This window comes from Haplochromis burtoni, unplaced genomic scaffold, assembly GCF_018398535.1.
Source record: "Haplochromis burtoni strain Fernald_Lab_line unplaced genomic scaffold, NCSU_Asbu1 Contig_47, whole genome shotgun sequence".
Lineage (NCBI taxonomy): Eukaryota > Metazoa > Chordata > Actinopteri > Cichliformes > Cichlidae > Haplochromis > Haplochromis burtoni.
In genome coordinates, this window is record NW_024582408.1 from 67606 (window position 1) to 205987 (window position 138382).

General features: G+C 41.0%; 5 protein-coding genes across 12 annotated transcripts in view; 3 read left to right on the forward strand and 2 right to left on the reverse strand.

The window, feature by feature from the left end:
- ppil6 (peptidylprolyl isomerase (cyclophilin)-like 6) overlaps positions 1 to 5930 on the forward strand; it is a 9881-nt gene extending 3951 nt beyond the window's left edge. Inside the window, exons 3-8 of one of the 2 annotated variants that reach the window (XM_042220325.1) lie at positions 275 to 463; positions 1782 to 1844; positions 2011 to 2158; positions 2338 to 2397; positions 3321 to 3456; positions 3557 to 5930. In XM_042220325.1, coding sequence (XP_042076259.1) covers positions 275 to 463; positions 1782 to 1844; positions 2011 to 2158; positions 2338 to 2397; positions 3321 to 3456; positions 3557 to 3689 — 729 coding nt within the window. In that variant the 3' untranslated portion in view covers positions 3690 to 5930. The remainder of the gene's footprint in view (positions 1 to 274; positions 464 to 1781; positions 1845 to 2010; positions 2159 to 2337; positions 2398 to 3320; positions 3457 to 3556) is intronic. The other variant, XM_005951126.2, reaches the window with a different exon arrangement.
- Positions 5931 to 6696: 766 nt separating this feature from the next.
- cd164 (CD164 molecule, sialomucin) lies at positions 6697 to 20674 on the forward strand. Of its 2 annotated transcripts, XM_005951122.3 has the most exons (6): positions 6702 to 7044; positions 7585 to 7656; positions 13925 to 13990; positions 14273 to 14347; positions 16732 to 16812; positions 16898 to 20674. In XM_005951122.3, the coding sequence occupies exons 1-6, from the start codon at positions 6975 to 6977 to the stop codon at positions 17062 to 17064; spliced, it is 531 nt and encodes a 176-aa protein (XP_005951184.1). In that variant the 5' UTR covers positions 6702 to 6974; the 3' UTR covers positions 17065 to 20674. The 2 variants fall into 2 exon arrangements, with proteins under 2 accessions (XP_005951185.1, XP_005951184.1); XM_005951123.3 differs by lacking the exon at positions 14273 to 14347 and having other exon boundaries at positions 6697 to 7044.
- Positions 20675 to 24833: 4159 nt separating this feature from the next.
- Positions 24834 to 29994, reverse strand: cep57l1 (centrosomal protein 57, like 1). 2 transcript variants are annotated; one of them, XM_005951120.2, is made up of 11 exons: positions 29640 to 29994; positions 28086 to 28257; positions 27768 to 27947; positions 27535 to 27656; positions 27274 to 27387; positions 27092 to 27169; positions 26826 to 26915; positions 26660 to 26731; positions 26323 to 26582; positions 26043 to 26187; positions 24834 to 25377 (listed from the first exon to the last, which is right to left on the reverse strand). In XM_005951120.2, the coding sequence occupies exons 1-11, from the start codon at positions 29658 to 29660 to the stop codon at positions 25171 to 25173; spliced, it is 1461 nt and encodes a 486-aa protein (XP_005951182.1). In that variant the 5' UTR covers positions 29661 to 29994; the 3' UTR covers positions 24834 to 25170. The 2 variants fall into 2 exon arrangements, with proteins under 2 accessions (XP_005951182.1, XP_005951183.1); XM_005951121.3 differs by lacking the exon at positions 29640 to 29994 and adding an exon at positions 28943 to 29626.
- A 1673-nt stretch (positions 29995 to 31667) lies between these two features.
- sesn1 (sestrin 1) lies at positions 31668 to 103422 on the forward strand. Of its 2 annotated transcripts, XM_042220328.1 has the most exons (10): positions 31668 to 31778; positions 33029 to 33348; positions 100610 to 100675; positions 100764 to 100964; positions 101063 to 101245; positions 101546 to 101782; positions 101863 to 102117; positions 102213 to 102403; positions 102487 to 102631; positions 102727 to 103422. In XM_042220328.1, exons 2-10 carry the CDS (start codon positions 33070 to 33072, stop codon positions 102811 to 102813), a joined length of 1644 nt encoding a protein of 547 aa, XP_042076262.1. In that variant the 5' UTR covers positions 31668 to 31778; positions 33029 to 33069; the 3' UTR covers positions 102814 to 103422. The 2 variants fall into 2 exon arrangements, with proteins under 2 accessions (XP_042076262.1, XP_005921711.2); XM_005921649.3 differs by lacking the exons at positions 31668 to 31778; positions 33029 to 33348 and adding an exon at positions 99546 to 99803.
- Positions 83837 to 121570, reverse strand: armc2 (armadillo repeat containing 2). Of its 4 annotated transcripts, XR_315752.3 has the most exons (19): positions 121374 to 121570; positions 120014 to 120232; positions 119843 to 119915; positions 119335 to 119506; positions 118656 to 118782; positions 115930 to 115994; positions 115230 to 115337; positions 114084 to 114268; positions 113843 to 113945; positions 113482 to 113696; positions 111501 to 111646; positions 110685 to 110784; positions 109320 to 109629; positions 107930 to 108052; positions 107733 to 107846; positions 107323 to 107455; positions 106602 to 106756; positions 94258 to 94458; positions 83837 to 94179 (listed from the first exon to the last, which is right to left on the reverse strand). XR_315752.3 is itself a non-coding variant. In XM_014333377.2 (18 exons), the coding sequence occupies exons 2-18, from the start codon at positions 120220 to 120222 to the stop codon at positions 94388 to 94390; spliced, it is 2409 nt and encodes an 802-aa protein (XP_014188863.1). In that variant the 5' UTR covers positions 120223 to 120232; positions 121374 to 121570; the 3' UTR covers positions 83837 to 94387. The 4 variants fall into 4 exon arrangements, 3 of the variants coding, with proteins under 3 accessions (XP_014188863.1, XP_005921714.1, XP_042076261.1); XM_014333377.2 differs by having other exon boundaries at positions 83837 to 94458; XM_005921652.3 differs by lacking the exons at positions 83837 to 94179; positions 94258 to 94458 and adding an exon at positions 103294 to 106424 and having other exon boundaries at positions 120014 to 120228; positions 121374 to 121569.
- Positions 121571 to 138382: the final 16812 nt, after the last annotated feature.

Sequence of the window (138382 nt, forward strand, 5' to 3'; positions counted from 1 at the left end):
ATAATGTGGAAAAGTTATTTGTAAATGTAGCGGAAGTTAAAATGCAGCCTTTCCTTTGAAATATAGAATTTTAGCTGTTGTTCGATGGCATCATCTGAAATGAGTGATGGTGTTATAAATAGTGGAGGTGAACGTGTGGACGACAGCAGGTTTCTGGGGGTTCTTGATGCTCTAAACCTACACAGTAAAATACTGCTGTGATTTATGACATTACAGCTATTCTGGAACGCTGAATCACAGCACGCTCATTGTTGTTCCAAACTTGTGATTCAAGGAGCTGCGTGGTGAAGTGTGGCAGTACTCCAGTAGCCTGATGTGCTTTCTGAACGGCCGTCTCCTCGGTGATGAAAAGGATCTCGCCAGCTGGGCCAAGAATCAGTGGGGTTTCACTTTCACCCGGCCGCAAGCTTTCTACACGACTCTTGCTGAGGAGTACTACATCGAACACCTCCAGAAAACTGGGGCAAGTCACGCAAACACTGTCACTTAAATATCCAATATAGGTAAAAATATGTTGACCAGAGAAGTCAAATTCATTTTCCATCCATCCATTCGCTACCGCTTATCCTTTTCAGGGTCGCGGGGGGTGCTGGAGCCAATCCCAGCTGTCATAGGGCGAGAGGCGGGGTACACCCTGGACAGGTCGCCAGTCTGTCGCAGGGCTAACACACAAGGACAGACAACCATTCACATTCACACCTAGTGGCAATTTGGATTATCCAATTAACCTATCCCCACAAACTGCATGTCTTTGGACGGTGGGAGGAAGCCGGAGTACCCGGAGGGAACCCACGCAGACACGGGGAGAACATGCAAACTCCACACAGAAAGACCCCGGCCTGATGGTGGAATTGAACTCCTGTGCGGCAACAGTGCTAACCCTCAAATTCAAATTCATTTTACCATATTTAAATATTCTATTAAACATTAAAATATTAAAATATTTTTATTATTTTACAGAACCTCTGTAAAAATTCTGTAAAATTAATTTTTTTCTGCTAAAAACAGAAATTTCTCTTGTACATAGTTGAAAAGCTGAATTTTAGTGTCATTTATTTCATTTCGTGTTCTATGTTCATGGGAGAGGTATTTATCAGTAGGAAAAGCTGTAAAAAATACAAAAATACAGAATTTACACCCTCCTTCATGTTTCCTAAGCTCTCCAGTGTGCCAGATTGGAGTCTTTGCCAGGCCATTTCTGGCCCCCAGGCCTTGTGTTTGACAGCCCTGATATAGACAGTTTATTTACATTCTGTATCTGGAATCAAAGAGCAAATCAGCACCATATATTTAGTTGTTATTTCATTAGTAAAAAAAAAAGTGGCTTATTAAGTGTATCTTTCTGATGACTGTTTAAAGTCGTGAATATGATTTGAAAACCAATTCATGTACGATTCTTTCGAAAAATGTTGGGATGCAGCACATTTATACCTAATCAAAATAACCAAAGGGAGCACACACTCAATATTAAAACTTTATTGTTGAAAAATGTATTTGATGACAACATCATGTTTGGGGGGAAAAAGCGCTCGAGGTGTATAAATAGTCTCGTATTCTTCTTTCAGTGTTCTAAGCTTATGTCTTTCTTTTTCACTGTTTCTTTCCTTGGGTCTCTTGAGTTTAGTCAGCTACTTTAACCTGCTTGGATTACACGCTTTATCTCTGGCAGTACTGCTCATGTCTGGTGTAACTCCATGCCTTTCCAGATATTTTGCATTGTGCATTTGAGTCCACCTCTCACTATATAAAATATTCAACATGCCTCTGCTCTTTCACTGTAGCATCAGTTTGTCTTCATGGATGTTGAGATTGCGGGAGAAGCTGCGGGGAGGTTAATGTTTGAGGTGAGCCAACTTTGACACATAAGGCATAGGATCCGAACTCATTTGCATCCTGCTACTTTTCAAATGATCTTTTAAAACAGTCAGTCTAAACATTGAACTCCCGGATAAGAAAATATTTGATCATTACAGATGCGATCAGATATCATGTTTCCTCTGCTCTGCTCAGCTCTTCTCAGATATTTGTCCAAAGACATCCAAGAACTTTGAGGGTCTGTGCACAGGAGAGCAAGGACTGTCACAGAGTGGCTTCCCACTCTGCTATAAAGGCTCTCTGTTTCATCGGATTGTGCCCAATGGATGGGTGCAGGGTGGAGGTACATCAATATAATGTGACATCATACTTAAATATAGATACAGAAAATTTCACGATCTGTGATATATTAAACACTCTCATAAATATGTTGATAAATTGTTTAGATAGTTTTAATGGATTCATTAAATGTATTCATTAAAGTCAGCAGTACAGTTGTGGCTGTACCTATAAATTTCGCAGATATTTCTCCAGAGAGGAAAGGAAATGGAGGCGAGTCAATCTACGGGCTAATGTTTGAAGGTATGCTCTACAGCGTTATGTTTAGAACATACTATATAACTACACTATTGGACTATGATGTCCATAGACAACATTGTGATATGTAGGGAGAGTAGGGAGTGAGTGGAAGAGAGTCTGGAGAGGTGGAGGTACGCACTGCACAAACTAGGAATGAAAGTCTGTAGAAGCGAGACAGAACATGTGTGTTAATGAGAGAGAAATGGGTGGAAAATGGATATGTAAGGAGCAGAGGTAGTGAAGGTGAATAGGTTTAATTGCCTGGGGTTAACCATTCAAAGCAACAAGAGAGGTGAAGAAGACAGTGCTGGCAGGGTAGAGTGGGTGGAGACGAATGTCGGGGGTGTTTGTGACAGAAGGAGAGCAGCGAGAGTGAAAGAGAATGTGTAGGAGATGGTAGTGAGAGCTGCTATGATGCATTGTTTGGAGACAATGCCACTAACAGACAAGAGCCTGAGCAGGAGGTGGCAGAGTTGAAGATATTAAAATTTTCACTGGGAGTGACCAGAAGGGAGATGATTAAAAATGAGTATATTAGAGGGAGAGCTCAGGTTGAACAGTTTGGAGACAAAGTTAGAGAGGCAAGGCTGAGATGGTTTGGACTTGTGCAGAGAAGGGATAGTGGATATACTGGACAAAGAATGTTGAATATGGAGCTGCCAGGCAGGAGGAAAAGAGGAGGAGGTTCATGGACGACAGAAGATATTAAACAAAAAACTAAAGTTCTATATTTCAAAGGGATGGCTGCACTTTAACATCTACTATATTTACAAATAACTTTCCACATGAATGGTGTCAGATATTTAGGCGATAGCGTGTGATCCACTGAAGTGATCCTTAAAGAAAAAGAAGAAGCCATCATTGATTTACTTGTGCTTCCTCTATAAATGTTCACCTGAACTTGCACGTGCCTGCCCCTCTTTTAGATGAGAATTTTGCCATTTCACACACTAAGCGCGGCATCCTGGGAATGGCTAATAAAGGTGCCCACAGCAATGGATCCCAGTTCTACATCACCCTACAGCCAACGCCATGGATGGATAAGACCTATGTTGCCTTTGGGTTGGTGTATCTGATTTTAGCTGAAAGACATCTTTTTAATTCCCACAGCTCTCACGTAGCTTCAAAAGGGAAGTTAAATCTCTTTTCTTCTCTTTTGCAGTCAAGTCGTTGAGGGTCTCGATGTCCTGAGGAGGTTAGAAGAAGCTTCAACTTGCAATGAAAGACCCAAGTATGAGTGTAGAATTACAGCCTGTGGAGTGCTTAAACCAGAGCTCATAAGCTTTAATCATTGATATATTTTTAAGCATTTTTTCCTCAGTTTTTGAATCAGTAAAATAAACGTGGTATGCATGTTTTCTTTTCCTTTTTTGTTAAATAAAAGCTTCACATTTGCATTTTGATTTTTTTTTAAACTGCATTTTTAAGTTAATAAGCTGTTTCATTCTTTTTGATGAATTAGACACCATCCGCTATGTGCACGTTTGACAGATGTAAAGTTGATAAACTTGTTATGGGGCTTTTATTGTAATATTTATTCGTCTTCTTAGTTCATCTTCTATACAAGTAAAACCTGTGAAATTTGCTTTTTTATTGATGTGTACAGAAACTTTTACTGTGAGAGGGATCTTCACTAAAAACCCAAATACGTCTACTGGACAGAGAGCAGCAGTAGTAAGCTGACAGTTTCAACAGTTATTGGGGTTGTAAAAGGCAATTCACAGGTTATCGCGTAATGGTATAAAAACAAATGAGCTTTTACGTATGCTTAAAGGAAGTTGGGAAAATGGCATACAATTAAAGTATGAGAAGTACAGTTTATCTATTCTTCTCAAGAGCCATCCTCTTCATCACTTTCTACAAGGACTGACAGAGGATGGCTTTTCTTCCTCATACCACGAGCACTGCATTTTTACCTTTGGAGATCCTTTTTGTATTATATTGAGCTTTTAACATGGCAACATTTTTTAAGATTCTATTGGCCTCCTTTATTTCATTTAATTTCTTTCTGATTAATTTTAATTAGATGCTTTTTGTAAATCCTAACTTTTGGCATAAGTTGAAGTGATCCTGGGTCATTGACCGAGCATTTTCTGTTTTTTAAAGTCTTAAGTTATTTTGATCTTTAACTATGTTCAGTTTGATACTTAGTTTAGCTTTTTGTTCTAGTTACTGTTATGGTACTGCTTTCACTTTACCCTACTACCCCTTTGTTCCTCATGGATAGTCTAGTCTCCCTCAGTGAATCCCTGTTTCATTACTTTCTGTGTTATTTTGTTAGTTGTGTCCTTTAGTTTACATCTCCATGTCTCGTTATTAGATTTAGGTCACTCCTCTGTAATTCCAAAAGTGTCTCCACTCTGCCCTCATAACCTCTTGAGTGTTTATACCCTCAGTTTGTTTTGTCATACTGTGGTTAGTGTTGTTACTGCTGTTTCTTGATATCTTCCCAGGCTTTTTTCTCTGTTCCAGTGAACTTTGTTTTTATCTGTTTTTTGGATTGTTCCATTTGCACCTCCAACAGAGGTTCTTTATTTTGATCATTGCTTGCTTTTGGGGTCTTCATACAGCATTACCTACTGATGACATGGTATATCTTGACTCATTTCACTGTTTTGCTGATGATTTGCAGATTTATCTACCTTTAAAAGCAGGGTCAGACCATCCTCAGCTCCTATTACGCTGCCTTGATGACGTCAAACAGTGGTTGTCATTAAATTATTTAAAGCTAATATGAAAATAAAACGGAAGTTGTCATTTTTGGCAACTTTAATCACATCGATAGCACTCTGGGCCCCCTTTCCTCCTATTGTAAAACACATGTAAAAAACCTCAGTGTCTACATTGATGGTTCTTTTAAATTGAATAAGCAGGTGAGTGCAGTAGTTCAGTCCTGCTTCTTTCAGTTAAGACAGCTAGCCAAGGTAAAGCCATACCTCCCGGCTAACGTCTTTGAACGTGTTATTCACCTTTTCCTTACTTGCAGATTGGATTACTGCAATTCATTGTATTATGGTCTAGACCAGGCCACCATCCATCGTCTTCAGATGGTCCAAAATGCAGCTGCTCGCCTGCTAACTGGTACCAAACGGAGAGAGCATATAACCCCAGTTTTAGCTTCTTTACACTGGCTTCCTGTCTCCTACTGGATCCAATTTAAACTTTTCCTTTTTGTTTTTAAGTCACTTAATGCCTGAGCTCCTCCTTACCTGTCTGAGCTCCTCTCTGCTTATGCTCCAGGAAAAACTGAGGTCTAGCTCAAAATGAATGCTGTCCATCCCACAGACTTATCTCAAATCTCGTGGTGATAGAGCCTTCTCTGTGGCAGGTCCCAGATTTTGGAATAGTCTCCCCTTAAATATTAGATCTGCACAAACACTTGAGCAATTTAAATCACTTCTAAAGACACATTTTTATGCCCTGGCTTTTAACACACCATGACCCAAGCATTCTGGTCGTATTTTAAATAGTTTTAGTTATTGTTTTAATTATTTTGTCCTATTATTGTTTTATATAGTTATTATTGTATTACATTGTTGCTTTTTAATGCCATTTTTATATTGTTAAGCACTTTGTGCAGCATCGGCTGTTTGAAATGTGCTATATAAATAAACTTGACCTTGACCTCCCATTGCCAAACCTTTGCCCTGCATACTTTATGTGTGTTTAGGTAAGATATATAAAAATGTCTGACCACACTGACAATGTTTACCCCACATTTGGTTGTTGACATCTGGTCAGCATATCCGCAATGAATATGGGCATTGTATTCTTGGTAGAGACCCGCATCATCAGGATGGAAATGCTTGACTCAGAACAACGATTCATTGATTTGCAGCGACCCTTTCTCCCTGACATGGCAAGTGCAACCAAACCAAGCCACAAAATAGCTCCACAAAGCAAAACAGAGCCACAGGGTCAACACCCTGTCGGGATAAAAAGTTCAGGCTTGTCCTAAATCTGTCAACAAACTCAATATAATATTACTCACATGTAAGCTTTCCTTCATTGGCAGAGTTAAATATGTTAAAATTTTAATTGGGAGGGGCTAGGATGGACAAGATTAGAAACGAGTAAATAAAAGGGACGGTTCAGGTTGAGCGTTTTGGAGACAAAAAGAGGCAGGGCTGAGATAATTTGGACATATGCAGAGCAGGGATAGTGGATGTAAAAGATTAGCTAGGCCCTCTAGCGGGTCCATCCCGGCTTCAGTGTGAGGTTATTTTAACCGTGTTTTGAGGCACAGGTGCACTTTCATAAGGTGTTTTAAACAGGGTCTCAGCCAATCAGAAGTGCAGTCTCTTCCTCGCTTTAAGACACCCTCCTCCCTTCCCTGTTGTTGACGTACTGCCGACCCATTTCTTGATTTTTCTCACCCCTCCCCAGGAGCTGCCACATGACCTGTCAAGTAGGAAGTGTTGAAGCTAGCGAGCAGCAGCAGGAACAGCGGCGGCACGAAACGCAACACAGAGGGGTAGCTGTGAAATCTCCCGAGTCTCGTTCTCGACGCTTCTCTCAAGATACGTTTACCCCCTCTCCACCCCTGTTGAAACAGGCTCAGCAATAAGTTGTCCGCAGTCATGTACGTGAAGGTGGTGTTTTTCGCGGTGGCTCTGGCTCTGATTGGCGCGGCGGTCGCGGCAGACTCAGGTAAGTTTTCGCGACCTCTCGTCGCCGAGCTAGTAGCTAGCTACAACCCCGCTCTTTAGCCGGATATCCACCCCCGGGAAACAGATATATCTCCCTGCCCGTTTGGCTCCATTTTCGGTCACCTCCTATTAGTTTAAAAAAATGTCCCGCTTTACGTAAAAATAAAATGCCACCCCACCTTATTTCCTTCTAGCAGCTTGTCATCTTTATGTCCACGCTGGCCACTCAGGACTCGAGGACTAGCTAGCGTTTGTTTTTGAGCTCGTTATAGTGGGATTATTTGTGTCATGGTGCGACCTCTGAGAGGAATTGTGACACTCGCTTTAAGCCAAACTGTCATATCCATCTGACTGGGTTGTTATGAAATATAAACGGGTTAGTTTAGCCACATTTTAAGATCTTTTTACCAGCTTGCTTTGATGATCTGTGCTTAAAGGATTTAAATGTGTAAATTGGCCACCTTCTGGTGATCTACAGGGAAACTATTGGAAGTTACTTTAAATGACAAATAACCATAACTAAAATCTGATTTCTTTGCAGATGGATGTTCCGAGCTAACTTCATGTGATAAATGTGTGGAAGTCGCTGAATGCCACTGGGGTAATTGCTCATGTGAGTACCTGTCTTGTATTTTTGAAGCATGAGAGTAAAGGTTTGTATGTCCAGAAGCCTTGGGGTTTATTGGTTGCATAATTCCCAGTATAGAAAGCAATGATCTCATCCCTGTTTCCCTAAAGCCCAAGCAGCAGCTTAATGTGGTATCACCAGCTGGTGCCAGTGGATCTGAACAGGCTGGTTTTGGGAAGTAAATTATGGATGCAAGCCAAGTTTGGAGCAATGCTCTGCTACTGTTATATTAAATTGATTGTGGGGGATTAATAAGGGGCTTTTTTTTCCCTCCCTTGGGGCATTTAGGTTTATTTTCAGTTCTGGTTGGGGTTTCGATTCCCTTCATTTCTGTGCTGCTTTTTTTCTATTGTCATAAAGTCAAACCTGCTCTGACGTGTCCCTGACTTATACCCTTTTGCACAGCAGTTAGGAAATATGCTGCCCTAATTTGGAAGTGTGCTGGTTGTGATGTGAAATATGCGTTATTCAGTTACAAGGGTCTGCCATGACTAAAACTACATGACAAATAATTTCCTGGCTAAGTAACGGCTTTTCACTCACTACATCCTCCCCCTGTGGTTTGGTGTGTTTTGTTTTTAGTTGTTTTGTTTTTTTTCACACTCTTACCAGGAAATAAGGTTACAGGTTTTATGGGCAAAGCAGAGATCAAGGTATTGTGATCTTGTTTTCTAAAAATAAAAGGTCTGTTGCACAAATTGAGTCAGCAGATAGGAGTTAAATTATACAATTAAACTTCTGTCATTTTTGGGTTAAAGCACGCTACTTCTTTAATCCTCATGAGTGGTGGAGGCCCACCAGGGGGATATTAACTGTATCACCCTTGAGAACCTTGTTATATATTTGTGCAGTGTCTATGGAAGGAGACACAGCACAGGTCTCTGGTGATTTGTGAAGATGATGATCGGGAGAGGAAGTGAGGGGATGTGTGGCAGGAAGCCTGCAATATCCTTGTGCAGAGGAACTGAAGGAAGGAGTGGATAATGGCAGAAGTGCAGGAAAGAGTGTGGAGATTGGATAAAAGATAAGCTCTCTTGATTATAATTTAAGCCTCAAGTTTGAGACAAAAGTATCTGGTGATCTCAGCCTGGAAATCTTCTGCCTTTAGGCTCGGTTAAAGAACTCTTTGTAATCTCAACTGTATCACAGGTTGGGCCACTGAAGCGAAATGGCAACAGTTAAATTTAATAAGACAGGTGCCTGCGCTTTACCTCTCATGGGAGCTGACCTGTTTGACAGCGTTACTGATGAGAAGCTGTATTCAGATTAGTTGATCCCACACCCTCCTCCTGCTTTGTCTCTGAAAGGGAAACGATGATGCACACTGCCTGAAGATTTGTTGGGTGGTTAAACAGGAGAGGTGAGATGGCGGTTAGGTGCCTCTTTTCAGAGGACTGGATTGGTAGGTTTCCCAAAGGAGACATATGCCAGGGTTTACAATTTACGCACGGATGGAGAGGAAAACTCACAAGTCACAGACGCCAAAAGCCCAGAATCTTCAGAAAATATATTAAGATAGCCTTGTTAGGTTTCTAGTAATTTTTAGTTTTATTTCACAAATATTTGTGATAGCAGTTGTTTTTTTCCCCCCCCCACTCTATCCAAATAAGATAAGAACTCTTGAGTCATGTTTTGTCTACTTGGCCTTTTGTAACAGCTCTCAAGTCTGCTGCATTATAAAGTCCTGGTGTAAGCCTACAGCTAAACCTCTCACACAGTCGTGAATGAATCAGCTCTTCGAAGTGAACTAAGCAAAAACCGGAAAGGTCAGCTCTGGACACGTCCAAGTCGGCTTTTGTGAAATGCAGCATAACCACACTGATGTAGCGAGTAACCGCCTCCTACACTGTCATAACTAGATTTATCTTTGGTTTAGGGATTTTGTATAAACAGGTCTTCAGCGTCATTTCTCTGATGCGTGGTATTTAAAAGCTTGAAAGTTTACACGTGTGGACGCACGCTCTGTAGTGCCTTTTAAGTGCAGGTTGAGATGAGGCTATTTTCTGTGGTATGCTTGAGGCCCTGTGCGACTTACTTTCACTGACATCAATTTGTGGACGTTACCGGGTGGTGATGATAATGGCACCATTTTGGAAAAAGGCTGAGAGCGTGTCCTACCTTTCACAGCTGGCTGTGAGATAACATCTCTCTGACCTATTTGAGTGTGAGAGGAAGGAGGGGGGAAAAATGCTCTTCCTTCGTGGTTCAGCATACGTTGCCTGCAGGGTCTGGTCACACACAAGGTGTGAAATACAAGGCGGGCAAATAATTTCGAATTTACTTGCTCGTGGGCTTCTTGAAAATCACAGTTGGTAAGGTAATGAGTCATTTAAGTTTCCAGCCTAAGGTAGCAGGATGTGCGTAAAAACAGGGAAGAGCTGCACATTTGTGTGTTGTGGCAGCGAACTACCAAATACGCCAACAATCATTTGAGCAGCACAGTGACACACGCTATGCTGAAACATTGCATCATGAGCTTGTCAAACCAGTTATTATAATTCAGTAGCTGCTTGGTAGTCGCTTGTGTCCAAGGCGCAAAATGCACAACTTGATACACAAGACCACAAAATAAGCCCTTTGTGGAGTGGAAAATACAGCTACTGAGTCATTTTTGACTTTGTTCAGACAAAGATGCTTTCAGTAAACTGCTTCAGACTCGCCTGCTGTTAAAAGTTGATTTGTCTTTAATTTATGGGCAGCCACCTGGTGAGGGTCATTGGGCTTGGCTGCTCTGGATTATAGTGTAACAAGAAAAGGTGGTGTATGATGACGTTTTACAGCACCAGGTGCAGCGCAGTGAATGGAAACCGTCCCCTTTTATGATGTTCCTGTATTCAGGATGGTAATGTCTCCATATGCTCATAAACCAATGCGAGAGCGATTTCACAAAAAGACGAGCTCAAGGGTAATTGATGGCTTATCCCATCACCAGATGTTACTGCAGCTTATTGTAACAGAGTCCTGACGGTGAAAAGATATTTCCTTTAAAGACTGTGTTAGGAATCAATGTCCTGTAGACAAGTGACAGCAAAGTGCGTGCCTGCTGTTACTCAGTAACTGTTTTTATGTCCTGTAAGATTTCCTGATAAATGAAAGCCCTGCTTGGCTCAGGGGTCAGCAACCTTTGCTATCAGGAGTCAGACTCAAATAAGTACTTATTTATTTAGTCTGTTTTTTATATTGTTGGTATGCTGAACTTGCGTTTTTACCTTCAGCTTTTGATATAGCTTATTTTTTCTTAATAGTAACAGAGCCTTTTAAGTATAAATTAACCTTATGAACATTATTAATAGGTGTAATTTAAATCTTTTACCACATGTGACCATTATGCAGTGGACCATTTATGATTTAGTATGTCATTGTTCAATAATAGAGCTAGAATATTGAATACATAAATAAATAGCAGCCTACTGGCTTGAACTGTATTTATAGTAAACAAAAAAGGAACATTCAGTAGCATATGGAGCATAGAATAAAGAGAGCAGTGTTGTTAGTAAAAGCAAGCTGATTCACTTTGCTATTTTTCCTCAAGGACATTTATTTACGTTTTCAGGAGGTCTAAGCATTTATGTTTATACATCCATGCTAGTCACCACAATTGAGGTACAGCAGAGCCTTAGAGTCACTGGAGATGGGACAGTAAGCCGTGTGTTTGCGACTCCTAACTTCGTCACTGATATTCATGGAATAAATGCACAATTAAAATGATTTTAAGTAAAAAAATTTAATAATAGGGATGTATATAGTGTTTTTTTCCCTCCCCCTTGCAGATTAGACTTTATTGTATTTAACATATCTGAAAGGGGTGAAAACTGCTCCTCATGATCGAGTTACTCTTTGTATTTTAATTTGAATTTTTTATTTACGGTCATGTTTCAGAATGAAAAACATTGCATTTCTTACATTTGAGATGCAACAGCCAGCATTTTAACATTCCTGCAAAAAAATAGCCTTCAAGTAGACCGATCATTTAGCTGGAACACCTCATACACTTCAGGAGTTTAATTGGACACCATCAATTAATAATTTTTGCCAATTGATCCTTGCAGAATCGTTTCAAAAGCTTTTAGTAAAACGTGGTTCATGCTGAACAGCAGCAGTGAAACTTGCACTGTGAAGCTGGGTGTGGACAGAATGTATAGTCACACGGTGCTGCTGACAGGAGTGACTCATTGTCACGTCACTGTGACACAGGCTGAGCAGTGGAGAAACTCTCACAAATTGACTGAATTTGTGGAATTTCAATTTGCTCCTGTTAATGAAGTCTGTAAAGCAGTGAATCCTGCAGCTTAACTTCTTGTCAGTGTTTGGGTCTGGCAAGACTTCATGGAAGGGCAAAGTCCCCTTCTGTCGTGGTTAATAAGTAATGAGATTATTTGCTAAAATGTCATACAACTAGATGACCAAAGCCAACAGGCTGGAAAACAGAGGTGAAGTCACCTTAGCTGAAAACAATGAGGGAAAATAACTCAATGACTCTACTTTATATTTGAGGGGGAAACTTGTGTCTCCACGTTTTTGACAGCCTTAAACTGTTTTCACAAATTACCCTCCAACAATGTTTGAAGAATTAAGGCGGGGAATTGCACACAAAAGGAAATAATCCACCTCATACATATTCTCACTAATGGAAAGGCTTCGACTGGTTAAGGCGAGAGATGCTGTCCGAGTAGAGCAAGTAGGAGGGAAACAAAACATGATATCCACTCACTAGCTGTGAATTCTGATGGCGATTACCATCTGTAGTCTTCCACGGGCACAATCAGACATTACATGGACTTTGACTGTATGTCTGATCCGATTGAGTCGAGTATTCAGGTACTTGCATGCAGCTCTGCAAGAAATGTCTGGAAGTTTTTGGGGCTGAAGTCCACTTTAGTTACAGGTTACTTAAAGGTGACTTAAAACGCATACGCAAGAGATTAAACCTCAACAAGCCAAAGATGAAATTGCTTCTTATAATTAATTTGCCTTTCTTTATTTCTATTTGTGGGGTTTGTTTATCCCAAAAAGTGGCAAATTCCCAAGTTACTGCAACCAAAACATTAAGTAAAAACTACAAGTTGGAAAATGAACTGTATGATATGAGAATGCAAAATGGTTTCACGAAGCAAAAATTACACAAAGAATGAAGTAGGAAACAAAGTGAAATTAAATAAAGAACCACAATAAATTAAAAAAAAGAAAAAAAACCAAGGCTGCCATGTTAGAGAAGGTGCTCCACTGCCTGTCTATTAAGTGGTGCAGCCCCCCTGCAGATTACCCTCCCCCTCAGCTTCCACAGTTATTTGGATGCTGGGTTCACAAGCTCGTGGGCAGGTGGAGGAATTCAGCCCGCACCAACAGTGATGAAAGAGAATTCCCGATCCATGTGGTATGAATGTATTACACAGTTATAGGATAAATAACACAAACATTTTAACTGTTTCCTGTTGAAATATCGGGCATTCCACCATATTTAGATTATAAACTGTGCCTGTGTGGGTTTCCTCCAGATAACTCTGCTTCCTTTCACTGTTTCAAGATACTTATTGGGTTAAGAGGTGATTTCAAATTGCCCTGAGTGTGAATGGTCATCGGTCTCTGTGTTGGCACTATAATAGGTACCCTGCCTGTCATCCTGTGACAGCTGGGATAGGCTCAAGCCCTCATGACCTTCAGTTTAAATAAGTGGTGGTGAAATACTTGGAGACAACAGGTGATAAAGATTTTTCTTTACATATCTGTTTTTCTTTATTTTGGATAGCTGGGTTTTCACGCATAGTTAACTAAAGAATCTGAATACTTCTGTGATCCCTGAGAAGGTATCCAGTTATCTGAAATAAATACAAAGTAAAAATAAAACAAACTAGTGTGAGACATGCTCAGCTTTACAGTAAATGAAACGGAAGTGTAATGATGGCGGAGCAGAACATAAAAAGACACCATGACTGCAGGATGTGGGGCTGTGTGAGCAACCGCTCTGGGGGAGATAAGGAATTAGAACTGCTTCACTGCAGATCAAATCGTTGTTTGTATAAATGAGATCGTCATTTGAAGCGTCATCTTAACACATATGCTTCTTTTCTTTTAGATCGAATATTATTTTAGAGTACACCGAGTGTTTTTATTGCTTGTGGCTGCTTTCTGTAATCTGTATGAGCGTAACTTCAGTAATTAACCGTTGCTGACACTAGTTTAACTGCTTGTGCAAATGCAATTAATATAAATCATAAACCAGTCATTTAAAATATCATGCTTTTCTTTCTTTCAGCAATTTTTGCCTGTTACAATGGGACTCTAAAAGGAAACGACTCCTGCATCAACGCCAGCTGCTCCGGTAGGTTTAAAAGTAAACTGTTATTCTACACACCAGAGTGTAAATTAACATTTTACGTGTATTCTAACATGATGTTTTGGGCCCTAAGAGATTCTGTTTGTCTCACTAACTAAGGTGTCTGAGTCTTTTCCTGTTTTTTTCTATTTGTTTGTGTTTGTAACATTAAAAAAATGCTGTTGTAGACTGTTGTGAAATGTCTGAGCGTAACTTTGTTGTTTAAGTGGTTTGTCTTGCTTTCCTCTTTACCTCCTCTTTTGGTGTTGGTTCCCTGTCCATTTTCAGGCTCTGTGAGTACGCCCAGTCCTACAACCCCCCATACTACTGTTGTTCCCCCCACCTCTAACAGCAACACCACAGGTAACCATTCCCTGAAATCCTCAGCTTTTCCCTCCTGTTGTCTGTGCTAGAGCAGGGCGATATAACCAAAAATATTTATCACGATATACATTTGAAAATTTGCGATAACGATATAACTGACGATATAACTCACACTAGACAAAATACTTTACAACTCCACAACTTTATTAGTGAAAAAAAACAACCCATCAATGTATTTTCACTTAAACAACCGCATGTTTTATGTGAATTAATGTTATATAAAAATGTAACAGTGCAAATTCCTTGCTGACAGTTTAACCAAAAAGGCATTTCCAGTGGAAATTGGCCGACATATCCTCAGCATAACCACGTATAATATCCACAAAACCTAAAAAGAGGATATACACACACAACATATTATGTTGAAGCACAGTACGTATCACTCCGCCAGGCTCCTGACTACGATAGCCGTAATGCTCCGACAATCCATCAAGCGGTGCAGGTTCGTAGCTTAGCAAAGTCGTACTAAAACATTTGACAGATTTTCGAGCGCCGTGTAGCACACAAAATCGTTTCGAGGTCAATAAACACAGCCAGAATTCATACATAAGGCCCATTGGATTATAAGGGGCACTGTTGATTTTCAGAAAAATCAAAGGATTGATTTTAAGTGTGCCGTATTTTCCAAAAAACACGGTAATAACGACGGCCCGCTAGCATGCTCTACCAAAAATAGTGCTTTGTTGTGTATCTGACGCACGAAAGCCAAACCAGTTCCACACCACTGAGGTTGCAGCAGTTTTACAAACCAATTCTGGTTCATCCGTTTCATTCAACTTTTTGCTTTTTCCGACGTGTGCGTATGAAAACAAAGGTACTGCGCATGTGCGTTTTACCCATATTCTATCGCAATATTTCATTTTTCTATCGTTGCCCAAAATTATACCAGTATTACCGTGAACGGTATGATATGGCCCAGCCCTAGTCTGTGCTAATGTTGAAGTGGTCTCATTAATAAAAATGTGATCTCTTAAAGTTGTAATACTTAAGAGTTTCATGGAATCAGACACTGGTTTTGATACCTAATGCTGCTGTGTTTTCCAACTAGTGGCTTTTATTGCGACAACTAACAACCGCTTTCCATTAATACCTACGCGGATCAACTCGACTCCTTACCCATTACGATGAAGTACAAACTGGCTTTTTGTCAGACTTGGGAATTGTTGTGTAAATTTTTTAATTTTTAATTTTCCATTTTCTTTGTTGCCGGTTTTCAAAAATGGCAGTTGTGATTTTTGTAAAGGAGACTCTCTCATGATTCATCAAGTGACACAAATAACTAGCCAATCTGTGGCACGTAGACCCTTGATGTCACATTTTCAGATCCATCGTGAAGAGAGCGCTGGACTCAAAACCTATTGATTGGGTTGGCCTTTCCTATAGTTTGTATTGATAATGCTGACTTGTCTGCAAACACTTGCGGTCTCTTGGCCTGTGTGAATGAAGCCTTAGGTGAAAAGTTAGATCAGAGTTACAGGGTACAATCAAACAGACAAGCACATCCCGTTGTGCAGTAGCATGGTTGATTCTGAACACAAGGCTATTGATCAGATTTCTAGAGAAAAAAAACAAACACAGAATTGAATTTTTAAATCCTCTTTAAGACTCAAGACGCTTGAGGAAAACATCATACAGAGCAGATAAATTCCTGTTGCGGGAGCTGCTCGGTGTGTGGATCAGTCTATTTTCAGGTCTGCTTAAATTACAGGCACCATACCTCCAATTCCTAGCCAACTTCACTGCCCTCTGCTTCTGTTGTTGTTGTTTGGAAAAGAACTTTCATCATATGAAGCATGAAATCAGATTTCAGTGCATCCAAACTATTAACGTTGTTGGTGTGTGCTGAATAGGCGGAGTCAACATTTAAACTGTGTCAGCTGACGCATGAATTGCTCAGTTCAAGCCTATGACTGATACAAAAACAACAAGGTCATTCCTACAGTGCAGGCACAAACTGAAAACTAAAGTCAGTTTGTCTTTAATGCCAGCTGGTGATTGCTGGTATCATTTATTATTTCTTTAGCATTTTCTTTACCACATCTTATAATTATTTTATTTATATCATATTATATTATATTACATCTCTCAGTGCACTAACCAAACACCCCATCAGATCCATGGGATTTTGAAATACATGCTATTTCCTTGCCCCTTCTCGTCTCTTTTTGCCATCTTCTAGGAAAGAAAAGCTGCTTATCCAGTGTTTACACTCTAGCTAATCAAAGTGTAGCTATAATGTTAAATCAGGACCAGTGACCAGATCAACCAGAAATTTAAATCTTAAGGATTACAAACTGAAACTTGTCATATAACCTGCTTGTTTTGAGGCTAATAGATGGGTAATTACTGTGATTCTACTACAGAGAATGGAACCAGTACTACTACTCCTACTACTACTCCCAATCCACCAACGACACACTCAAACTCCTCGAGTACTTCTTCAAGTAAGTCTCAGAAACTATACAATTTTTACATCTGTCTTGTAATGTACAGAAACATCAGTAACCGATTTCTGAACTTTCATCTCAGCTGTAACTGTCACAACAGTCAGCCCGACAACCGCCCCTCACAAGAACTCGACCTTTGATGCCGCAAGCTTCATCGGTGGAATAGTGCTGGTCCTGGGGCTGCAAGCCGTCATCTTCTTCCTCTACAAATTCTGCAAGTCCAAGGACCGCAACTACCACACCCTTTGAAAAGCTCGCACTTGACCTATCCTCGCCAACTAGACCCTTTCAGAGAAAGCTCCCTGATCAGCACACACTCATCCGCGTGGTCTCAAACAGTGTTTTCAAGCAGGTTAATTTTGTAATCAATCATCTTTGTGGCACTTGTGATTCTAGCCTCCCTTAGTGCTGCTGTTGTAGTCACTATAGAGGAACCCACGCATGCCCGTATGTGTGATAAATCAACAGCCAAACAGATCCTCAGTGACGAGGCATTCAGGCCTTGAGCATATGGATTACATCATCCGGTAGCTGCTCCCACCTCCATCATGCAGTTACTCATTTCTGCAAAGACCATTTCCCAGTGAATCTGAAAGGAAGGGGGGTTGTGTTATTTACAGCCTTCCTTCTCATACCTTCGTCAGTTAAATAGGCCACATAAGAGTTAAAAGAATTAGCCATGTATACAAAGCGGCTCAGGAGTCGTACAGCTACAGAGGTCACGTTGATTTGGAAACACTGTTTGAGATCACAACTGCTCTTTAACACGACGACTTTGATGATTCAGTTTTGCTTTTGCCCTGTTGAATTGTGGTTTCCTCCCCTCTGTGCAGCTGTATTATGTATATTTGTTCATAGATGATGTAAAAGAGGCGGGGATTCTTTTTTTTTTTAAATTTTTTTTTTTTAAAGGGGATAAAAGCAGAACCAAATCATCCAATGTCGTGGATAAAACAAAAAAACAGGCTTATTTATTGATGGGTGTCTCCAGTAACATTTAGGAGTGCTGTGTGTTTTCTCCTGCTGAATCCTACCTTTCCATCCTAATATTCAAGATGTTAAAACACCAACTGCCAGCGGGGCAGCTCAGTGCAATAAATCATGTATCGAGCTCATTTCCCAGCCATTAATCTCCCAAACTTCCTGATCTTAACCGGTGTCAAATTGTCCATGCACGGGTTGCCAACATGGAGCTGGCTGTTCTATTCTGTGGAGTAATTGAAAGGATCAAAAATTAATGATGGTAGAATATTTGTTAAAAACGAGAATGGGGAAGTTTTGGGTTGTTGTTGTTGTTTTTGTTTTTTTCTTTTTAATAGTAAGTACATTTCTTGATGTAGACAGTGAAAGCAGTGAAGTGCCTTTAATGTCCTATATGACTTAAAGAGAAGGAGGGGTGAGTGTTTATTAGTTTATAAGAGAGAGAGAACTGTATCGCCGTGAGAACCATCGTATTGCAGCTGGACTGAAGAGCCTTTAATGTTGGTGAATACAGTAGATGGTGATAACAGGAGGGCCTGGATCTTTTTTTGGGGGGGTGGGGGGGTCCACTGTAAGTTAAACAGATATTCAGTGCATGAAACCCACAGTTACTTCAGTGGTAACTTTGTAGAAAGTACTTAAAGGTACTCTAGCATCTAATTTACCCTCTAAAAGCTCGCAATTCATGTTTTCCAAGTTCAACCAGGGAGGGGGGTTTTAGAGTGGTGTTGTAAATCTGAGTGAAGAAATGGGGAGAATATTGGGCGTGTTTAAAAACTTGAGAATCAGAGAGAGTGAATAGGGGTAAATGTTGGACTGTTTTGACTGTTTTGTTGTTTTTGTCAAATGAGCATCGCACCTCTTGATTTTGGATTTTTGCCATGTTAAGTGAGAGGATTGTGAATGAAGAAACAGCTTGGTGGCTGTGCTTAAAGCTTGTGCCGATTCCTCTGATTAGCTTGCTGCTAACTGTGATTATTTTCTTATTTCTCTTGTGTATATAGCCACATCCTGTGTTGTTGTGTGTGGGTTTTTTTTTTTTTTTTTTTTTCCCCTGAGTTGTTGTTGTTGTTGTTGTTGTTGTTTTTTGTTTGGTTTTCTTTCTTGTAGTTGCTTGCCGGTGTCAGGAATGTTTTTTTTTAAATGCCTTTTTCCCCTCTTGCATGCTGGATGTTTGGAGTTGTTTTTTCCTTCCTTATGCTCTTAGGGATTTCAGTATACTTTAAAAAAACAAACCCCCCCCCCCCCCCACACACACACACACACTCACCCTCTTTTTTTTTTGTGATTAGCCCATATGCTAGTTGAAAGAATGCCTTGAATCAGTGTGCATCAAGCCAAAGTTCTCAGTTTAGGCATGGAAATTGAGCATTGCACTGACGAGCTTTGTTTTCTATCTTTGCTTTTGTAAATGTTTTCATGGTTTAGCCAAAAAAAAAAAATAGAAAAAAAATGCTTGTATAAATATTCGTCCTGAAATATTACTAGATAATGAATGAATGATCAGCTTGTTTTTTAAGACATTCAGTGGAAATGTTTTTCTTCTTATTGTCTGATTTGGTTTGGGGTTTTTTTTTTTTTGCTTACGTGATTTCTGGATTACACGTTTTCTGCTGCTCACCATTAACACGCCTTTAAAACCTACAGTCACCTGATGGCATTAGGCTACAGCCCAAAGACCCATGTGTGGCAGGTAGGCTGCAGAGTTTTTTGCCTTAGCTGCACCCCTTCGTTCACTCTCTGTACGTGGAGTCCCTTCGGCCAATTTAAAAGAAACATTTGAGTTCATTCCCAGCTGCTGAGTGGGCTGCTGTGCAACTCTGTTCAGCGTGGTCGCTGCGTTCCTTACAAACCATCAAATGTTGATATCCATGGATAACTGATCTCCATTGTGTTTACTCTGCAACTTCTACAAGATACCTACGCAGTCCCTGCACCTTTTTAAGGAAAAGTGCCTTATTCAGTTGATTTCATAGATATATCTATAGATATATAAAGTTGTATTGCAAAATGATATGCCACATGTATTAAGTAACGATGGGACTCAGCACTTTCAGGCCCCTGTGAAGTGGTTTTCTGTGTCGTATTCTGCTTAAATGTCTGTTTATGTCACAATCGGCCTTAACTTCTTGATCAAACGAGCAGTGATAAGCATGGTGGGGCGGAAGGGAGAGGTTGACTGTGTTCCATTCTTTCAAGCGATGCCATTGAAGCAGCATTTTAAGAATACAGCAGAATCAAAGGTGCTGCTTTAGTGATGTGAATCCTTTACGTTTCAGCTTAATAAAGCACGCATGTGGCCTGGACAGCCTCTCACCCGCATATAGAGATAAAATTCACCAGTAAAGTTGCAACCACAGCTACAAACCTCTAGCGTTGTAAAGTCACACTTCTTCCACGCTGCAAATGGTCACATGGTGACTCCACTTTGGTTCTAATTTGCAATTGCTGTATCAGATGACCTTGCTTTCTGTCTTTTGTAAGATTTCAAATTCAAAATCCAAACTTGTTTGGTTGCGGAGTTCTCTCATATCAGTGTTCTGCTCAGAGAGAGAGATGTGTATGTTTTATTTTATTTTTTTCCTCCTTTCTCTTGTGGGTTTAATGCTTTTGTTTGTTTTGTTAAAGGCCATCAGTCTTGTAGGTACAACCTTTGGGCTTTCCCCTCTCACACAGCCATATGTAGACTCCTGCAGGTGCCAGAATGCCTCCTAAAAAGTTTTGTGCTTATTTTGTGCCCTTTTTTTCTCCCACTTCCTCTTAAACTTTGTTTTGTTTTGGGTTTTTTTTTTTTGGGGGGTTTTTTTGCCTCGTTTCCTAGTGTTGCCTTTTAATTTCACAATGTTAAACCAATAAAGTTTGAATATTGTAAAATGAATCACTGCAGCGTAACATTTGCTTGGGAACTCGTCATTTACATCAGTGGAAAGACGATAACTGGGCAGGTCTTGTAGAGCGCTTGTCACCATGGTTACAGTTGAAAAGCCATTTAAAAGGTGGTGTATCAGTTTCTGTGTGAGTATAAGTAATACTGGCTCAAATTCAGAAGGACAGATTGTCCTGATAAAGAGGAAGCGAGCATAAATGCAAATAATTTATGCAGAAATTCTACACTAATGGCAAAATTATCAATATATTTTACATTTTCTTTCATAGTTCTTGGAGTGACTCCATATTGTATGGGTTTCCACATTGACAAGTCAAAGATCCTTGATTTGAGCCCAGGAGTAGACCCAAATCCCCTTTTGAGGTTGCTAAACCAAACATGTAGACAGCTGGTGAATAAGGGAGCAGCTGTCACGACCATTTATATTTAAAGAAAACAAAAACGAAACCCAAAAACCTAATTTGATATATGAAACGCATACTAGTTTTATTTCTAGCACCAAGACCCAACAATGATACAGAGAAAACCTCAACAATCGGGCGCTGTGAGCGAGCACTTGGTGAGAATAGGAAGGAAAAACTTCCTTGTCAGTTCTCCCAACCCTGAATGTTAATTGTTGGCTTTAGAAGTGAGCATAACGGAAGCACGAGCCTTATTTCAGTATATATGCTGTATATTTAATCAGGTCTTTGGTTTGTGTGGGTCTCTTTAAATTGACAATAGATGCAAAATAACGAACACAATAACTTTGCTTATAACAGTATCAAGACTTTCTGTCAACATCTAAGAGTCTGAACACATTGGTTTCTGTTTAAAGCTTCTGCTAAGGTGAATTAATCCTGCTTGTTTTCCATAGGTGGATAAAGATCTTTACTGAGCGTGTGCATATTGAATTTCAGCATTCAGCTTGTTTCTGTTTTGAGAAACTGAGAGTTACGCTGTTACGGCAGTTTTCTATTTTCAGACTTTAAGCGAGGTGATTGAGCACACAGCCCAAAATGTTACAATAATCTGGAACCATAAAATTTTTAATTTGTTTGTCTGAGAAACTGTTCCAACTTTCGACCAGCTTCACCTGCTCCTTTAGGTGTGTTGCTCTCTGTTTACTTAAGAGTCTAGTGGAAAAAGTACACTCACTGACACACATGCTTTCTTTGTATTGCCCATACAGGATCCACTCCAATCCACCCTGCCCAATCCCTGCTCTCAATTTTCATTTCCTTGTGTATCAGGGGCTCATGACCTACTGTGAGGCTGATGGGTCATAAAGTGATTATATGGATAAGAAAGCAAAAACAATGTGCATAAAGTTCATTCTTTCACTTCTTCAAGACACTAAAAACCTCTTCAGTGAAGCAGCTCAAGGTCAACCCTTAAAAAGTTAGAAAATCACTGTGGACTGTATACAGACAGGAGAAGCAGACTCCAGTGGAGCCATTATCCACAAATGGAGAAAATTTGAAACAGTGGTGAACCTTCTCAAGAGTGATCGGTCTACCAAAATTAGTCCAAGACCACATCACTGACTCATCCAAGGAAGTCAGAAAAGAACCCAGAAGAACATCTAAAGAATTGCAGACCTCATTTGCGCAGTTCTAACATTATTCATTATTCAACAGTTTGAAACTGACCGGCAAACATGGCATCCATGGGAGAGTCCAAGTAGAAAACCACTGCTGACCAAAAAGAACACAAAGGGTCATGTGACATTTGCCAAAAAACAGATGATCCTCAATTGATTTGGGACAAATGCTGAAGCTTTTGAAAGGTTTGAGTCCCGTTACATCTGCATAAAACTAACACAGCATTTCTTAAAAAGAGCATCATAGCACCAGTCTAATATGGTGGTGGTAGTGTGATGGTCTGGCTGCTGTGCTGCTTCAGGACGACTTGCTGCCATTGATGGAACCATGATTCTGCTCTCTACCAGAAAATCCTGAAGGATGATGTTCAACTATGAGTTCATGCCCTGAAGTTCAGCTACACTTGGGTTCTGCAGCAAGACAATGATCCAAAACACACCAGCAAGTCCACCACTTAATGGCTTAAGAAAAACAAAATGAAGACTTTGGATTGGCCTAGTCCAGTTCAGATGCTGTTGCATGACCTTAAAAGGGCAGTTAGTGCTTGAAAACTCTTCAGTGTGGCTTAATTAAATGAAACAATCCTGCAAAGAGGAGTGATGTAAAAGACTCATTTCTAGTTATTATAACTGTTTGATTGCAGTCCTTGTTGCCAAGAGTGGCACCAGTTATTAGGTTTAGGGGCAATAACATTTTCTTTAATAATTTTTACACAGCCAAGTAGGTTTGGACCATTTTTCTTTCTTTAATAAATGAAATCATCATTTAAAAACTGCACTTTGTATTCACCCAGGCTGTCTTTGTTTAACATTAAAACTAGTTTGATCTGAAAAATTAAAGCTGTGAAAAACATGCAAAAAAAACAACAATTTCCATAGACCTGTGTGTAATTAGTTTTACACTCTTGCAGCTCACTGTCACACTGTCTTTGAACGTATATACAACACAAAGCTGAGGTAACCTTTCTCAAAGTCTCCAAAAATAACCCAGTATGTCATAAAGTATAAAGAATGACTAACACTTGCTTAATGACTGTGTTAACTATTTTTATCATTTCTAACATTGACTGTTTGTGTTTCACAAGCAGCTACAAACCTTTGAAAAAGCAGCAGGTACAAAGTGTACTGCATGTCACGTACCATAACCTGTGAATAAAAACCAATGTTTCACACCACCACCCACCAGGGCGCACATAGTTTCTTGGGTCATAGGAAAGTTTTGCTTATGTGGTAAAAACCGAAGCTCTGAAGATGATCAGTGAGCATGTGCACACTCAAGACTCACAGTCCGATGGTCTACGCTCTCGAAGAAGCTGTGTGTTTATTTTTGTCGAGCAGATTGTTATTTTTCCAGCGGCCCTGGCAGAGAGGCTGTTCCACAACCAACGCGATAATGGTTTTGGTCAGTTAAAAGCACAATCAGCAGCCCTATACTTACTCTTTTCAGGGGCAAACACTGTGTTGCTCTATCAGGAACATCTCTGGGCCTTTTACTAGAACGTGGAAAATCCCCCCACACACTGGGAGATACTACTTTTGGATTTTTCCTCTCTAAAATTTTAAGAAAATACTGCAGTTGGGGCAACTGCTAATCAGACAAACAAGGGATGTGGAGTCACAAGGTATCAAAGTTGCAGGGTCAGGAGAGTGGGTGGAGCTGCTGCATAAGTGGACATGGGTTGGGTCTCTAGCTAACCTGATTGTTGTGTCCAGTCATGCTGTGTAATCTAATATGGGAGGACAGAGAAACAATGCATTAGGTGTAGTCTCTCCTCTCTTGCAAACACGAGCTCAGTGCATTGTTTAACCATGCAGTGAACTCTGCAGCATGCCAAGAATACCAAGACCGAGCAATGTTAGTGACATAATGAAATGAATGCAGTAATAAACAAAAGCAGGTATCTCTTGAAAAAAAAGTCTTGAAAATGTGCTCATTTCAGATCCATGTGACTGCATTACACATCTAAAGTTACTTTAGAGTAGATCAGAACTTCTATTCGTGTATTAAACTTGATGACAGAATAGCAAAAAATGTTGACTAAGGCCCGATAACGAGGAGATAAGTTGAGGAATGTTATGAGGCAGCTTCACATGTGGTTATTTTCCCCATTATAAGTGGCTGACTCAAATAAACAGCACATGTGTGTGTGCAAAAGGCATGCAGCAAATTTGCCATGTCATCTGACCAGCAAGCACTGGAGAACAGAGCTGTTTCAGCTGTGCAAAGGAAAAAAAAACTGTGTGTGGCAACAAAAAAATGGGTTTCTCCTACATGCATACAACTAAAAACCCACATCCGTTTGATCTGTGGTCAGGGCTCCATTTATTCAGCTGTTCGACCTGCTGCTGTTCGGGGTGCATTTGATCCCTCTCGATTATACGCAGCGGGGAGACTGGTGCTGCCAGCAACATTACAAAGTTAGAGTTCATTTATCCATCTAATAGCACGACTTGCCAAAGGTGAAAAGCTTCTGATTTAAATATAGAACAGGCTCCGCAGTGCCATCTAGTGGTTGTACATAAACAGTGACAAACATAAATGTGGAAGAAAAATAAATCTGCAATGTGTAGAAACAATAGCCTTTATTAAAAATAAACAACTATGATTACATAAAAGTTATTTAATCCAGCTCATTAGCTCCTTATGGCACATGACTCATTAACATTACTTTTATATTGGGTTAAGATCATGGTTCACAAACTACACCCTATGAAGGACAGTGTATGTGCAATACTTTATTTAATAAGCACTGTGTAGAATGCCTTATTTCCTCTCCAATTTGTTACTAAAAATGTCCAGAGGTCGTCTGAAGAGCAGAGAAAAAACAAAAAACAAACAAAAAACCCCACACATCATCCAGCTGTAACATCCAGGTCTGCACACCGAAGGTCTCACTGAGAAAAATCACGTTTCCCAGGAGAGGTCGTCCTGTTTGAGGCTGTTTCTGAACTTCTGTGTCTCTCTGAGAAGCTGCAGGTTTTTTTGAGTAGTCCTATCTGTCCTTCCCTTCTTTTCAGTCTTAACGGGAGAAGGAGCAGGTGGCTTGATCCCACTCAGCCTTTTGGCTGTGTGCTCCTCAGGAGATGATCGGCACTGGGCCAGTTTTTGGATCTGTGGAGGGAGCAGAAAACATCACACATTTGGATCTGTTCAGCACAATTATACACTGCAATAAGCTGCTATTACAATACCAGCTCCACTTAACGACATGCAGCTAAAGAAAACTGCTTTAAATACATAAAAATACTTTTCTAAAAATATCAAATTAATTTGTTTGAAAATCTCAAAATAATCTTATCACTATTTTTAAGTGGATCTAATGCACTTTTTTTTTTTTTTTTATTACTGGACTCTGCTTCAACTTTTGGCTCTTACTCTCACAAGCAGTGACCACAGAGGATGGATGCGCATATTTGATTTGGCAAAGATTTTTACCCTGGATGCCTTTCCCAAATGCAACTTCCCAGAAATCTGTCTCCCCTCCTGGTTTTGAACCAGACATCTTTTGCATGTAACGTGCACATGTTAACCACTACACCATGGAAGAACTGACTTTTACAGACATGGAATTCATTATTTGAAATTTTGCTTGATATAGGCATTCACCATTGACAACTGGTGGGCTGTCAATGGTGAATGCTTACTGCTGTTTTAAAGCACTTTAAAAGATGATTAGATGATTATTTTCAATGCATCAGATCCAGTTTCTCATTGTGTTACCGAAAATTGTTACAAATCTATCCCCTTTAAGTTGTACCAACTTGTAGGTCACATACCATCCTCTGGTGTTTGCGGAGCTTGGTGATCTGAGATCCTTTATCCTCCATCCTGGTGACCAGCAGCTCCAATTCTCTCTGGAGGTCATGCCTCTGCTCCGGATTTTGAGCTCCATCGATCTGACGCACCAACTCCTGATGCTCACTGACAAAGGTGACAAATATAAAACGACTTTAATAAAAGGTTCACTAATATGTCCAAAAAATTCTGAATAAAGAACTTAAATTATGTTAAATACGCCTTCATTCCTAATGCAGCTCACTGGTTGGCACTACTCACAAGCTCATCTGTCCCAGCTCGTCCTGCAGAGCCAGGAGCAGGTCGGCGAGTGAGCTTAGCGATGGGTCAACGGGCAGCCTGTTAGGCTTCTCTGATGAATCAGAGGAAGATGAAGAAAAGTCCTTTTGGAGGTTTTTCTTCACTCCGCAGCCAGACCTGTGGAGTGCACTCACTCGCTGGCACAGCTGTGGCTGGTGGTGCTTCATCATGTGAAGGATACTTTGCACGTTGGCATGAACCGAATGGCTTGGGCTCGTCGACTAGAGACGGGAATGAAAAGAATCAAAGTAAGAACAAACAACAAAAAAAGAAGTGCAGAAAATTATAAGTGACTTACTGTTCCTGCAACAAAGGGCATTTTCTTGTGCATCGGGCTCTTTGGTAGCAGTTCGGCAGGTTTAGAGGTTTTCTGAGGAAGAAGACAGCTCTCATCACCTCTACATCCAAAGAAATCTCCTTAAATAAATGCCTAAAATTAATTTTTATATCGGTCAGAAAAGTACCCTTATGCTCTTTTTTGTTTTCTTCTTTGGCTTTGTCTCTTCAGAAGTTGGCAGAGATGGTCGAAGGCTGACATCAAACTCTCGTTGCAGCTGCAGTAGTAACAGCAAATCAATGCTTCTTAAGAGTATTTAGTCAAATTTGCCAATCAGCAGCTTTATTGTTGAATATGTGCTGAAAGTTGTGGCGTGGGCAATTTAAAAAAAAGTTGTGTCTCTAGTTAGCATTTACTTGTTTCTTAACAAGTGCCATCCAAAAACTGACTAACCTCCTCCGCCTTCTCCTGCACGAGTTTACGCTCGTGCTCTTCTTTCAGCAGTTTCTGCTCCAGGATGGAAAGCTTCATCTGAAAATTTATCACAGCGACACACCCTGAAATAATGAACTTTTGGCGATAAGCATTCTGACTAATGAATTAGAGATAAGCAGCATTGGGAAACCTTAGGTTACCTCTGCCAGAGTTTGGGTTCTGCTCAGTTTGAGACACTCTGACTCGAGTTTTTCCAGCTTCTCTCGCTGAATTTGGCTGTTTGAGCTGCTCTTTTGCTCGCTCTGCAGAGAAGCCTTGAGGGGAGTAAAAGTGGCAGGGGGAAGATGTGGTTTTTTTATGTTACTTACATCCAGAAATGTGAGAAACAAATAGGTGATGATCATGCTTATAGCTGGGATCTACTTTCAAATGACTTTTTGATTCGTAGTATTCTGAGCTACCTGATTTTCCATTAGAGCGCTCCTCTCCTTTTTGGCATTTTCAACCATTTTCCTCATGTAGTCCAGCTGCTTCTCGAGAACCTTACAGCGAGCTTCTGCAGACTGCAGTTTTGAGTCCAGTTCTGTCATTATAAAGCAGAGAACAAACTAATCAATCAGTTAAATGGAGTTGCCAGATCATAGTGACCCACAGTACCCTGTTTCCTTGTTGCTTTCTATTCTTTGTCGCTTACCTCTCCTGGCAGAGTTATCCGTCCCAGGCAGGCTGGCTGCTGTCTGACTGTACAATGTTGTAACTTGTGGATGCTTTTGAGCATCATGGGAAAACTGCTGGTAGCTCTTCTCTGCTTGCGTCCTTTCCAGCTCCAGCCGCCTAATTTTCTCCTGAAGGGTCTTCAGTGCATCAACCACGGCTGATGAAGAGTAAACAACAATACAAAGACATACTAGGTAACTGTAAAAGAAAGCAGTTGCCCCCTCCCCCCTCAAAAAACTAAACAAAAACTTCCACTGTAAGAGACAAATAGCTCATGATAATGAATGCGTCATACCTTTGCTATCAATATTTGGTCTGCTCTGGGAAACTGAGCTGCTGGCCATGTGTGTGCCCATGCTGATAGACGAGTGTGCATGGGGCTCTGGCTCTCGTGAAGGTTTCACTATCCTGTCTGGTGGCTGGTAGTAGCTTCCAATGTAACTGTTCTTGGAAGGTGAGTCTAAAATCTATACACAACAAGAGGAGGTTGTTTTGGAAACAAATGAATATTTTCATTATCAATAAAATGCCAAGTTTGTAAAATTATAGACAAAAAATGTAAGTGTATACGAGTCAGATTTTTAACAATTTTGAACCTTGAGAATAAATTTGAAATGCAGAGACTAAAATCAGCTCCTGATTACCGCACTGTGAAAAAAGAGAAATAATTTTCTTTTTACTAAAACTGGTTTGGATGTGCAGTTTGCAGAAATATTGCAATTTTGCAACAGTGTGCTAATGGTAATAGTTTCATTTTAAATTACAACATTATTCCTAAAGTGCACAGCTCAAAAACAGGGAATACATGATCAACATAGTATAACACAAAGTTAGTTACACTTCACACTTCAGGGAAATTACGGTAATCTGTTTGATTAGGAAGGATAAACCATTGCTTTGCTACAAATGAAAGTGACAACAGGTGACTGCCTTCAACATCATAGGTTAAGACTTGACTTCATTCTAAAAATGAGTATTATAGATTATTATAGAGACGAGTTGCTATCCCAAGCGGAGAAGTTCAAGTATCCTGAGGTCTTGTTAAGACTGATTGATGCAGTGTCTGCATCACCGGTCCATTGTGGTAAAGTGAGAGCTGAACATAAAAACAAAGCTATTGATTTACCAGTCAATCTACATCCCCACCCTTACCTATGGTCACGAGCTCTGGATAGTGACCAAAAGATCAGGAGGTACTCAGAATAGAGCCTCATCCACATCGAAATGAGACAGCTTAGGTGGTTCAGAATGCCTTCTGGGAGAAGTTTCCCACGCATGTCCTACTGAAAGTTAAAAGGATGCCCTGGGGTAAGCCCAGGACACGCTAGAGAGATTACATCTCTCAGCTGCCTTGGGAATGTCTCGGTGCTCTCAGGCCTAGATGAGCTGATGAGGAGATGTGGGCTCATCTGCTTAGGCTGCTGCGCCCACGACCCCGTTCCCCCTTCACCATGAACCGTCTCTGTGGTTTTTCGCTTTTCCTCATCCATATATTTGTTTAGTAAACAGTAAATACTGATAAAAACTTTCTGTTTTCGGTGCAATTTCCATGCACTTTCCACACAAAGTAAACAGTAACCGAATCAACAAGCGTTAATCGATTACTCAACTGTACCCCAGTACAGCTAGCTTTCTGCAGCAAGGAGGCCGTTTGTAGTCCTAAAAGCTCCACAACAGCAAACATAATGTATTTACAAACACCACCCACTGCATGGACCATTGGCTCCTTTAGGTAGATACCCGTAAAACAAACCAAAAAGATGGTTAAGTGGCAACTTGGCGAAAGTAAACAAGACAGCGCTAACGCGTTAGCCACACCTGCTGCTAACGGCTGATTTACGGACGTTACCTGATCGTGGTACGTCTCCATTTTGCCCTACAGCAAATGATGAGTGCTTCCAAACTAATCATGCGTCTGTCTTTAACGATCCGAGGCTACTTTTATAAGTTAAAATGACTTGTAAGACACCAGCTAACTGACTCCAGCTGTCCTGTCACCAAGAGACAGTCCGGGCTTTTTAAATTTCCCTCCTCTTTGCCGCCCTCCACACTGTGGTTCCGCCTGCGCACTCTTAGTTCCTCCCTCCCCACCAGACTTTTCTCTGCTGGTTAAGAAATATATTATATTTCCATATCTTTTGCTAATTAAATACTATAAGGGTAAAAGGAAACTTAAGCTTGTCCTTATACTCATTCTTTACTCCAACATTCTAATTTACTCCACTGTTATTTCAGTTATTCTTTTTGGGTTTCAGTAGACTGGCATAACTACTTTGAGCTGTATATGACAATTTTCGAATTTTTAAAAATCCGATTATGACACACATATACGTGTCACTTAATTTTCTTTGTGGAACAGTTTCCAGTATTTTCAGCAAACTCAATAAAGACTGTGACCTTTTGGTGATAAGTATGGCATTAGACAGGCTCACCTTCTATAGACTAAAATAAAATTATCCTTTAAATCTTATTTTTCTTGCTGTTCCCTTTAGGGGTTGCCACAGCAAATTATCTGCCTCCACCTCATCCTATCTCTACCATCGTCTGTCATGCCAACCACCACACCATGAACGTTGACTGTGGTATTCCCAATGAAAATCTTGGCATCTTCAACTCTGCCATTCAAGAGGTCTCTCTACCATCTTTTAAACCTTCCCTTTCACTCTTGCTGCTATCTTTCTGTCACAAATCTCCCCAGACACTTGTTTCCACCCACTTCACCCTGTCTGCCCTCTCTTCTTTACCTCTCTGCTGGGGTGGATTGATGGGGTTTCTGGGTATATGCAAAGGGCCCATGTACAGTTAGGGGCCTATCCAAGATGCAGATGTTAGTTGTCAGAGAGGAAGGACAACAACAGGAATATTATACTTACATACAAACATAGTATGAACAAGCTCTAGGTGCTACATTTTCCATTTAATATAAGGTACCCTAGAGTGTTTAATGATGTTGTATTGTGATAGTTGCTTTTCATTGTTTTGTTAAGGTACCATGCTCTCCATTTCGAACTATTCTGTGTACACGTATGCACATACAATGATTCTGAACTTCTTTTTAGATGCAAAGTATTTAATCAATTAACTCTGCAAGGGTGCACAACAGGCAACTGGTAAGATGTAGGTGGACTTTTCAGTTATCTAATGTGTGGCCTTTCACTCACTTCATCTAAGTCCCCAGGTCAGTATGGCTGGAATGCATGCTGCACTGACCGCTGCATAGCCACACACAGCCTCCAAAATACCAACACAATCAGTAGGCTGGAGTATGTACACGATAAACTGATTTGTGTCTGCTTGTTGACTTTTTTATGTTTCCCCAGGTTGTGGTGAGTTAATACAATGTCGTTAGCACTGTAAGTCAATCACACTGTCAACATTTGCACATGCAAATACTCTCTTGCAGCAATAAGCAGCATGTGTGACAGTCCTCCTGCATTACTATTTTTTTCTGATTCGCAACAAACACTTTTTTTTTTTAGTTTTACCATACTTGAACTGAGGTGCATGGCACTTCGTTCTTATGTTTAGATTGATATTTTAATGGTATGGGCTGCATCAGTGTGCAGATTTTTATTAAAGTTAAGAAAATCAAATGGAAACATACAACATATCCACCTCTTTATGTCTTTCTGCTTGTCTGTTATTTCTGATAAACAAGTGAAAGGGGGGCTGCTGCTGCTGAATAAGTGGATGATGGGAGATGTAGTTGCTAAGCGCTACAGTCAAATAGAGAACCTAGGCGGATAAAGAATACAATCCCCATAAACGCTTCCCCCACGAGCACAGGAAACCGCCCACCAACCAATCATCTTCCAGAACCTCCCCGAATGAGTTCGGCTTGGGCTGATTGGCTAATTTGCCCTGCCAATCAAACTTTTACCCTGAAGTTGTTACCTCCTCTTGTTTCTACGCTGGAACCAGCGTTACTGGATAGTGGGGAGGCAAGTCGTCCTGTAACAGGAGAGAGACACCAAAGAATGTGGATAAAGTGAGTGTTTTAGAATGACACTGTTTGGTTTTCAGTCTCAGTGAAAGGTTTGTGTGTGGGAATTTTTTTAAAGAGCGGCGGTGGAGGCTTTAGTGCCGTCTTTGTTAACGGGCAGCTTGAAAGCCCTGGCACGAAGAAAAGAGAGATAAACAAGCAGAGAGATTGAATGGATTTCACTGACACGCCGCGTATTCTTCCTATGATATGCCAAGTTAATATCAAAGTTAAAAGCCGTTAAACCGTAAACCATTGTTAGTATTTGCAAAATCAAATGCTGTGGCAGTGAATCTAATTGCTCTGACTGTGTTCAAATCCTGTTTTGTTGTTTTGAAAGTTGCTAACAAAGATTAGCAGAATCATGTGGATTTAAATCACGGATGCAGCTATTGCTTTTTAAATCTGTTTAAAACATGTGGTTAAACCTCATTATATTAGATTTTCTGCAAATCTGAGCAGTATATCTTCAGAGAATTATTTGGCTATATGCTGAAATACATGGTGTGATGATATGCTTTAGATGTGTAGTTGATTTATGCACCATTTTGAGAAGTTTATTTAATGTTTAATCTTAAACTGGGGTTTAAAGACAACAGGAAGGAAGTGCAGTGATATTTAGAGGTGTTAGTGACCAGTGTTTTGTGCCAACTCAACTTTGCAGTTGCTAAATGTTCAACGATGAAGTGCTAAAGAGATTAATAATTTATAATTAATATTTATATGTAATTTTTTTTTCTTGTCAAAAAGGGAAACAGATATCAGCAAAAACATAATAAACAGTGGCATCATCTCTTCTCCACAGTGTTACATTACACACTGGTACAGTACTGACATAAAGTTTCACACCCTTTCTTAGGGCAGTAATGTGGTATAAGAATGGAAGTATGGAGGATGTACTTCTATGGCTCTTCCCTGGTGCTGAGAGAGACATTTTTGTTTTCCCTGGTAGAGCAGGGGACCCATGAACCGAGGGCCATAGTCCTTACAACAGTGGCTTCAGTTTGATGCTGTGTGTCACTCACCCTCTCTCTCTTTCCCTACTCCCCCCCTGCCAAAAGCCAAAAGTCCATTAGCTGTAATATCCAAATTATGGCAAATGAATTCATGAGATATAGGGTGATATATCTGTGTCTTTTATAAGTGGTTCATGTTATTAGTTGGAGTCAAATTTCTCTGATGCTACATCTAAAAGCATAATGCACTTGCATTAACAAAAAGGTGATGCAAGCCTTTCCTGTCCTGTTTATTCGTAGCCTTTTGTGAGACAGCACAAACGGTAGGCCCGCATAAACTGATGGAGGTGCAGGACCAGGAGTCTGTGGGGAGATGGGACAGGCTGGGGAGCCGGGATCCCAGCTCCAGAGCTGATGCGATAGAGAACATCTGCCAGGAGGTCATGCGGAAAGTGGAAACCATTGGGCCCATACCGCCGGTGGCCCCTCTGTCCCTGGCTTCAGGGAGTCCTCCAGGCAACGATCTGAATGACATCCTGGCCCATGTCCTTATGCTCTCCAGACGGTGTCCCTTTGAAGATGTCAGGGAGCGTTGCTCTCAGCTTCTGCGAAACATCCAGGTAAGAGAGTCACGGTTTTATGATGGGGAACTGTGTTGCATTACGCTGCACCCGACTGTGATATGTCCTCTAGAGCCAGTGTTTATTGTATTGATCTGCAGCCATCTCCCTCTCTTCACCTCTTCATAAGCATTGCAAACACTGTGGTTTAGTAAAAAGCTCAGTGTGACCGCTGCATGGTTTGTCAAAGGGATTACAGTCAGTCACACAATGATACACAAAAATATAGCTGTCCTAACCTTTCAACACGCTGCCAATCATTTTTACGGTGAGATTTAAACTAAACAGATAATCACTGGTTGATTAAGATTTGTCTTTAGCATTAAAGCTAGACATAAGATTTAAGTTTTTTTATTGCAGAATTTGAAAACAAATTTCTTTGGCTCGTGGCTTACACACACTGAGATCTTCCAATAAAAATATTGACACTGCACATACTGTATGTGGGCTTTCTCAGAGAGTTAAGACGTATTTACTGAAAATAAGTAATGCTCTCCATTATTAACAAAACACAGTGTGACACAGCATTTTTGTTTTCACTTTGGCTTTTTTTTTCTTTTTCTTTTCAAGTCCGTTAAGTCTGCCTGTGTTGATTTTTAAATAAATATCCTGGTCATTGTTGTGTAGCAGGTGGCAGTGAATTGAGAAAAAAAATATTATATTGAAGCTGTCAGACTTGGACATGGATACATGGTACTCAGTGAATCCTGAAAACAAAAATCTATGGGAGAAATGCGCAATGGTGGATGGTGGGGGGTCCTTAAAGTTAACAGGAGAAATATAGATAAAATTAAATAAGATTTATTAGACACACAGTTGGGAAATTTACATGTGGTATATGGTAGCAAAAGGGATAGAGTGGGAATAAAATAAATTGATGCAGCCATTAAAAAAACTTGAAACAGTAGAAGAAAAATGTACACAGTACAAGGTAGAAAGAAATTTAATCTAAATATAAGTGAACAGATAGTTTCAGATGCCTACTAAGAGCAAAATGATATAACGAGTATGACTGAAAACTATTGCACATTGAAATACATCAAATACAAAGAACATTTACTGACTGAGCATTAGAATGGGGAATAAAAGTGATTTAAGTGACTTTGATCGAGGCCCAGGCTGGCCTGAGTATTTCAGGAACTTATGATGGACTGGGATTTTTTTATTTTTTTATTTTTTTCCACACAATAATCCCTGAGGTTTAAAGACAATGGTCTTAAAAAGAGAGAATATCGAGTGTGAGGCACTTCTCTCAGAGCTCAGAGGAGAATTGCCAGAATGCTTTTAGCTGATAGGAAGGGAACAACTGAAGTAATCACTTGTTATAACCAAGGTGTGGAGCAGCAGAAGAGCAGACAAGTTTGCATTACTGTTTGCTAATAGGAGGAAAATGTGGTTACAATTACCACACGGGCTCATCCAAATTGGATGATAGAAGATTGGAAAAAGTTTGCCTCGTTTTATGAGTGTCCATTTCTGTTCCAACATTTGGATGGCCGGGTCCGAATTTAGCATAGACGACATGAAAGAATGGATCCATCCTGTCTTGTATCAATGGTTCATGCTGGTGGTGGTGTGATAGAGTTGGGGATACATTCTTGGCACAGTTTAGTCCCAACTGAATATCCTTTAAACACCACAGCTTACCTGAACATTGTTTTTGACCATGTCCATCTCTTTATGACTACAGTATACCCATCTTCTGATGGCTGGTTCCAGCAGGATAACACGCCATGTCAAGTCATCTCAGACTGGTTTCTTGGACATGACAATGAGTTCGCTGTACTCTAATGGCTTCCACAGTTCTAGGGGGATGTGCTAGAACAAGAGATTCGCATCATTGATGTGCAGCCAGCAAATCTGCAGCAATTGTGTGATGCAATCGTGTCAACATTGGGCAGAATCTCTGAGGAACGTTTCCAGCCCTTTGTTGAATTTATGCAGAATTTATGTAGTTCTGAAGGCAAAAAGAGGTCCAGTCCAGTACTTTTTAGGTGTACTTAATAAAAAAGTTGGTGACTGTATCTGTAATACATGTATATTTATAATAAATATTGTGCTGGGTTTATTTTGTTTTGCCACTATTAGCTATAGAGAATGAAATATTACACTTATCCTGGGTCTACCCTTGTGTTTGCTGTGGCCTGTTCCACTTAATGAGTCCTGTAATAACAAACAAACACTAACCCCAGTAGCTTTGGATGGCCTGACATGTTGTTATTCTGAGGAAATGGGGTGTTTGGCCGTGGCTTTAGTTCCTGTTTGTGCGGAAGTGTTTTTTGAAGATGGAGGCGAGGGACAGGCAGAGATGAGAACGGGAGAAAGCTGCTTTGCGGGTTTAGCTGTCTACCACGGTACGCGCCGTCTGGTATTTCTGAATTATGCTAAGCTGCATTTGGGCACAGCTTGCCAAAGGTTGCATTTATGAGCCCACAGTTAGCTGATGTAGCTCTGGTCCCATGGTGGGAGATCCCTCCTGACACACACACACACACACACCTTTCTCACATTGTCAGGGTTGGAGGGGCTAAAGGGAGGGGTGCTCTGGCTCAGACAGCCTTTAATTCCAGCAGATCCGCTGATTAAAGACAAAATCTTTGAAAGCACAGACAGTCTTTTCCTCGTGTCCTCTAGAGGAGGAAGGCATCCTGCTTAGTGAGAATAATATACTCTAAAACCCACATGGCTCACATAGCTGTGGGTTGGAGCAATTTTCTGCTTGTTTGTTGCCATAATGAGCACATCTTTCCTGAGCATTTATCAACCGTGAAAGTAACTCCGGTGATATTATTCAAAGGATGAAATGTGCTCTTGTCTGTAGATGTAGCATGAAAAATTATGATAAAAATAATTGCAATAATGCCTAAGAAGAAGGCAAAAAATATTGTGTGTTGGCACAATTTTTTTGCTCATACTTGTGCACATAGATAAGAAGTGTACTGGAGAAGTTATACTCTAGTAATGGACAAGGGCATTTTCTTCTGTTTTAATCCTGGTATCAGACCTTCCACTAATTGTTGAGGAACCCATGTAGCAAATAACGAGACCTTTTTTTTGGTCTCTAACTTTGCCTCACTTTCTTTTTTTTTAATGCAATCCCACTTGGTGTTTGTTTGTTCTTCCTGACTCTGCAGGCGAACTGACTTGCAGGCTTAAACATTTGAGCTATGATGTTGGTCTAGTATTCAGGGGTCACAGGTTCGTTGGCAAAAATAGGGTGATATGTGTACAGGGAGGGGTCGGGTTCCCTTGCGAGGGTCTTCTGGGTAATTGTGAGTCAAAATCGCTTACCAAAACAATTCTGCAGCGTGGTCTTCTGTGGCCTTTGACTTGGCATTCGGCTGCTGAGCTTTATTGATCTCATTTTTATGGGAACCCCAAAGTAAAGATGGGTATGCTTCCAAACACACACATGCTCAGAATTAAAGAGAAACGATAGTAAGTGTGTATTCTGAGTCTGTCAAAGGGGTGGGCAGACTCTGTTGGCCGACTCTCTCTCTTTCTCTGGTCATCATGTCCCCAAACTGGATGAAAGGAACCCAGTCTTGGATGGCTGAACAGAGACGGAAAGTTTTTTTTTTTTCTTTCTGTGCTTTGCAGTTACACCATTGTGTTAGCCCTTTACCCCTACTTGAATTAAGAGCTAGTCTCAAAAGATCAACCTGTTCTTGTAATTTAGGCCTGTGCCTCTCAGATTTAACGACACAACCTGCACCGTGCGAGAATTAAAAGATGGAGTAAATCAGCGGATGAAGTGAAGAATGTACATTAAATACCAAGTGGCCTTAGTGTCTCTTTGAATCCAAGTCAGTCTGGTTCTTATGTGTTCAGCTGTCACTGCACATCAGAACTGAAATGTGTGGTTAATAGTCATTGTAAGAGTCCTGCACCTTAGTCTGTTAGTATCACACCTTGTTCTACAACCAACTTTCTTTCTTTTATTTTGAATGTGCAAATCGCTATAGTTGCAGTCTTTTAAACACCCTAGGAGATATTTAATCTAAGAAACTTTCCTTCTATTCATCTGTTATGACAGAGTCATGTTTTTTGTTTTTTTTTTGGGGGGGGCTTTTTTCATAAAAAAGAAATGCAGTCTGTTTTTCTGAGGAACACAGAGGCATTAGATGTTTTAAGCTCCTGAGTGTTTTCACATACTTATTTAAGCTAATAATGGTCATTAGGACTAACTAAGCAGTCTCTCTAATAAGCACATATGTGTGATTAATTAAGTAAAATGGCTTCCTGGAACTGGCCTCCTCCTAAACTAATGCAGAACATATGGAGTGTCTCTTGGAGATGACGGTAAATATTTAATTATCTCTTTAGGATTGATTTATTCATCTAAGCATAGCCCTTGAACTTGATACGAATAAGCAATCGTAATTGTCAAGTATATGCAGATCTAGCACCTACATCATGACTTTCCTAAGAGTTAAACTTTGAAGTTGCATGGTAGGTTGATCTCTGACTGATTTCTCTGAGACTGTGTTACATAATTTTATTTCTTTTTAATTGTGGGTTAGGCTTGTTTTCAGAAGACATGTTGTCTGTGTAAGCCTCTCTCAATGGTGGAATTCATTTGGTGAGGCTATATAAACAAACATTACTTGTCAACCTTGACAGACAGGTGTGTGGACAGATGCAGTACGGCTTTTCTGAGAAGGCAGGGTCAGAGTCCACTTGTAAAATGTGGCAGAAGTTCAGAGAATTGTTTAATGCTTTTTCATTGCAGTCACAGTGACAGAAAGGTTTGCACTGATCTGTTTTATAAGTCTGTGCATGACTGTGCGTATACTGTGCTGTTTTTTTGTGTTAGTTAATGTACTGTGTGTGCATGAGTTTGATTGTGAATGCCTGGAGTCTGTGTCTGTCTGCTACCTCTGCTTGCTGTGTAAATATAGATAGTGAGGACCAATGATGAGAGGGCCTTGTATTCTGGTCAGATCTGGTGGATTATGGGCACTCTGTGGTTGAACCAGGGCAGACAAAGTGTATGGTGAGAGGGGGGGGGGAGAGAGAAAGGAGCAGCCGTGGAAGCAGGCAGTGACCTTTGGCACAGTAACTGTACAGTGAAATGCACCATGGATATGGAGGACGCAATAGAGAAATAAAGCTGTGGATTTACAGCTGTCTGCCAGCTGGGCAGAGCAGTGGGACAGAGCAGTGATAGGAGCTGGGTGTGAATTCTCTCTATGGGGTGTCTTACTGAGCTAGATGAAGCTTTATGGCACTAAAGGCCCTTTGTCTTCAAGTTTTGAGATGATGATAGTGATAGTAGCACAATGACATAGCTCCTGCCTTGACGCTCCTATTGTAGACCTAAATATCATCACTGACTGCTTTTAGTTACCTGCATGAATTGCTCATTGCTTGTACTGCGACATGGCTTATTGGCCGAGTTGTTATTTTAAACACTGGCATCAGCGTTGGCCCAATAGTTCTGTTAATGCATCCTAATGTGAAATCTTGTACCACAAATGTCTGCAGAGTACAATGTAATAATGAATGCTACCACTATATTGGCTTTCATTTATAAATAGTTGATGTGCAAAGTGGGAACCCTAAAATGATGCTGTACAGATAAAGTGATGAGGGATATTTACCAGAAGGGATTTTTACACAGTTTGAAGATGCCTTCACCTCCCTTTTCTCTTGCTTGCCAGGATATTAAAAGCCATTTTTAACAAACACACAAGCTCCCACTTTGATCCTGGAGCACAGACAGACGCCCACTTTCAGCCAGTACAGCATGTTGCCGGCAGCACACTCAGGAAGACTTAGAGAGAGAGGGGGAAGGGGGGGCATGTGGGGAAATGTGCAACTAGGTCACTGTCAATCCTGTTGTAGATGATAATTTTCCTGTTTTAGCATACATTAGTGGATGTGTGGAAATGCTTTCCTGTAGAATAAGGTTTTTTTTTTTTCTTCTTCTTCTTTCATTTGTTCCAGATAGAGTTTAAACTTCTGCTAAAACATGCAAAGGCTGTATTGTCCTGTCAAAGAGGGAGGGGTGTGTTGGTGTTGTCTTCAGGCATTTGCACAGCATAAGCAGTCGTCATGGTACCAGTGGCATGAGGTGCAATGATGGGATGGGTTAGTTGGCACCGCTACTTGGGGGTGGGGGGTACTTGCTCGTCTGCAATTATTTCTGGACGTGGTATTCAGGAGCTGAAGGGGAGAAAGCGAGGGAGAGGGAATGGAAGTAGAAAAGAGACTCTGCCACATTATGATTGCAGCGCACTGAAGGTCGAAAAGAGCTGGCGAGAGGGGGAAAAAAAGGACAGCAATAAAGCAATGAGTTTTAATGTGTGGAGAAGAGAGGAGAAGGGGGTGAAACCAAACCAAAAGAGGAGGTGGGACAAATGCTGTCATTCTCTGTATTCAGTTTGAAAACAGTGGAAAACTACTAGCACCCCACAACTGCAAACCACTTTACTCTCAAACCTGGCTCAAGACTTGAGTATTTCCTGACAGGGTCCAGATTCAGACCCTTTTGTGGATTATGTTTCCATGACCCCAAATTAACCTAAAGCCCCAAATAAATGATAATTTTGCTCTCTCGCTTGTCTGATCAGGCATTTATTGAAAGCTCAGTTTGACTTGCCCATACACCTCAGGACTGGGAGGAGCAGATGGTGATGTTGAACTTCTTGAAGGGGAGAAGTGCACTTAGAAATCATATGAATAAAACAGCTTAACAGCACATCCAACCAACTCTGTGTGTAAACTCATTATGTCCATGTTTTCATACCTTCAGGTCTTGTTTCGACCTCAGGCTTGTGAGACTACCAAAGGCACTTGTGCCATAAATATGAGTTCAGTCATCCTTGCTGTTGGTATAATGTTGCCAGTAGAAAATTGAAGCTTGCACAACTGTGAATTCATTCTAGGTGTGAAAGATGGAAATTGCAGTCATTTCACAGCTTAGCAACACCTGTCTTAAACAGATTCATCCACAGGGGCAGACCCATTTTAGCAGCAGACTTATCACAGCATGAAAAGCGCAGATGTGACTGATCATATAAATGATACAAATTCTTCCCAGGCCCCTCGTGTCATGTATGTTGGTGCACTGAAATAGTTTACAGGGGTATTAAAAGGTTATCTTTAATTACATTATTGCGCTTTCCCTAACATGTCAACGTGGCCACTGTGAAAAAGATATATTTAGCCTGTAATCTGACAGCTTTACCCTTTGGCAACCTGTTTTTTTCACTGATGGCATTTGACATGTCAAAACAGGTGTGAATAATAAAAGGAACAGCAGCTGAATTGTGCTTAGCTGCTTCAGTTTGATTGGTCTTTTATTGTTCAAGCGTCAACGTCACTTAATGGCTTACTGAACACTTAAATGAGAGAGAGCCATTGTTGAAGTAATCGTTACATTCATAGTTCAAAAATAGTTACAGCAGTGTGTACATGAGGAGGAAAACTGAGTTCTTTCCTGTCTACCTGTCTGTTATGTTGGTATACACCAAGGGTGTCCAACTCCAGTCCTCGAGAACTACTTTCCTGCAGCTTTTAGATGCATCCCTACTCCAACACGGCTGAATCAGATGGTTGGATTACCTTTTCAGCATGCCATCAAGTTTGGCAAAGGCCCGGTAACAGCCATTCATTTGGTTCAGGTGTGTTGGAATAAGGATGCATCTAAAACCTGCAGGACAGTAGCTCTCGAGAACTGGACACCCCTGGTATACACTGTTTGTTTGTTTTTTTGTTTTTTTTCATTGAGGAAAGGATCATGATGAAATCTTTGGTTATTGTTGTAAATATCCTAGGGCATAATTTTGACAGTATGGGGAATTTAGGAAATTATCTTTCAGTGTTCCTCCTGGATCTCAGGTATGCCAAGTGTGAAATGGTGGGAATGAAAATGAGCACCTCCAAATTTTAGGCTATGAATCCAGTGAGAGTGCCCACTTTTGAATCTGGGTGGTGCAGTGCTAGCAACAACATTGGTTTTACCTACAAATATCATATTTCATAGTATAAAAGATGGGCGTAGGTATAAAAGAAAGACATAGATGCTACCCGTTGGTTTGTGAAGATGTTTTGAAGTATTTCTGTCTTTGCCATGTTGGTGTTTTTGTATAGCCGACGTGAGAAGTGAGGGGTACTGACAGTGAAACAACTTGTCAATTACAATTCCTTAACTCATGAGAAAATGAGCATACCCTGGATAATCCTTCTATCTGAACTTAAAAACATAAAAACACAAAATTACAAAATGACTAACTGACACATAAACTCAGCAGGAAAGTATTTAGAGAGGTCAAGTCCGAGGACCATTTTCCCATAGATTTCTAAGGCACCAGAAGTCTTTTCGTAACCACAGCTTGACCCCTTGGTGGCTTTTAAAAAGAACGCTTGTTTAAGCCACTGCATCGGCTTCTCTCTACAGACCCCGAAGCTACTCCCTTCTTATATACCGTTCAAAACAAAATGTTTGGAATTCCAGCAAAGGAGGACGTCGTGTTGCTGTGCGGCAGCAGAAACCTCTTTGTATACCATTTCCTCCAGATGTTATCGTGACCACAACAAGGAGGGTGCAGCCAGCATGAGGAATTGTACCAATGTCTCATACGTAGCATACATTTCAGGAGGTGTTGTCATCTTATGCTGTGCATACATCAAATATAATGCGTGCTGCACAGTGTGGCTGTATGCAATACGGGCCTTTTATCCCTCACACTCTTGCTCTTCAATGTTCGTCCTTTTCCTCAGACAGGACAGGCTGTGGAGTGGTTCTTCATGCAGCATACTGAGGGGTTGAAGTAGATGTAGTTCCTGTGTTTAGTCACAGGGGGGTGCTCTGTACAAGGTTTTTGGCCTTTTGCTCTCATCTCATGTTGCTTGATGGGAATTTTCCATGTGCTGGGTTGAACGCATGCGATGCTGCACATGATTTTAATTTTTTCCTTTCGCCCTGGTCACTGGGCCTTCATGTGAGGTTGTTTGTGTGTGACATTTTCTATTGTTTATGTTCGTCTATATGTGTTCTGTCTGCCTTTTGAACGTGAGTCTGTGTCTGTGTTTACATGTCTAGAGAGTTTTATAGCAGGGAGCATGCAGGATTTTGAGTCATCTGCAGAGCAGGTCACAAAGCATGAATAGCCCAGTGGCTGAGGTCCAGACCTCGGTCTGAGGTGGCCCCTATTAGGATACAAACCACACAGGCTAAGCGCCCGGCTTAGTCAGCTGGAATACAGAAAATATTAGGCACACTTGTTCCTGCTTACACCAGAAAACCTTGCACAACCACTAAAGTGGCACAAATTTCTTGTAATCTTTTCTGATGAAGTAATCTATCATGCAAAAATCTCAACATTTACCAGCCGTATCCTCTAAAATGTGAAAATTTGAACACTGAATTGAAGATATGTTGGTTCCAGTGTGTTATGTGTACAGTCCGAAGAAACTTCAGCTTAACAAACTTTAAAATGACTTCTCTAAAAAAGTATTTGAGATTTTAGGCCATCTGGGTGTGTCAGAATAAATGGGGCCAAATGTAAAATGAGTGGCTATTTTTTTTTTCTTCCCTTTTTTCTTCAAGAGCAGCTCAATCAGAACTGTGCCACTACCATCTCAGATGTATAGTACTACATTAAGGCTTGAAGGAAACAGGCAACACATTAACACAACCATAAATAATGCACACAAAGGCTCGTTCACCCATGTGCACGTCACCCGATCTTGCAAGTACCTCACTTTTTGAAATATGAAGTTAGCTGTGTCAGCACCTGATGGATCATTTCCCATTGGAGTCATTGTGTGGTGCTGCTCACCGAGCAGTGGTGTTGCTCACCGAGCAGTGGTGTTGCTTCAAGCTTTAACCACTGCCATGTTGGCTCAGGATTGGCTGTGCTGTTGTTTTAGCATCAGTGGTATTGTTTCAGGCCCAATGTGTAGGGCTGGAGGGTATTGTGCTCTCTTCTCGGGGGTATTGACCCAGGCTGATGTATATGTTCTTGTTTATGTTACTGGCCAGTTTGTCAGCATGGTGACAGTTTCACACTACAGGATCTCCACATTCCCACAGTCATTCACCTCTGACCTCAGCTCTTATGCTCCAAAGTTTGAATGTGTGTGGTAAAACAGCAGACTGAGAGCGAGTCTCCATCAGTGATTGACAAGTAGTGTTTGCAATAGCTGCTTGAGTGGGTTTGCATCATAGTGTTTACTTAGGGTGGAAAACACACTTTGTATGTTTGGCCTAAATCTAATTATGTACCTTCACGTTGGAGGTTTTTTTTTGGCTTTTACCCCTCAGCTGTAAAAGGCTGACGGAGTATTGTCGTCACCGTACCGGGCGAGCGGCTGGGTGTCCGGGTGGGTGTCGTGGACTCTCAACTTTGTGAACATAAAAACTCAAGAGCAAGGTGGCGTAGAATTTTCAAATTAATACCTTAGGCGCATATCCTAAAAATCTAGTGCGAGTTTAAATATTGGAGAGGTCAGAGGTCAAATGTTTCAGAAATCTTAAGGAAGTCAACTAGGATTTTGATGCTATAGATGCATTTAAACATGTGCTCATATGTGTGGACACAGCAGTTTTGCCTCAGTACATCGTCACAGTGAATTTTGAATAAAGCATTTGCAATTTCAGCTTTAATTTGAGGGGTTAATCAAAAATTTTGCATGAGCACAGCCATTTATGTACATAATCCCACATTTTCAGACATTCAAAGTTAATTATATAATATGATAATATGAGAATTGTCTTAAATACTTGGCTAAATGTCCTTTGCCTAGAGTCTAGAACACATGAAGATAATCAAATGTTGTGTTTTCTCCTTTGAGGTGCTCTGCTAGGGGTTTACTGCAGCCACTTTCAGTGTTGCTTGTCTTTGGATCTCCCTGCATCCACCTTTTTGTGTTCTGTATTGGGAAAGCATGCAGGTGTCTGTTCAGATCAGGTGACTGACATCGCTGCTGAAGAATATCACATTTCTTTGGCGTGAGAAACTCTTGGATTGCTTTTGCAGTTTCTTTATGGTTTTTAGCCATTTGCACTGTGAAGCACTGTCTGCGTTTGAACCTGAGCAGAAAGTTTAGCTCTGTACACTTCCCAATCCGTCCGGCTACTTCAATCAACAGTCAGATCATCAGTCAACACCAGTGGCCCAATTCCTTTGTAGTCCTACATGCCCACACCATAACATTACCTGCACTATGTTTGACAGCTGATGTAGTATGCTTCAGATTGTGAGTGGTTTCTTTTCTCATCATTCTGGTAGAAGTTTATTTTGTTTTCATGTGTCCAAAGAATTATTTTCTGAACTGTGCAGGCTGTCTTAGATGTTTTCTAGGCTTCCTGTTGTTGATTTTAAAAAGCGGTTTGCACCTTGTTGGTAGACCCTCTATATTTCCATTCATGAAGGTGTCTCATGATTGTAGACGATGTTATGAAACCATGTTGTGGAATTGTTTTTCTTAACCATGGAAATAAGTCTGTCATCAAGCACTTTAGTTGTCTTCTGTGGTTTTTCAGACCTTTTGGTGTTGCTGAGCTGCCCAGTGCATTCATTCTTTTGAAGAATGCATCAGATTGTTGGTTTGACCACTGCTAAAGTTTTTTCTGTCTCTCTCTGATAGGTTTAGGTACTTATTTATTTACTTTTTTCAGTCTAATGATGGCCACTTTCGCTTGCACTTAGGGCGATATGACCAAAGTCTCATATCCCGATATAAGAATTCTATCGTCTCGATAACGATATAAATCATAAAAATTTAACATTTTCTGTAAATTCTGTGAATCTCGGGCAGCTCGACTTGCAGTAAGTGTTTCTTTTTTTTTTTTTTTTTTTTTTTTTTTTTTGTGTGTCCCGTTTGGATCTTTAGCCATCAGAATTGTTGTCTTAAGGCCAAGAAAGATGCCAAGCGGATTTATTTTACCAAGTGGATCATCATGGCCTTGCCATATTGGTCCATTTGATTGACCTTTATTATAATTATGAATTTATTTTATTTTCAGTTGCTACAAACGGGACAGACATGACTGGGGGATAGGACAGGGAGAAAGAATGAAAGAAAGAGAGGGAGAGAAAGAAAACCAAAGGGGAGAAGAGACGGTGAGAAGGGGGGGAAGAAAGAAAAAAAAAAACAAAACAAAAAACAAAACAACCTGGGTCACCTGTATGGAGAAAAAAAACAGAAGAGAAAGCAAACAACAAAGAGCAACATAATAAAAAAACAGCACCATCACAATAAACTAGCTAGCAGTAGATATCAGTAGATACTAAATAATAAACGATATTGTGCAGCACGCAAGATAGACAGCGCACAATGTGCTTTGAGGCAGCAGCCAAGAAAGCTGTAGTCCGCGTCTGTGAATACCCGTGTGTACACCTGTGTGCATACCTGTGTGGATCAGCATGCTTGCATTCCAAAGGTTTCTCCATGTAACGATCTGCTAGGGAGTGTGGGGAGCCACAGCCCCGTCCTCCAGGGTATGAAGCAGGTATGGAGGAGATCAAAACTCCAGACATCCAGAGGCCCCCAGAACACAAGAGACCAAGGAAGACCAACAGAGGGGCAGCCGCGCCACTGTCCCAGAAAGAGCTGAGGAGAGTCCCAGATGAGGGCTCACTCAGCAGCCGCGGAGCAGAAGCCAGGGGGAGTTGCAGTGACGCGCCCGTGAGCTCCGCCGGCAGCCAGCTCGTGCCTGAGTGACCGAGCCCCAGGCCGAGAGGCCGGGGGCACCCCACCTCCGAAGTGGCCCGAGCGAGCCCCAGGCTCCAGGCCCCGATAAGCGGCCGCCAAGGAGTGAGCCGGTGTGTACCCGGACGCCCACCCCAGACACAAAGAACCACCAACGCACCGATGTCCTGAGGGAGTCCGCCACTGGCAGGGGAAGTGGTGGTAGGGTGGAGATAGGCCTCCAAACCTTGGAGGGCCTGAGATGTCCCCAGAGAGGTGGCGCTCTGAACCCAACCTGACATATAGACACAGACATACAGGCACACACAGACACAAACATCCATTCCCACCCTCATGCTCTCATATGCACTACTCACATCAACCAACGGGAGACGTAGAGCAGGCGATATGGCCAAAAATATTTATCACGATATATATTTGAAAATTTGCGATAACGATATAACTGACGATATAATTGATGCGAGACAAAATACAACTCCACAACATTACTAGCGCAAAAAGACAACCTTCCATTTATTTTCACTTAAACAAGAAGCTGGTTTTTATGTACATTAAAGCTTTATAAAAATGTAACAGTGCAAATGCAAATTCCTTGCTGAAAGTTTAACCAAAAGGCATTTCCAGTAGAAATGGGCTGACATATCCTGAGCATAACCATGTATAATATCCACTGAAGTTAAAAAGAGGTGCTTTGCAACATTAAACTGCAGTGTGCAGTACGTATTTTTCGGACCATAAGGTGCACGGGATTATAAGGCACATTAAGCGAAACAAAGCAGTCAGATAAATCAAACTTTATTAAACTCATTCTTCTTGCTTCCTCCACTTCTGTACCATTGATTCATTAATGTTGAATTCTCTGCAGCTGCTCTATTCCCATGTTGTTGCAGTATATTAATGACTAACCTCGTATTGTGGATGGATTATCTCAGTTGTTTTCCTGACTGAAGTTTGGTCGTTTACAGCATCCTGCCATGCGATTGCATTTGTCTCTAACCATGAGACTCACGTTAACTTTTATAAGTGGAAAAGTGTTAGTGTTCGTCCTCCAGCTTCACTGTTTATGTTATGCTAACATAGCTGTGTCGCTAGCGATCACGTAGCACATCATTATATACCAGCTAGCCCAACTTCAGTAACCCTACAAACGTCACTGCTGTTTAGTTTCCTGTCTTCATTTATGTTGGAAGTGATAGCAGAGCTGTACGTTTGATTTTTTTCAGAAATCTCTCAGTCAGAACATGCAATATCATGCTTAGGTAACTAGCGAAACTAGCGAGCTAACTTCCGCTAGCTTCCTGCTAACTTCTAACTCCGTTAAATGTAATAATTTGTTTTCATGGATGCCTGGAAGTTAAACTTATAGTTACACCTGGTAAAGCAGCAATGCTGATCGTTTTATTAAAGATGAAAGAATTTAGACAGTTTTTAACTCTAAGTGATGCTGCAGTGTTGTTTGACCTGAAGCATACGGAGTTTAGGACCCAGATTACTCCCAGATTTAAGAGCATCTTAGTCCGACAAATATCGACAATAACGACGGCCGCTTGCATGTTCTGCAAAAAAATGTGCTTTGTTGTGTATCTGACGGACAAACACCAAACCAGTTCCACATCACGGAAGTTGCACCATTTTTACAAACCAATTCTGGTTCATCTGTTTCACTCAACAATCGGCCATGTGCGTATGAAAACAAAGGCACTGCGCATGCGCGTTTTACTCCCATTCTATCGCGATATTTCATTTTCCTATCGTTGCCTAACATTATACCGGTATTACCGTGAACGGTATAATATGGCCCAGCCCTAGTGGAGACAGACATAAAGAGACGCTGTACACACGATCACACTCCCCAAGCGTACTCTACGAACCGGGTCTAGGTACCCTTGCCCCTGGAGGGGGGAACTGCACCCAGACCCAGGTGGTGTTACCCTTTTCCCTGCGGTGGGGAGAGGCAGACCGCCCCGACTCCGCAGCAGCAGGGAGGCCCCACACTCCAGACCGCAGTCGGACGGCCAACTCCTCCTCCTAGCCCCCCCGCTCCAGCAGGCCGCAGAGAAGGGGGTGAGAGAAGACTCCAAACCTCCCTCCACCCGCTCATTGTAGTGTTGATGCATGTGTGTTCTAAGGTGCATTTAAAACCCAGGAGGGCATGGAGCTACCTGCCAGAGAGCAGCAGGTAAGCGCATAGTCCCTCCTGCTAGCCCTCAATGTCTACGTGTATTTAAAATTGAGAGGTGGGCAACGACGCCAGGGGTGAGGTGTACACCCTGATGGTAATTTGGACTCCGTGTATCGTGCCCACCCCCAAGATCCTATATGTATGTGTAATGAGAGTGTGAGTAATGTGAATGTCTAAGTTGTGGGATAAAATTGAGGCAGAGGCAGCCAGAAGGGGACAGAGGGGGGGTAGCCTCCTCTGCACCCTGGTGACATACCCCTACTCCAAGGCCTAGCAGCTGGGCGATATGAGATTTTTTCATATCACGATATGTTTTTTTCATTTCAGTGCGATAACGATATCTATCACGATATAAGCCAAATAACTATATTTGTAAGATTTAAATGTGCCGTTGCTCACAAGTAAAATGGAATATCAGCAGCTTGTTTTATTTAAATATTTATTTCCCATAATAAGTTCAACAGGGTAGATGTACTTAAGGAACAGAGACTTTTTCAGATAAATAAAGGCAAATATTGCAAACTACACAAAAGGCAGCCGCTAAAGCGTTTAAGTTTCAAAATAGAACAAACGAAACAGACTAAACTGTCAATTCCACTTAGAAACAAAATATTAATTCTACAAATAAATCTTAGTTTGTTTTACAGAAGAACAGACAAAACTGACTAACTTTTGTCAATATCAAATAAACTGAGAACTAAAAGGAAATTCTCAATCTCTCCTTGTTGTATAGCTTAGCTTTTCAAACAGTTTTAACAGTTACTTTAGTCTGACAAAAGCCGAATGACGAATTAGCGCTTCCAGTCACACGTACACGGGTATTTTTGAAAACGGAGATTTTCCGTTTTCGTTTTAAAAAATAATCCCGTCCACACATAAAGGCAGAAATGAAGGAAAACGCTGCTATGAACATGCCAAAGCAGCAGGTGGCGCTAGATTCCTAACCGTGCAGAAATGTTGGCCAATCAGAAGTCTAGAAGCCTCGGTGGGAAAAAGTAAACAAAGCTGGGGCATAGAAGCAGAACCGAGTCGTATGTGTGGAGGACAGTAACTGTGTGTATATGTAAGCATTTAAACACTGCAGAGAGTAGAATTAACAGTAACAGTATTGTAGAAATTCATTTCACCGAAACAATAACGTGGCGCACAGTGTGACGCATGCACCAGTTTATTGTATTTCCAGACTTGCTTTCGGCACAATTTACAGTGCACGCTACTCTGTTTTTTGTCAGACTTGAAATAGCCGAAATACCTTCACACTACGGAACTTCTATGGCTCTTCCGTTCGACAATCTCTCCGGCGTTGGAACCATCATCTGTTTTCTCTTCGGTCACGCTCGGTTGATTTTTCTAGTCGGCACACTCATTTCCTCCATTACCCGCTGGCTGCTTCCCAAACAAACACACGTGCGGCTTGGCACTTGTGCTGTACGTAACAAGTCACGCGACGTGACGCTGCGGCTGTGATTGGTTCGGCTCTGCGCTACTTAATTTGGATTGGCTGTTTTTTTTTTGTTTTTTTTTTTTTGTTTTTTAAGAGGACAAGAGCGGCGAGGTCTATCGCGATAGCTTAATTTCTCTATCGAGTAAAAGTTATATCGCGATACATATCGTTATCGTTCTATCGCCCAGCTCTATCCAAGGCCTGCATGTGTGGGTGGTTGTGGTGGAGCGGGAAGAGGGAGGCAGCTGGAGATGGGGAGGGAAGGAAGGGAGGGGCAGGTGACCCCTCCCTGGGGCCAGCTCCCCGCACCCCAGTAGGCACCCCCATACTCCGCGACCCGCCAGGGAAAGGGGGCCCAGGCCCATCCAGACCGGGGCCCAGTGCAGCAGCGCCCCCCGGCCCCACAGAGCCCGGGACAGTCCACCCAACCCCACCACAGAGAAAACTGCACCCACCCCACCATCCACTCATCTTCCAGACTACATGAGACAATAGACGCCCAGGCTGAGATCTTCCTCCACCTCTCCTGTATCTCCCCCTCCTGCAGAGAGTTCCTGAGGAGAGGAAAGCTCCTGCAAGGTGTGACAATCTCCCCCACCAGTTGAAGAGCCCCCCAGGTGGCTCGACGCACCGGCGGCACCCTGCGCCAGGGATGGGCCCCCATGCACCCACCCGCCCACAACCCCGGCAACACACAAACCAGGACCCAAGGCCCCGAGGCCCGGCCAGGGCCCCAGCCCAGAGACGGAGCGCCCCCAGAACCTCACGCCCATCCCGGACCCACCCAGGGGCAGCAGGCTACCAGGTCAGTAACCCACGTCCGTCAGCACAGACCCTCCCCTAGCCCCGCTGCACGCAGCCGACGAGGAAACAGTCACCGAGAGCCAACAAGAGCCCCAACCGGACATGACCGCTACCCCGGGTTGAGCCCCCCAAGGAAGATGCCTCCGGGGAACCCCCCGACGCCCTAAGCCTGTCCCTACCCCCACACCAATCACAACAGTGAAGGCGGGACCAAACTATGACCCCCCACCCCCACTAGGTGATGGAGCTGATCAAAGGAGCCCAGAGCAATTGATCTGATGTGGTGGCAGAGGCTGTATCAAGACTAATGTAATCTAATAGATAATTTCTATATTGGTTAGAATTAAGATTATTTTTATTTTTCCAGTTCATGAGGACTGTTTTCTTGGCTATGCATAGGGCAGTGAAAACCATATGGGCGTATATTCTTTTCTGAAGTGACATTATCTAAGCTGCCCAACAAACACACTAAGGGGGAAGTTGGAATGTTACATTTCAGACACTTCTGATAAGTCTTCACATATCTCGCGCCAAACTGAAGTTTTGGCAGCAAGAGCTGATTATCATCTGCGCGTCATTAGCTGAGTGTGAGCGTTTTTACCGTCATACACATTTTAACATAAGTGTACGGCCCCGTTTTCTTGTGAAGTTTATTCGGTGCTGGGGAAAAGCCTGTCTAACTTGAGTCTAAGGATCTTGAGCTTTATTGTGAAAGCTTTATGTGGAACATAAACAAGCGGACACGCGATGGTGTTACCGTTGTTGTTGCTAACCACAACGCATAAAAACAGGCGCTTGTCTGTCCGTAGTGTGGTTATATTAAATATAAGAGAAAGAGAGAACTTTAAGAAATTAATATAGCCACTACAGTGACCATCAAAACGATGAAAAAATATTGCCGTAAACAGTTTATTTTGCGACACCACGAAACAAACGATAGCGTAAAATGAAACGATAGACGTTTTTATATCGTCATTTTCTAATTAATTGTCTTGCTCCATCATGCTTAAACTTAGAAGTACAATATATGGAATATGCACTACATTATCAAAACTCATGATATTTTGTTATAGGACAGGTGCCGCTACAGGATAAAGTCTGCCAATATTTGCTTTTTTGGCCATGCGGTGGTTGTCAAACTGCGGGATGTGTACAAATACCTTTAAAAAATATGGAAGAAAACTAGGACTATGTTTTGTTTAGTTCTTTTCATACTATATCACTATTGGAATGAACTCTCAGGGCATAACAGCAAAGGGACACCTTTATTTTAAATGCTGGCTTTGGCAAAATAAAACTAACTGAGCCCCTGGAGATGTGAGCTTGCTTTAGCAGTACAACAGTGCTCCAAAAGTCTGGTTAGTCCAGCACATGGACTTCAAAGAGTAGCCAGCAGGTCAACGCAGCTAAATACTGTCTAGTGCCTCTCAAACTCTGGGGTGTGCACAACCGGGTAAAAACATGTGAAACTAAGCTGAATACACATGATGTGCTTGAGTTTACCTTTTTTATTTAAGTAAACTTCATTCTCTGCTTTAATTGTTATTATTGATTTAAAATGGGGGATGGGGTGCTTAAACTTTTTTCAGCATACTAGAAAACATTTGAGAAACACTTGCACTACTCTAATAAACCATAATATACTGCATTATTCAACAATGAAGCCCAGAGAAACATGCAGTTAAAGTCTGCATTGAGCAAGCAGCAGATTTCTTCATCTAGAAGCAGGACCATTGTAAAAAAATGACCACGACCACACCAAACTGCCACAATACCTTCAAAAAATAATGGCAACATTAGAACTGAGAGGCCATCTCTAGTTGCAACAGTAAAGGAATTAATATCCTTTTTCAGTCTGTTTACTTACAGCATACCATGGCTAGACAGGTGTGAGAGGGTGGGGTAAACGGGGTTTTTAAAATGATTGCAGTGGTTAGCACTGTCGCCTCATATCGAGAAGGTCTTGGGTTTAAATCTTAACAGTCTGCTGGAGCCTTCCTGTGTGGGTTTCTTTCAGATACCTTCATTTCCTCCCACAGTCAAAAGACGTGCGTGTTTGGCCGTTCAAAATTGGCCAAAGGTGTAAATGTGAGTGTGTTTTAGCCCCGCCGTGGACTGACAGCATGTCTGGGCCTCAAGCCCGCCTCGCAACCTTCAGCTGGATGAGCAGTTAAGAATTTATTTATTTTTTGCTTTTATCGAGACTTCAAGCTGTGAATGATTAGGGATGTGATCACTTTGAGGAGCACGTGGAAGCTGTGTCAGTGTCTGAATGTTTTGAATAAAATGACTGGTTTGCTAAACACGAGACTCCAGTTAGGTTCCTGTTAGGACTTCTGTGTTTTCTATTTTGTTTTTTAATAACTTTCACTAACTGGTTTGGTTTAGGCATTGAAAGCTGCTCGGTTAGCTTTAGGAAAAAAATGTTCAAATGTACCTTATAGCAACAGTAACCGTACGCACTAACTACTTATAATAATGCCATAACACTTTTCTTGAGCACACAACAACAAAGGTACACCTTGTACCTAAATGACTTGCCACTTGCCACTAATTAATGGTCCTGATATAATAGTAACATAATAACATAAAAGCCTGGTTACCTCAGAGATGAGCCAACTGGCTAACAGCCAGCTAAGTCTTGTATCCTGTATTCCATGAAACGCGGCGTAAAAGTTTATAATATGGATGCAGCAGATTCTTACATCTAACAGTTTGATATAAAAACAGAAAACATTAAACATAACATCAAGACCAAAAACTGCTATTATAACAGCAAACAATAATAACATTGAAAAAATATAAATAAAGAAATTAAAATACACAACTCCTTTTTGTCTGGAAAATGACCTACTAAAAGTACCATGCTTGTGGGTCTTAAACTGTGGGATGCAGGTGGGTAGTGAGTGGAACCAGGTGAGAGTGTTTGCTGATGCTTTTCAGTGATCTTTTTATTTAAATAAAATCACACTTTATCACACACTTCTGAAACTGTAAATAAGTGACAAAGCAAACTGATCAAACTTTCAGTTTCTGAAGTGTGCCATAAAAAGCTTGAGAACCGCAGCCTTAAGGGTGTTTATGGTTTCAAGTTGCAGAAAGCATCTAATTTTGAAAGCGTAATGAGGCGTTATGTCAAAATGCCTGTGATGATATCGATCCACCACACCAGCCACCAGCAGATTAAATGATAGTGAGAAATTTTTGTCACAGTGTTGTTGATATGTGTTTTTTTTCCATCTGCTTGTTTTCTTTTTGACAAAGATGGCTGATAATGATACTTTTTTGTTTAATGTGAAGGGTTTTAGGGAACACTTATTTGTGCTGTGAGAATGCATTTACTCTAATGTTTGCTGACCAAATAATTTATTTCTTTTTTGTTCAACCGCTTAAGGAACAAAGCTAAGCTTTTTAAAATGATGAGCTTATTGCCTTTACAATGACAAACTGTGTAAATGTACATCTGCTTCCCCCAAGTGGCCCAAAAGTGAAGATTTAATTGTTAGCTTAATCTTCACCTCTAAGTAAACAGACATTTTAGGTGCTTCATAATATAAAAATAGTCCACATCCTCCATTATATGTATTTTAACACAATTAGAATTATTATGTATGTTTAAGGAGACTCCATTACTGGATTAAACACACTGTATTTGTTTGAATGATTGCTCCGTGGTGCGTATACTAAACAGTTTCAAAAACCCTCTTCACTTCACATATCTGCAGTTCTGGACCTGGGCCCTGTTTCAGGAAGCCGGTTTAGTGCAAACTCTGAGTAAGTATACCCTGAGTTAACGAAAACTCTGGGTTTTCGGTTTCACAAAGCGAGTTTAGATTAATTCTGAGTGAGTTACTATGACGACACACTCCGTGAAGCTAACCTGCCCCCTAGCAGGTTTACTTCAACTAACCCTGACTTTCTCCGCCTCTTTGTCGGAAACCTGACTGTAGGAAGTGTCAGACATGGCGTGCCCCTTCCTTGAAGAGCCAGTAGATGTTGAAGCCCAAATTCTCCGCAGAGCTCTCCGCCGGGAGAGAGTGATTAGAGCGCGTTCGGACATTTTATCATTTCCTGATGATTTTCTGTGTGAACGTTACCGTTTTTCAGCACAATCTATAATTTATTTGAATAACATCCTCAGGCCTAATATTGCTCATGTGACACATCGCGGACATTCTCTCAGTTCTGTACATATTATTTGTATTGCACTTCGGTTTTTTGCAAACGGGAGCTTTCTGTATAATATTGGTGACGCTGAGCACGTTTCCAAGGCTACCGTCTGTCGGGCAGTCAGGAATGTTACAGTTGCACTGAAACGTCTCCTGTACTCGTTTGTGGTGTTCCCCGGTCATAGACCCACAAGATTTATCAAAGAGGGATGCCACAAAATTGCAGGTATCAGGATGAACGAAACTTAATTCATGATGTGGTGATACTTGAACTACTACTTAAATTTTACATTTATTCTCACGGTTCCCAGGCGTGATTGGCTGTATAGATGGCACTCACATTCCAATCATTGCTCCTTCAGTAAATGAAGGAGACTATGTGAACAGGAAGTCTTTCCACAGCATTAATGTACAGGTACATAGTTCCCTGTAGCATTTCAAACTAACAAATTATTTCATTATAGTAATGGATGCTAATTTGTGTTCTCTGCACTGTGAAGATCATATGTGATGCTGCCAACATTATCACAAATGTGGAAGCCAACTGCTCAGCCTCTGTGAGTGGTGGTGGTGGAGGACCCCCACCTGTTTTTCGGGCCTCCGCTTTTTTTCTGTTGGCTATAACGGGTCACATTTGAGCATACAGAGTAAGCAAATATGTACTTGTAATGTGCTCAGATAATTTCAATAAGTGCTTACAGAAAGAAAATTAATGTAGCCTCTAACTGCAATTGATTTACATCGGACAAACAGACCAAGCACTATGGCTCATAATACAATTACACCTCACCTGTTTGGACTATATTTTTATATTTCATTTTTACTTGCTGCCAGGAACGTTTGGGGCCTGTTGGGTTGCACCTGCGCTCACATCACATCACAAAATAAAATGTATAAAATAAAAAATAAAATAAAATATAATAAAATAACGTGTTAAATGGGTGGAAATCCCTAGATCAATGTTTAAATTAACACTCACGCATTGACTCTGTCGGCTATGTTTTGCCATGCATGCTCCCTTTCTTTTGCAGCTGAGGCTGTGTTACTTTTTTTCCGCAAAATTTGCATGTTATCGGCATATGCTGCCATCAGAATTTCGGCCTCAAGCGCTGTAAAATACATTGACCGCGCCTTCTTTCCCTCCGTCTCCATGGTGACTCGCTTAATCTGTGCTCCACTAATCAGGGCTTTATGTATCCTCGTGCGCGCGCTTAACTTGGGGTTAAAGCAACTCCGCGTTGATTGAACTAATTGTTATCAGCCTTTCTGAAACCGAATATTCCGAGTTGGACAGTTCGGGGTTACTCAACCCTGAGTATCGTTTTTCACTCTGAGTTTTCTAAACCGGCTTCCTGAAATAGGGCCCTGCAGAGCGTTTGCATTGGTGTCCTTCTCAAATAAGCTAGTCGAGAGCATACCCAACCAAGACTTCATGCTGGCTAAGCCTTCTGGTTTCCTGTTGTCTCTCCACAAGTATGAATGAGATGAAATAAATAAATCATCTCTTCTAGACTTTGCCAAATGTTATTAGACAGTTTTTACTGAACGAGGATTTGACAGGGTTTGCTGCACTCAGTAGAATTAGTGTTTTCCAGTGATTGTGGGGTTGTTGTTGTTGTTGTTGTTGTTGTTGTTGTTGCTGTTGCTGTTTTGTTTTTGTTTTTTGTTAACATCAAGACAAAAGAGTGTCAGTGCTTGAACAAAAGTGGTCAAAATATGTTGCCATGAAAAAAGTCTGTATATCATTAGGCTCCAGTTTAAACAGCTTTTGCAAAAAGCAAAATGTTTCATTCACATGCCTAAAGAAACTCCTATGAGCACTGCTGTGTGCAAATTGTTTATGCATGAAATGGACTGGTTCGTAATCTTTCATACAGGAGGAAGGTCACCGGCCCAGGATAAGAGCACTATAAATCGTCCAATTGGTTGGTATATCATTGCATCTGTATTTGCAACATACATTTTTTTACATTTGATGCTGAACAAGGAAGTTGTAGTCATATGGTTGGTTCATATCCTCAAAATCTCCTTTAACCTAAAGATGTTCCTTTGACTAAAGATAACAACTTCATTCTGAGCAATGTTGGCCCCTCTGTTTATGTCCACTTCCCTTTTTTTCTTCTTCTTAATAGATTCGATGAATCATGTAAACAATATATTTGTTTAGCAAATGCAGAACAGTATGTGTAACCTTACTAGTGCATACACGTTTCAGTGTTATTTTGACCTATTTGTGCTGTTTTCTCAGCATGATTAGATTTATCAGTTAGCAAAGAAAAAAAAATATGGGTGTTAGATGTTGTTTATATACTGAAAATTTGTAATTTTTGCCAGCTGCTAGGTGGCTAGCTGGGCACGTCTAAATCGACTTTTGTGGATGTAAACGAGAAATTATTGTTGTGACATAAAAATTATATAATGGTTTTATAATGCATCATAGGTACATAAAGTCTAAACTTAGGTCATTGTAGTCCATTGTTTGGGGGTCGCTAAGTAACTTGATGACGTTTATGTTTGATAGAGATGCAAAACTTTTGCTTATCCTTTACTTGTCAGCGAGTCTGTTAGTGTTTGCCGGTGGTAAGCAACATAATTTTGTCATCAGATGGTGTGTGCTGGGGGTCCATGGCGACGTCTGTGTGGCTGATTGTTTTGTCTGTCCAGATTTTTTTGTGTTATGGAATAATTATTGATAGATATTGATTTTGAATGCACGAAAAGCCCAGTTCTGAGCTTTATTTCGAAGCTCAGTTGTTGAGGTCTTTGCACATTTTCACACAAATGTCACTGGTGTCCGATTTTCCCTTTGCTAAAATTCATCATCACCTTTGAGCTAATTACAATCTATAATTTTCAGTAAAAATCAGTATACCAGCCCTACAGCAGAGACGTCCGAAAGCTGTGTGTGAAAGATGGTGTGGACGAAGTGAAGAAATGTGACACTTTTAAGAATTGTTCATAAATTAGCTAAAAATACAGCTCTGTTATAAACACGGCCGTCTATAATTGGCCAGTGAGTGCAGATTGACAGCATGTTTTTCACACTCTACCCCTTCCTCTCTGCGTCTGTCTCTCACACTTGTCTGTATCTGCCCATCGCTTTGCTTTTGTGGGTTTGTGTGTTTGTGTGAGCGTGTGTGACAAGTGAAACTTGAAGCTACATGTGTGTGTGTGTGTGTGTGTGCGTGTGTGTGTGTGTGTGTGTGTGTGCGTGTGTGTGTCTGCTCTGTTTGGCACCAGTGTGGTTTCTGTATATATGTTGATTTGGTCATTTCAGATGCCCGTGCCTTGTGCCTTAACTAAGACTCACATGTCAAAGAGGAAATGCTGATGTTCCCCTTTTTTTGTGTGTGTGTGCGTGTCTCTCTAACAGTTCAGTGTTTTTCATGTCTGAATATAGAACGGAAACTTCAGCACAAAGGTGCAACTCAAATGGATGGAGTTGTTTACCCTCATTTAGATACTACATGTTCTAAGACATAAATTAACAAGATATAATTACATCATGCTGTCATCCATCACACCTCTGGGATTCATTGGACACTTAGTTGCAGCCAGAGTGTTGTGTGATTCACAAACACACATTCATGCACACACATACATATTTAGCCTGTAGAAAGCAGTCTTGGAATTTCCTGATAACGTTTTACCTAATGCCTCTACTTTTATATCTTTGGACTGTGAAGCACACAAGTAAGATGTTTGTTTTTTTGAATCTTTACTGAGTTGTTTTGCAGAAACCAGTTAGGTAATATTCTGGAAGCTGGTCATTGAACTCTCCGGTGTTTTATTTGTGGCAGTAATCAGTGTTATCCCTCTCTTTTTTAATTTTTCCAGATGCTGGCTTTGATGTCACAAACTCAGTCATCAGCATGTGGATGACATGCAGTTTCTACTGAGGGATAAGTTTAAGTAACTACCTCAGAACTATTGTTTCAATGAAGCTATTTAGATGCTAGCATTGATTTAAGTTTTAAGTCACATGCAGATAAAGTCAATTTTATCACTGAGGGAAACAGTTGATAGTTCTTTTTATGTGTGATGACAAAAATATTTCTGGATGGACTTATATTAAGCTGGGTACAAACTGAAAGCTCTTGACACATCACTTTGAAGCTGATGACCGGTCACTTATAGGCGTTTCAGGCTCCGGTTGCCTAGGTAACCTAGGCAGTGAATACCTATTGCCAGGTCATATGACAGTCAGTGATATTCTTCACTTGTATTGGTAGTCGATTCAGTTGCTTGTATGAAAGAGGGAGAAAACTTTATCTTGAGTGCCAGCAGATGCCACTATGATGTCAACTGCTAGTTTGCTAACTCCTGCTTTAAAGCTTGGGCTTAAAAGGCTTTAAAACTGGTATTTTGTTGTGAATCGGTTTGGGATGTTTATCTGTAATCTACATTATATGTAAACTATCAACACGCACAACCTCTTCGAACCTCGAAATTCTCTCAGGAAAAGCAGGAAAGCATTTTGGAATTTTTCTTTTCTAATTTTGTTTCCAGGGGGTACAGATAAGAAAAATGTGAGTTTGTATAATGGTTCCTAAATGTCTTTTTAAATTCACCCCTGCAAAGTTGTTAAGCACCAATCCCATTTTACAATTAAATCAATTTCTGAATTTCTGTCTCAGATCTAAAATTCTAGTTGGACTCTGAATGTAGTTAATATGAGATTATGTGTATGCACATATAACCCATTTGTAAATTTCCACCACTTTATCCCAGTTAATGTTGTGTTATGTTATTATCACAAACAGATTGTATGTAATTGCCAACTTGACCTCTCAAACTAAATGCAGACTGATAGCAGACTGGCTCAGTTTTATTTCTGTTTGATTGCCGTGTTGTAGCACCAAATTGTAAGATTAGAAATTCATTGTAAACAGTTGGAATAATTTTGGTTGTGCTTTTTTTAAAAAAAAATTAAATTTTTTTTTTATCATGCATCTGTAGCATTCATCCAATTTAGTGTAATAAATATCACATCCAAACCTTTGATTTGAATATAGGTATATAAAGATGTAGCTCTGTGTTTAAGCACCCACTCTGTATAGATTCACAATTGAGCTCTCTTAATAAAAATATACATAGATAAAGAGTCTGTATCTGGGTTTGCATTGTGTAATACCACCTCTAAATCAGCAGACTCCCTGTGCTGTTGCTGATCAAAACAAGGAATGAACCCTTTGTTTAAAATGCCAAACAAAAAAAATCCAAGTGTAATCTCTGAGGTTAAAGTTCACATTACACAGAGATCTAAACAAGTACAAATATTTCAAAACAAGGCAAAGCATTGTTTATTGTCCAGGAAAGACAAAATGAGACTGGAATGGAGGTAGGAGAATAAACAGGTCCTTTGAGGGCTAGCAGAAAGTACACTTAAATGTAACAGTAAACAGGGAAAGGATTGAGGATGAGGGAAAAAGTCAACAAAAATTCAAAGAAAGTAGCAAAAGAAAAGTAATTGCTATTGTTGGTTCTGAGAAGGAAGGGTAACGATACGAAGAACTATTAACTTAAGATCTTTATAACGTCTTGCGACAGTGTAGAATGTAAGTATATGCAACACTCTCTATGTACTGCTACTCATGATTTATTGTGTTGCATTACCAGTTATTAGTGTATGCCAAGGTTCCTAAATATTATAAAGTATTTCTCTTGTAAGAAAGAGAAAGTGTTTTGGTGTTTGTGCAAGTAATCAAGAGTGTTTCTTTTTTTTTTTTTTTTTTTTTTTAAGCAATTCCAGATGTTGACTTTAGCCACACTGATAACATTTCAGACCGAGTCATCAGTGTGTGGATGACACATAGTTTCTAGTAGGTAAACCGAGCTGAGAATGAATTTTTTCTTTTTTTTGGCAGCTGACATGAAAAAGGTCGTAAAAGAAGGTTCAAATGCATTTTAAGTAATAGTTAATGGTAAGTGAAGAAGTATGGCTTTTGGAGAAGTTTTACACCAAATTCTGACCCTACCATCTGAATGTGGCAGCAGAAAACGAGATGCATCATACCAGAGAATGTTATTCTTATATGGTCTTATTCTGGTGAATTCTGTATAGCACCTGGCATGGTCTTCTGCTGAACATCTGCTTCAAGGTTCAACGTGTTGGGGAGTCAGAGATGCACTCCTGCATACCTTGTTTGTAATGAGTATTCTCCACTGACCTCTGACATCAACAATTTTCAATTCAGTTTGATTTATATGCCGCCAACTCAAAATAACAGTCGCCTCAAAGCGCTTTATATTGTAAGCTAAAGACTGTACACTAATAGAGAGACCGCCAGCAATAAAATGACCCATTCTGAGCAAGCACTTGGTGTGACAGTGGGAATAAAAAACTCCCTTTTAACAGGAAGAGACCTCTGGAAGAACAAGGCTCAGGGAGGGGGATGCAAAGATTCTTGTTTGAAAATCCCAGCATATCAGCACACTCAGACCATCTCACACCAACAATGATACCACATTTAAAGTCACTTAAATCATCTTTTTTACCCTGTTCTGATGCTCCGTTTGAACTTAAGCATGGCTACATGCCTAAATATGTTTACTGATTATTCTGTTTGCATAAATATGCAACTAGAATAATTTCTGCAACCAGAGGAGCTGCCCCCTGGTGGCCATTAGCAAGAAAGCAGGTGTACTGCACTTTTTTTTGGCAGAAGCCTGTGTCCATCTTTTTATATATAATCTGTTGCACCATTCTTAGATTTTCCCTCAAAGCTGCTTGGAGTTGGTCGCCCAGTTAACTGAAGCTTCACATATTTCTAATGCTTGTTTAATAAAAATTTTCTACTTGACATGCATGAAAAGTCTCGCTGGGAGAACACAGAAATATAAAAGGCAGATGTTCCCGGCTGTAACATTGGCACTGCTGCACTTTAAAAAACAAGGGTGTAGAAGGGAGATAACGCCCAGCATTGGATTTTATTTTTTAAATGATTTGGTCTGACTTTTATTGATCCTAGTAGTACAAGAATAGTAGGGGCCAAGCTTGGCTAAACTCTTGAGAGATCTAGGCCAGTATCTAGTATCTAGGCCAGAGGGAAATCGATGGTTGGAGAAATGTCAACAACAACTTCTTCTCCATCTGGTTCCCCAGTAGTCTGTGCTGGCAGGTTGCCACACCTTTTCTGGTCCTCTATAGGTTTCTAAGCATCCAAACATGCTGCGAGGCACACCCTGAAGAACCTGAAACCAAACATGCTGTGGATGGCAGCCATCCAGTTCAAAATATTCAGAAATGCTTGGGTTACTCAGTCAGCTATTTCTTTTTCTTCTCTTTTCTTGTTATTCACCGCTGGTTAAGACATTTAGATATTTGCCCATGACTATTTTTACTGTATGATCTGAAGAATCTGTAAACCTCTGAATATGAGAAGCTTTTCTCATCCCTGAACATTTTCTCAACATGTTAGAAGAGTTAATATCTGGAGTAAGAATAGAGACCTTCATGATCTCCTTGAGTCTGTTTGGATAAGAGCTCCCCTCGGGAAATCAATCAGTCACAGTCATTCATTGGCTTGTTTTTAAGGGAGTGTCAGCAGGCAACTGACTTGCTTCTCTTCACTTGACGTCAAGAAAGCAGGAGGGAAAGGAAGGAACTGTATAAGAACCCTTTATCGTGATGTGTTGTGAAGATATAATGCAAACAAGTGACATTTGGTAACTTATACAATGTGCTTTTACAGGGCTGATGTCCATCCAGCAAGCAATCAGTTCGCAAGTCTGTGCATTGTTTTCTTAGTCTGAAACAGCAGGTTTTAAACTTAAAATCAGCTGTGAGTACAACTTGTAGCTTACGTAAACTGGCCTTTAAAGATTGATTATACTGAGCAGGCAGATTGGTTGGTGTATAGATTTTCCACATTCTTCACATATCATTCGGTGTACTTTGGACATCAGTCGTGTCAACACAGAAAACAATGTTCCCCTCTCAGTGGCTGTATTACCCATCTGTCATTTTCGTTGCCAGTTCTGTGTGTTTGCTTATCTTCGTCTGGACGCTTTGCTTGTTTTTCTTTTGCAGCGTTGCCTTGCAGCGATATCCAACACAGCTCTATTTGTTTGCCCATTATATCTTGTGTGCTTAACTAGATATACTAAGCCAATTTTGGCCGGCTGGTCAGTTGATTTGTCACATGCTCCTGTATTTTGAATGTTTGCTTTTAATTTGACGGAGCAGGCTGTGATGCAAACAAGTGGTCTTTAGCCATCTTATGTAACAGTAACGTTTGAACTGGCAGCGTTTCAAATAAACTGCTCAGAGCTCAAAGACAAAAAAAAGTCGATGGGGAAAAAGAATTTGAGTCAGACATCGGTAATAATGTACAACCATTTAGATGAAAGATGGCAAAAGCCAGCATCGATTTCGGAATCTTTAATTTTGTGTAAGTTTGTGTACAAAAACAAGAAAGCCGGAGTCCCTTTTGCTTTCTGCATACAAAAAGGTTTTTAAATATGGACTATATAAATAGACACACACACAAGAAGAACATAAATACAAGGAGTAGATAAAAGTAAGAACAATACAAGTTACAGAAGTCTTAAAATATTATAATATTAGCACACTGATAACTTGAGAGTACCTTCTTATACTTTGTCTGCCAGTAAACTCATGTAGGAAGAAATGCTCCAAAGGTATGAGCAATATTATATTAACAAAACACATGGCTGCACAGGCATTTGAAATTTTGGTGACTTTTTCTATAATTAATCCAGAGACACATGCCTGACTTACCTGTCACATATCAGTGTTGTTATATAAGCCTCAAACCTCAAGCATCAATGCAGTTTTAGTCAAAATTCTGAGAAAACATTCAGTATAATGAATAATTAGTATGGAGCTAAAATGTGGGATTTGAAGGTGGAAAACTACTTTTTTAAATTATAAATCATAGATATGAAGGTAGCTCACAGATATGGATCAACAGGGATCAGTTATTTACGTGGTTGAAAAAAAGGAAAAAAAGATCAGATTGTTGTTGAACCAAGAAATTCATCTGTGAAATTCCACATGTGTTCATTTGTTTCTGAATGTGGGTGTGCAAAGTTGACCATGTATCCGAGAGGCTCGTCCAAACATGACATCATTCCTCCTTTGTCTCTGTAGATTTCCATCATCATCATCATCATCATACATGAGTAAAGGATGATAATAAAGAGTGTGTGCCAGATTTTAAAACCCTGCAAGCTTGTTTTCACATATGAACCAGACACTCATTTTATTGCCAGCAGATCGTAGAAGGTCTGAGAAAACACTCCTCTTAACAGGGCTGTGTTTTCTCTGCAGTTTTCTTTGGAGATGTGACAGGTTAGCAGTTACAAACAACACTCTGTATTGTGCAATACAGGCTCGTTGCATCAATGTGGCTATAAGAAGGAAGGGGGAAGAGTGAGAAAACAAGTCATGAATGTTCCCCTTGTACAAGTCTGTGAGAACTTTTTTTAATCTCTTGTGCTGTTTGAAACTGAAAATATCCTAGGTTTAAACTATGTCAGTGTTTGCAAAGATTTCCATTAGAAAACACAAAAACTGGAGAAGTGCTTGTCACTCATACATGGAGCTGTTGTTGACTGGTTTGACAGGTGTTCTTCTTGACTGTCTTTCCCCCAATGCCAGCTTTCCACACCCTCCTGACCAGATACAACCAGCAACTGTGTGTGTGTGTGTGTGTGTGGGGGGGGGGAGGTGGGGTAGCAAGAAAGGGAGTGGGGATGTTTATGTGCAAGAAACAAAGTGTGGACTGTATAGGTTCGAGGGAGGGAGGGGGAGGGGGTGTGATTGTCAAAGATAAGTGAATGGTTTGTGTGTGTGTGTGTGTGTGTGTGTGTGCACTTGACTCACACAAGCACACATGCGTGAATTTGAGATTAGCCCCCACCTAATTGTGGGGAAGCACTCAGAGTCTATTAATGCCTGACCTGACCTCCTCTTCATTCACTCCATCCATTGCTCTGAAGACTCGAGGAAAACACGGAGAGTAGGAAAACAACAACTGCCGTTAACAGAAGGCAAGACGGCTGCTGCTGCCGGCTGCTCTGATTGGTTCAGTGGCAAAGGCTTGAGAGGCTTCCTATTGGCTGAGAGCAGACACACCTCTAGATTCTGTTTATTTGCAGCCAGAAAGTAAAGAGGAGGGGGGGGGAGGAACGGGATGTCGGGGAGGGGTGCGATTGTGAAGGGGTTGGCGGGTGGGTTACAGTTTGTGCAAAAACAGAAGACATTTGGGAGGAGGGGAACTGCATGTACACTCTGGACGACTTCAGCTGGAGCTTGTTCAAAAACTTCTAGGAAACTAGGATGAATGTTTGTGTTCTGTGTGTGTGGTTGTGGGTTTGTGCTGGGCCCCATTAAAATCACAATCAGGCTCGCCTAATTTGTATCTCTTTCCAGAAAGTTTACCAAGAACTACTTGTGAGCGTTGTTGAGATAGAGGAAAGTCAACATCTTTATCTCTTGTATTATATCAGTATGTTTCTGTGGTCAAGCCTGTACTTGCTTGCAACAAAGGCACCAGTTCATCGTCAACACCAGCTTAGTCACTTGTGTTTTTCACATTTGCCCTAAGGGTGGAACATGCATGTCAGTAATAATCACATGTTGTATACGGTGTTGGAGGGAAGACACAGAGGATTTTGCTTCATGATTTGAAGCAGTTAGATCCTTTGTTTTCCAGACACCAAAGCGGTAGGAGGAGCTTACAGTGTTTGTGTAGCAGTCCAGGTGCACAGATCCTTTCAGGAGGTGAAAGGTCAGTTATTGAGCCAACCATTATTAATAGCTGCCAAGAGAACAGTTTAAAAGAAGTAAATCCTCTTATAATGCGGTTGCTGAACAACTCAGATATAATGTGTGACATGCTGTGAGGCTTCAGTAACTGTCATTTATAGCGGATATATTGAGCATGTCCTTATTTTTGGTCTTATATTTTTTAACACCAGTAGCGTGGTGTTTAGCACTGCTGCCTCACAGTAAGAAGGTCCTGGATTCTTTTCAAGCTTGGATGTTCTCCCCATGCAAACTGGATCTGGGTACTCCGGCTTCATCCCACAGTCCAAAGACTTGCATGGGGTTAGGTTAATTGACTGGTAAATTGTTGCTTCTAAAATTGTCTGTCGGTGTGAATTTTTGTCTATCTCTATGTGGAATGGATGGCGACCTGTCCATGGTGTACTGTGCCTCTCACCCTGTGACAGCTGGGATAGGCTCCAGCCCCTCCCTGACCCTGAAGCAGAAGAAGGTGGATGGATAATAAAACTGATGGATGCTCATATTAAAAATAATAAAATAATATCAGAAAATGTACAAAAGATCCACTCTTGGATTTTAATGATGCCATTGAATATGGATGTCCTTAATACAGTCAGGCGTATAGCTCCGGATGTGAATGCAGCAGCTTTGTCACTTCACATTCAGACCTTCTGTTTGAGATGGGTAGCCAATCAGATAAAAGTTGGCTTAAAGGGAGATGAGCTGAGGTGCAGCGTCACAGCATGAGATAAATGAGAGCTACAAGAATAAGTGCATAGAGTTGGAAATCATCATAATATAATTTAAATATATTTATTTGAAGCTCTAATTTTATCTTGGTTTGATGGATCTCTTTTTAGGGCTATTTTTTTATATCACTGGTTCTGTTTTTTGGGTTCCTCATTTATTATAAACCATAATGTGAAGTAGGTTATATTTTGCTGTTGTTAACTATTTGTTATTAGAATATTTATTATTATTATTATGTTTTTTGTTTACATTTTTATTTCTAAACAGAAATTTATGGGGTGTTTCACAAGTCAATAATTGAGGAACCTGGTTTCAAACCTAAATATTTTTAATATTTATACTTTTAAATGTTTATTTAAAAGAAATGGGGATTGGAACAGTGGGCAAGACCAAAAAACATGAAGATGATTTATACTTCCTTTCTCCTTTTCACATGTTTTTCCATGTTTTATAGTTTTTGTTTTATGTTTTATTAATCAATGGGATTCTTTGTTTTAGTTGTTGCTGACCACATTAAACCAGATTATATCCCTCTGCAGTAAACAGATACCCTAATGCGTCCAAATCACATGACTGATTTAAGAGCCTTGCTGAGTCTCTGTTTCAACTTGTGTCCAAAAAGTCGAACTTCAAACTCTAAACCAGTTTTTATTCCAAACAGTGCAGTTATGTCGATTTTTTTTTTGACAATTTGATGTATATAATTTGATGTAACCATGCTTACTTTGGGGAGATGTCTTACTGTAAATAACATATTTTATGATGAGATGATTACATTGTTAAATAAGTAAACTAATACATACAGTACAGGCACACCAAGCACACCATTGTTTTTCTTGTGACATTACCAATAAGTTTGATGTGTCACATGGCCCTCTTCCTATTGAAAAACGACTTCTAAATGGCCACCATGGTCACCACCCATCTTGTGGCATTTGCCCCCTCACATATACTAATGTGCCACAAACAGGACTTTAATATCACCAACCATTCCCATGTTATTACGGTGTATCCGTATAAATGGCCCACCCTGTAGTTTGATATTGCAAAGCATCATTTGCATCACTTAGACCTTAGAAGGGTGCGTGGGGTCTCAACCCATGAGTTAGTGAAATGGCCTGCATTTGTATAGCGCTTTTCTAGTCCCTGAGGACCCCAAAGCGCTTCACACTACATTCAGTCATTCACCCATTCACACACTAGTATAGTGCACCTATACTATACCCATACTATCTCCTATTATAGGTTGTCATGGAATATCACTTGATAGCTGGCTTTGTGTCTTCTTTGATTGTGCAGTGTAGGATGGGTTACATATATAAACTAAAGTTTTACTTTTTGTTTCGCTGAAATAGTCATGGATATTTGGTAGAGAAAGACCACTGCTGTCTGTGGCCTGTCATAAATTACTCTTTCTCTCTTGTTGCAGTTAATAATATCCAGAGAATTTTAAATTGGCTAAAGTCTTCAAATTACTGTTGTGTCAAGCGATAAAATATGGCACTTTTTAAGCATACACCATGCTTTGCATGCATTTTTATTTGATGGGCTACTTACTATTTTCTCTTTTCCACTGATTTAGTCAGTGGATTGTCTGTTTTGATTGCTAGTGGATTAATTAATCGATAATTTGAGCACAGTAAGTTGAACCATGCACTGCTGGTTTTGATTACTCACTGTAGCTCCTGATGTCAAAGGTACTGTACATGTTTCTATACAAGTACATCTTGATCGCTCCTTCCAGTCTGGTGTGTGTGTGTCTGTGCACAGTGAGAGTGTGTTTATTAACAGGGCCAGCGAGTTGTGCCAGTATGAAAGCTCAGAGCACTGCGGTGACATCCACTCCTTGTTTACCATCTCCCTGTATAAGGAAGAGTATCTGGGTGTTCTGTGAAGTGTTAAGAACGTCCGGGCTAGCCTCTGGAAAAAGTAAGGGTTATTAATGCGTGGGCTGCTGAACTCTCCTGAACATCATGTGACAAACTAGCAGATATGGCACGTGTTATTGCGTGACGTCCTACCACACCCCAATCCTTACATCACCTCTGTGTGTTTTCGCTCTTTAGGCTGATGTATTTCTGTCACCTACTTGTTGATGTTCAAGCAGCTTGAACAGACCTCCTTCTGGTCATGTGATGTTTTTAAACTGGTGACCTAAAAGTAAGGAACAAAACGAAAAAGTGTCTATGTTAAGGTTAAGTTTTGGTGGTGCATAATGCTACATTTTTGGGTAGCAGAAGCTACTTGATGACTAAGTGTGTTTATGTGCTCGTAACGTAAAACTTGCTTGGCTTTGAAAGCAACTTTAGGACACTACTGTTGGACTCTAAGGGATTTAAGGGATTTAGTAAGCTCTAATAATATGTCAACTTGTTGTTTGTAGTGGTGGCTTCCCCTTAGACCACTGTTATGTGTAAGGTGCATTATTTTCTTCCACTTTGCCAAAGTTGTGTCAGTCAGACCTGATATATTGCATATGAGATAACACTTATAGGAGTAAACAAGTGATATGGCTGTGCAGGTGTTTGAGTATTCACCTACCTGTCACCCCCTGCAGGAGGCTGCTGAGGAGTGAAAATTACATGTCCAAGCATGTCGAGACATGATCTTGTGTGGCTCGGTGTGTGTCCCCTTTCTGTAGATCTTTTGTTTCTGTGTGTGTGTGTTTGTGTGTGTGCTGGTTATGGAGCAACCAGATGTGTCTATGTAAATCATCCACTGCAGATTTACCACTTTGTGTTTTTCCACATTAAATGTACACGTCTTGAGTTTTATGTTAAGTGTGTAAACATAGCTGCTTTGTGCACTGGGTTTTCTTCCTTCCTGTGTGCCAGTTCACTCAGAGTTTTATATACATCACAAGTGTTTGTATAGACAAGCACAGAGCTGTACTCTTGTGATGTACTAGCTATTGCAGCCAAATTGTGTTAAATATTCAGTTCTTTTGGTCAAACTCTTCCCATATGTGTGTGTGCAGCTGACTGCAGGGGAAAAACAGTTTAAAGCACTGCAGAAGCAACAGTGACAGTGGTGTAGCTGTGATATGGGGTCCATAACAGCTAGTATATTTGTGCATTGGTGTGTTTCAGGAGATTTGTGTGTTCTGTATGAAGCCTGTGGTCTTTGTACTGGCTTGCTCCCACAGTGCTCGCTGGGTTAAACTATTTCATTTGTCATTGTGGGGTATGTGGTTGTGGCAGTGCCACTTGTAAAAACAGAGAGGGGTTTGCCGTGCATTAAAGATGCTGGTGGATGTTGTGAGGTCCTGGGTTCGACTGGTTTCTACAAACCAGTTTAGTGCCCTGAATTTTTTGTTTTTTCTTCCAGTGTTATATGATATAATAGTTCAAAGAGCACACTGAGGGCAAGAGAGGGAGACAGAAGTGTGAACAACCCATTTGACAGTTGCATAACAGTAACAGTAGCTCTAAAAGAGGCAAAAGAATGAAGATTAATTAACATGAGGAAGATGAATGCACAAACAGTTGTGAGGAAAAGTTGGTCTCTCACAGGAAGTGAGGCTCTTGGTGTGCTACCCAGCACAGGAAGCAGAAAGAGTGGGTAAAAGGTCACCTGAGCTCATGAGAGGGAGTTTCTTCAAGGCTTTAACAGCTTTGTGTGTGTGATATCTACTGTAGCGTACATTAAAATGTTAGACATTAAGCTAAAGCAAGAGCACTTACTTTACAGTTTGCCTACCATGCAGGAACGTTTCAGAATGTAGTTAAACACGCTTGATACTTTCAAACATGTTGTTTTTTGCTCGATGGGGGATGTCTAAACAATGTCATTCAAAGTGATTTGGAGATTCCAGCTTAGTTTACTAAACCAGTAACTTGTAGGGAAGGGACTATATATGACAGTGAAATGGTATTCTGGAATTGGGTGTATGTTTTTAACACCAACGGTGTGAATCATTCCTGTTACGAATTGGAGATGCTTTCAGCTTGCATTATGGGAAGGCACAGTATGCAGTTTTTTGACTCATGCTGAAACACTCTTTTTAAAAATGTTTTTGTCCATAACTCAAGAACATTTTACACACAGCTAACTAATAGACATAGTTACAACTTTGTAAATGTTAAATACACTGCATTTTTATGCACTGTTATTTAACTTATTTACCACTATTTGCCACTCAAAGCACAATTCCCATTCAGCCATTTACACACAAACATCTTCAGTGCTTTAGGCTATGGTTACACAGTTACACACACCCAGTTTCGATATCTTGACTTCACATAATTGGAGTAATTAAACTAGTAGACTATGCTTTCTTTTAAATAAAAGTGCTCAAAACAACTCTGAAATCTTTTACCTATTAACCTAAAACATAATTACACATTGACCATGCTCACATATTAGTCACAAAAAAGGACTCTCCACCCCACAGAGATATAGAGAATAAGGAAGAATAGGAAGAAGATCAAAATCACAGTCACCTCAAGGTACTTCATACTGTAAGATAAAAACCCTATACTCTTTAAGAGAAAACCCCAACAATGAAAGGGCCCCCACCCTCCATGAGCAAGCAGTTGTCAACAGTGGGAAGGAAAAACTCCCTTCGCACATTAGAAACCTCCAGTAGATCAGTGCTAAGGAATGGGCAGCTATGTGCTGTGACTGGTTGGGGCAATGGGAGGAAGACGAGACAAAACGCTGACTAAGTAATAATAATGACAAAAATTTAGTGATATACTACAGTGGTATATAAACATGTGGGGAGTCAAAAAAAAAAGTCAGATCTTTTAGCAGCATAACTAAGGGACATTTAAGAATCACAGCCTTAATTGTAACTTTTACAACAAAGCGTAGGTTTCAGTCTAATCTTAAAAGTGGAGAGAAACTGGGAGCCTGAGGGCCCTTTAAGATCTGCCTCCCATTCTACTTGTAGAAACTCAAGGAACCACAAATAAGCTTGTGGTTTGAGAGAATAGTGCTCTGTTAGGATGATATCGTACTATAATGGGGCCTGATTATTTAGGTCCTTTTATGTAAGAGGAAGGATTTTAAATTCAATTCTTCATTTACTGGGAGTCAGTGAGGAAAAACCAATATGGGAGAAATATGGTCTCACTTTCTAGTAGTACCCGTCAGTACTCTCGCTGCAGCATTTTGGATCAACTGAAGGCTTTACTGGGAATTTTTGGAACATGTTAATAATTAAGTACAATAGTCTATCCCAGAAATGAGGAATCAATGAACCAGTTTTTCAGCATTATTGTGAGACAGGATGTTTCTAATTATAGAGACAGTGTCCAGATGAAAGAAGGCAGTCCTACATATGCAGATGAAATGACTCCCAGATTCCTCACAGTGTTATTGAAGGCCAAGGTAATGCCATCCAGAAAAAGTATCTGGTTTTTAGGGCAAAATATCAACCAATTTTTTTTCTGAATTTAGGAGAAGAAAGTTACAGGACATCCCGGCTTCTATACCTTTAAGACATAACTGTAGTTTAACTAATTGATTTGTGTCATCAGTATCCATAGATAAGCTTTGCATAACAATGAAAATATATGCAGTTTTTCTAATAATGTTACTTAAAGGAAGTATGTAAAAGGTAAATAGTTTTGGTCCCAGGAGAGAATCTTGTATAACCCAATAACCAACTTTCATATTTGAAGACTCCTCATTTACCGTAGTTTTCGGGTCATAAGCCGCTACTTTTTCCCCACAGTGTGAACACTGCGGCTTATACTGACGTGCGGCTAATGCATTTTTTTTTCACGCGGCCAAAAACATTTTGCCTGGTAACAGTAGACCAATAAAATTGATAAATAGTATATATACGGTATATATTTTTACCGGTTGTTAAGAGACGTTGTAATGTTGTTTGTGCACTGTTCCGTAAAAAAACATTAGCAATGTAATTTGTGTGTTACTGATACGTACGTATACTTAAAGGTAGCCGTGTTACAGGCGCTGTTCGAGGAAAAGAAGCATTTGCAGTATGTATTTTTGTATGTTACCATAACGTTTATGTTACCTTACGGATTAAATTAAACGTTAAAAATCCTCACGTGTAATATTTCTGTGTAAATATCTCATATTACGAGTGAAACGCATACGGCTTAAAATCCGGTGCGGCCTGTACAAGTACAAAATTGATTTTCTTTCTGAAATTAGAGCATGCGGCTTTTAATCAGGTGCGATCTGTAGTCCGGGAATTACGGTACATGTACAGACTTGAACTATTGGTTTCAAACCACTGAGGTGGATTTCTTTAATACTGACACTGTATTCTAATCTCTGTAGTGAAATGTTATGATCATTGGTATCAAATGCTGCACTGACAAGCACAGTGATGAGTCTACTATGAGAGGTCATAAAAAGGTCATTCATCACTTTCACTAGTGCTGTTTCAGTACTGAGGTGATTTCTGAAACCCAATTGAAACTATTCTAATACAGTCATCAAACAAACATATCATTAAGTACACTAAAAAATTGCTTCCTTCTTTATGTTCTTCAATGTTGTGTGCCAACACAAAGCAGAACAGCGTAAGTCTTTAAGACATGCCTGCAATTTAATTGAATTGTGTCATAAACTTCATAGAAAGATATAACTGTGTATCATCTGCATAGAAATGAAAATAGGTGCAGCTTTCTTCTAATATTTGTGTTACATTTGTGTAAATTCACCCTCATAGTTAGGTATATTTTTGGACAGTTACACTTTTTCCTTTTCTTTTTTTTTTTTTTTTTTACAATATTGTGCCTATATACCACTTTTTTATACATTTCCCACACTTTCAGAGGCTCAAGCATGCACTGTTGGGCTGAGATCCTGTGAGGGACTTGGCCATTGAACAATATCCCATTTCCTTGCCTTGAGAAAGTCTTGGGTTGCTTTTTCTGTTTGCTTTGGGCCATTATCCATTTGCACTGTGAAGCACTGTCTGTTCAGTTTTGCAGCATTTGGCTGAACCTGGGCTGACAGTATAGCTGTCAGTTCTATACTGCTGTGTACATGTCAGTTGATTCTGCTATTCCTATCAGCGATCACATCATCAATAAACACTACTGAACCAGTTCCACAGGTGTCCATATGTGCACGTGCCATAAGATCACCTCCACCACGTTTGACAGATGATGTGGTATACTTCAGCTTGTGAGCTGGTTATTTTCTTTTTCTTTTTAACCCTTGTGTGGTGTTCGTATTTTTGTTACTCAGCCAGTGTTCATGGGTCTGGTGGTCCTGCTAGAGTTTTGGCTTTCCAAATTAACACTATCAAACAATTTTATGTTAAATTACTCAACAGATGTTTACTTCATCCCAATTACAAGACATATGAACAGCAAACATGGTTAATTTTTTCCCTTTACCTTTGTTAGATCACATTTATGAATTAATGTGCTTCTCGTTTTTCTTTTATATAAAATGTTATAAATAAATCAGTTATAATCAAGTGGAGTGAGTGGAAAGACACAACACATTTACACGTGAAAAAATAATTAATTGTTTAATTTTTCTTTTGAAAAAAACTGAACACGGGTCTCACAGACCCGAACACCATACAAGGGTTAAATTATAACAATGGTGTTATTGTCCAAATACTTATGGACCTAAATACGTTGCCTCCTTTCACACACCAATCTTAGGTTCTCACTGTGTTACTTTCAGTCAATCTATTTTCACAGGGAGCTCTTCCTTTTCCCCATGCTTATAATTTTTTCTTTTCCCCTTTCTTTCCCATGTACACACAGACACAGTTTTTAGAACCACACACGCTTGCTGGCTGCGAATAGTTCTGGCTTGTTATTGCAGGCAGCTGGTTGAGGGGTTTCCTGTCCAAACAGCCAAACGCTGAGGTGGCAGAGCTGTGAGGGACAGTGGGAGAGAGAATAGGCTGAGTGGGGTGACGACCAGCTAATCCTCGGGCTGGACGGGGTGGTGGGGTGGAGCAGGAAATACAGGCCATGGGAGATGGCAGAGATCCAAAGAGTTCTTCCTTGCTCGGCCCAAATGGCCAATACGGCTGGATATACAGTTTCACGTATATACATGAGTTTGGATCTTCAGAAGGGAGAGCTGCACGATGATTTGAGCATTGAGCCAATCAAGTCTATTCAAACTCATACAACTCTGGACAGATCCGGACAAATTTAGTTAAAGGAAGTTGTTAAGTAATTCTGTCCTGTGATTCAAGATTGCATAAAGTATTTATAAAACTCGCTAAGCTGTAGCATGACACACCATAATTAAAGCTACCACTAATGCCAAAACATTTAGTCCTGCCCCAGGTGATATTAGAGGATGAGTCATGCTCCAGTGTAAAACAAGCACAAGAAGGAAAGCATTTCTGTAGTTTTATGCCTTTTGAATACAAAGTGCTAATGAAGTAGATGCTAAACAGTGGAGCTGAAACAAGTATTAGATTACTGATTAATTCTGTCAAACAACAACTCAATTAATTATTTTCATAAGGGAAAAAGTATAAAATCCTCTCAGCTGAGAGGATTTTATACTTTTCCTACTCTGATAGAATTGTAAACAGAATATCTTGAGCTTAACCCTCTAACGCCAAGTTTATCACATTTTCCTGAAAAGTCTGACGTCGTAAATGACACACATGCAGTGCTTTCATGAGCAAAAACATTGCGCCAAAAATGCTAGTTGTAAGAAAAATGGTACAGTTTAAAACTTATTCATGCAAAATTATATTTTCTATCAGTTATTTGATGGTTCAGGCTTTGCAGGGTTAAGGTTGTTCTCCTGTTGCATGTTGTATAACAGCATCACCTTGGCAGACATTTTTTCAACACAGGCTTGCAGTTTGTATGCCAACATATTAATCCGCTAATCCAAAGCAAGTTCCAGCTTTTTTTGTAGTAGCTTAAATTCCTTCGAGGCATTTTATGTAGAAGAAACAAAACAGACAGGCTTCGATTATTTTAGATTTTATGGTATCATAAATTATTTAGAAGGCACCGACTGTAGTTGGATGTAAATCATACCTCAGGGGGGAACTTGGTTTTTACAAAATGTGTCCTGTGATCGTTTCTGTTATTTGTAAAATTTTGGCATTAAGACTGCAACTTTAAAAGTGACTGGCTGCCTTGTAATAGCACAAGTTTAGAGCATTTCTGTGCTTTCCATCATGTTGTCACAAAGCAGTTGTAAGCTCAAAGTTGTCCACACAAGGCGGAGATAAAAATTTTCAGTGCTTTGAGCATCTGAGGGTACTGACAAATACCAAACTAGTGCTTCCTTCTTGATATTGAAATACAACCAGTATACCTTTTATTTATTTAGTCTACAGCGACAAATGACTAAAACTGCTAAAGAGAAAAAAACCTTCTTGTCATGCGGGTCTCTCAGTCTAATTCAAGTGTTTTCTTGGTAGCACTACAGCTGGTGCATTTGCAGAGCAGTCAAACTGGAGACACAAGTTTGTGAGCAGGTTCATTATAGGTATTTATAATAAGTATAATAAGGAATAAGTAATCATGATTCTCAGATGGTGCAGAACTTGTGGGAAATTGAACAAAAAAATACTTTTACATAAAAAATATGTTTAAAAAAAACTGCTATTGTGTGCCTCTTAAAATGTTGGGCTTCCTCTACATTAGTTCTAATTAGTACTCCAGTGATGTTTTTCTCATCAGTGACACCTTTCAGCTTATTGAAGTCTTAAGAGTTACATGCTAATATAATAAATCGAAGCCACTGTTTGTGTGCACTTAACTTACTTAAAAACGTATGTTTCTGATCTTTGCTTGGATTAAAAAAAAAAAGAACTTTGATTTTACTTTATTTATTTTAAAACATTCTTTCCAGGCACTAGAGAGTTAACCTATGGCACAGTGGTAACAGGCAACTTTATTTGTTTAGCACACATTACAGCGAGCGGATAGGGTGTCTTGGAAACCTAAATACTCGCAGGAGACACCATAAGCTGTATTACCAGAGTAAATGACCTAAAGTGAAACCCTGTGAGGGTCATGTGACCCCCTCCTGCCTCTCCTTAATGCCCCTCAGTATTATGTAACCTGCACTCTGACACTCCTGTGTGACACTCTGCTCTGGCCTCGACCGATACGTCCTCCAGTTTATGTTTCCTCTTGACACACACACACGCACACACACGCACACACACGCACACACACGCACACACACATTTGGGGTAGTAAAACATACACAAGCATGGTGCAGCATCCTGAGTCATAAAAACAAACTGGATACTAATCTGATGGAGCCAAGAAACATGGAAAAAGGAAGGGAGAAGGATCAGAAACAAAACAAATAGTAGAGCTGCCCAGCAGAAGCACTGAGCAGTGTGACCTATTCCTGCTCAGCCTTTATGTAAATTTGTTTCATAGATCCCTCAGTTGAGTGAGTGGTACTGGCTGGGCAATTGGAGGGAAATTGATGGCCCTATTTAAAGCCAGTCTCTACCAGATGCAGGAGAGAGGAGAGGTGAGCTGTGTCACCAGAGCCATGTTATGTTGAGTTTTGTTAAATGAATTGATTTGGGGAAAGTTTTGTTAAGTTATACATTAAATTAAGTTCACTGCAAATAAATTGCTCACCTTGGAAACCCAAAATGTCTGCATAGTCTGCGTCCCTACCACCTTCCTTGACGTTCGAGTGTGACTACCTCACAGTAGCGTGTGCCTTTTTTGTCTTCTTTGCTGTTAAAGTGGTTTTCAAATACAAATTTAAATTAATAACAGAAACTGTAAACTAGGTCAAGAAGCACCACTGCTTATGACACATCAATGAGGAGTTAAACAGTAAACAGGTCTTATTAATGCTCTCTTTGTTCGGAGAAAAACATTGAAAACCCAGCTAAATGAATAGGCTTTTATTTATTTTTATGTCTTCTTATCAAACAGGCTAAAATCAGCTCTAAAACCAATGAAAACTACACATTTTCAAACAATGAATGAATCTTAAGTGGGCAAATCTATCCTGGAAACTAACCAAAGCTAAGCTGAATTCAAAAATAAACGACTAAATAAATGAAATAGAAATGAAATCCCGTTAGAAAATACAAACGTATAATAAGTCTGCTCCTCGGGGGACATCATGTTCTTTTGACCCTGCAGTAAGACGACAGCAGAGTATTGTGAATATTGTATGCAGCCATTGGGGGTAGGTCTGTTAGCATGCATGCGAGAAACGGCACCCCCTGAGACCTCCATGCAACCTGTATGTGTGTGTGTGTGTGTGTGTGTGTGTGCATGTGTGCATGTGTGTGTCCTTGTGTTTTCTGTCAACATGTATTGTAAGCCTGTAGGCCATTGTAGAGAACACATTTCAGCAGTGCGCGTTGTTTGTCTCTTAAGTGTGAGTTACAAAACACAGGGGGTGGAGTAAATCCCGTTTTACTAAATGCACTTGAATACACTGATATACTATACTTGCACAGCTGTTCTCACAGTGACTAATATGTAAAAGCTGAGCATATGTCATCTTGACTTAATTATACTAAACTGTCTTTGCTGTCAACCAGGAGTAACAAGTTGCCATTTAAACAGACATGAATAGACTGCTGTGCACATCTGCAGTTTATGTGCCTATTTTACATTTTATATAAATCAGTGGGTTATTATTATCATTTTTCCTTTTTTAAATTTGGTAACATATGGCCCGTTTGTATAAAAAAAAACCCATCTGTTTTCTGACATCAATTTTGAGAGAAATACTAAAAAAAACAAACGTGTTGAGACAAGTCTTTTTGGGGAAAGTTTCCATGTGATAGCATCAGCTTAGGCATTAGATAATCCTCTTCCTTTATTCCTCTAAAGGGAAAATACTTACATTAAGGCACAACAACAGTCTCTTTGTGTAGCTGGCCTATCGGTCTCAGCACTCACAAACTTTATTTATTTGTTCTACCTTTAACCAGGAAGTCCTTTTGAGATCAAATCACTTTTTGCAAGGAAGATGGGGCCAAGGTAGCAGCCATATCAGACTCTGGGAAACAGTCGGGGTGTTTTTTTTTCTTCTTCTTTTTCCTTTTTTTTAAATTTATATCATCAGATGATCCTTATATCATCTAACAGATGATTTGGTACTATTTAGCTTCTCCAATTTAGATGTCTTGATTTAAGTTGATTTTGTCTGTGATTCATAACAAACAGAGGCCTTTAGTGGAACTGGACTAACTGAGGTCTGATTTTAGCCTTTTGTGGAGAATCTTTATAGAGCTGACGATGTAAGCTACATAAGCAGAGAAACAAATGAAATGAAAATCCCTCCTAGTTACGCACTTTTAGTTGTGATCAGTTTTTCCACGTCTTTATATTTATATTTTGGCAATCACTGGCAAGTAAATTTTTGACATTTATGAGTCAATATATCGATGCAATAAGTTTTTCCTTATATTGAGACAATGATTGTTATTCTCTTACTGATGAATCCAAAAACAGAGGAACTGATGGTACTGAACAGGCCAAAAATAACACGAGCTGTGTCGACCTGACACAGTAGTTACGCTGTAGGATAAGTCAAATCGTTTCAGAGTTGTTTGCAATTATGATGTCGATAAAGCATAGATTTCCCACTGAAGCATAAATTGTCAGCAATCGCACATGCCTAGAGACCAGTTAGCAACCATTTGGCAACCACAGAGAAAAATGTATTGGTTGTGTGGTTGCTGGAGGTTGTTGGCAGTTGCTGTGAAATCAATAGCCAAAGCCCCATTCAAACAGGCCTAGAGACCTCTCGGTGACCCCTGGGCAACCTCCGGATATATTCCTGGACTAGTTGGTGACTGGTTTCTGAAGGTTTGCAGTCACTGCAGTCATTCATGACAACTTGGAGAATAAAATGGCGAGTGTTTGCAGACAAATCAGTGTCTACAGGTGGCCGTGGCAATCTGTTTGCAACCAAAGCAATCACGATTCCTCTGCTAGTCGGGTCGGTAACTACTCTCTAGCCTTGTGTGACTGAGGCCTAAATTATTCTTACATCCACAATAATCAGAGTTGAATAAACACTCTCTAAATCTGGTTGAAGCTCTGTTGCTTCACCTACATTTCTTTGGTACAGTAGCCGTTGTCTCTCTCAGTTCTTACAGTAGATCTGCTTACAGTATTCCCAGATTTAGCAAGTTAAATCTTTGTATAACAAAAACATTCTTACATTTTGTACCTTGGTCAGTGTTCAAGCTGGAGCCATAACTCTCTGAGTGTGTGTGTCCTGTCAGAGTCCTCTTTCCTGGCTGCTTCCTGTTCATATCCAGGGGTGTGCTCCACTTCCTTCCTGCGCTGCCACAATCTTTGGTCAGGCTTCCTTCATGGCTTCCAGCTTCATGAAATCTACTGTATCTATCTGCTGCTGTGTGTGGCTGTGCACACGTGCACACGCTGGCGTAGAGGTTGCGCATGGGAAATGGCACACAGGGCTTCTTTGGTGTGTTTTGATGTGATATTTGCTCTGTGAGCACAAATACTGCCAGCACCTCTGAGGTCAGAAGTTGATAAGAGAAGACATGGAGCAATTTTCCCACACGGTGATGTCAGCGCTTGTGAAAATCCCATCAAACCCAAACTGTCTCTGCTCACTTTTAATTTTTTTTGTCTTTTCTCTTGCTTTTCCATTTCATCATTTCAGCAGGGCTACCTAAGCAGAAGTTGGTCTACGTCATTGATAACTGCCTAGAGGGCAAATGGTCTCCGTTGCTGGCTCAAACTCACAGAAACACAGACCATAAACAAACCAGAAAAAAAAAATCTTGGCTCCAGTTTCTGTGGTTAGTACTTCTCTATCGTTGATGAAATGTCAATTTTCTTGCAACATAGTGGAACGTCTCTGCTTCCACTCTGGGTGCTGTTGTTTTGACCCTTGAAAACCTTATTATTGTCTGCTTATTCCACCACTACAGCTACAGCAGTCAAAGCTTATTTTTTTGTTTTGTAATCTGGATAAAGCCGTGTACGTTGGACACAACCTAGCAAAGGGATAAAGCATATTATTTAAAGAGGTTGAAGCTCTAATTACAACATTGATTATATTAACTACCACATTCCAAGAGCTGTACTGAAAATTGGAAAAATTATAGGGTTGTTGTTATTATCTGTCCACCAGTATATTTCACATACTGGTTACAAACTTACTGTGAAATTGCCCCGTGATTCTATTTCACACTCCTCAGCTGTAATTTGTGCTCTGCTGCATGTGCTGTGCTGGAAGTGTAAACAATTGGGACGATGGCTCCGTACACAGAGGATCGTTTTCTGCATTTTTCTTTGAATATTAGCACACAGTAACCAATGGAGTAAGCCAATGTAAATATCAATGTTTATATTGAAAATATTAGCCAGTCCATATAATATTTGGCCTGTTTCCCCCCCCCCCAGTGTTCTTTGCTTTCTCATGCAGTCTTACATTAGTGAATATTAACAGTATGACCTACACATAATGGTTGTTTAGCAGGATGTTTTTTTTATTGTATAGCTGTATTTGTGTTTATGCTGCTCTGTGTTACTTGTTTCCTCATGTTTGTGTCTTTATTTTGTGTGAAATGTGGTTAACAGTGTCGCTTCATGAAATGTTTCTGAGTCTTACCCTCCTCCTGCTGGTTAACTGGGGCTTCTCTATGTGAGGTTTGCATGCTCTCCTTGAGAATTTGCAGGTTTTTCTCTGTCTGCTCCTGTTTCCTCCCCCTAACCAATGACATAGGTAAGGTATAGATTAAATTATTTTTTCTAAATCGGCTATATATCCTTTTTTATGTAAAGCCCATTGAATTACATGTACATGTGTACTGTTTGCTTCATTCACCGTCCACTTTGTAAGGTAAAAAATTCAAGAATAACTCGAACAGCCAAATGAGCTACAGCAGCAGAAGACCATACTGGGTACCACTGCTGTCAGAAAACTGAGTATACAATTAGCACAGACTCATCAAAACTGGGCAACAGTTCGGAATAACGTTGTCTGGTTGAATAGGTTTTGATCTCTTAGACTTAGAATAATCTTCTGAGGTCTTGATGACTGTCAATATTCGCTGTACTTCTAGCTCTGTTTTAGTGTTCATACACTCTAGAAATATATGTTTCTTCTGCCTTTAAATTCTTGTAAAGGTTACTGACACAATGAGAAGGAAACAAAGCGTCTCCCCTGGCCTGTGTACGCCAATCTACTGTATGTGCATGCTTGAAGTTTAAGGTGGACTCTGACAGTGAGGTGTAGTCTATTGATAAACATGTTCAGACTCTGGTTAGTGTCATTGTATCTTGACTCTGAAGCTTCTCTATCTCGTGACAGTCTGGGGTCATGTGACTGTTTCCCTGCGTGTTACTGTCACATTGGAAACTAAGAGGGCGTCTGAAAGGACAACCTGTCTCCCATCTCACTTCAGAGTCTAGCCCAGAGCTCTTGAGCCACTTTGGGAAATCAAATCACAGACAGATAGCCAGTAAATTTAGGGCACGACTGATGTCCCACATGCCAGAGCGGAGCAAGCAGTGAGTTTCTTTTAAGGCTTGCAGTTCAAGTTCATTATTTGTGTTAAAATGGAAAACCCAGTGATTTAAAAACCAGACTCGGGCAAAACAAAACAGGAAGAATTCAGGAGCATTTCTAAAAGCAGATGCCGTGAAAGCAGCCAGACAAAAACAGAAATGCAAATGTCACGTGTTGCTGTCAGATGCAGACAAACTCTCTCCTCCTTTTGGCTACTGGTGTAGATATTTTTAATACTTATGTGTTTTTAAAAACACCCTTTCCATATGTCAGACTATCCACTGTGTGTCTGTGACTGGCATTGTCTAGACAGATTAAGAGATGATGGGCTCATACGCCAGACACCCTAACTCAGTATCAAGCACTGAAGTGCTGCTAAACACTCCTAATCAAACACCTCATTCACTCCTCACAGTCCAAACTTTAGCTTAAAATATCACACCCACTGCCTGTCCCTCTCACTTTTCCTCAAACAAAACAACCCAGCTTCATGGCAAGCTCTCTCCTACACAACCACAAAACACCAAACTATCCCACAAAGAAAGGCATCTGTTTCCTGAGAGAAAAGCACTTTTCAAGAAACCACTGTTTTGTTTTTTGTCTTTCAGAGAAAACCATGTGGAAAACATATTTTCCTCCCCCTTCCACAATTGTTTGCATACTGTATAACCATCTCAGCTTCAGGAGTGTCAGTGTGGTGAGATGCCTGGCTGTCACAGAGGGGGGTTGCATGTGTAAGTAGGACGGTTTGATAAGGAAAAGTAGCAATTTCTGGGTCCAAACCACAGATATGATGAAGAAAACAAATGGTGCAAACAGCCTTTGAACTGAACAAAAAAACAACAAAAGCAAACCCCAAAATCAAAAACAGAAACTGGGAGTGCATTGACCTCATTCAGATTCAGATGGAGAAGAAGTCACTGTTTTGGAAGTGCCTCCTCTGCAAAATCTGGGGACTTGAGGGTCAGCTATGACAGAGTTGTTTTAGCCGTGCGGAGCTGTATAGAGGGGGGCCCTGTTTTCCATACGTGCTGTTCATTCTCGCAGGCTTGTTGTCGGTATGTGGAACAGCCGTGAAGGTTCTTGGCTCTGGGCTCTCAGGTTTTCTTTTTCTCTTTTTTTGTTTTGGCAGAGCTGATGAGTTTGCTGGGGTTTGAGTCGTAGCATCTGTTGCTTTGAGGGGGCCTGCTATTTATCAAACTGAAGCTCTGTCTGCTGGGAGCATAAAGGGAAAAGAAACATGGCTTACTATATAGGTTAACTCCTTCCCTCCCTCTATCGCTCTCTTTTTCCTAAAATCTGGAGACCTGTTTTTCAGCAATGTCTCTGATAAAGATGTGCAGGGAATTTTTAAGACCGACATTACCTACAGCACTTTCTACACCACCTTCTTGTGGCATTGTTAAATGTATGAAAATCAACTTTTTGTGTGAGTATTTGGCACTTGGAGTTGTTTTTCAGAACCCTGCTCACATAGCTGAGTACAGACACACAGATTAGCCCCCGGATTTCCAAAAATCCACCAGCATGTTCTTAGAAAGATCGTATTTTGGGAGGAAAAAAACTTGGAAGCTTGGTTTTGTCCCAGGCACCTTGAAGTAATCAGTGTACTTGTTTTTCTTCTTCTTCTTTTTTTGAGGTACATTAAAAAGACCAGCAGCATACTGTACTGTTAGACAAGTCTTGCTACACGCCTACTGTGTCAGCTTTTTCACAATTTGACTGTGTTTATTTACACACTAGAAACACAGGTATGATCCAAGCTGCTTCTCAGCCAGGTGACTAATGCAACAACACCACATCCTCAATTGTGAGATGATGTTAGACAACATTCCTCGTAACTGTCCCTTTTTAACTGACAAAACACCTTTAAGTAGGCATCGCTTGGATGCAGTGATAAAAGGAAACACTGTAACAGATTAAGAGTATGAGTGAGTAGCAGGTGGATGGGGAGACTGGAAGAAAAGATGTAAACAACTTGACTGAAAGACAGCAGAAAGTTGAAAAACAAGGTGGCATGTCACTCAGGTAAACATAAATGCGCAACATTTTCTTCAAATTTACCTACCTGCTTAAATAATGACTGGTCAGTTTTCTTTGCCTCTCATCCACTTCCTCCTTTGTCCTCATTAGTACAAAAACAAAAGCGTTCTGGCTTCAGTCAAGAGATCAGTGTAAAACCAGAGTCAAAATCAGCAGTGCCCCACCTCTCTGAATTTGTAAGGTTTTCACTTAAAACACTTTAAGACACCAGTGTTTAAGACACATCATAGCTACTTTACAAAACAACAAACAAATATGTTGCATTTGTGTTTTAAAAATTTCTAAAGTGATATAATAACATTACCTTTTGACTTTGATATAGTGTGCTTTTTTGTTTTGTTTTGTTTTGCAGTTATAGTGTAGCGTTGTCAGAACGTCACCAGTTGGTAGTGTAACTTACGAAATTACAGCCAAATACAACACTGGCATCAGTTAATGTGTTTATATGGTCGCTCATGTCATAGAGGGATCTGTATACGATCTGTATACGTAGTTTTGTTGATACCTAACTGATGGATAGGTGGATATGTTCAGCTAATTCATCCATGGCTAATCACACTGACAAATTAGCCAAATTTTGGCATGAAATAGTTATGACTTATGAAACTGCCTTAGTTCAAACTAGTCCGTCACTAGAATCATAATAGTATAGGTATCAGTGCATTTAATTTTTTCTGCTGTCAAAAACCGATTGAAAGTAGCAGTAACAACCAGCTCTCTACCTCTGGTTGACCTCTTTCGTCCACAGTGCGATTGCGTAGGTCATCTGGTGGCAACCTGTCTCCAAACAATCGCACACTGACTGAGATTACTCTCAGAGAAATTAGTGAAGGTCTGCAAATAATTGCCATCTAATTTATGACTAGAGACAGATTGCCAACATGTTGCAGGAAATCTAAGTCGTATTTGCCAACTTGACCCAATTAAATCACTTGCTGATTGCAGATTGACTCCGCCTTATTGTTGTTTTATCGTCATCTTAACCCACCAAAATCGCTTTGAAGACAGCAACTGGCTGTGAGTGGTTATAAGCCCAGTCTTTGCAATGAGATGGTAAATTTACAGGGTTGGATCTGAGTCTCCAACCACTGTTTTCCCTAGTGTCACATTAGCATAACCTTAGCTTTCTTACTACTTGCAAAAATACAACCTGAGAAATGCTAACTAGTTATTTTCTTTTGACCTCTCTCCTGCTCTGTTGTCTGCTCTAACTCTGCCCTCTGTCATGCCTTCCTTGTGATGTAACTCTTAAAAAACATGTTTTCTTGTTTCGCATTGGTGGTTCACTCTACTGGGCACACAAAGGCTCATTCATTCCAAGTTGTTTGCTTTTTACATCTTTTTAGCCCAGGAGCACAAATTGCTCTCATGTCTATCCTGAATCAGCTATCCCGTCAGCCAATCGGTCCTTTATTTATGCAATTCTTGTTTTGGGTTTAGCCTCCTTGAAGCGTGCCTTCTGACACGCTTCAGAAAGTAGAAAAAGTGCTGGTATATTGTTGTTGTTGTTTCTTTTCTTTCATTAACACTGGCTGAGATGAGAAAAGAATCTAAAAACTATAAGCACCTCTCTGTAATCTGTCTGTCTCCCACGCACACATACAGCTGTGCGCATATCCAACACATGCTCTCCAATCAAAACTTTCACACTGAGAGACAGCAACTGGTCAACAGGATATAAAACCTTACTTTTTTCTTTTTTTTTCTTTTGTTCTTTATTTCAGAAGTGACCTTTCCCCTACTTTGCTTTTTCTGCACCCAAGCTCGCTTTAGCATTTCTGCTATATTTGTGGTTTTACCCAAGTTTGTCTCATTAACGTTTTCAAACAGTGACATTTACTTTAACCCACTACTTTAAGCTGTAAGCTGGGTCAGGTGACCCGTGTATTTCACTTTTTAGATTTAGGTAAACTGTTTCTGTGTTGTAACTCTGCACAGATTTGTGCAGGTCATTAACGGAGTCCAGCTCATTTGCTTTATGCATTATGGCTGAGTCATTGCCATGTATTTGATGAAAGGTTCACACTGTGACGGAGATCACTCTGCTGAGCCTCACCCCTCACCCTTCCTCTCCCTCCTGATTGGTGTTAGTGGAAGGGAAGATGACCATCTGCTGCCCCAGTTGCCCAGTGACTGGACAACAGCCCTCCCTTATGGCACAGTTCCACTGTCCATTGTCTGCTTGAGACAAGCGAGAGCTAGTGTGTGTGTGTGTTCCATTTTTATGTGTGTGTGGCTTAATCTGTCCGTGTATATTTGTATGTCCTCCTCGAAGAGAGCAAAGTATTGTGTGAAGCTTTCCTGTGGGAGTCCCATACAGAACGCACCCTCACCCAGCAGGACGGTCTTCGGTGCGGTGTGCGCGAACTCGACCTTACAGGCGGGTTAGTGCAGGGTCAGATTCATAGGCTGCAGGCCAAAACTTTGCTCTGGTGCATAAAGAGAATGGATTTCCTCTCGAGACATGTGTCCATGATCACACACACACAGACAAATAGAGGATCCTGTTGCACTCGCCTAGAAGGGAAATCTGTAGCATTGTCTTAATAGATGGTGGCTTGCACCTGATGCTCGTTGCTGTAACCCTTTAAGTACGCTTATTCACTTTCTTCCTGAGAGCTAATAGTGAAGATTGGCACCACACACAACTGGATTGTTTTCCTTTATCTTGATCAGCTAAACAGCTCTGAACTCTTCCTCCAAAATTAAAATTGACCACCAATTATTAGTTCCTTATTTCACTCATATAAACTGTTATAATGATGCTTGCTGTTCTTAAATCAAATACTCAAATAATGAAACTAATGTATGGTCAAAGGCCACTTTGTTAGGTGTACCTGTTCAACTACAGCTGAGTATGAAGGTCAAGTTCAAGTATGCTGGTATTTTTCATTTTTTTATTCACGAGTAATTGGAAAGTAGAGTGCAAATTGAACCAGCAAATTCGGACACTGTCAGCAGTAAAGCGGGTGTTTTATACACTGTTGTGATGAAGAGGGGGCTGAACTGCAAGCCAAAGCTGTATCTGTATTCTAACTTTCACCTGTGGTCAAGACATCTGGGCAGTGACCAAAAGAGTAAGGTCACGAATACAAGAGCTCAGATGAGTTTCCTACACAGGGTGGCTGAGAAACATGAGGAGCTCAGATATCCAGAGAGAGCTGAGAGTAGAGCTAATACACATTTACGTTGAAGGGAGCCACTAGAGGTGGTTTGAGAATCTGATAAGCGTGCATCCTGGGTGGCTCCCTTTGGAAGCTCACGCCTAAAAGGGAATGACCGACAGTATAGATCCAGAACCTCTGAAGATCTATCGTATCTGGCCTGGGAGAAGGAATATGTGCCTTAGCCCACCACAACACAACTTTAATTAAGTGTAAGATATTGGATGGACCAATTCTGCTCCCCAATGGGATATCAGCCAATCACATGGGAGCAACTCGAAGTTCATTTAAGCATATAGACGTAGCCTGTTGATATTCTAACAGAGCATCAAAATTAGGAAGAAAGGTGATTTAAGTGACTATAAACTCAAGGTGGTTGTTGAGTTTATAGTCACTTGGGGATTGATGGCACTGACTTGGAATGACACACGCTGATTTACTTGGATTTTTACCCCACAACCATCTCTAGGGTTTACAGAGACTTGTCCGAAAAAGAGAAAATATCCAGCGAGCGGCAGTTCTCTGAGAGAAAATATTTTGTTGATGCCAGAGGTCAGAGGAGAACGATTGGAATTCTTGTAAGGCCAGGAAGGCAACAGTAACACAATCACCAATTAACAACACAGGTATACAGAAGAGCATTTCTGATTACACAACACTTTGACGATGGCTCAGGTTATCAAAGTTTTTTTGTTTTTAAATTTTAGTTGCATCTTTGTCTCTAAGTAGTCTGTGCTGCAGTGCATTTCTCAGGAATAAATATAAAAAAAAAAAAACAGAAAAAAAATGCACAGCTGACACACTTTTGAGGGAATAGTTCATGTTAGTACACTTTTTCACTAAATGTCTCCTGGTTGTAGTGAAAAAGAGGAACAGATATGAGTAGAGTAGGGTCAATCTTCCCAGGTACCCTTTGGCATGAAAACAAATAAGCACACATAACACTGAATAATGCCTTTAAAGCACAACTTGCGTATTTAAGTGCACCTATGCTTGATTAAACACAGAGCAATAAAAGCTTTTTTGTCACTATGACAGTGATTTACTATGACAGTGATTTAAAACAGACTTATCTTTGTTTAGTTTACAGTAGAAGCCACCGAATATGAATCTAATCTATGCCTGCTTATTGACCGTCTTTGCTCATGAGCCCGTCTCAGTCCATGCTGATGTAACGCAGCATTTGGAGCCTCGGCAGGACGCAGACAGACGGCGCCCCAGGTGAGCCCACGCCGCAAAGATGAGAGTAGCTCATCAGGTTAACACGCTGCTTGTGTTTTCTTACAACAACTCCAAACCAAAATTGAAAGATGTGCAGTGGCTAACCACACATGTCATTCCCAAGATGACAGAAATGTAGTTGTTTCTTTGATAATGAAACCCAATCTGTTGTGTAAAGGGAAGAAAAAATACACATCTTTCTCTTAGTCACCTCGGGCAGTTAATATAGTGTGTTTTTCGTTTGAGTTTGAAATCGAGACCGAGAGTCTGTTTTTAACTTTTCAGATCACACGTTTTTCTCAGGCTGTATTTAGTCAGTGTGATTTGACAGCGTTAGTGTTGTTATTCTTCTCACCCTGTTTCCATTTTTGTCACATCTCTTTTTTTCTCTCCTTCCTGTTGCACAAGCTGCATCTCTCCTGTATGCACAAACAGGTAATGGAGTGACTGAACTGAGCTCAGTTACTCATTATCCCTCCCATTCACTCCTGTCAGTAATCTGCCTGCTCCTCCGCTGCTCTCCTTGGAAATCCGAGAACCCTCATGATACTGAACTTTTCCTCCCAGACATTTATTGAGAAAAACAAGCCTGGAGAGATTACTTTTTTTTTCTGCTTAGCTGAACACATTCAGCTACAGTTCAGTCAGTGGGTCTTAAAGCTCCAACCACATACCAGACATTAGTTTGTGAGTGACAAAATTTATGAGCGACCGTTGAGCAATGCCAAATGCCTGTGTGGCTCAAAATGCTGTTAGGCTCCACTTATTCATTTTTATTACATTTTAACCCTGAATTTAGCCTTTATTGCATAATGAGACACTGTATATTAGATCACAAAAAAAAGAAGGAGCAGGGAGCAAGAATAGAAACTGACAAATACTCCTGAGCATAGCAAGGAGATCTTGTGGATTGGGAATGAGCCATGCTACTCTGGGTTTTTTAGGAGTGTGTGTGTGTGCTGTGTGATTGTGTGGGGAAACCTGATAGAAATCTAATTTGGCAGAGCTATTATCCCCTTTAGACTTCCAACAGTAGGCTTACACCGTGCTGTGGCTGCCACTAATCCCATAATGGGCTGACTTTGCACTGAAGCCGCACAAAGACCGTTCCCTTTGGTGAAAACTATGACAGTGGTTTCTGTTAATGGTGCCTATGTATGTGAGCTGCAACACTGTGTGTGTTCAGTTTGTGTGTGTGTCTCCTCAGGTGAGTGGGCAAAGATAGGTAATCTAGTGTACAGAGTCATCGATTTTCCCCGCTGCACAGGAAGTGGCTGGTTATTGATTCTCTGGGACAATGATGTCACTCCAGACGGTGCAGGGTGTTTACTTACCCACGATAATGTACGAGGCGCTTTGTCGCCAAACGCTGGTCAAATAACCCACTCCCTCACTCCTCTCTCTTCGCTCTTTCCACCTCCTGTCTTTTCTTTAATTGCGAATGCCCCCGTTAACCCCACGTCCAATCATCACAGATGAGCGATGTCGTTTATGAAGGCTAAATATTTTTGCAGCCCTTTATGCTATTATGCATTTGCATTTTAACTTTAATAGCTTTTCCATACACATAGGGTTTTCCCTACACACTGCATTTGTTTAGTCAAAAATGCACTGATGTGACATTTGACTGTGAAGCAGGAAAACGGTTTGAAAGCTCGAGACTCTTCTAAGAAAACATTTGCCTTCTCTTTGTGTTTTATCTTCTCTTATTATCCCATCATTGTTTACTGAGTTCCGCTAAAGCAGGACTTTAGCTGTGGAGGATAAATAAACCACTATACTGTTCTATTATGTTAGTTAGTCCTAGTCTAATGAGTGGGAGTAGTGCCCAACCTCACTTTTGGCCCAACGGCATCTACCTGTTTGGCTTACGTAAGACCAGTAACAGCCAGCAGGTTAACTGCTTGTTAAATGCTTGTTTGTGGCACTAAAACAAAAAGTGCTCACTTTTTTTTCTTTTTTTTAAGTGAAGTTTTTTTGTTTTTTAAATGAGTCGTTCATGTGTTCACAGAGTGACTCATGTTTCTCATCAGCACAGGAACGCAATCGGTGCATGCTACACTGGAGAGGAGCCACCTTATCTTAATTCATGTAACTCTTTAAAGTTGGAGAGATATTTGAATCAGTCTTGCGACCATGAGGGGAATGATATGATAGATTTTCTGCCATTGCTTTGTCCTTTTCTCTGCTCCAAGGGCCTGTAATTGATTAACCACAGAGCAAATACGTCCAATGCTACCTGTGGCATGAGACAGAGGACCGCACACGCGCACACACACAATGCGGGCACACTTCTGTGAGGGTTCATGAGGTCCACAGAGAGTTTGTAAATGCCAAGAGCAAACTCATGTAAACCCTACACATTAACCCAGTTTATTTTTAAGCAAAGCTAAAGAGCAGGTGTAGAGGATTTGGGATAAAAGTGTCTTTAGAAATGTAGCTTTTGACTAAATAAGTTTAGATAGTGCTTTTCACAGACTTAACAGCCGGAAAGTGCCGAACAACAGTTAAAATGCAATATCAACAGAGAATCTTGTTAAAGCAGAATTAGAAGAAAAACAAACAAACAAACAAAAAAACAAAATGTCAGCAGGAGGCCTGATTAAACAGAAAAGGCTTTTAACTGTTTTTAAAAAGCCAGCCAAATGGAGCTGGAGCGGTAAACTGGTCCAGAGTCTTGGTGCTACAGATTGAAAAGCTTTGTCCCCTCGAGTCAAGCAAAACTACAAAAGCTGCAAGCAATTCGTAAATGTCTGCTGAAAGGCATGGAAGTAAAAAGATTTAATTTGCAAGGTGCAAAAGCTGCTGTACTCTACTTTATTTGAAATACATGTTAGGATTTAATTCAACTTTGACTAAGACACTTGCATGCCTAAGTAGGCGGTGTTTATGCAAGCAGTGGGATGTATGAAGATATTTCAGCCCAGAAAATAAATGTGCTTCTGTAAGCATTTCCTGCTATTTTTTTCACATTGTTTCAGAAGCTACAGACTCATGATCTCACATCATGTGCTTAAGTTTTCATGTTTGAGGAACTCTCCGGTTTAAGTCCTTGGAAATGAACACGTATGATGGAGAGAACACGTCCTGTGATTGCTTATTTATATTATCACTTTTCTCTCTTGTGTTTGTACACATGATGTCTGCTGGCTTCACTGTGTGTGTGTTTTGTGCGCTTCCGTTCAGACCCCCTGTTTGGAGTCAAACCTGTTGTGCAAAAAGTAAGGGACAACTGAGAGGATCAAAGGTGAAGGGAAGTGAAAACAAAGGGATGTGTTGGCAAACTCTACTCATCCAGGCTCCTTCTGTTGACCTTTGACTGCCTCAGTTAGTTCTTGGAAAAGAAAATGATGCAAATATTTTTGCATAATTTTCAATCAATTTCCAGTTTTTATTTGAAACTACATAATTGTGGTAAAACATCTATGATGCTGCATCCCACTTAGCAAAAAAAACAACAACAATATATATATTATTTTGTTTTGTTTTGTTTTGCCTTTAATCACATTCCTTTCATTTGCCTTTTGCATCTAAAAAAGTCCAGATTCACTCCCTGCCAGGCTTTTAATACTCAACCTTACTGGCTTTATTCTGCACGACAAAACACAAGAACTCAGTTTTTTTGTTCTACTTGGATCATGTGATGTGGATGCTGGTGTGTTTGCTTGAAACATTCAGTTTCAGCCTCGGTCTTTTAAGTAGAGTCATGTGAAAAAAAGAGGTTTCACAGGACTCGTGTGCAGTGCTGTGAAAACTTAAGTACACCCCATGATTCAGTATCTTGTAGGGACCACCTTATGTAGCAATAACTCGAAGTGATCATTTTCTGTATGACTTTATCCATCTGGAACATCACTGTGGAAAACCTTCGGCCCACTTCTTATAGCGTTGCTTTGGCTCAGTCAGCTTTGTGAGCATTGTTTATGTGCAGATGGCCTCACATTTGACTCTAGCGTAATTTGGTATACAGAAGAGTTTATGGTCAACTCCTAACTACCCAGCCCAGGTCCTGCAACAGCAAAACAGCAAAACAAGCTTGATATCCTGTGTTTTGTTTTTTTGTTTTTATCCCCCCCACACGTGCTACTGCGTTATGGGCAAACATCTCCACTTTGGTGTAGTATGTCTAAAGGACGCTGTTCCAGAAATCTTCTGATTTGTTTAGGTTAAACTTTGAAACCTGCCATGTTCTTTTTAGAGAGAAGCAGCTTTCTCCTGGTGACCCTTTTAAACAAGCCATATTTGTTCAGTCTTTTTCTGATTGGACTGTTATGACTGAGGCCTGTAAAGACTGAGATGTAGCTCTTGAGGTTTTTTAGAGTTTCTTTGATCATTGCATGGTCTGACCTTGGAATGAATTTGCTGGGACATCCACTTCTCGGAAGACTTCAGCATTTTGCTAACACCCGCCTAAATTCTCCAGACCAGCAAACTGCCAAAGTGCCTGCTTTTTATAGACACTTCTTGATGATCGGTTAGTAAAGTGGATTTGATTAGCATCACCTGGTTGCTATGTACCCTCGAGAAGATTAAAATAATGTCAGATGGAAACATTTAAAAGCCTGTTGATCAAGTCAATTTCAACCACGAGCAAGATGATGCTCGTGGTGTCACAGTGTGCGAAGTAAAGGCTCGACAGGTGTAGAAACAATAACTAATTAACAGTTTATTATAACTTAATACACAAAACTTCAGCTGCTCTGTGTTACACTTTATGTAAAAGTGAATTCAGTATGGAGCAAATCAGCCTCAAAAACAAATCTACATGTACAAAAGAAGTGAAATTAATAAATAAATGCTATTTTAATCTGAATTCACAAGCCCAACCATCAGCTGCACAAAATAATCTCTACAATGAATGGAAATGCTGAGTCAGTGACGACAGCAGAAAAGGACGGGCGCCAAGGTGATTGAGTTTCCAACCAATCAAACTGACATTTCATAAACAATTAAACGTTGATATGGCAATCGCCGTGACGTCGCACTCAATGTCCTGCTGGCCGTTTTGTTCTGCGATTCAGTTCCAGAGCTCATTGCCTATTTATGAAGTAATAAGACACGGCCAAAACAGTTCGAGGGTAACGATTAGGCCATATCACTTCCTCCACCCTTAAAGAGCAGCAGTATCACATCCCTCTCTTCAACGCTGCAATCAAAATACATCCTGGTGAAGGCAACAGATTGAGAGGTGGTGGAAAAAGAAAGGGGCAGAAGTGAAAGCAGTGAAAGGAAGAGGCAGATTAATGCAGAGTGCAATCATTTCTAATCTTTGCTGTAGCCACTGTGATCTATTACATCAGACTTTTATTAGTGTCTGAACCGGTGTACTTAGCCGTGGTCGCCCCTCTCATAACCAACAGTACTTCTTAATCTAAGTAAGAGTTCACCAGGTTTTATATGAGCAAGGTGGTGATAACAGTTTTTTCTTTTTTACCAGTCTTTGATTCAGTGGCTCACATTATAACAGGAGTAGCTCCAAGGAAGATATTGCTTTCTTTTTATATTTTTGGGGAGTGACTATCCCACAGAAACCGGTGAAGGGTCGGGACTTTTGTGCGCCGTTTACAATGCCTGTCAGGGATTACAGGGTGACGATCAACACCTTTTTGGCTGCTTTCCCAGTAAGATGAGTCATTTCTTGCTCAGTCAGCAAAACCAAGGTCTTGTCAGACAGAGAGAGAGAGAGAGAGGAAAAAACAGCTGTGCATGCAAGCAGGCACATAGAACTATTAAAACCAGAGGTGCTGTCTTCTGATGGGTTGTTGGAGTCCTGATGTAAACATAAGATTAGCCATGTGAGCCCCATCTGTTAGTCTTTAGGTAACATAAGTACTAGAAGTAAGTTTGCCTTTAATTTTGCAGACACACTCACTACCACACTTTGTAAAGCCCTTTGGACTTGCACTGTTATCTCTTGACTCCCCATCAACAAGCCTATTGATGTGAAAGGGCATTTGAGATTTTTATTATAGAAATGGAGAGAGAGGCAAAAATATGACGTTTCTACTGATTTGTGGCGGCTTTGTCATTATCATGCTAAAGATAGCAGGGGAGGGTTTGGTATTCTGTGTTTTTCTGTGGGATCTTTTTCTCTTGGAGCCTGTTGTATTATGACAGCTGCCCTCTCCCTGTTAAAATAACATCCCCGGGAACTCACTCTTCCTCACGTGCACATGGGTTGCAGGCCAACACCTCTTCCCCTGGATTGTCGACCACTGTACATAGGGATTTGTGCATGTTTATGCCTGGCATTACAAAGCCATAAAAGAAAGGTTACTTTTACTCCCAGATACCTCTTTCCCCTTCGTTTTTCTTTTTTCCGTGTGCTCCCTAAGGCCTCTGCAGTTCCTCTGCGTTTCATGGAATCCAGGGAACGTTGCTTCCTCCCAGTGTTGCTGTGTGCTGGACCAGGAGCTGCTGGTCTTAGAGTGGGGGGGGCACGCCTCTCCTCTCAGGAAAGAAGGCGCTTGGCGAGACCACTCCACTCTGATAGCCTGCCAGAACATACACAGATCAGGGGGAAAAAAGGAGAATGAAAAGGGACCGGGAGTGGCTGAAAGAACCAAAAGGCTACTTTGGTCCGGTTAATTCCCGCAAAGATTCAACTTTTACTCACAAGTCTTTACACAAAGAGAGAATTATGGTTAAACTACATAACATCAGCTCTCACGGCTGACTCTGAAGCTTATGATCAAGACTTAGGATGAGTTCTGTAAGCCTGCGGGACAGGTAACCCTTTGCTCATCAGATGAACAGGCGTAACCTTAGAGCTGTGTTTGAAGAGTGGGGACGAGGAATATCCTCTTTATCTGTGTACAACGTTAACACAAAGTCTGCATGTGCCCAAACTTGGTATATAAAGGTATCGATTTTTCTCCTTTACTGTTAAAAACAGGTTTCACGGCTTTTCAAAGGGACGTGTTTACATGGAAAAACTTCTGTAGTTGTTTTTCAGAGAGGAGAGCTGCTGTTGTGAGCCTCAGGGCTAATTTGAAACATGTGGTTTTTGTGTGAGGCTTTTTAGACATTTTGTTTTGCCACTTTTTATCAGAGAAACTCAAACAGACAGAAATTACAACTTTGCAAATACACGAGAAAACCAAATAGTTTTCTGTGAAGCAGGCCAGATTAGGACTTCATACCTCGGCAGAACTTCTCTCTCTCGCTCTCTCTCTCTCTTTCTCTCTCTCTCTCTTTCTCTCCCCCCTTTTTTTTCAGAGAAACAAGAGAAGCAGAGAGAGAGTGCAAAGAAGATTGGTTCCTGAAACTGTTGTTCTGCCCTGTGATTGGTGAAAGCCTGTTGCTAGGCTTATGTCAGTGTTTGAGAGTTTTCCGCTTTCTCTCCTCTGTGCACTGATAGGTCAGGTTAGAACTGGTCTGGTGGACTTCTGCCACTTGTTGAACATCCCCACAGTTTCTGCGGTTCCCTCGCTTCTCACTGCATGAGAAAACACGGCAGCCGCAACGCTGAAAGACACACGTGCAGAATTTACACCCGGCGTCGCTTCCTCTCTGTTTTTAATTCTTATGAACTTTTTATCAACCTCTTTATTGGTTTAAGTCTGTTGTTAATTCTTCCGGGTGCTCGTAAAAGGGAAAAACAGCTGCTCTTTCTGAGCATTTGAGAAAGCAGCTGCCATTCTTTTAAACTAATAAATGTGAACTCTATTCTACAGCCATCACAGTTTAAAACCTTGAACTCTTCCGTGTCATTGAACTTTACACCTTTTTCTGTGCTCTTTTATGCTTCAGTGCACTTTGTATGGTTGAAGTAGCTGTAAAACATTTGTATTTAGTTTTGTTTTTGAGGCATAATAGACTCAAAAAGTATTTAAATAACTTTGTGGAACATAATCCACTTTTTTTCACAGGCTCGATACATTCCTTCGACACTGTTAGCTTTTTGCTTCCTTCTCTTAAATGTGTAAGCTGATGCTCCCATGCACAAAGCACACAAGCTTTGATGGCCCCCGTTTCATGCATTAAAGGAAGCTTATGTAACCCTCTGATCAACAGCCTCTGGCCACAAAAAAGGGGTATCATGAAAATGTTAGTAAAAGCAAAATTACTAAAGTTTGTTTATACACTTAATTAAGTACACTTCTACAACACAATGCAAATATCTAATCCGCCGATCACATGGCAACAACAAGACGATATGCTGAAGTTCAAACTGAGCATTAGACTGGGGAAGAAAGGTGATTTAAAGCTGGTCTAAATATTTCATGAACTGATCTACTGGGTTTTTTCTGCACATCCATCTCTAAGGTTTAAAGAGAATGGACTGAATGGGGGATATTTTTTGGCACACTTTGACAACTTGATGGGGAAAAAGTGGTGGGGATTTCAAGGGGTAAAAGTTAAATGCTGCAACCTAACTGGGTATTGTTGTTGACCATATTCGACTGGTCCAAAAGTAAGAAAACATTCAGAAAACAGTGAAATCGAGAATGTAAAGGACAAATTCCACCAAAGTGTGTGAGACACATTGCATGTTTACAATGCCACAGGGGTTTGCCAAACGTGGCTAAGACTAGCGGACCGCTAGTCTGAAGCTGCCTTTTTTTCCTCGCAGGTTAACTTTCACATGGCTGTACTGCATGTGGTTGCGTATTGGCCAAGTGTGGTTCTAAGCCTGTAACTCAGCCCACATAGAAATATTGTATTGGGTAAAACCATACTGGTTTAACTCTGTGCCATCTGCTAGTGGCGAGTGACTGCGTGACATTTTAGACCCAGAGGCTAACCAGGGTTTTATTTGGTGTTCGGATTTCTAATCGCTCACGCTGACCTGAATTTGTTTACATTTCTTTTTTTTTCTTTTTTCTTTTTTTTACTCACCTCTTTTCTTGCTACCTTTAGGTGTCATTGTGTGGTCCAAAGTAGCTTTAAATAATTGTACCTGCCTACAGTCTTATGTCATTTAAAATATGTAAACAGGCATTTATGAACAAAAAATTTTTTCCCATCCCTTGACTATGAAAGTTCATAGAAATATTTTTTATTACCATTAGTGTAACTAGTGGAAGTCTGTCCATTGTTCCGGGCCCTTCCTCAAGCAGATAAGTATCTGAAACAAATATGAGATGATTCCTGTTGTTTACAGAAGTCTTTCCCTTTATTATAACTAATCTTTCCAGTGTTCTCTTAACCCTGATCCAATCACACACACACAGTGACATCTTCAGAGTGGGTCAGCGGCCATCACCCAGTAACAGCTAGTAATCCTTTCAGTTGAATTTAAAGCGTTCATTGGATGTGTGGCCTTATTTCTCTTGCAGCAGTGAGCCATTCAAGAACAAAGCGTGCAAATCAACGTCACTGTCGCTGACATCAAACCAATTACTGAGATGCTTAAAGATGTAGGTCCTCACACTCCCCCGAGACACCTGCAGTGTGGTTTTTTTAGTTGTCACACTGTGTTCTGAATCAGCTTCAGAAGATACACGGGAATGTACAAAGTCTTAGAGGCGCCACATATTGAGGTGAGCAGTTCAGTTAGGTTTTGTTAAATTGTGTCAACACCCAAGACAAATGAGGAAACACACAAGGTTTAGCGGTTCGGAAGAGTCTGCTCGGTGTTAAAAAGCATGTGTGTTGTTTATGTAATTCAGGACTGTGTACTGACTAAAAAAAACCCAACATAAAGCTTGTTATCACCCAAAGAAATCATGGCCTTAATCAAGGTAGGGGCATGTACAGTATTCCCTGAATCACAGAGACTCTCCCTCCCCCCTAAATGTGAGTACAGTAAAGCCTACTGCGTAGTCGGTGCGTGGACTCTGACAATAGTGTTTGGCCTTGTCTGCGAGGCCGGACCCCCGCGCCTAAGCGCTTTTATGTGAAAAGGTTTGGTGTGTCGTCAGCCCGAACGCTGACAAGCCTCTTCTGCAGCTTTGCTGAGCCATGGGGCTCCCGGCAGCCCTGGGAGTGCTGACTCCAGCCCTGGGAACATGTTTACTGCCGCCCTGCACCCCACCCTGTGGCATCAGGAGAGGGACTGGCAGAGGTGGTGTTAGTGGTGGCAGTGGGTAGTGTTGGTGATGAAGGTGGAGGAAGGAGAAGTGGGTGCGGGGTACACACAATGAACCTGCTGAACATCGTACTATCGCGTTATCAGCACTGGGGACTTGTAGTGGGTTGACAAACTGGCAGGGCAGGCTCTTGATTGGCGAGTGCAGGGTCAGACTTGCCTTTTCTTGACTTCCTCTTTTTACTCATCGTTTTCTAAATTTAGCTTGTTTTTTTTTATTGGCTCTTCCTCCAGAGTCGGTCCGAATGCTGATTTAATCATGACTTGTTGCTGTAAAGATTACCCAATTTCAGGACAAAGTTTGTCAAACTCTATGGATTCTTAAAACTTAAAGCACACTGTTGAACTTTTGTCCACATGAAAAGAGTTTGTGTGAAATCTCTTAAAAGAAAAGCTCCATTTGCTTTGGGAAACATGTTATCTTGAAATATCGTGTGTCTGTCTGTGTGTCTTTGCAGCCACTTTGTGGATGCGTTAGTGCTTTTGTAATGTGGTTGCTGGCAGTCCAGAAGAAACAACATTGGACTCACATGTGCTGCTGAACCATCTACCTCCTGTTCATAAAGATTTTCACATATAAATGCCCTGCATCTTGCACCTAAAACAAAATAAAAATAACTTGTGTGAATGAAATCAGATGTATAAATATAAAGTTTGCATCGCGGACAGTTGTTTTCCTGATCGTCTCATGTGATATCCCTCTGAGTAATCATTGACTTTGTGAACCACTGCGATGTGATAAACCAGTTATATGCCGTTCTACTGAATGTGTTATTGTCGGCTGGGATAAACAAAGCCATAAGAGAGCTGCCTTTCTTATCTTTGCTTCCTCCTGGCTTTTAAAAAAAAGAACTCCTTCGGTCAGCCTGATTGGTGGAGAAGTGGCAGCATTTGTGGTGCGATAGGCTGCGGTGAAAAACCACCAACTGAAGGGCTGTTGTTGCAGCAGGTCCTGCACCGATCCATCTCGATGATCTTTGCACAGTGGACCTCTACTTTTTTTTTTTCTGTTTCCACTACTCAAGGCGAGCTGGGGGCTCAGCTTACACCCCCCTGCCTTCCAGTACAGCAACAAGGGAAGGTGGTGGTGCATGCTGGAGCTGGCTTTGAGTGGTTGTTGTTTTCCCTGAATGCACAGATAAACTCCCAGATTAACCCACGCAGACTCCATGTTCAAGCTCCATTTTTGTCAGCAAGAACTATTTTAAGCATTCCTGCAATGTGATAAGCGCGACAGGGTGGTATTGATTTCAGCCTCAAACCATCCTGTACTGATTGCATGTATCAGTCGGCACACAGAGCTTAATACATGACAGTAAATGCAATCATAATTATTGGCAGCAGGGAACAAAAGAAAAAGAGAGAAGTGATGATGTTTTCTTAGAGGGGGGCGTCTCTCAGCTCACCCGCACCCCTCCTCCTCCTCTTCGCGCTTTACCCCCGCCCTCCAGATTTACCATTGGCTGGCCGGAGGCTGTTTTCCTCATGCGATTGGTTGCCGAGTGCGTCGATCACGCGAGCCCCGACTTATTTACCGAATGTATGAGCGAGAGAGGAGCGCATTCTGCTGCCACAGCTGACTGCCGATCGCTGTGCCTAGTGCCCAGTGCCCGGAGGAACAAAGAGGAGGCGACAGGCATCAAAATTACATGTTTTCGCCTTTTTTACGTCGCTGAAACGACACAGGTGCAGCGAGAACGCGAGATGAGGCACGCGGTCGCACCGGCAGAAAACGTGGAAAATCATTCGTTTGCGGTGACAGGCTTGTTCAAGATATGCACCCATTGTGAGCGGCTGGGCAAGAAGGTAAGAGAAAGACGAGAGGGGGGTAGAAACAGGAAAAAAAAGAAAAGGCAGCGAAAGGCAGCTGTCGGTGAGCCTGCTCCGGTGATCTAAGCCGGGATTTCTCTAGCTTATGTGGCGTTTAATTTTTTGTTTAAAAGCGACGTTTTCCTCTTTAAAGAACGAGCTGCAGTGCAGCCTTTTGTCCGGGCTTGTTTGCGACTCGGGAGTTATAGATCATCTGAACTAAGAAACCCTCCGTGGAGTTTGGTTTCTTTGCTCATTTTGAGTTTCTGGAAGTCGACCTGTGAGTTTGACGTGTTTTAAAACGAGTGTCACTGCCGATTAATGTGCAATTAGTGGTCATTCATTCATTGGCTTCATTGTGCGCTGCGGGACAGTGTCCGCTGCTAGACATGTCTCGGCAAGCAGCGGAAAGTTACAGGGCATAAAGGAGGCAGTGCAAGGGTTTCTATTGTGTTTTTAACTTTGAATCCGAGCAGACCGACGCGCTTTGTGTGTTGGGTATCCCATCAAAGGTGAATTGGGGTCAATGTATTTTTTGCTTTTAAGCGTAAATTCTGCTCCTGACACTGACAATAGTTGCGAGAAGCATCCACAGTCTGAACTCGGATATTAAACTATTTCTCTGCAGGTTTACTGGTGTCAAACATTTAAAGAAAGTCACTCTGGGTTCTCACACTGCTTGGGTTAAAAATTGGTGACTGCAAAAGTGAGAAGTGGTGCTCGGTACTGGAGGTTTATCTGCTCTGTTTTGCGTTGAGATTTAAAAGCCTTGTGTGTTTCTCTCTCCCTCTCTTGTTTTGCAGGACTTGGGAATACGGATCCCAAGACCTCTGGGTAACGGACCAAGCAGATTTATCCCTGAAAAAGAGGTATGAGACGGACTGTAACCTCACTTCAGACCTCAAATATGAAATTAAGAGAAGAAGCAGCTGGTTTATTTATGTCCTCTTTGACTAGATCCTCCAAATCAGTAAAGTGGACTCCAGGACTCAATCGATATTTGAGGATGCGTTTGCAGCCCTCGGCCGCCTGGATAACATTTCCCTCGTGATGGGTTTCCATCCACAGTACCTGGAGAGTTTTCTCCGGACGCAGCACTACCTGCTGCAGATGGACGGACCCCTGCCTTTGCACTACCGACACTACATCGGCATCATGGTATGGCCAGGTTCAGCCTCTGACGTTCTCAGAATAAAACCAGGTCGACTTCCTCTCTGTGCAAAGTCGTAAATCTCGCTTTTTCACATGTCTTGCAGGCAGCAGCCAGACACCAGTGTTCCTACTTAGTCAACCTGCATGTCAACGACTTCCTTCAGGTTGGGGGAGATCCCAAGTGGTTGAACGGCCTCTTTGAAGCCCCGCAGAAGCTGCAGCAGCTCGGAGAGCTCAACAAAATCCTGGCCCACCGACCGTGGCTTCTCACCAAGGAACACATTGAGGTGAGAAGACAGGCAAGGTCTACAGGGGTGGATGTGACAAGTCTGATGTAACCAGCTGAGATCATGGGTGGAGGCTAGAGTATAGCTGCAGCTGTAGGATTTGGACAGATTGGAGGGTTTTAGCAGTAGAGGTGTAGTGACCGAGAGAGGAGAGCAGATCGAGCGTGATGGGAGAGAGGCTTTAATTTGAAACTGAAGGATGAAAACATATTTTCCACTTCTTGCTTGAAAGGTCAGCGATATTGAAGTCATTATTTGGCTTTCATCACTCACATATTCCCCCCCCCCTCCCCTTCTCAGGGTCTTCTGAAGGCCGAGGAGCACAGCTGGTCTCTGGCAGAGCTAATCCATGCCGTGGTCCTGCTCACACACTACCATTCCCTCGCCTCGTTCACTTTCGGCTGTGGCATCACACCCGAGATCCACTGCGACGGTGGGCACACGTTCAGACCCCCTTCCCTTAGCCAGTACTGCGTGTGCGACATAGCCAATGGCAACGGTCACGCTAATCACCATGACGATTTGCTCGGCAATCAGGTAGGCGACTGCAGTGTTTGTGCAGAGAGATAAATGGTGATAAGACTTCAGAGGTTAACCCCGACTATGCATTCTTAAAGGACATGTGCGGTGAGGTGGAGGTGCTGATGGAGAGGATGAAGCAGCTGCAGGAGTGCCGCGACGACGAGGAAGCCAGCCAGGAGGAGATGGCAACCCGCTTCGAGAGGGAGAAGACGGAGAGCATGCTGGTGGTCACATCAGAGGACGAGGAGTCAGCCCCCCCGAGAGACATCTCGCGCCACTTTGAGGACCCCAGTTATGGCTACAAGGACTTCTCCAGGAGAGGGGAGCAAGTACCCACGTTCAGAGCGCAGGTGCACATCAGATGCAACACTCATGATTTGTGGGGTGAAAACACGGTGTGGTCTGTGCTACTGTTACTGACTTATTTTCTTTATTGTTTTTGCAGGACTACAGTTGGGAGGACCATGGCTTCTCTCTGGTCAACCGACTCTATCCTGACGTCGGACAAATGCTGGACGAGAAGTTTCACATGGTCTACAACCTGACCTACAACACCATGGCTACACACAAGGACGTGGACACCAGCATGCTGCGCAGGGCCATCTGGAACTACATACACTGCATGTTTGGCATCAGGTCAGACACTTGAGCTCTTTCTTACACAATGTTCAGGCAGCTCTGTGGCCTCATTACTAACACCACTGCTATGTCTTATTCAGGTATGATGACTATGATTATGGAGAGATCAACCAGCTCCTGGACCGTAGCTTTAAGATCTATATTAAGACCATCGTGTGTAGTCCTGAGAAGACCACCAAACGAATGTATGAGAGTTTCTGGAGGCAGTTTCAGCACTCCGAGAAGGTGAGATTTAAAGGGTGGATTGACTGATTTGATCTTGTAGTTGCTCAGTGAAGTGCAGCCTTCTAATAACTTTTTTTCTTCTTCTTCCCCTGTAGGTTCACGTTAATCTGCTTCTTATGGAAGCGCGAATGCAAGCAGAACTGTTATACGCTCTGAGAGCGATCACTCGCTACATGACATGAAATGCTCTGGGCCTTGTTCTCATTGTCCCATTTTTATTTTATTTTTTCTTTCTTTTTAAATTTTACAGTCATCATTGCTGGGACATTTAAATAAAATACATCAAAAATGGGGAGGGTGGGGGGATGTTCAATTAAAATTGTGGAAGAGATGCATTGAAGAGAGCCCGGTGTTGTGACGAGGCTTTGCTGGCTGGATGTTGAGAAGAAGATCAGAACAAATGGAGAGCAAGAAAATGACTGTTGGGAGAAAATCTCAAACTACAGAAGTGGATCCACAAACTGTTTGTTGCCTGCAGTGCCAAAACTGACCAAGAGAGGGCAACCTAGAGCCAACTCCTGCCCTGCAACACCGGAGGCATCCGGGGGACTAATTTCAGTATTGCAGCGTACGGCAACCGAGGTTGCCAATCTCACCTGTTTCCTGGTGGAGTGAATACCCAGAAAGAAAAGCTGTGCAGCCAGAAACAGTCTGCACTTTGATTCTGTCGTTACTGTTATGTGTTTTAGTTTCTTGAAAACTTTTTTTTTTTTTTTTGTATTACGAGAAGTTGTTGTCCTTGTGGTTGCTGTTGGCGGTAACTGGAGATAGACACAAACTTTTTTTTTTTTTTTTTAAAACGTGTGCCTGAACTATCCAGCACAGTGTGCATACGTGCTGATGCTGCTGCTCCCATGTTGTATTCAGTGGGGTCATATTGATCCCCAAAATCACCTCCCCACCCCCCACTATATGAGCCCCTGTCCATTACAAATCCACTGCATTACACCCCTTCCTTCCTCTACCTTGTAGCTAAATTTCTAATGTCAATGTAAGCTAATCCGAAAGTATGTGTGGAAAATAAGAACACTGTCTGAGCCCTGTGTGTGTGTGTGTGTGTGTGTGTGTGTCTCTTTCACAGAGATGATGGAGAGAAAGAGGGGGGGGGGAGTACGTCTTGGAATTTCACGTCTCAAAAAAAAAAATAAGCGAGGCACTTTGAAGGAAGACTTCTTGCTTCTGCTGTAGCTCTGGTTTTGTGACAACTTTTTATTTGTTTTGTTGATGATGCCTTTTTTCTTTCTTTTTTTTTTTTTTTTTTTTTCTTTTTTTTCCAGTGAGGGGGAGATGGGGAGGGGGAAAAAAGCTAATCAAAAAGAAAGTTAAGACACCAGGTTTTCAGGAGGGATTTGCTTCCAGTTCCTCTAACCACACCTTTTTGACTGTCTTCCGCTTATCCCAGCTGCCTGGTTGCCCTAACACTTTTTAAAAGCTTTGGATTGTGAATTTTACCAGTAAATGAATACCTCTTCTGTTCTTCTCTATTAAACATACAAGAAGTGCTCTTTGGTGAGCATAGACGACGTTGTTGTTGTTGTTGGGCTGCCGCGCTCCCCGCTGCTCGGGGACCTGCCTAGCCTACACCTGGTGGACTGCGCTCGATAATGTTCGAACGCAAGAGATTGTAGCTGTGCTTATTTCCCCACTGGGGAAGTCTAACCAGTGCAAAAGCAGCTTTTTTTCCCCCTCTTTATTTTGAACAGAGGTGTGAAACCTCTACCGTTTGTCTTGTTTGTTAATCATTTCAGTACTGCATTCTTCTGAGGGTGGATTTGAGACAGGTGACGGATGAATGAGTGACTATGATGATGAGGACTCTGATGAAAAAGGAATGGTACATTTGGAAGTGTTTTGAGAGGAGGTTTTCTGACTGTCAGTTACTGACACTTTTTATATGGAAATATATGAAAAAGATTAAAAAAAATAATAAACTAATATTAAATTGTTGTGTATCATTTTGTAGCTTTTTCCCAAAACAATGTATCGTGTATTTCTCCATCAGTAAGATTGTATAAAATGTGGAGAAATGCAGTTCAGGAATCAAACATTCAAAGCACAGTCGGTGTCACCATCAGTTCACAGCTCGCTCAGATGCACAAGAACAGGAAATTAAATTGCCCGTGGTCATTAGTAAACATATCTGAGCGCTGTTATGCAAAAGATGACTTGTGAATTGACACGAGAGATTTACTTGCTCTCTGATAATGAAGCTGACTTCACCAACAGCATGCTGGACCCAGGGGTATAGTTCAGTCTGCTGTCATTACTGTCTAGGGACTTTGATGTGAATTTCATTTTACTGTATCAGAAGTGTGTAGTCCCCCTTCCTGTGGTGCGGTTGAGGCTTAAAGTTTCTCTTTGCTCCCGACCACCTTTTGTCTCGATTCAAAGGAGGGAATTTCCTTGTAGGTCAAGTTACCTCACTTTCCTGTTTGCCTCCGTGTCACACCTTTCTGGGAAAAAGTGTTTCGCTTTCCAGATGAGGCTGGAAGTCTGTCGGAAGTTCAGGGTGATTCCTGTCAGTCGAGGCCGCAGAAGTCTGTCAATGTAAAATCACCAGCAGAAACTCAACGTTCCTCCCCACTGGCCTTTACATTTTCCCCCACAATAATACAAAACAGGAAAGGTGTTTTTTTTTTTGTTTTTTTATAAATCAGACAGCCACCTGTTGCTCATATCATGCTGAGAAATCCTATGTATAGAACAATGTTTGCTGTCATTTCTGGTTATCGGATTGTTTTACCAGGTTTTGAAGCATTAGCTTGTTTTGTGGTTGTTCAAGGTCACCATCGTGGGAAAACTGGGGTGGGAGTTCTACATTAAGTGCCGTTTCTGATTTGTTTCAATGTAATAACAGTGTGATTTTTGAAATGCTGTATGTTTAGGCTACTTGGTGTAACTCTGTAAGCACTGCCTGGCCCCATATCTGTGTCATAATAAAGCAAATGTGTTTTCTGCTCTTCATCTGCTGTGCTTTTTTTATTAAGTACAAGTTCAAATGCCACACAATCCACAAACGAAAAAAGATTTACACATGAGGTAAATTCCATGTCGGTCAGCCGTTGTTTTTTTAAAACATTATGTACTGTACAATACAGTGCAAAGCCAGTCATATGAGCGTGCAAAGAGGTGTTTTGAAATTATTCTTGTGCGTGATAAACCTTAAAAGGTTTGTGGAACTGAAAGTGGATGATATGCAAATATGTCCATATACGTTCCAAAGTATAAAGGGCTCAACAAATATCACATCCACACACCACTTCTTTTTTTTTTTTTTTGTTACAGTTTAGATTAAGCCTGCTTGCTATATTCTGGATTATTACCTGTATGATTAGATAAAATTAAAACCTGAGACATTTTATGCATTTACAGTATATGTGTTTCATATTGGCCTGTCTGGTCTGCAGCCTTTAAACTTTACTGGCTGTAACTTCACCCTTGGTGGAAAACATGACGGTTATGTGGAGCATATTCAGCATATTTAGAGGGTTACAGTGCAGGAGTCGGCTGAGCTCATTTCAGCTCTGGTCACGCTTGTTTTCTGCACATGAAGGAAACTGCAAAACTTTACAGCCAGCTATACAAAGCTGTAAGTGGTGGCGTGTTAGATTGTTTATAAATTCAGTTTTTGCTGACACAAAACTCCACGCCCGACTCTCTCAGGCTGTCAGATCTGCAGACTGGAGCATCTTCATCAGTTTTTGAGCGACAGGTAGGAACTCTAACTCCCAGCATGCTCTGTGGAAGTCTCTCAAGTCCTTGTTGTCTGTCCAATTTAGAGCCTCCTCCTCATCTAAGGAATTTGTAAAGACAAGAGTGTGAGACGGGAAGGTGGGGATACGTGTAGCCCTCCCTTCCCCATGAAGGCCTCTGGTGTGAATCGGACATGTTTCCAGTGTGTCCCTCCCTTCTTATGCAAAAGGAGGGATACACTTTCTCTCCTTATGTGTGAATTTTTACTAACACCAACCTAAGTATGCAGCGAGCATCTCCAGCAGCGATTCTCTCTCCTCGGTGTATAATACTTTCTCTGAGCTGCCACCAGTCAGGTTCCACACGGCCTTGCAAATCTGGCCCGCCAGCTGCCAATCACCCAGTCCAAAGTCTCTCAGACAGTCCACCAGCCTGATCACACGCACACACACAGAGACACACATCATATGACTTTTACTAAGCGGATTCACATGACCTAGAGGTTTGTGAACTCCACTTCACTGGCTCTTTATCTAAAAAGAGGATAAAGGGTGGGTATACAGGGGAAATAAAAAGTTGGAGAAGTGCTCGCTTAGGAAAGTGTGAAGAACTGCACCACAGCCTCATAAATCCAAATTTACACATCTGTATGTTTGGACGAATCTGACAAGGATAAACATGAAAACTAGATAATCAGGAACATCTTATTTGTAGCTGTGGAGTTGTTCGTCAGTTAAAGACCAGAAACCCCCACATCCCTCCCCCCAAAAAACAAAATCCCAAGGAGGATGTCTTCTGTGTACATAAAGTTAGTAATATTTTTCATAAATAAGCCTTAAATAAATAACGTCTTTCTTCTTTTACGCTCGCTTTTTTAAGCCCTTTGGAATTAACAGGTAATCTGACCACCTAGTCTGACATGTTGAATTCAATTAGCAGTAAAATAGTGACTCTAGTGATGCACAGTGATGATGATCACAGCATGCTTTCATCCTTACTTGGCAGAAGCCCCCTCCACCATGAGACAGACCCTGCTGGGAGGATCCAGAGCCAGGTTGGTGAGGACCCCGCAGGCTGCAAAGCACATCTCGTTGCTCTTTGAGTCGAGCAGCGTTACCACAAACTGGTGCACTTAGGAGGGAGGAAGATGGCAGCGTGAGTGAGGGAGTGCACCAAGACAAGGAGAGGCAAAGATAAGAGAGCCGCTATCACCAGAGTTCAGTGGACATGCTGACTGTAGCTGGCCTTGCAGATAAGTGTAGCCTAAACATGACATAATCATATGCAGAGGTGGGTCCTGCGTCTAGGTTTTCTGCGCCTGATGTGTTAAAGAGGGTTTCCTGCAGTAAACTTAGGCTCACTGTCTCTGCTCTACCTGCAAGAGTATGAAAACTGCATTTTCATGCACCTTTGTTTCGCATGATGAAGTTCCGAACGTCCTCGTAATGCGACAGGTTTCCGTAGACGCGAACGGCCTCGAGCATGGCTCCTGTACTAGAGCTGAGCAGCAACTTCAACATCACTGTGGAGCAAAGAAAAAGAAAGAGCTGGAACTTAAAAAAATTAATAAATCTATTTTGTCCTCTCTTGGCTTGCCGGCCTTACGCTTTGCAATATGGAGCTGATTGTGTTTGATGGCAGAAGTCTCTTTCTGGTAGAAGGACAGGTTGTTGATGACAGCGGCCACATTGACTAGCAGCTCCTCGCTCTCCTCCACTGTCCTCAGCTCTGTGGCACCAACCCCCCGACACACACACACACACACACACACACACACACACACACACACACACACACACACACACACATCAGGAACACACCTTTAAAATCTACTTCCACAGTTTAAATATGAAAAAATATCTGCAGAACTAAAGTGACCAGCCTGTGAGTTTTGCCTTTAGCTCTGCTGAACTAATGTGACAGTGACATTATGATTAAAAATAACTGCAACCTGTAGTTAATTTTGGCGTCCTACAGTTGGTTTGATCGTGAGCTGGCACACAAAGGTCAAAGTGACTGGGTGCAACCAGCCATGACACCACGAGCAGCCTGAAAACAAGGCCTGCTCCCAATATAGCAGCAGATGTCTTGTGCTTGGTCATAAATCGTGAATATTGCGGTTGCGCTGTCAACCGTCTCCTGCGTCACTCGGAAGATGGTTTCTGGCTCTGACTGGAAGCGCCGCTTTGTACCCTGAAAAACCCTTTAATGTTGAGCGCCTCGACCCGTCGCGATCTTTATCAAAACAGGACATCAATCAGCCCAATCTGCTCTTTCATTCTAAGCTCAGATTTTGTCTTCACCTTTCAGTAATTTTTTGTTTCTGCCTTGAGTTGCTTCTCTCCACAGTCTCCCTTACCTGATGTGCCCCTCGATCTAATAATGTTCCCACCTTTTTTTCACTAGTTTGACCTCTGTGTTGTTTGTGAAAATTTGACTGTGTAGGAGGCAGGCAGCAGAGAATACAGAGCTTAACGCCCACCCGTGTATCAGTTCAACCTGTCCTGAAACCATCTAACCACATGGGAGATATTCACACACGCAAACCGAGTCGGCTGTGAGATGTCACAGAACATCCTGCTCATGCAGTGAAGCGCTTCTTCTGTCAGCCTTAAAAAAAGAAAAAAGAAAAAGAAGAAGAAGAAGAAGAAAAAAACAGGTAAACCGAAAGAGGATGTGCTGCACAGCAAACAGAAAGTACTGAGAGGAAACTGAATGATGGAATGAACAGACAGATATGGAGTGTGTTTTTGTGTTTTTGACAAAAGTCACGTCTTGTTCCCAGCACAAGGGAAGTGGTTGTGTACCTCGTAGGTACTTAAGGTGCACTAAGCCGCTATATTTAAACCTATCAGAACTCCAGATGTTTACATGCTGCTTTCGTTGCGTACCATGAAAAAACAGGCCACTGTTAAGCCTGCTGACTGCTTCATCTTCTTAACCTAATAAAGGATCTGACTTAAAGAAGATGAAGCTGCTCCTTCCTTGTGCTCACCAAGCGTCTCCATCAGAAGTCGAATGCAGGCTGTGTCTGCGGCCACAGGTGGACCCACGGCGGGGTGGATGCACATATTCGCCAGCACCCTGACCAGCTTCACCAGCACGTCGTCAGCCACCTGTGGTCTGACGGGAGGAGAGGCTCCTTTCTGCACGACTGTGTGAGGTGGCTCATCTTTTCGCTGGTAGATGTCGTACAGCCGGAGAAGCGTGCGCATGCAGCCGTCGCACTGAAAGAGCTCCAGCCGAGGCTCATCGCTTTTGGCCGTGAGATTCCCGAGGGTGAAGAGGAGGCGCACGATGAGATCCTGCGAACAAGCGGTGGAGATCGGTGGCGAAACATCAGTTTATGGATTTAGATTTATTAGATGTTTGCTTAGCGTTTTAAACTACTTCCTGGGGTTACCGGCTTTGTATCAATGAATCTGCTTACATTTCATGCTTAGTGCATTTTTATTATTGCCTTTTTATTTCTTAGAGACCAGCAGGATCTGTTGAACTGTCTAAACTGACACTGTAAAGGTTTGGCTTTTTTAATAAAGACCACTAATCTTTATTCTAATCACCTGATTCTCTATCAGCAATGTTTGATTAGTACATTTATATTCGACTATCCTGAGCAGAAGGAGGCTGATTGTGTGTGACACCACCTACAGGAAAGCAAGCCTCTCCTGTCATGCAGCACGAGCACCTGTGTCACTCAGAGTTTAGAGTTGTGTAGTTGGTTTGACTGCGATTACACAATATTTTGTCAATGAGTTACCACGCTTATGGAAAACAACTACGTCACACCCTGCAGAGCAGGTGAGAGCGCACTCGTGTCTCCCATTAACGTGTACCGAAACTGATATGAGGACGGGACGTGGTGTCCCAGGATGTTTATTACATGTTTTGCTATCGAGTGTGTTTATGTTTATGCGTGTGTGTTTGTATCTGTGGGTGTCAGTTTATTCCAAATGAAATGAGAAGCACTTGTGAGTCGAGTCTAGTTGCCAAAGTCCTACATTCATCCTCTCCTCTTCCCTCCATATTCTCTTCCTTCCTTCCCTAGTCTAGCTTCCCTTCCACTTCTGTATCACTTCTTCTGCTGTGCCTATTCAATCTTTTCTTCTCTCCTCCATTTTCATGTCTTTTTGCATACTCATCTGGTTTATTAAATATCTAATCAAACACACAGCAGAGGATAAATTTTTATAGTAATAAACAATTCATATAAAACAAGTAAACAGTCCAGTAAAGATGCATAAGTAACTTAGTGTAAAAAAAAGCACACAGACATGCTTACAAACAAGAAGAACACCTCTCTTTAATTCTGAAAAGTCTCAAGCACACACAAGAACACAGAGGAGGCTTGTGGACTCACCTGTTTTTGGTGATGTTTGCTCAACAGCTCTAAAAATAGCTGGTAGCAGTCGGGGGTCTGAGCCAGAGCGAGGCGGCACTCAGAATATGAAGAAAGTTTACTGAGGGTGAGAGGGGACAAAAAATACCATAGACCACTCCACTCAACTCACTGCCCTGCTAGGGTGACTAAATATGGTGACATTAAATCAACATGGAAAATGCATTGATAGATCTGAGCTGATTATTTTCATTATCACGAGAAAACACATTTTTAAAAAGCTAATTTTGTTTATTTTAGACTTCATGAATTACTCTTATCACATATTGATAAACTGATGAGGCTGGGGTTACAGAAAGAGAAAGATGGGGGCGCAAATTGTGCTTGATTGCTTCAGTTTGGCGTTGGTATGAAGATCAGAGAGTACTCAGTCTGTATTATCCTCTACGACCTTTCAAAAGGTTGTCAAAATATCACAGACCATTTATTCCAAAGTAGATTTGCAGTTACCATTATATACAGTGTATATCCACTCACTAGACACTTTATTAGGTACACTTTGCTTGTTCAAGAACATATTTTGATGCTTTGAGCTTTGTGACATTGTGCATTTAAGGAGGTATATATAATTAAGACACTGAGTTGCTGTCATGTGATTGATTCGATATTTATGTTAACAAGCAGCTGGACAGATGCACTTAATGAAGTGACCAATGACTTTAACTCCACCCATGAGCATGTTTTTTTTTTATCATATGTCCTAAAAATCTATGTACTTTCCTGAGGCTCCACCCCTGTGTATGTAGTAAGCATGATTTAGGTAAGCAAGTTCAATACCTGTAAATTCTGGAAATGTTCATGCAGACATCCTGATCTTCACAGTGTTGCTGCAGCACTTGGCAAAGCGCTGGTAGTATGGAGAATGAAACAAACAGTGGACGGGAATCAGAGAGGTCGGCAAGATTCCTCAGGATCGTTGTCAGCTACAGGGGTGAAAAGACAGAAAAGGGTCCAGTGTAGCTTAGCAAAGAAAAATACACCTAGTACATTAATGGTTTGTAATAAGGCCAGAGCTTTTGACGCTGGCCTGTTCATCATGGTGTACAACATAGCAAATGGAAACTGCCCACTGCTGATCAGGATATCCTTCACTGCACACACTGAACAACTGTTTTCTTTGATCTGTGCAATATCTCTAAAATTAGAAACATCCTGCTTCAGAGTGAGTGAAGCTGAAACACTAACTAACACTACTTTTGGATTGGACTATTGTAATTCATAATGATCAGGCTGTTCTGAAAGTTCAGCGACAAGCCTTCAATTGATCCAAAACACTGCAACGAGAGTAAGATCACAGGACTTCAGGACAGGACAGGATTTCCTGCAATGCACTGAGCACTTCCTCTCCACTCACTTCTTTTCACTCCATCCCCCCAACCGGCCACAGCAGATGGCCACAGCAGAAAAAACCTCCTTGCGCTGCAGGAGGTTTTTCCTGTTAAAAGGGAGTTTTTCATTCCCACCGTCACTAAGTACTCGCTCAAAGAGGGTCATTTGTTTGTTGGGGTTTTCCAAAGAACATCCTACGGTCTTTACTTAAGAGTTGAACTGAAGTGCGAAAATAAATCATTCTATGATAAGAGGGAAACAGTCAAGTAAACAGCAGTACCGAAACTACCCTGAAAGTCATCGTGTGCTTATTTCGCCTTCATCAATGAGTCATGTTAGATATGAAATGAAGAACGGGTTGACAGTTTGTTTACTTGGGCCAGTTTCTGTGGTTGGCAGCAATAATTTTCAGTGCAGTCAAGCAAGCTGTTACTTGTGCAGCACAGAATACACTGTAAAAAAAATTGTAATATAAAAGTATTTCACTGTGTATTTTACAGTGTTGTACCGTTCTTCTAGAATATCATGAAATTTACATAAATAGACTGTTTTTTTACATTTCAAATGTAAATTAACGTAAAATCACTGTAAATGTAATAAAACATAATTTTCTTGTTTTTTAAATGTATCTGTCTGTACATATGCATATTTAGATACAGTCACAAATGCATTATAATTTCACAAATATTTGTCCGTTATTTGAAAGATTGAACTGTTAGATTTAAATGTAATGCTATGGAAAAATACATAAAATGATTCGTATAAACTTTTTTTACACACGAGTCACTCACGAGTTGGCAGTTCGCCTTGTAATCAGAAGGTTGCCGGTTCGAGCCCCGGCTCGGACACTCTCGGCCGTTCTGCCCTTGGGCAAGACACTTCACCAACCGCCTACTGGTGATGGCCAGAGGGGAATTATAAAGTGGAATTGTAAAGCGCTTTGAGGGTCTCATAAAGCGCTATATGAATGCAATCCATTATTATTTAAACCAACTGTTAAATGTATATTTCTGTACATTTAAGTGTTATTATTCATATTGCCGCATTCATTGACCTTGTTTATAGGTAATTTCATTGTTTAGTCACATTAAATTGTTCCTAATTTAATGTTTAAAAGCACTTGAAAAAGGCAAAATCCCATGTAAAATTAGGGCAACAAACTGTATTGTCATTACTGAAAATAACTGTATTTTCATGGAAAAGTTATTTTCTGTTATTTTCTGGTATTATTTTGGTGCCCCAGCTGCCAGAATATTACTGTTTTATTCTCATGGGGCACCTTAAATACCAGACATTAACCAAAACATTTGATAGTGGAAAAATCTGCATCAGTCAATAAACTGGTACATTTTTTACTGATATGGTTTAACATCTTAGTTTTAAGGAGAAATATATATGGAACAAAAATTTGATGCTTTTTAATTGGTACCTGTACGAGGATGTGGCCTGCTATGGGGAGGTTGGTTTCTTCTACAATGCAGAGTTTCTGGATGAGTTTCTGTGCCACACATATGAAGTTTTTATCCAGCAATATTCTGAGGATTTCAGTGTTTCCAGAGAGAAATTTCAAAGTTCCAACACAATATAGGATTGCTTCTCCAGATGCAGACACATGTTCGTTGCTTAGCATCCTCAGCAATGAATCTAGACACAGAAAACATTTGATGTTATCATCCCTATGGAGATTCATGCATTTACTGTATAAGACATGCAGTCGTATTTGTTCACAAAACTTCAGACCAGAGTTACAGAATAGATAACCACTATGTTGTCTACTGTTCCATCCTGACCAATGAGTGAGTTGTTCTGGAAGAGGATGTCGTTGCTTTCAGTGCGGCTGATCTGGAAGATGAGTTTACAGATGTTGAGCAGGTTGTTTCCACTGACGCACAGCTGGGGAGAAAAATACAAAAGAATTCACATAATTTTTTGTATAAAATAGTGGGGGTGCTTTGTGACAGAGATAAGTAGGAGACATGCTGGCATGCACACACCCCCGCAGACAACCTTGCAAACTCACAGATGACTCACAGCAAGGCACAGCTGGGCAATGTGCATGTTGAGCTGGGCATAGTTGAGGTCAATGAGTCGGAACAGCGTTCGAAGTATCCCTGACCTCTTCTTACAGCGCCGACCGAGCATGTCCGCCTCTGCCAACGTGCCGTGGAGGCGGTCACACAAATCACACAGGCGGTCAACCGAGCCCTCGGAACCACCTTGCATTGCAGGCAGAGCACACACATTTCAAAAAAACAAAGTCAAGTTTAGGACAGCATGTGCAAAACTCACAATAAGGGCAAACATGTATTTGCACAAATATAGATCAGAGATGTTTTTGTGTCTTTCATATTGTACATTACACAGGCTCTCCTGTTCGTGTGTGGTTGCGAATCAATAATCCTTTGGTCAGCAGAAAATGAACATTTTCCTTCCTCTTCCAAGAAGCAGCTTTGGATTTCATTGGTAATATGCAGGGGAACAATTCAACGACAGGCAGCTGTGCTCTTTAGCGGAGGAAGAGAAAGGGTGGAGTTTTTCCTTGTTTTCGAGGTAAAATAAATGTTTTCCCAGCATAAATAGCAGGGCCTGGCCATGTCTAAAAAAGGTTAGACCCAGTCTAACACTCAGCACTTCACAGCAATATCTCTTTCTGAATCTGAAAGGTGTTTTATGCATGCACCAGAAGGCCCTTGGTACAATAAATATTTAATATTTATCTTCCAAATGAATTTTCCATTAAATTTGTAAAATGTTAAAATATTTACAGCCATAGATTTAATTTTACGGCTGTCAGACTCCAGTTGCAGGCAAGACAATTCTGTATGAATGCCAAGCATAACATTACTCTTTCTTTCTTTGGCAGCTAAAATGACAGTACTTTTTCATTTTGTGAGACTCTATGCATGACTATCTGCCAGTGTTGAAAAATCTATTTTTTAGCCTGCTGGCTGTAAATAAAAAGTGCTCTTGAAACACAGGAAATAGGTATGAATATGAGAAGGTTAGCACAAATAAAAAGATAAAAATAAGTGCCTTAACCACAATCCACTTTAGATTGGCTCTGGAAACATTTAGGCCCAAAGGATTATATATAATATTTTGATGATTTGAATGCATTTGAATGTTCTATATTTGGACCGTGTTTCGGGGGTTTCTTTATTACACTGGCCACAATACCTGCAGCCGCACTCTCTAGTTTCTGAAGGAGAGGAATGATCACATTATTCCACATCAGTGACTCTGCATCCTCCTCTTTGTTGCCCTTGTTGTCTCCACGCTCTGGCTCTGAAATGTGCAGAGAGAATTGCAGTTAGCCAATTACCACCTCAGAAAACAAAAGCGACAACCACAGTTCACAAGTTCACAGTCTTAAAATATAACAGCAGGAAGTTTGATGCCACAGTGAAAAGGTCACCATCCACAGCTAGACTTCCTCTGATTTGTTGGCATGTGGGCATGTGAGCTTGTGCACGTTAACTTGTGCAATCTCTTGCACACAGTGTGCCTGTTTTGGTTTTTTTTTTGCTGAATATTTGCATAACCCTTGCTTGGTGTGATGCAGGAAGCTGCGGCTGCACGAACCAAAACTTCTCTAACCTATTGGCTGACTGCCTGTCATGGTAAAACTTGCGCCCTTAGCAACAACACCCCAATCAAAGTTTATTTCTTTTGCACGTGAAACCTTTCTGGGCTCAAGAGTAAACAGAGAGATTTCATATTTAGATCTGTTTGTACTAATTTTGCTCTACGTTGTGCCTGAGTGAAACCAAGTACATTTCTACTTTTACACGCTGTTCAAAATGTACCATTTGTGTTTATTATGCACAACACCATACAAAACAAGACAGTGAGCTTCATTTAGTGGATGTGAACAAACCTGTTGTGCTATCTTCTTTGCAGTCTTTGGGTCTTACTGCTGAGTCCACATCACTCTGCACTATTCTGAAAAACACACAAAGAGCCTGACTATATGGGGTTTAGGAAAATACACAAATAAGAGTTAAAATGAAGAGGCTCTAGGGGCTCTGGCTCTTAAAAAATAAAATATATTTATTGTTATTATTTATTTATGTTTTGCTGATTTTACACCCTGTGAACAAAACGTAAGGTCTATTTTCATCAACAAGCACTGGGTGTCACTGTTGCAACAGTGATTGAAACGTGTATAGGCTCCGCTGCTTCACTGTATTTGTGTGTCTGTGCATGTACATTTGCACCCATGCAGATATGTGTGTATCCGAAAGTTTCTGTGTGGCCACTTTTTAATTTTAATTTTGTTTGTTTGTCTAGAGGTGTGCTGCTTTGCAGGATGCACAACTGCAATCCCCAACAGACAGGAACTAAGATCTCAGCTTTGTGGGCAGTCTGGTTAAAGGTGTTCATGATTTGTCACTGCGAGCCGTCTCCAAAACCTTACAATTTGTTCTGCAATAACCGTAATGTGCTCCCAAAAACACGCCCAAGTGTCATGCTGTGTTATGTGTTGTGGCTCGCCCTTGCATGTCACTCTGATCTGAGTGTCTGCATTTAAACTCTGCACTGTTCCACCCACACTCAAAGATAATGACTCAGTGCTCCAGTATATTCTATATTACATGACAGGTGCCGTTTCTTTTGACCAATTAATACCTAATGACTTTCTGTAACTGTAAAGATTTACTGCAAAAAGCACACAAATATGTAAAGAGGGAATAGCTTTAAAAACATTGAAAGGTGTAACCACTCCTGTAGAAGACAAAAACAAGGACTGAAGCTTCTGTAATATCACAGGCTAACTCTCAGGATTTGTTATTTCTTTGAACTTTTACATACAAGTGACAGATATGAGATTTGGCAGATATTATCTTCTCATTTCAATGAAGAATCCTCAGAAGAAACTTGTTTGATGCTCTTTGATTAATATACAGTTTTGGGGCATTATAATATAGCACACTCACCTTGGTGATTTGATGAATGTTAAAATCTGGCACATGGGGCATATGGAGTAGGGAGTGCTGGCTAGGGTATGCTACAGTGAATGTCAGGGGGCTTTAGCTCTGTATGATAGGATTAAGAGCCCGATAATAAGGCCTCTTTGTGTGATTCGGCATTCTCGGAGACATGACCTCATCCCTGTCTTAGGCCTGGCCAGTGCACTGCAGTCACAATACACGCTGCTGCCAGTCTTGCCCAGATGGGCACCCAAATCTAATAGAGAGCCATTTGGAGCTATAGAGCTCTGGCTTATTGGAGAAAAAGAACCTAGTGGATGTCTAATCTCCCCTATCTTTATATCTCATCCAACTCATCATATTAATCTGTCCAGCTGCGTCCATTTCCACTTGCAGTGTGCTTCTGCCTTGGCTCTATGTGATTTTTCATTGTTCTCCTCTGTCTAATGTCTCTTTTATGTAGTTCCTTGCAACACTAAAGAACTGTGCTTTAAAAACTCTGACCTAGAAAGAATCAAAAAGGGGAAGTCTTCAAGCCCATTTTGTGTAATAATAACATGACCCCGGTTTTCTCACTTGGGACTTCTCTTTGTCAGCAACAAGTTATACAAACATAGCATGTTAACTTGGTATTAGGTAGGAGGTTGAGCTTGAGGCCATGGCCCAGATTTCCTGTAAAAGTGTTTTATGGTCTGCTCACCCCCCTTCAACTGCCCCACCCAATCGATAGGCAAATGGATTGTAACGACAGCCCCCGACCTCACGGTCAGAGTTATGCCCCTCGTGCTGACACACAGCTGATGAGGTCGGCAAAAAAAAGCAGAGCTTTTAGCCTCTGTGCACTATGGAAATGTAAAAGCTGACATTTGCTAGTAATGACAGATAGAGACAGTTTCGATGGGAAGAAGAAGCTCAACTCGACCAAGATATGGTGTACAGTGATTTTATGAGGGTTTAAAAGGGGTCGCGTGCCTGAAGTTAAAGAATTCATTCTATCTATTTGTTAGTGACCCCACTGCTGGTCTAACTGACTTCAGCTATTCGGCTACAGTTGAACATATGAACAATGGTTGGCCGTGGGTCAAGTAGACGTTTTAAAATCCTTTTACTTCGGACTAAGTTCACGACAAGTTTAAAAGTAATAGTCCCGACTTTTGACTTATTGCCTCATTTACATTTTTCTGCAAACAGAAGAAGTATTCTCCAAGAGATCACAATTTTTAAAAAAGTAAAATACAAAAAATCCTACAGCAAAATAAAAATACTGATAAAGTTAGTCCTTGTAGAATTTAAAAGACATGTACTGACAGTTACAGGGATGGACATTTAGGTACAAAATAAACAACTATACTCATATGAGCTTTACTGACGTATTTGCTGCTTTGATCCTCTGCCCAGTAGTCTGGTTTACTTATGAACCACAACCCAAAGACAATATAAGGAAGAGAGGAAACAAAGCAAGGAGGAGAGGGAGAAGGATTTGACAAAAAGCAAAAAAAAGGGAGGCCCAATCAGCTCAGTGTAGTAATGACTACCCCTGCACCCTTGCATGTCAATAAATCTTAAACTCATTGTCGAACTGTCATTACTGTTAAAGATGGGGAGGGTGGAAGGGTGGAGAGCGAAGGACATAATGTTTCTTCCAAGTGAAACAGAAGAACAGAAAGCGTACCTTTCACTTGCTGTTGTGTGAGGGCCGGGTTTGACAGGACCACTGTAACCTGCGGTGTGGTCTGTACTGGAAAGTTGCTTAGCTGACAGCTGCTTTTGTCCTGGGCCTGCATTCAGTGGCTCTTTCACTGAACACGTGGAAAAGATGTGGCAAGAAGTTATTTATAGCAACGTTTCTATTTCCTTCATTAGGTAAAAGTACAAGTCCCTATTCATACACATTAACACAGTGCACATATACAGTAAATGTATACAGATAAAGGGCTTAGTCACTCTCCATTATCTGTTTTACTGCTCTAAATAGCTGAGCAGTTTTGTACGGAAAGGTTTGAGAGTGAGTAGTCATTTTCCACTCAAAACAGCAGGCGTATATTATGCTTTTTACCAAGCCCCACCACAGAGAATGTAAATCAGGTAAAATGTCAGCATGTGAATGGCTCCATTCATTCCCCTTTCAGAAAACTGCTTCAGCACTCGTGTCTATGCAGGACACGGAGGAAAATGAATGATGTGTTGTTGTTGTTTTTCTATTTATCTTGTACATATTAAACAGTTCCTAATAAACCGGGTTACTAGCATTTCATAGTAAGCACAGTAAGGGTGCTTTTTTTTTTTTTTTTTACTGCGATCTCTTGTACCGTAACTTGAGCTTCATTAACATCTTTTCCCCTCTTCTTTACCATTTCGGTGTCCTTCTAAAGGCGGTAACCTGGTGAGAGATCCAGGTCTGAGGAGGCGTGCTCGTACTCCTGCCCCTGCCAGCCCCCTACGCGGTTTCACTGGGCTAGTAGGAGGTTTGGGTAAGGCTTTGAATGGATTGTCAGCATCACAGGGGACTGAAAACGTTGGCTTCTGGCAAAGCACAAACATCAAGTGCTGAGTATTAGCCAGAGGAAAAATTCACTTGAGACATCAGCACTTTTATAAGCAGAGAAATTTCATTGCATTTATTGCTTCCTTTGCATTTGTTTTTTAAAACTTAAATGCTATTTAATTAGCATATTTAGCATATTTAGCTGGTGCACAGAGGTGTACTGGCCTATTATCCAATTTATTGCTTTGCTTTACAAGTTTATTTATCCACTGAAGATTAGAAGTGTACATACTGAAAATTGACCCTTATTCTGGGATAACCTTCCTTCTTAGACTACAATGCATATTGTGTGTTTATGTGTGATAAGAACATACATGATCCAAAGGAGAGAGGCGAGTCCCTGAACCTGGCCTGGAGTCTGAAGCATCAAAACTTTGAGCATGAAGGCTACAGAGTAAAAAAAGACCCCAACAAAAACAAATGATTACTTTCATCGGAACCACAGTTTATTTTAGATCTTCACAGAAGTGCCATTTCTGACTAACCTAAAAGCAGAAGGTGGTCTGTTGTCACGAATAGATGCGCTCCCAAAAAGTTGTCTATGTCCATCTCTGGGAGTAAATGGCCGATGAGTGGACTGAACTCGTAGGGACTGTCTGACCTCATTTACTATCTCTGCACACGTTTTCCTCAAAGCGTTGCGCCGGGGCATCAAGGGGCTGCAGATCTCATGTTTCGTCTCTGTAGAGGCCATATAGGCCTAACTGACATGTGTCAAGAAAGTCCACTGATGATTAAATAATGTCATTATATGTATAGATACAGGGTGTATCACTAATGGATACCCAGAGGTACATGTTACCTTAAAATGAACAGTAGGTGTAAAAGAAGCAATGCAAAATCACCCTAAAGCCCTGTATTCAGTCTCACTTCAGTAAAAGTATGGAGACAAAATGTAAAGCATCAACAGCAAAAGCAGTAATTACCACAGCACAAGGATCCTCCTTACTGGATTATTGTTATTATAAATTAAGATCCCTGTTATTTTATAAATGAATCGGTTAATTGGTGAATTAATAAAAACATCAGAATAAAATCAATGATTCCCATGAAAACTGGCCCATGCTGATAAACTGAAACACTTTCACTTATACATAAAAAAACTAAATGGAGAAAAGAAAAACTTAAGAGGAACTAATTTTAAGCCACCTAATTAGCTAAACTATAATTGTTGTTAAATTACAAAATTCACACTAATTGTTTCTGCTCAGCTAAATGATCAGCTTTAACTAGATTATCGTTAACGCTTCATCATATTTTATTAGACTATTCATTTTGTGTGTCCAATCTTTAACTGTACACACCTAGTAGCTAGACCTATCAGATGAATCGCAAACAACAGAACAAAAACCTGCAATCTAAAGTGAAATTTGATGAAGTAATTGTAAACCGCAGGATTAAAGGTAAGTAATCTGTAAGACATACCTTAAGAGTATACTGAAGTAGCCTAAAAGCAGACAAAACCGCTATCAGAAGTGCAGATGGAACCAGGAAAGTACTAAAGTAGAGTTTTTGGTTTTGTTTAGTCTTCTGTGGAAGACTATATATATAAATATATTTACAAATAAATTATAAGTAATTAACTTTAAGATAACCTTTCCCTGAACCTAAAGACAAGCCCTGAGCTGGAAGTTCCTCTGCGCGTTCACGCTCCGTCTCCATGGCGACAAAGTGCCGCTATGGTAGCTTGAACAACAAACCCTGGAAAGAAAATAAGCTAAGCATTCACCAAAGAATACTAAACTGTTTATTTATCCCTGGGAGAGCAGGAAAACCGAGTTATTTATTATGAATGAAAGCCTGAACATTAATTAAACGGTTATTGAAGAAAGCTGGAGCACTTACCGTTCGCCCCTTTAAGGTCCTCTAGGGGTAACAGTGGGGAAAAGCATCAGCCGAGCCCTTAAAGTGGGATTTCACGGCCAAAAGAAAAAGGCAGCGATACCTGAAACTTGCTAAAACTGTTCTCGTTTTTGACAACAAGCTAGCCTGACGGTATCACGTGCACGAGCTCCAGTGAGTGCCCCTCTCTCTCTTCTCTCTCTCTCTCTCCCTCGCGACACGGTGACGCGCCTGCGCATGTTGGGAAGGAAACTGAAGCAAATGCGAGTTTCACTCAGAAATGTGAGGACATATATACATCAGTTGTTACAAGTTTTCCTAACTTAACACGTGCCAATAATTGGACTGATAAGTACAGTGAATTAACTAATGACAGAGGAAACTTGAAAACAATCAAAAGTATTTTATTTATGCAGGTGTTGCAGCTGTGTGGATGCAAGCTCTGGCCCTGGATCGAAGACCCGTACATTCTTGTATGTATTTTCACTTTATTTTAGTTGCTACAATGAGGACATTAATATGCAGAGGCACACAAATGGGAACTGACTAATATAGCAAGATACTGATGGACATAAACCACACTATTTAATTACAATAGAACGCTTACACTTTTAAAAAATGGTTTGGCCATTTGAATGAAAAGAGTATCAGTATTGCTTAGTATTCTTAATAGCATTTGCTATTAGTGTTATTTTTAACCTATTCTGCTATCAAGAGCATTTTCAGTCCTTTTTAATTCCCAGATAAAAGGACTCTAAGATGACACTTTGTGTTGAAAAATGTATAACCATTGTTCTTTTTTTCCCATTTAACTACATTAAAAAATATTGATTTATGCATTTATAACTTATCCGATATTCCAATCTATATAAACACTGATTAGGAAAACAGATTTTTAAAACCATATCACACACCGATCACATATCCAAATTGTTACAAATCAGCACAGAATAGAAGTCATCGGTGCTGCACTCTAAAGAAGATTTCACAAAGTGAAGCATAGCAGTTCCAACCAACAGTGCATAAACTGTTATGCTAATTTCTGCTAATAATAGTTTATTTGGTTATCTGATCACTATTTGGGTACCTGCGATGTCTGTAGTTCTTCTGTTTTTGTGGCTGAGCTGTAGTAGAGGCCAGTGGTTATAGTTTTAGTTCCCCCTCTCACTCGTGTAAAAGCCACACAGGTCATCTATAATCCTGTAAGCCAGATGTCTTGTTCTCTCAGCCTATTGCTCTCAGCGACACAGATTGACAGCAGTATACACTAAATAGGAACAGTTTGTGGTGTAAAGAAAACTTCATTTCAGTTTTATTGAACATTACAAAGTTTGATCCCAGAAAAAATGCTTAAAAACACACAGAAACAAAAAACATTGGCTCATTATAGAATAAATAACAATCATATATTAGCAATATCCACAAATTATTTTCTTCTGCAATGTAAAAAAGTTAAAATATTCACTCCTGGCTAAGTTTGATTTGTTTTTACTGTCAACGAGATTGTCAGAGTCCTCCGCCATTTTGTAGTTACACAAAGTGTGACGTTTCAGAAAATAAATAAATAAAAAATGGGAGGACCTAAAATGGCCGCATACTTACGCGGTGTTCATCAGCAAGAGTTTCACTCACACTTGTGGTCCACTGCAAGTTGGTCTTTAATGTTGGTCCCTGAACACACCATAAAAGACCAATAACTGGCTGTCCTCCTGACACATACTGGAGTTGTACATGGGAAAGCGACCTCCAGCCTTTACTCCCTCAGTCCATTCGAGTTAGCCAAGCTATCCCCGCACTCTCTCCAAGCTTCATTTACTGCAAATGAAGCAGAGTGGAAGAAGGATTTGATCAATATTCATAGGAAAATTCAGAGTTCAGGAGGAGTACATGGTGCCGAAGTTCATTCATTCAACTCGCGCTTCGCTCTGGTTCTCTTTAACCTGTCTAAGATGGGCTGACCACTTTAAACACCAATCAGAACTGTCTGGATTTTCACATTCATCCACTCGTAAACCTTTTCCCCCTGGCTTTTTATTTTTTACACAGTGAAATATACATCTGAACAATCTTGTGAGTCCCTGGTTGGATTTAAATAGCCTTACATGCTTCAGTCTCTTGGATACAGTGAAAACGATTGGCCAGGAGTGCATGCTGTGCATGCCCAATCACAGGGCATCACCAAGGAGCCTGCCAGCCAATGGGAGGAAGAAGATGGTCTCTGTGATTTCATTGTCACTAAGGGAGGGGGGTGAACATGCTGCCAGGACAGTTGGTGCAAACATGCTAAGCAGTGGACTCTATAATATTCAGAGTGTATATGTCTGAGATAACCTGTGGAGCCAGATCAAGAGTGTTGCCAGGAGAGAAGAACGCAGGGCGGGACTAAGAAGCTCCCCTCAGCAGGATCAACACAGTCCCTACACAGTGCAAACGAGCTCATAGTACACCCACGTCACTGTTATCGGTGCCGCTCACGTCAGGAATGAATGGGCTGATTTGTGAGAGCTGTCGTCCTGCTTGAAAGTGGCGTGTCTCCTTGGCAACCAGCTCCGTCTCTGTCCAGGAGCTTAGACTGACAGAAAGCACTTAGCTCTTAGGACAGGAGCTTCTTCAAGCTGCCATTCATTCAGCTCTCTTCATACTTTCTTTTCACATATTTAATTCTAATAGTTTTTTTTCTTCTTCATATTTTTTTTTCTAAACCATCTGATATCTTGTTTGAGCATTGACTTATTTTGTGGACACCACCACAGTGGTTTTTAAATTAAACTGTCAGGATGTGATTAAAGTGCAGACTTGGGGATAACAAAAGTATTGCTTTAACTACACAGAAATTACCCCCATTTTTATACATAGTTTCCCTTTTTTCAGAGGCTCAAGCAATTTTATAGCCAGGTGAGGCCTGTTCAGTTGTTATTCAATGTGAAGTGTTGAACTTGCATGTAGTGGCTTTTCACTGGAATTTTTAGTATGAGTTCCAACGAGATGTCAGTTTAAGGAAGGCGATCAAAAATCTGATACCTTCTTTAAAGGAGTAAATGCACTAACCAGATTAGCAACATTAAAAGGCCATAAGACAACTAGAGTGGATGATGACAGAATTATTTCCGTGGTTAAGACAACTTAAAACAAAAACAAGATCTAAGCAAGTCAAGAACACTTTGGAGAGTTTAGAGGCATATTACTGTCAAAATCAAGAGCCTCCTTCATGAATGGAAACACAGAGTGCTTACAACAAGGTGCAAACCACTGGTTACACTCAAGAACAAGTAGGCCTGATTAAGCTTCTTCTAATATCTAAAGTTTTTGTTAAACACCTTGAATCAAAGATTTTAAATTTAGTGATTGTAAAATCCCTTTCACATTATGACCTCACTCACATTACTTTTTAAAAACCTACTTGAAAACCCATTTTCATTCTTTGACATTTAAATCAGACTGTGTTGTATTATTCATTTTCTTCTAGCTGTAGTTTGGTCAGTGCCAGATCTTTTTAAACATGCTTATAAATAAAAAAGTAAATTGTATATTGTATATTCTGGGTATAAAAACATTTTTCTAAACCAAAAAAAGGTAAGGTTCAAATCAAATCAAATCAAATCACTCTTATTGTCACATCACATGTGCAGGTACATTGGTACAGCACATGTGAGTGAAATTCTTGTGTGCGAGCTTCACAAGCAACAGAGTTGTGCAAAATACAATAATGTAAACAAGCAAAATACAAGAATGGCTACATCTGAAACTAATAAATATATGTACAATATATAATAGTATATGCATTTCTGGATGTGTATACTAAATATTTTTCTACGTGTGTGTGTGTGTGTGTGTGTGTGTACACATATTTTACAAATTAAATAGAGTAAACAATAAATAAAATATATAAAAATATACAGAGTGAGACATGTGCAAAACAGTGGCATTACTGTACAGTATGGAGTGCATAATGTTAAAGTTCCAGTAGTGAAGCTGAGGTGTCTATGACGTGTTCAGCAGTCTGATGGCCTGGTGGAAGAAGCTGTCTCTCAGTCTGCTGGTACGGGACCGGATGCTGCAGAACCTCCTTCCTGATGGAAGTAGTCTGAACAGTTTATGGCTGGGGTGACTGGAGTCCTTGATGATCCTCCCCGCTTTCCTCAGGCACCGCTTCCTGTAGATGTCTTGGAGGGAGGGAAGCTCACCTCCAATTATCCGTTCAGAGCACCGCACTACTCGCTGGAGAGCTTTGCAGTTGTAGGCGGTGCTGTTGCCATACCAGGTGGTGATGCATCCAGTGAGGATGCTCTCAATGGCACAGTGATAGAAGGTCCTGAGGATGCGGGGGCTCATGCCGAATCTTTTCAGTCTCCTGAGAAAGAAGAGGCGCTGCTGCGCCTTCTTCACTGTTTTGTTTGTGTGTACTGACCACGTAAGATCCTCAGCCAGATGTACACCAAGGAACCGGAAGCTGCTCACTCTCTCCACAGCAGCGCCGTTGATGGTGATGGGGGTGTGTACTTCTCTGCACCTCCGGAAGTCCACTATCAACTCCTTTGTCTTTGCGACGTTGAGGGTGAGATGGTTGTCTTGACACCAGTGGGTCAGGGCGCTGACCTCCTCCCTGTAAGCCGTCTCATCACCGTTGGTGATAAGACCCACCACTGTAGTGTCGTCCGCAAACTTCACAATGATGTTGGAGTTGTTAGTGGCCGTGCAGTCGTAGGTGTAGAGTGAGTACAGGAGAGGGCTCAGTACACACCCCTGTGGAGCACCAGTGTTCAGTGTGATGGGGGATGAGGTGATGCTGCCCAGTCTGACCACTTGGCGTCTGTCAGACAGGAAGCTAAGGATCCAGCTGCAGAGGGAGCTGCTCAGTCCTAGATCCTGCAGTTTCCTGTCCAGCTTTGAGGGAACGATGGTATTGAATGCTGAGCTGTAATCTACAAACAGCATTCTCACATACGTGTCTCTCTTCTCCAGGTGTGACAGGGCAGTGTGTAGGGTTCCGATTGCCTTGGTTTGTTTTCCACCCTAAATGTTTCAGAGTAAAATAAGCACTCTGTGACTGTGCTATTCTTGCTTCCCAACAGCAGTTACCTCAGTTGCATTGCTTCTATGTTGAACTGGAGACATTGCATTGGATAAGTAAAGCCAACGAACAAGTGTTTTAAACCCGAATCCTTTTTAATGGCCAGCAGGAGGCGATACTTGTCGTTGACTTGTGATTGTGTGGTAGCCTTTTGGCTCCCTTGCGCAATGACCTCAGTAAACACTTTCATGGCAACTTTATGGGGTTAACTGCAGTTTCAGGTCACATTAAATGAAACATTAAGTTTATTTTATAAATTGTGGCCAGTATTTGAGTAAAAAAGGGACTATTATCTAGGTTATGCGTATGACAAACTGATGAATAGCCAATGAGCACACAGCCAGAGCCACGCCTTCCACCTCATCACTATGATGGCCACTGTGAAAACGCTTAGCTCAACCGTTCAAAACCGGACTTTATCAACCACTAAGTGGCGTCATGGTGGCTACGTCCAGCTTTTATACTGTCTATTGTCCCAAGCTCAAGCAGCCAGAATTGCTCACTATCTAACTTACACCATTCTTTTTCATTTTTAATATCTGCCCTTCTTATAACTTTTGAGTCAGCTTTTCAGTATTCATCAAGTATCCATCTGACTAATGCTTTTATGAGGCAGCAGGTTGCCATTAGTATCATGACAAAAATCAGCAGTGAGTTATTCTTAGGTTTTGTTCGTAGTCAGCAGCTTCTTTGTTGCTGACAGACGTAATTATGCTCTGACATTCTTGACTTTTGAACACAATTGCCAGTAAAAGATTAAAGGTTCATCATTTTGTCCATCTTATGTCCAGTCATAAGATCTGTGATAAAGCAGGTTATTTCAAGAAGGTGTATTTTTTTTGCACATTTTAAAGAAATATAAAGAAAGGAATATTTTATTTTATATTACTTGATCAGTCTTTTTAATTTTTTTTTATAGTAAAGCATACTCTAAATAAATATGTAGCCATTTAATTGTGTCTAGATGCATATACTGTAGGCAGTGTTTGTTTATTTTATTTTTAAATGGAGCAGCACTTTTGTGCATGAGGCTGAGGTGACTTTCTGCACTTTCCATCTGAAGCTGAAGTGAGCAGAGAGCCAAGCATCCCTGCTGCCTGTCAGGACACTGTACACAGACATTCAAATAAAGCAGACATGCTGGGCAGACAGCCGCTGTCTTATCACTCATCTCTTTTTGTATGCATGGAAAATAAAACATCCCACATGCATGCTCTTGTATTCTGCATAAACAAGCCTCACCCGGATACTGATGTTTTGAATGCTCAAGATATTTTTGGAGGACAGATGGTATTATGGTGAACACACCTACTAGCTTTCACACCACTAGCATCAGATGATAGGCTATTTATCACTCTAAAATCTGTCAGGTTAATATGAGGCTAATAGCAAACTAGCATGGCAATGGTTCTTCCAGACTTCACTCATTTTCTTTTATTTGTTTAATAAGTATCAAAGCCATGATAAGCTGTGTGCTGCATGCACATGAATGTAGATCCATATTTATCATACACATAAGCCAGTGATTTTGATTTTCTCATCCAACTCTTGATATGAGCAGGTTTACCTTTGAAGAGTAGAGTTATCTGAAGGCGAGAGGAACTAGTTTTTGTTTCGCCTCAGATTACCATCATCCTGACAAATCCCAGTGAGGCGTATCCATCTCATTTAGTATGCTAATCAAAATGCGGGCTGCTCTGCCCTACCTTGATGAAGCTTATATCTTGTTCTATGAATAGATATGCGGCTGAGTGCTGACCTGCCGCCACGGTTCACCGTGTTCCTTCCCTGCACCGGTCCTCGCAGCGCTTTTCAACAAGGCCATCTGACCACACATGAAGATTTTTCAAATGCACACACAGTGACTGACTCATTCTAGCATGGCAGACTTCTTTTTTTCTTTTTAGCTGCGTCTCTTGTGATTAGGGTTTTAAAAAGAAGAATTTAAAAAAAAAAAATCAGTTTAAAAAGTGAGCATCAGGACGTCAGTTTGGAACTTACAATAGGCTTTTCACAACAAGCACCGCTGAGGCTGGTGAAGGCCATCCATGCCTGCTCCGGTCTTTAGCAGATTCTGTCCTTTTTCAGTCTTTGGTGTGCTCACCAGGGTCACATCTTTGAATTTATATTTGTGTGTCTTTTTGTATGTGTACTACAATAACTAACCTTGTCCTTTTCACTTGAAAGGCTTTTTGCTAATTTGTGTTACACAACCGATGGTGCAATTATGCTCTTTCATAAGGAGTAAAGGAAAGAAGAAATGGTGTGTCAGCTTTTAAATTTCCATTGCCACTCCTATAAAGTTTCTGATCTGCTGTTTTTGTGCTTGTCTTTTGTCACTTATAAGTTGCTTGAGTACCTTAAATTGAAACAAAGTGTTAGTTATCCTCTTTTTTTTTGTCGGCTTATATTCCTAGTCCTAGAAACTCTGGACCTTATTAGTAGCTAAAAAAAAACCCTTATTGAATATCATTTTACTACTGTGACACATAATAAGTTTTTAAAACCTTTAACTTCAGTATATAGCCCATTGTGTTGTGTTAAATTAATAATTTTTTGAAAAAGAAAAAATATACCTCTGACATACTCTACGAAAAATGTCTGAACCTTTTTGTGTTGACTATTACGTCCTATAGAGCCCGATACATTTACATTACAGCTCTCCAAAAAACACAGATTCAAAATACATGAAAAACTGAACAATGTGTTTTGCTGTGTTAAAGTAAAAATTACACAGATAAAGAAATAAAATGTGTTCAGAATTTACAAGTTGGTGATGATTCAACTCATGACTCATTAAGCACCATCAGTATGTTGCATAATGTAAAAGTGTTGGCCCACCCCTTGACCGTGTGCAGCCTATAATATCTAAAGTGTATTATTAACATATGCTTTTGGTCACTTCTGTATTTTGTTACTTTCATTAAATATTCTCCTTATATGCTGTCATAAAAAGGTTTCACACCTTTTCAAGTACAGAAATGTAAAAAGTTGTTTTCATGGAACTGAACGTACAATCATTTTTCTCCCAAGGTCAGACTGTGTAATGCTCAGAGGATTTAACCCCCACCTCCCCAAAAAAGCCCAAGAGCCACATTTCAGTCTCTAACTACCTTCATTTAGGTCAGATTATTAATTGAAAGAAAAGCAATGGAAGATCTTGTAATTATGGGACTTGAACCACTGCAGAAATAAAACAAGCTTTAGAACATTTCATTCTTTGCTTATCTACTGGGTATAGCTTAAAGATAATGTTTGTTTCTTGCAATCATGAATTTTAATTCCTGGCCATTTGCCTTTGATTCATCTGGATTTTTAAGAATCTTCCCAAATGTGCCACATTTTTATACTTAAGCCATATCTGTTCCTCTTTCATTTAGAACGAAAATAAGAACCCTATTTGGAAAGGACAGTACATACAGTACTTACAAAATAAGAAAGGGAACTGTTACAGGATGTAACAGTTTGTTTGTTCTTTACAGCTGGATTTGTAAAAAGCTTTGGGAAAATTTTAGACCTAAGAGGTACATTAGTGTTTTGCGGGCAATGATGAGTCAAAACTCAAAAAAGAAGAATGTTTGAAAGTGTATTGCTGCATACAGACAGGGGTGACTGACATTGTTTGTCTTTTTTTTTTTCTTGGTTATAGTGTGGAAAAACGTCCCCTTTGACTACTGCTTCACTTGTAGATAGACACAAGAAGGCTGACCAATGTGGAAAATAAAACTGGAAAAAATATAGTTGCTCATACTGAGCATTCCCTCCTAAACCACATGTTGACCCCAAACCCCATTTTTAAACTAAAAGTAAACATCTACTAAACACAGTAAACAAAATCTAAAATAGTAAGAAAAAGAAACCCACCAGTAAGACATGCTTTTCCAATTGCATGTCATTTTTCAGGAGATTTTATGGAGGTCCAAAGTAACATTCACCATATTAACTGCCACACAATATATCAAGAAGAGCTCCTCGTAGTCAACCCCCCCCCCCCCCCCCCCCCCCCCCCCCCCCCCCCCCCCCCCCCCCCCCCCCCCCCCCCCCCCCCCCCCCCCCCCCCCCCCCCCCCCCCCCCCCCCCCCCCCCCCGCAGTGTAATAGGAGGACAGTCCTGGGGTGACACTGTAGTAGAACCCATCCCTCTGCTGGCTTTCTTCTAGTATTACAGTAAAAGCCTCCTTCTTTCTGCCTCCATGATTCCCCTGCTGCCTAAAAATGAGAAAAATGAGTTGCAAGCATATCTTAATTAAAGTCAATGTTTAACAACATTCATTTAATACACACATAAACAAAGCACAGATGTGCATGTGCAGGCTCTCATGCAATGGTGGTTATGCAAGTTAGAGTCCAAAGCCACGAGTTTTACTGTACATGAAGCCCCCCCCCCTCCTGCACAGCCTGCACGCAAACTTATAAACACACATGTTACGCAGGTGAGAAGAGTCTGGGAACTGTACAGTCACACAAGTTTAAACAGAGGGACGTGGGCACGCAAACACATGTGCATGCTGCCATACATATGATGAGGACAAAAATACAAATGGACATAAGATGGACATTTTTTGAGATGTAAGATGGATTTAGAATGAAGGCAATTAAGGTTCAGTTTTCAAAGCATCCCCTCTTTTTCCACACGCTGATGAAAACCAGGCAGCATCTGTTTTATATGTGTTTGTGTAGATTTGTATTAAAGTCTAATTTCTCTTAATGACTAACAGGAACCTTCGGGGTGAGAAGTATCGCAGTGGATGCTGACTTCACCTCTCAATAAGCTCATTCTTTACGGTAGATTAGCTTCTCTTTGTCTCACTGGCCAGCACACCATCAAAACCATTACTTAACGTACTAAGGAAACTGGGTGCACAAAGGCAGGGAAAAATGGAGACGGGGAGTAATGAAGCAATATACGCTTTCCCTGGTGGTTTTAATGTTGAGTGCTGGCCATAATTCACACCAGCACACACATGCACACACACTAACGCAAGACCAAATTTATGCACACTCATACATGCCTGTGCACATGCACAGAAAACAATACTTTTATCTCGCTGGCTGTGTCTCTGTCTTTCCTACCCTCCATTTAGGTCAAAGAAGATATACAGACGTGTGAAACAGACTGCCCTTGACATTGTGGGTTGACATTTCTGTGCTGGATGGGGGAGGGTGAGGATCTACGCTGACCTGATTCACCCCCATATTAATCATTGTTATGGTACAGCATGACATTGATTTTTCAGAACGAGTGCACAAAACTGCTGTGAAATAATCTTGTTTGGTTACAGACGAGTTTTGTGAGAATTTTTCTTTTTATTTCAGTGTAACCTTTATGGTGAGTCTTGTACTCTACAATTGATAGAAGCTTGATTTCAAGCTTGGTTTAGACTATGTGACGGCTTGATCTGTTTCAAAGGGAAAACCTTGCTGTTGCTGTCGAGGTACCATCGAATACATTGCAGCCTCATAATATTTTTGACGACGAAAAAACCCGTTTTTTTTCTCTATGTTAATACTAAACACACATATGTAAATATACTAATATCAATTTAAGATTTTAGAACTAGACATTAGGTGATAAAGGTGATGATATCAGAGTACTAAACCAAAAAACAATAACCAAAAAAGTGTATAATAGGAGCGATACAGTCACGATAAGAAGACAGTACAACCTTGTTTATTTCTAAAGTTTTACATATCAGGATAAATGTAAAACTTCTCTGGTCCACAGCAGCATCTAAAATGATCTAAAACATCACACAGAATCCAGTATTTGATTGTCAAACCTGACTACACCCCATGGTTTAGTAGTTTGTAGAACCACCTTCAGCAGCAATTGAAGTCATGGTTTTCTGTATGATACTCTGTCATTGTGGATAAATTTTGGCCCACTCTTCTTGCCTTCTTGTTTCACTACATTGAGATATTGAGATTTGTGAGCATTTGTTTACAGCATACACTTAACTTACACTTAACTTACAACAACTATTTTGGTGAAAAGTCAACCATGCTAAACATGCTAACTAACTGAGGCCTGTAGCAACCGAATGGTAGCTCTTGGGCTTTGCACGGTCTGACCTTGGAGTGAATTTGCTGGACGTCCACTCTAGGGAAGACTAGGAATTGATCAACTTTAGGTTGTTTGGAAATGACCATATAACCTTTTCCAGATTGATGGCCAGCTGCAGATGCTTATCTAAGATCACTGCTGATGTCTTTCTTCCTTGATAACAATCACCTGAATGCTCTAGACCAGCAAACTATTAAAAGCCCTGCTTTTATAGATGCTTTTGTAGGTGCTTACATGTGCTGATGACCAGTTAATTAACTGCACATGGCTTTTACTTTCCTGTGTAACTAACGTTGTGTACTGATGTGATGATTTACATGCTCTCTCCTCCAGGTACTCCACAGCTCAATGACATGCATTTTGGGTTAAATAGCTGTTCCTGCTATAGGCAGGTAACTTGTCCAGGTACCCTATAATAGCTGGGGTAGGCTCCAAGAACTGCAGTTTTTTTAAAGTTAATTTTTCAACACCGGAGGTTGCTGCTCGGTTAGAAGTGACAAAATGTCCCATTCAAACCTCACACATTCAGATGCCATGAAATTAACTGAGTGTACTGTTCAGCTCAAGGACTGGATTTAAACCTACAGTCACTGAAACAGCTCATTTTGAACAGCTAATAAAAGCACTGAAGACAGATCAACCTGTTTGGTTTTAGAGCTAGGGACATTTGTATGGTTTACAGCGACTGTGACATATTATTCAGCAAAGGTTTGCCAATAAAGGACGCGACTAATCACATCCACATGCAGGCACACACTAAACTATCATAGTCTAGTTATTAATCTGGAGTAATGAACACACAATCTGTGAGGTTCATGTGGGTCAGTGGAGGATGATGCAAGACATGGCCACATATAGAGTATGATGCATAAGCCCTTAACATGATTAAATGTAATTATTTCACAAAGTGACCTTTAATGAAGAATTGTTGAGCACTATGCTAGTATGTTGTATCATATGACCCACTGCACACACATATAAAGCAGTCACATGCAGCCTCATGTTAGAATGGGAGGTAATACTCTCAAACCAAAGGCAGGCGGGGGATGGGAAATAGGGTTAGTGGGCTTATGCAACAGGAATGAGCACAAGATGAGCATGATGGCCCCTCATATGAGGAAAACAGGCTAGACGTGTGTGCTTGTGTGTGTCTGTGCGTGAGGAAGAGATGAACTCTATATCTTCTGGGCTGACAGGAGGAGATGAGGGCCGGACAGGCAGCTTTTCTGTTTCCTGATTATTCCACCTCATCTCCCTCCCTGCATCCAACCCAGCATCAGCCTTACTCTTTCTCTGTGTGGAAGCAAAGCGTTCCTGACAGCAGAAAAAGAAAAAGAGAAAAAATACTGAAATGATATAAGAAAGAAGTGAGAGAATGAATGACGTGAAGAGAAATCTCTGTTAGTGAAATAAAGACACACCTGGGGAGTTTATTGTGTAATATGCAAAAGGTTTTCTCTGATTTTGAATTTGTCGGTGTTCATGAATAAATTAGACAGACACTCTAATAAAACTGAAGGTTCGTCATGTATCACCCAGATTACATCACTTGCTCAAGTCCAAAACAGATCAATGTGACAAAATGAAAAGCATCAATCAACACAATGATTTCCTTTCTTCTAACAGTCCACTCCAATCCTCCTGGTGCGTGAGGTTATCCAGTTTAGTCCCATCAATGACGGAGATAGAAAGAACAAAATCATTCAGGATCCATGGCAATGCTTCACTGAGGTAGATAACAAGAACGAGTGGAAACATCCATCACCCTTTACTGCAATTTTTTTTTAAGCTTTTAGCTAATTTTTTTCATCCTCCAAGCTTCACATGATGATTTATTTTCAGCTATTTTCTTTTCTCATTTGTACTAAAAGAGAAAAAAGCAATTCTATGGAGTGAAATAACTGGAGAGGCCCATGCTCACCATTCATTCTCAGGTGTCAGGTTCTTTCTTGTAGCGGAGAGATGGAAAACATGAAGTGGTGATTTGTATTATAAAAAATGAAAATGTAACTTTGATGCATATTGGATGCCAAATTGAAAATGAAGTGAAACACCTACGTGGTTGCTTCATTTATTAAAGTAAAGCTTTGAAAGGTGAAAGTTCTCTATAGATGTAACAGAGGCTAATATGTTTAGATTCTCTTACAGTACCTTATTTTCCCCACACAACTGTGGCAGATTTAACCTGAGAAAATGTCCAGATATGTGTTGCTTGCTGCTTAAATGATCTTTAATTCCTTTTTTATAGGTTAAATATTTGAATGTAAAAAAAAGTTTCATTTATCCTTTTAAGCTTATGTTTGCTGGAGGCAGTAAAAGGAGAGAGGAAGGAGGGACACGTTCCGAGGTCTGTGGCCGGATTTGGATAAGGACAGGCGAATCAATAGAGCCGATCTATACTTTGATAGTCACAGGCTAGTCATTTGGTATAGTTTCCTTATTGGACATATTTTTACACTTCCTGTAATAAACATGTTTATTTATTCATACTCAACTATTCTAAGAAGCCCAACATCATCTGCTTTATGTATCTTATCTTAAAGTGCTTCAACTGATTTTATAGCCTTCAGAGAAATGTTCACACCTGATGTAAAGATCAGTACACAGCAGTGCTGCAAACAAACATAAGAAAACAATCATCGTTCTTATTAAAGCACAATTATGTAAATTTCAGGTTTTATGTATCAGGACAAAATAAAAAATTATCTGGTGCTTACCAGATTCTAAAATTAGGTGAACAGAACATCAGATTCACAACAACACATGATATATGATGCCATGCCATTATTTATTTAACAAGAATTAGGCTAAAGTGCTGAAGCATAAGAAAGACTAATGCACTTGATTAACTGATCATCAGTATGTGTGAGCACTTCTATGAAAGAAGTTTGGGAGTTTGCATTCGGGTATATGTTAGCACAAAGTCGAGGTGGAAAGATATTGTCAGTGATCAATCAGAGGGTTATGAGGCCATTTCCAAATTCACCCCAAATTCAGATTGTGCAAGAGCTACATCTCAGACTCTACAGGCCTCAGTTAGCATGGTAAATGTTATTAAAGTTCATGACAGCACATTTAGAAGACTGAGAAAGCATAGCTTGTTCCGAAGGGTTGCCAGGAGAAACCTTTTCCTCATTAAAATGAACATGGAAACATGGCTTAGGTTTGCAAAGTTGCATGTGAACACACAAGATATAACACAAAATATTAGTTGGACAGGTGGGTGCAAAGTGGAGATAAAACTAAATATTTTAGTTTTATCAGGCTCAACGGGAGCCTCCAGGCGACCCACCAGGTTTGTCCGGATGGGCGCGATGGAAATCCCGGACCATACCTGGGTGAAGGATGGCCGACCTAGGGACCCAAGAGCGTTCCTCCAGGCCATAGCCCTCCCAATCCACCAGATACTGAACTCCCCGTCCACGGCGCCGCGAGTCCATGATGCGCGTAAGAGAATACGCGGGCAGGCCATCAATGAGCCGGGCGGGTGGCGGGGGCCTGGAAGGAGGGCACAGAGGACTGGACAGGTGTGGTTTCAACTGAGACACATGGAACACGTTGTGGATACGCATGCTACGTGGGAGCTGCAAACGGACCGAGACTGGGTTAACAACAGCCTCGACGGTAAAGGGTCCAATGCAAGCAGCTGGGCGGTCTCTAGGGCTGTGGGAAGCTTGGGTAATGCTACAAAATGTGCTGCTTTAGAGAAGCGATCGACAATAGACAGAATTACTGTGTTACCTGCCGAAGGTGGAAGTCCAGTAACAAAGTCGAGGGCAATGTGTGACCACGGTCGACCCGGGGTAGGGAGTGGATGAAGTAAGCCTGCGGGAGGAGTGTTTTGTGACTTATTTTGGGCGCAGGTAGTACAGGCTTTAACATATTCTCGGGCATCTTGGGCTAAAGATGGCCACCAGAAGGCGCGTTCCAGAAAGGGAATGGTGCGTTGGATTCCAGGGTGACATGAGAATCTTGCTGTGTGGGCCCATTGGAGCACCTGGGATCGTACGGACGAAGGGATGTAGAGCCGCCCTGGGGGTCCTGTTCCCGGATCAGGTTCGGTACGCTGGGCCCGCCGCACCATCGACTCAATCTCCCAAGTGAGGCCTCCTATGACACAGCCCGGAGGCTAGATCGACGCCACCTCCCGATCCCCCTCAGAGGATGAAAACTGACGTGATAAAGCATCTGGTTTGACATTTCGGGACCCGTGCCTGTAAGTAATGGAGAAATTGAAACGGGTGAAGAAAAGCGCCCACCTGGCTTGACGTGCGTTGAGGCGTTTTGCTGCCTGAAGGTAGGCGAGGTTCTTGTGGTCGGTCCACACAATGAAAGGCTGTGCCGTCCCCTCTAGCCAATGCCGCCACTCCTCCAGTGCCAGTTTGATGGCGAGTAGCTCCCTGTCGCCAACATCGTAGTTTTGCTCTGCGGGTGAAAGCCGACGAGAGAAGTAAGTGCATGGATGGAGTTTACCTTCAGTTTTCTGAGAGAGGACGGCCCCCACGCCCATATCCGAGGCATCCACCTCCACGATGAAGGGTTGGTTGAGATCCGGCTGGGAGAGGATGGGAGCGGAGGCAAACCGTTGTTTCAGATGATTGAACGCCTCCGTGGCTGCCTGTCCCCACTGGAATGGAACCTTAGGGTAAGTGAGGTAAGTAAGAGGTGAGACAATTTTGCTGAAGTCACGGATGAAACGGCGATAGAAATTTGCAAACCCCAAAAAACGTTGAAGCTGTTTGCGGTTTGGGGGTGTGGGCCACTCCAAAACCGCTTTGACCTTTCCAGGATCCGGTCTCAAGTTTCCCTGCTCAATTATGAATCCAAGGAAAGAAACAGTGGTTACATGAAACTCACACTTCTCTGCTTTGACAAAAAGGCGGTTTTGCAACAATCTTTGTAACACCAGTTTGACATGTCTTTCGTGCTCTGACACTGACCTGGAGAAGATGAGTATATCGTCTAGGTAGACGAAAACAAAGTGGTTGAGGAAGTCTCTGAGGACGTCATTCACGAGGGCTTGGAAGACTGCCGGGGCATTTGTGAATCCAAAAGGCATGACAAGATATTCAAAATGTCCCAGATGGGTGTTGAAGGCCGTCTTCCACTCATCCCCTGCCCTAATGCGAACCAAATGGTAATCACTCCGGAGGTCAAGTTTACTGAACATTTTCATCCCGTGGAGAAGCTCAAACGCTGAGGTCAGCAGGGGCAGCGGGTATTTATTTTTGACAGTGATTGCATTCAAGCCCCGATAGTCAACGCATGGCCGGAGGGACTTGTCCTTCTTGTCCACGAAGAAAAAACCCGATGCCAAGGGAGAGGTAGATGGCCGAATGATTCCCGCAGCCAGTGCGTCAGTAATGTACTCCTCCATGGCTTCTCTTTCTGGCTGTGTCAGGCTATAGAGTCGGCTAGTAGGCAACGGAGCTCCTGGTAACAAGTCAATGGCACAATCATAAGGCCGGTGTGGGGGAAGAGAACGGGCGCGATCCTTACTAAACACCTCCGCTAGTTCATGGTACACTGAAGGAACTGCTGTTAGGTCCGGAGGAGTCTGCGGGGGTGATGTGGAGGAGCCAATGGATGGAATGGCTGATTTTAAGCAAGTCATATGGCAACCCTCCCCCCATCTAGACACACAGCCCGCCTGCCAATCAATCAGTGGGTTATGCTGCAACAGCCATGGATAGCCCAGAACCAGAGGCGTCAGCGGAGCTTTGAAAACAAACAGACTGATTAATTCAGTGTGATTTCCAGACAAACACAGGGTGACTGGTTCAGAAACATGGGTGACATCAGGCAAACGCTGTCCATTCAGAGATGAGGCTCGAAGAGCATGGGGCAGAGGTTCAATAGTTAGGCCCAGTTTCTTAGC

Bases quoted from the DNA above. Each gene is read 5' to 3' on its own strand.
- cd164 (XM_005951122.3), top strand. From the start codon at position 6,975: ATGTACGTGAAGGTGGTGTTTTTCGCGGTGGCTCTGGCTCTGATTGGC. The intron at 7,657-13,924 runs GTGAGTACCTGT...TCTTTCTTTCAG, and splicing joins CCACTGGGGTAATTGCTCAT to CAATTTTTGCCTGTTACAAT. The intron at 13,991-14,272 runs GTAGGTTTAAAA...GTCCATTTTCAG, and splicing joins CATCAACGCCAGCTGCTCCG to GCTCTGTGAGTACGCCCAGT.
- cep57l1 (XM_005951120.2), bottom strand. From the start codon at position 29,660: ATGGAGACGTACCACGATCAG. The intron at 28,258-29,639 runs GTAACGTCCGTA...TGTTGTGTATAG, and splicing joins TGGAGACGTACCACGATCAG to ATTTTAGACTCACCTTCCAA. The intron at 25,378-26,042 runs GTATGTGACCTA...CTCCCTCCACAG, and splicing joins TCCGCAAACACCAGAGGATG to ATCCAAAAACTGGCCCAGTG.
- sesn1 (XM_042220328.1), top strand. From the start codon at position 33,070: ATGGAGGTGCAGGACCAGGAGTCTGTGGGGAGATGGGACAGGCTGGGG. The intron at 101,783-101,862 runs GTAGGCGACTGC...GCATTCTTAAAG, and splicing joins ACGATTTGCTCGGCAATCAG to GACATGTGCGGTGAGGTGGA. The intron at 102,118-102,212 runs GTGCACATCAGA...TTGTTTTTGCAG, and splicing joins TACCCACGTTCAGAGCGCAG to GACTACAGTTGGGAGGACCA.
- armc2 (XM_005921652.3), bottom strand. From the start codon at position 120,222: ATGGCCTCTACAGAGACGAAACATGAGATCTGCAGCCCCTTGATGCCC. The intron at 111,647-113,481 runs GTACCAATTAAA...TCACCCCTGTAG, and splicing joins CAGGCCACATCCTCGTACAG to CTGACAACGATCCTGAGGAA. The intron at 106,757-107,322 runs GTAAGGATGAAA...GCGTGTGATCAG, and splicing joins GTGGAGGGGGCTTCTGCCAA to GCTGGTGGACTGTCTGAGAG.